Raw genomic sequence first — 121,896 nt, forward strand, 5'->3', positions numbered from 1 at the left:
GGTTATTCTCATCACGCAGGTTTTGTTTTCAAAATTTTGACTACGTTATTTGATGTCTCCATTCTATTTCTGCCTATAAACAAATGCTGTTGCAACAGTTTTTGACTCCTTTGATTCAGGTCTAAAAATACACAGCTGAGAATAAAATGCCTGTGCCTTTACACTGTCTGATTTTTTTTAACCTTGGCTGACATAACAGAAAGCTAAGGTCACAAGGCATCAGAAATAAGCTGTTAGCACAGCTCCACTTAAATCTAAAACTCACGTGTCATGGGTTCTCACTTCGGCCTTTGACATCAGCTATTGAAAGAAAGTTGTTTTTAAGCTCATGGAGTCAGAAGAAAGGCTGCAGTTCAGGAAAACAACACTGGCAGTGCCCCAGCTGCTTAAAAGCAAGGCCACACTCCAAGGAGGTTGCATTAGAGCACGCTGCCTGGCCCCTCTTATTTTCCCTGAAGTGCAACTTGCCTTTTACTCCTTTTCAGCAACATAAGCACGTACTTGGAAACCACACAGCAAGCACGCTCAGTTTCCTAACAGGTATATTGGATAATTACTGGCAGGTCTTACAGGTTCTTTAGAAAAACCTGTATGAATATGCTGACAGCTCCCTTTATCTACCCCCATGTTCCCATAATCTGTAACAGCAAGCTTCCCAAAGAAGAGCCCGGATATCCTGCACATAGACAGGGGGAGCACTGAAACATTCCTGCTATTAATGTACTCTATCGGCTTCAGACGTGTTTCTTGTTCTATAAGGATGGACTGTTTTTTTCAAGAACAGGTTCAGGCTCATGTTAATAGTCACAAGATCAGCTACAGCAACATACCTCCTGAACATATGCTGGTTTTAAAAGGTCCGGTTACTTACCCGAAGATACCGACTGCATACTTCAGACAACATCTTTAAAGATGTCTCAGTACAAGTGCATCAAAAGAGGGAAAGAGAAAACAGCAGTAGTTTCCTCTTTAAAAAATATAAACTAAAATGCATTAAACGTATAGACTAAATTTCCACATTGGAATTTAAAATGTTAATCCTTTTAATAGTGTTGGTCTTTAGAAATCCCTTTAATTTCTTTGCAGGAATCTCCATTTGTTGTCCCACACTTGAAGTTTGGCTGCTCAAGTTGACGTGTTACTACAGTTCCTACAATTACACAGTCAGTGCAAAACCAGTATTCTTACTTTCAAAGTAACAACACAGTAGTGCACGTAAAAGCAGGCTGAAAGCTTTAGGCCTGGAAAGCAGGTCCATCACAGAAGCACAAGCATTCTATTTTCAAGAAAAGAAATAAAAATGTGAATGCAAGGAAATGACAACTATGCTGGCAAACCTGCGGGGACATCTTCGACCACCACACAGCCTCACACTTGATCTTGGATAATTACCAACTTTGGGGCACATCCAGCAGTAGAGTACATAAGCACAGCTTCCTAAGAAGACGCACAGCATACTCGGCTCTTTTCTTTTAATTAGTTTCTGCAGAAGGCTCCAGAACTCAAATCTTTGCTGCCTTTTTCTGCCTACTAGCCAGCTTGAATCAGGAAACACGTCAGGTACTCAATACTAAGTTTACTCAGACTGAGACAATAGAATACCGGTGACCCAGCAGAAAGTCAAAGATTTAACTACCACTCATACTATAAAGTAGTTCAAGCTTTCATTCCCAGCGAGTATCAACTTCTGCCTCTATCTGACCCAATAAACAATTCCTGTTGTTCTCAGTTCACAAAGGAGCTTAGAGATCAATTAAGAAGCGCAGATCCTGAAAGAAGAGCAGAGGAAAGAAACAAAAGCAGGTTACAATGCTGAGCGCGATGGAGAGTCAGGACGTTTTAGAATACAGGCGCACAGTATCAAGGAAACTCGATCGGTTATTTGCTCTGCATGCTAATGACACCGCAAGTTCAGCCCTCGCATCGCAGCCATTGGTCTATTAGTCTCCAACCCCTTTGCAAGAAATGTATTCATCATTTCAAGCCGTGCAGGTAGAAGGAGCTCGCCACCTGAAATACAGGGACCACCTCACCCCTTGAAGGCGTATTTCTTGTATGATGCTCCAGGGGGCGGAAGAGATGTGCGTCACTGCTCTGACCGGGTGGACTCGAATATGGTTGCTCATCTTCACACGATGGGAAGAAGGCATAATAAAAAATGAAATGACTGAATCTTTGCAATATGCAAAAAAGATGCTTTATATTCTTCACCTGAAGACAACCTTTCCCAGTCACAGGAAGTAACCTACATACTAGTAAAATCGGCAAGTTGGCAACTATTCACATTTGTCCATAAAGATAGGTTTTACTGAAGAGTTGGTATCCATTTACTGTCGAACATATTTTGAAGGAAGCTTTAGTTTCATTCTTACTACTATAAACTAGAGAGCCAGTACAAGGCATTTTCTTTCAGAATGTTCTTTTTTTTTTTTCCCCCCTTAACTGCTTATGGCTGTTAATCTGGGATTAAAAAGCTAGAAGGGAAACAGTAAAGTTACCAACGAGATTTGTGCAAAGTCACTGCAATTCAACTGCTGATGATAGCAACATAATAAGAGATAGCATCAGCTAATCCTAACTCCTGAGCGGCCTGATGCAAGAGCTGGATCACCACAGCCACTGCAGAGCCACCGGAAAAGGACCAGCCTTCAGGCATCCTCACACAGCTCCAGTGCAACAGTTCTGCTGTGAGGCTCTGTTGTTCTCTTGGACCGATCCACAGAACACGGCTTTATCTTTGAGGACCACAAACAGATGAGATGTAAAGCCTGTTCATCAGCGCTCATATTTCATAGCCCGGCACCATTCACATATCCTAGAAAGAATTCCAACTCTGCAGGGAAATTCCAACATTTCTTCTGCCAGTACCATTACTTTGTTATTACTAATTATTTTTCTAGAACAGAAAAGACTAAACAGAATTACTGCTATAGTATAGTAACACGGGTCACATTTGTTCTGTATGTAAGTGGGCTTCATGGGATGCTGCAGTTCTAATTCACCCAGGTGCGTAGACTGGGGGGTAGCTGGGCTGTGCTGTAGCCCCCTTAGCAGCCATACATTCAGATTTCCTCCCAGACTGCATCAACTATGCACATTTGGGTCTGAAGCTAACGTGGAATTAGCACATGGCAAGAATGCATATTCTGATCCCAGGAACAGCCATACGAGGTAGAATCAATATAGGCTGCAGTGATTTGATTTGACTGGTGGATGTCTGGGGCACTGCTGTCAGCAGGCATCTCAAAAACCTCGTGGACGTCTGCCACAGCAACTTGGTCACCAATACCATGCATGAATGGCTGATTAATACAACCCACAGTGAACTAAGATGATAATTCAGTAAAAGAACACTTCATCTATTCAACTCTTATTTACACAGTGCAGCTTATCGCTAAGCTACCTAGTTCTGGATTAAAAACACAAAAACAATGATGTATTTAAGAAATTATTTTTTTATTAAAGAAATACTATTTCACTATCCAAACCTGAGAATTGTGACCTTATGAAATAACAATCCTGCCCACAGGATTTAACTTACTCGATTCAGATTCAGGACAGCATGTGGGTACATACTTTATGTTAAACTCATTGATTTCACCTGAACAAAAGCAATTGTGTTCCTTGTATCACCCCACTGCAGGTGCCATTTTTTTCTACAAATGTCAGTCCCAATTTCAGAAAAGCTACAGCAGTAGCAGACGTGGCACATGAGTTTGTTACCCTATGCCTGCAGGCAACATACGCAGCATTAGCGAGGGTCAACAATATTTCTGTGATTTCACAAATAAATGCTCTTCCTTGGACTTCACTTTCTTACCTTGGTTGCACGTTTTTCCAGTGTATCCTGGGTGGCACTTGCACTTGTTTGGCCCAATGCATTCACCGTGTTTGCATCCTGGTTGGCAGATAGCTGCAAACAGAAGAATGCTCATTATTCTTTGGTTCCAGTCATGATTGACAGTGCATTACTTTAAAACAAATGGCAATGACCTAACAAAAATAGTACCATTTACATTCCTCCCTTAAGCATCGTTGTATGTCTCAAATACCACTGTTCAAACAACAAATGCATTTTCAAAAATAACTGCCACCCCGATACACGTGGGACTCTGCTATTCTATTTTTGTACAACAGGAAGTTACGCTGTTTCTGGGATATTAAGCTCTTTTAGTACCTCATCAGCTAGCAGACACAATGCCTTCACTTGCTCTGTGTATTTATGTACCGTGGTTCACATCATTAAATTTGGTAAACCTGGAATATGCCCTAGCTACACACGAAATGCATGCATCAACGTCATAGCTGACAGAGAAACAAAACCATAGCCACCGATAAGCAGTAGTACAGATCCCAGTATTCCCCCATGGTTCTTCTATGACTTTAAAGTAACATTCTTTACCCTCCTATTAAGAAATGTTTTGCCTGAATTTGTTCCTCTCAAGTGTTTCGATTCTGGCGTTGGAATTACTTTCTTCTTTTGGAAGAGGACTGGGTCAGAGTAAAAGCAACAACGTAATATGCTGCTTTATCACTGCACGCATCCCAGTCACTTCTACTCAGAACATTTCAAGCATTTAGTACCAAACTTGCTGTACAAATACAGATGCAGAATGTGAATTTACGTTCCATTCTGCTTCAAAGCCAAACTCTGTGAAGAAATAGTTTAGAAGTCATCTTTAGTACTTCCCTCAGAATAACATCAGTAAAACACATACGACCACCTTTTACAATACCACAAGCTCTGCTTTTGAAGAAACATGACAATTTGTCCACAAACATATTTCTCCTGAACTAGGATTATTTCCTAGAATCTAACAGGAATAGTTTCAGAACGCCGTGAATCCTGCCTAACTCTGGAAACCATCTTACAGCTGAAGATTTTAGACAATTTATTTCCCAGCCTTTTTTTTCTTTACTAAACTTAATGTTTCACCCAAGCGGAAAACTAAAATCTTCAACAAGCTCTAAAATAACGTTTATCATTCTGTGACAATGCAGATGTAACACTCTGGTGAGCTTAGTGTTTGAGCAAGACAGGCACAAATTAGAAAGAAAACAGAGGGTGACATAACTCAAATACTCTGTAATTAGGATTTACTATTTACCCCGACTTTAAGTTAATTTTCTAAACTAACAGTATCATTTGCAATTTGCCAAGTAACTAACTAGATCCAGCTGTAATATTCATTGATCCGACAACAGCCTGTGTTATAAAATTGTATGTACTAAGGATCCAACTGAACAGAAAGCTGTCAGAAGGCACTGGCTTGCACTCCAGCCAGGCTCTTCAACAGGGCTGAATTAAACAAAATTAAAACAGAAATGAGATTAGCTTCAGCTGTGAAAGAGCTACGCAAATACCTCTCTCACGTTCCAAAATCTTTTCCGTAAGATTCAAAGCATCCAGAATCAGCAATTCCCGCAACTGCTTCCACAGAAGCAACAGTTAGCATGGAATGAGTTTGGCCCAGTTCTGGGACTGTATTTGCTCTCTACTCTCAGGGCATATTTTTGTTTAAAATGGCCTGCAATCCCCAGAGAACGTAAGACCTTGTTTTCTATCTGTAGCACTGCTCTTAGTGGATCTTCCTAACGTTGCTGCGTCTCTTTTAATTCTGTCTGTGCAAATATACTAAAAAGCAACAGAGAGGAGCGGTTTTAACGCAGAATGTGTCCTTCCCATAAACACCGTCCAGAAACAAAGAAACAGGACTTGGATTCACAGAAACTCCATGAGATGGCTGATGAAAGTGGCTGTAGTAGTTCAGTGGACTGCTAGAAGGTATGTTTTGAACATACATCCTTGGGTAATAGGCAGACTTGCTGGAAGAGCAACAGAGACATCACGAAAAAATTCCAGAGCACTGCAGTTGGAAATAATTACTGCTTTTTTAATCATTACGGTCACAAATAGAAAAAAAAAAAATGCGTTCTCTGTTTTAAGAGCTAATTTAGACACCGTATCTCTTGTCTTTCTGACATCGTAAGCGCTAGTCTAACTAAAGGGGATGATGGAAAAATGAGGAGCATGAAGACCAACTTCATGACTTTGAAGTCACTGGGGAAAAAAAAAGACGCAATCAATCTATACTAGAAACAGAAACAACTACAAACATGTTTGCAAAAGCTTCCATGAAATTTCAGCTGTCCTTCAAGGAAAATCCACGTTGTAACGTGGGATCCAATTAGATAACAACAACTTTTTAGAAAGATACAAAGCACCATCAGCTAGGTAGCAGCTTGGAATGAAGTGGTCAAGTTCCCTAAGTGAACCTATTACAACTTTAGTTTAGCTGACGCTACAATGCCTTTCTCTCCTCAAACGCGTGAAGCATACATCAGTGGCGGCTCAGACTGCAAAAAAAGATCTTACAGTTGAAGACTAAAAGGCTTATATCATTTAGGAATGGAAAAGCTTATCTAATTCAGAAGATCCAGTATCTTTGTCATTAGGAATCAGACTTTTTTTTTTTTTTGCAAGTTCCTTTTAATTCTCTTGGTCAACCAAGTAGGACGTTGTACTAGACAAAAAATTATTCACTGGCATTAATAAAGCTTCTAAAGCAAATGATACAGAACAACTAATTACAGATAGAAGACAAGGGTGATGGGATCTGCGGCATCATCAAGAGATCAGCTAGACTAATACAAGTTAACCGGCTTAGAGCCGTAGTATTATCTGTAATATTTGATGTCTTGTATGACATACAGGTGGGTTCAGTCCTGTTCTAGTCTATCTCCTACTCGCATGATAAAATTATGAGGTGCACTTAAATCTCTTCTGTTTTCAAAAGTCTCAGTTAAAGAAGATGTCAGTGCCTCAGCAGTCCACAGCTTTAAAATCCCTACTCCTAACAATTGCCTAACCACTGTCCATTAAGCCAAAGACATTACAAAATGCTTTCTGGACATAAACAGGCATTTGGAAATCAACTTCTGCTGCCAAACACGGTACTTGAAGAAATCCTGTTTATTAGAATATATTCTGTGCACCATAGCTACTTGAATGTCACGCAGCTTAAATAAAACATTGTATTCAATTTTAGTTCCGCGTAACAACTGATGAATTTCTATACAAAAGGGAAAAGCATTTTGCAGCAAGCTTTGCAATGCCTGTAATTCGGCCAACACCTCCAAACTTTACACAGCATTTCCTACAAAGAATCAAATCGCTGTCACCAAGCTATTTATGTGACTTCCCATTAACTTAGCCAGGGGCTTGCGTTGTGCTCAGAGTTTCAGCTGTACAAAGCCCAGTCTGTACAGCTGGCTGGGGCTCCACTGGCTACACCTATGCTGCCTTTTTCACTGTATCTCTACCAGCTTCCCTAGGCCCAGAGAGGCAGGCTGGTTCACACAGGGCCTTGCAAATACTCCTTTATAAAAGTAACTGTTTAAAACAAAAGTTAAGATGTATCGTAGAATCATAGAATGGTTTGGATTGGAAGGGACCTTGAAGATCACCAAGTTCCAACTCCCTGCTACAGGCAGGGACGCCTCCCACTAGACCAGGTTGCTCAAAGCTCTATCCTATCCTTGTATAAACAAGCTTGCCACTTAAAAACAGACTGCTAATTTACTGTTAAATCAATAACATGAAAGTAGTAACATTTCTCCAAAGAGTCTTCTCTGAACTGGCATTCCCATGGGGCAGTCATGTCAGCTAGGACAGAAAGAAATCCTTAGCGCAGCTATCTTCATCATTAGTCAACTGCTGCTTATTTACCAAGGCTGTAAACTACAACTAAACTTTCAATTTCATTTCATTGCCCAGTTCATTCAGGAGATACCAAAAAATAAACAATGGTCTCGTGACCGCTCATGTAAAATTCAGGACAAATTAAACCCTGTAAAAACAATAAAGAGAACTGAAACGTGAGTGAATTGGGTTTAGAGTTGTTTTTGTGGCTTTTTCTCCTCAAGAGTGGGAGAAAGAATTCCTGGTGAAATGCATATGCTCTTAGCATGTGTTACACTTGTGTAAAAGCTCGAAGCCACCCATCTTCCCAGACACTAGGAACAGCTGGTGTGTCTGAGAGTATGACTAAATCATTCTGCATGATGATTTTTTAATTGCTGCATAAGTAAATAAATGAAGTGTACGTTCAATTAATTCATCATGGGTCTACAGCGTTGGGGGTGGGAGGCGTTGCTGTTGTTTGTTTCTTCACCTTTATTTTCTCCCTGCGCTCAGCTCCCTAGAATGTTGATGTTAACAACTTATTACTCCATTACCAAGCGCTGCTGGGTGGAGCCCTAACCAGACAGTCGCACTGCTTGATTCTTACCTAACTCCTCTCCTTCGTTAGTGATCAGCAATAAAAATCCTCAACTTGCATAGAGGAGTATCTCTACCAACCTAATTCTCATCTGCTTTTCCAACACTTTGAGCTATGTCTTCCATCAAAAGACTACAATTAATGTGAGGGCACTCCTGAATGTTACAACAACACTTTGCTCTGCTCTGCTGCTGAATTTGTTCCATTGTATCCATTCCTGATTCCACACATCTTTCTCTGAGTGATGTCCACAAGAGTGTCTCATTGACAGAAGTTGCCCTCATAGTCTTTAGTTATTCCTTCTGCAGCTCTCCACTCACATCTGCCTCAAAATGCCAGACCACAGGCGTTCAATCTGTCCTCCAACCTCTATTTCCAGCTCTGAAGATAAAACCGTATAAGAATACCTGCACCTGAAATAATCTGTGTTGACCATCTGCCTTGCTTCTTTCTTTCCAAGTAACACATAGCCCCTTGTTTGTTCTGACCCTAAATCCCAATTCCTTAAAATTCAATTTGCCCAAACACAGGAATTAATTCATGCATCAGCCCATAGATGATTACATACTATTCATCTTCACAAGCTCTTACTCTTGCAGTGATGAATCCACAACAGACTTCCAATCCTAAAATCACTATTTATGCTCTCGCAGTGCCAACATAAAAATTGGATTTGCATGCTGGTGAAAGAAAGGTTTCTTCTGTGCTTTCTCCTTCACCTGAAAGCATCTCCCTCTTTCCTGTGGCACTAGCAGACCATAAACTCGCCCTTCAGTTTTGTACTCCTTTTCCTCAAAGCCAACTTCAGCCCATGTCTAGTTCTATTTAGACTTGGTAATTCCACCTGTTTCTTCCACTGTAATGGGCAGCAATGCCTCAAACATTCAGTAAAATAAACGTATCTCATTAACAGTTGTTTAGACAGAGATATTCCTCCAAGGTATGAGCTAACTTGTAATAAAAATCACTGTAGCTCTTTCGAAGTTACATGCTTCTTCTCTGCTCCATCGCATACAAATGCAGAAGAATGCATAAAGCCTAATCTACTACACAGTTATCAGTAGGTGGTAGAGACTGATAATAACAGATAAAATGGTGGTATATGATGCCCGAGTTGTGTTTTTGTGGGGTTTTTTTGTTGCTTTTTTCTTAAGTGACTTGAATTTATTTGTAGGATTCATGTTAACAGGTTAAAACGCACTCAAGCTTCTACCTGAAATATATAGTTCCATTAGGTAAGTGGTTCCTAATTTGACACACTCAGCTCTCACCTTTGCCTGCATAAATCAGTTACTCGGTTTGCACATATGATTGTGGTAATGGCACATTAACATGACGAACTGCTGCCAGTGGGGGCTGTTCATTACAGTGAATTCTCTACTTGCCTACACTGCACTCAAATGTGTTTCTCAACTGCACAAGCAAATCCAGACCTTGGTTCACGAATGCCTTGCTGTTCAGAACAACACTTAAAAACACACGTAATTTAAGCGGAGGTAACACTGAGATCAATAGATTAACTTTCACTGATTTAATTAAATCCTAATACCTACGCATTTAAAAACTCTGTTTAAAAACAGTGGAAATTTGGTCAAACACAATGCAGAGAGAAAAGCAAGAAGTATTTCAGGTTTTGTCATGGCTTTCATGCTTGTCTTTCAGCGGGCTCATGACGGCACTTTATCATCTCAAATGCAGGTTTGGTACCCAAATCTTCGTGTTTCTACTGAATTCCAGGCTAGCAGGAGTGTCACCGTGTGTGGTGGCAGAAAAGAAACGGGGCCTTGCTGCTAACTTGGTTACAGCAACACAACACCCAGTGGCTTCAGCGGAGTAACTTCTGCACCACAGTAGCAAAGCTGATTTTAACGCACAGCTGATGGCTTCGCTCCCCTTCTGAAGACTGGTGCTCCCACCACAGGGATAAGTAAACAAGACGTATCAGTTCTTAAGCAGCAGAAGACTACAGCCCTGAGTACTAATCTAAACTAGCACTGACTTCATTCAGTGCCAGGTTGCGCACTGCTGTAGGCCGGGGGCTGTACAGTTTCCCTGTTGTGAATATGACAACCTGTAGTGGAGGTGCAAAGCAGACAGCGGGGGGCAGTAAGCACTTCAGCCATCCCAAACTAGCCTCCTGCTGCACGACTCAATACTGTGAAAGCAAAATCAGGCCTCCCAGTTCTGACAGCTGGTAAATGTGATGCTGGGAGTATAAACAACTTGCGGAAAAGCAAAACTATTACTTGGGGCTTGATGGTAAAAAGAAAAAAAGAGAAGAGAAAGGGGAAAAAAAAGAGAAGAAGTGCAATAGTTTGGAGATAAGATGCATGTCTTTAGACAGGTGACTGGGATGAAACAGCCCTGTTAATTTCCTTCCCTCTACTGCCCTCCCCATCCTCCCCAAATCAGATGCTTCAAAAATATTTAAGAAAAAAAAAGAACACCTACATCTTCTTGCCATGTATTATAGTTTTTATGTAAACTTACGACTTAGAGACCACAACTCCAAGCCATAATCTTTCCAAAATTATTTCAAGAAATATGTTCGGCTAACCTTTGGGCTGGCACCTTAGGCTGGCTATTCTCTGCCTTAAGACGTAGAAAGCTGCAAAACAAATATCCAAAAAAAAAAGAAAAAAGAAATTCCAGCTTTTTTTTTTTTTTTTTTTTTCCTGTAAGGAGGATGGACTTGGCTGGGGCTTTTATCAACTTGTTACATTCCTGGAGACTTACACACATTCAACATTCAGAGCTTTTCTGAAATAAAAAAAAATTCTGGTACACATTTAAAAATAGAAACACCTTACATCTGTATTGCATTATGAGATTAAACAAACACATTCTGATACACAAGAGCAATTAAATATCATGACGTGATGCTATTCTTATTCAAGCAACTAAGGAGCTACTTTGCCATACAATATTGCAAAAATTCTCGTGTTTCACGGTTTAGATTCCATGTTTCTGTCAACAGAGCGTAAATGCTTTTCTTAAAGAGACAGTATCCTTTCATTTAAAGATATATACATCGTTAACGCTGCATTACATAAAGTAAACGTAAAGAGTTCGCATCGGGCTGTTAATTTGAGAGTAATTAAAATTACACTCATTTCGAAGTATCTGAACATCTGCAACCAATTCATTTACTGGCACATAAATCTACTGGTCATTTTTATCGTGTTTAAACTTCGACCATCTAAACAAAAGCTAACGCTGAGAGACCTTTTCAGCTCTTACCACCATCCGAAACTAAATACAATACAGAAGTTAAATAAGATGGAAACAGATTTATGTCTGGGGCTCACGTTAAATCAGTTTATTTGCCAATAAAAATGAACGTTCGAAGCACAGCTTGTTAGGCTACGTAACCTTGTCATAAAAGGTGGGGACTTAACAACAGTAGCTCTTTGTATTTTAAGTAACATATGACCGACATTTTAAAAGGTTTGCTATGATTGCAGCTTTTATCAATTCAAATCTGTTTTAGCCAGGAAGTCCCTTAATGGAGAGAGGTTCCCGGGGTGGTGGTTGGGCTTTGAGAGAAGCTCCATATTCAAACTGACAGTTTGGTCAAAGCATACTACTGGTGACATTCCCCGGGGACAAACTGGACTGCAGAACTGCCCTCCTATGCAGAAGAGACGCGATGGGGGAGTGGCAAAGGATACTGTATCTTTAACATAGCAAAGTCGTAACTGCTTTAGAACCATAAAGTTTCTAAAATAAGAAAATCCCTATATCTGTGACTGAATAAAAATAGCAAAACCTCATTTTTTTTTTCTTGCACGGTAGAATTAATGCAGTACTGCAATTCTGTATAGGTATTTTTCACAGAAAAGACATTCAAAGATGCACAAAATTATTGGTCATTTCGTAAGATCCACCGCACCTCAATATTCATTAAACACTGCTGACACAATGCATTAATATAGACCGTATTGCTGCAACCACAATTGAGTAACAAAACTCTTGCCAATGTTAATGAGGTTTCTGCCAGGGGGCCAACCCCAACCTCCTGGAAGCCAGTGCTGTCCAGGTTCATTACTGAGAAAATTATGGCTTTATTTCACTAAACATTTGTGCATCTCCGTCTATACAGAATTGCCGTTTTCCACTTAAAGCATCAGATGCACAAGAAACAGAAGTCCTAAGCAACACACGGCCTCTTCTCCCAGTGATGTACTGCATGATTTACATGGGTAAACTCCCATCAACATTACTGTTGGTGACACAAAATCATCTAGGCATCAATGAGAGCACAACCACCTCTTCACAGCCCACCACCGTGCATCTCTGTAAACAGATCACGCAGCACAGATCCACACTGAGACAGAAGCAGCAGCATATACAGCATAGGTTTCTCCATAACACTTGTTAAAAGGCAGCAGCATGCACAATTTCCAGCAAAGCATTTGGTTATGTTTGCATCTGCTATTTCAGCTTGCACAAGCTCCTCCCCCCACTCTTTCTTGCAGTCATCTAAGAACTTCCTGCAACAGCATGCATTTTACTAGGTTGGACTAAATCTTAATGCTAATCTGACATCTTCCAGTTGACTTTTTTTTTTTCGGTGCGGTGTTTAAATGAGGCGTAAACTGATTGCTCGACTTCTACTTTTACTAATGGATTATTGTTTAGCTTCTTGACTGCTCTGTCCCTAGGCTTTTAAAGCTAATTGTTGGGGATTTATTGTGAGGTGGTGGAAAAACACCTTTGCTGACCTATTCTGATTTTGTTCCATAGGTAGAACAGTCAAACCTCAGCACGGGGAGATAACCAGACTGAGCTGCAGTAGACGGACGCTCAAAAAGAGCGCACTCATCTTCACAATCCCTTCTCAAGATAGACTTTATTTATTTTCTTAATGTTTAAGGAGAATTCAGAATCGAAATGAGTGAAGTAATCCAATAACAGCAACGTTTGTTAAACTCATTTCGGTGAAATTTTATTCCTGTTAAGCACTTTGGACAAAGCTGTCTGTTCACTAGACGAGCTCTCAGAATTAGTCCTGTTGACTTCAACAACCCCACAGACTCATGCCAACAGAGGATCTGACAGCAGGCCAGCATCAGTTTACAGAAGCTGTAGATTCAAACTTGTATTTTGTACACAGGAATGCAGCAAAAGAAACCACACTTGCTATTGCCTCTAGCAAAGGAGTTGTCCAAACCGTAATCTAGTAAGAGAACTCAAGCAGTTTGCTATTGCTTCTCTTAAAAAAATCTCGCTCAATTTTTATAATCTACATTAAAGTAGTAGTATCTCTTCTGCCAGGTCTTATTTAATAAAACAGGTTTAGTTATTGGCTGTTAAATTGCAAGTGAAATTACAAAGCAAAAGGCAACCTACCTCTTTAGTGTAGCTTGACTACATATAACTAGCATACAAACGAATTACAAACAGGCATGCAGCCAAGTACAAAGCAGGTGCATTTTGCTCATGAAAGGCACACACATTTGGAAATCATTTTAATAGCTTTTAAAAGAGCTACAGAGCTTTCTGCAAGCCAGCTAAAACAAGGCAGGTAGAGCACTAGTTCTAAGGATGCCCTTCAGGGAGCCCAGGTGGATCAGTGGCAAAAATGTCCACAAATAAAGAACAAATAGGTTTAAAATAGCCCCTGGCATGGCGTGCTGGAAGGAGAACTTCCACTTTCATAGTGAAGAATGAAAAGCATCACACTGCTTCTCACGTATATCATAGAATCATAGAGTCATAGAGTCCTTAGAGTTGGAAGGGACCTTTAAAGGTCGTCTAGTCCAACTCCCCTGCAATGAACAGGGATATGAACAGCTACATCAGGTTGCCCAGGGCATTATGCAGCCTCACCATGGAAGTCTCCAGGGACAGGGCATCCACCACATCACTGGGCAACCTGTTCCAGTGCCTCACCACCCTCACCGTGAAAGACTTTTTCCTTATATCCAACCTAAATCTACCCTCTTTAAGCTTGAAGCCATTTCCCCTTGTTCTACCACCACAGACCCTCCTAAAGAGTCTGTCCCCTTCTCTCCTGCAGCTCTCCTTTAGATATTGAAAGGCCGCTCTCAGGTCACCTTGGAAATCAGTGCCTCTATTATCCCATGTTTTAGTTTCCTGATATGCTAACCAGGTTCCAGAGCCCAATACGTACGTGTAGATTCACAGCTGTGTGAAGGCATTTTTTTTTTTTTCAGCTGGTACGTGAGAGAAGTACATTTGTGCAAGATGCACGCAATGATACATGTCCCAGCATGGTTTTGCCCTATCCACCTGTGTACTTTAAATGGGTTCTGGGTTAGGACAACACAGTACCACAGATGCAGTTGCCTTACAACACAAAAGCAATTATGAATGTACTGTCCATACCTGTCCATGTCTGTTCTCACCAAAAAAAAGTTTTGCCACGGGAATTCAAAGTCATTTACCGTGGAAGAATTCCAAAAGAAACTCTTTCTACCCTCACTTTTGCTCTCGTTTACAGTTTTGCCATCTGCAGAACAATAACACATAAAAAATGTTCTTCCAAAAGCCTTATTTTTACAAGTTACAGATATGAGATGCACATGTAAGGAAGTGCATGTAGAAGTCTTGATCGGTACAATTCATTCATGGGAGACAGAAGATGTTTTAGAGTATAAATTAAAGGAGGGTTCAGATTTTGACTTCTTCCTGCATGCTGTCAAATAGGCAGCTGAGTTATGCTGACTTTTGCGTGACTGAGCAGCACTAAGCACAGTCGTGCTGGATACCCCTACGTCAGTCAATGGGACATAAAAAGGAATTCCTCCACACTCTCCAAAAGCAAATCTAGCTATCATGGGTTGGTTTCCAGGTGCATCCTTATGAATGGATGATGAATCACAGGCACTGCATTACTGTGGCTTAATGAGTTACCACTTGTCAGCTGGGTCACACTCCTGCCCTTCCAAAGTTGACAAACACATGCTTAAACCTTCCTCAGAGTTCAACCATTACCTTAAACCACACAGCTCTTAAGCTACCACATTCTTTTCTCAGTAGGCTTGGGCAGGAGACTGGCCCACGCACGTTTGGTGGAGCAGCTAGCACAACTCAGCTGGACGGCAGGAAGTGTGTCCGAGTACATTTGTAGCTACTTGCCTGTGGCTTATCAAAGCTGGGAGTCCTTCTGGTAACTCTGTAGGTTGAACCTCTCTTATGTATCAGAGCCTGTACTCTTGCTATTCTCTGTCTCCAGCATGGCACTCACATTTGCGCTCAGTAAGATAAACTCAAAGCTGATTGGTGCATACACAGGTTATGCATGAGTAAACAGGCGAGAGTGCAGATGTGCTGTAGCACTTGCAGGCATAGCAAAGATGATTCAAACCACTTGGCTTGAGGACAGCAATTCACGTCCACTAATAAAAAGCTCAGCACTGTTGCCTGAATATGTACTGTTTCACTTCTGGACTCCTTAGTATATAGAGTCTCACAACTTTTTTTTTTTTTTTTTTTGTCTGACTCTATGCTTGTTTTCATTGCCTCTTCTAGAACAAATTGATTTTATGCAAAGAAAACACACCTAGTAAAGGAAAGTTAACATTTATGCCACTCATTCTGGGGACAGGATTAAGAGGCTTGCCTTTCCCTATAGTGTACTTGAATTTTGGAACATTTTCAGTGATATTCTTTCATACATTAAAACATTCAAGGCTGCAGTTGAGGCCAGGAATGCTGCCTTCTGTGCGAGGTTAATCCTTCATGCTAAACGCCACATTCCCAAGGTGGAGAGCTGACTACAGATTTTCTATTTTGCTGCCAGTACTCGAAAGATTCACCTTCGTCTAGTGTAATCTCCCACTCTGTGATACGACTGGAATTTTCACCACCCACAACTGGGACAGACTTTCTTGCTTTACTTTACTCAGAGTTTGGCTCCCGTTTCAGAACTAGAACTAACTGCTAGGTTTTTAGAAAGGTCTTCACCCACGCATTTGAGGCTTTTCTTCATTCTCAGCAGTCTTTAAAAAAAAAAAAGAAAGAAAACTATTGCTACACTTAAGTGAGAACCATATACGTTTTGAAATCTGGTCCCAACTATTGCAGATGACCACACAGCATCCATCTCTACACTCCTTGGAAGAGTGCACGGAGAACAAATATGTGAGCAATGGACTTGAACAGTAGAAGAGAACCCACTTAGTTTTTGCCTTAAAAAAAGAGCATTTATGCTATCCGAAGCAGTTGGCATATCACTACAAATGATCTTACTGACAAAATTCAGAGTAAAAAAGACCTCTGTATATTTTTTATCATTTTTGACTTTTAGTTATGACTTTTTTTCCTAGTGTCACTTTATGCTATTCCCATCTCCCAAGACTCTGAAAACAGCAATCCCCAAATCAGAATTGGTGAAAGAGAATTTAAAGGGCAAGTATATCTGTAGCTGACTTCCAGCTAAATGCAAGATTAAATTTATGGCCATCACACAGGAGATGACTTGTCTAAGTGAAAAGCCACAGCGAGATCTCTTTTTCAGTGCGTATTATTGATACTTGTCAGTTAAACATCCATAGCCTCAAACATTTAAATGCTTGATGATTTCCAAATACAAGTTCAAAAAGACAGATGTAGATTCTATCATCTCTGGAGTAGCTGCAATCAACTACTTCACATTATTCTTCCTTCTCCATAAACATTCATCCCAGGGAAAGGATTACTTCTGTTACCAACTACAGCCTTGAAACTCAGAATGACTCACGATACAGGCTCACAGATACCAATCCGATACCTTCACATCTGAAAACAGTAGCAGGTGTGTTATTTTCCAAAAGCACTTTGCATAGCTTTTTTACCAGTCATCTTCTATACCTATTAAACATTGCAAGCTTTTAATGCACTTAGGATGGAAGGAGCCAGTCTTGCCATTCACAGATTTGAACAAAACCTTTGCTGAGAGTGTACGGTTGCATTGCCAGTGCTACTTCTATTTTTTGCCTGTCTTTCTGCCTGCTGCCTGTCTATGTCACTGTCCTGCAGGCTATGCAACTAACAGTATTCAACACCTGTTTTACTGTAAAAGTGGCTTGGCAGAAAATAATCTACTCTGCAGTCATTTGCATCTTAATTTAAAAAAGCGAGAAGCATTATTTATAGGTTCAGTCCTGCAAAAACTTTGGAGAAATCACTCATGTGTTAACTGTTAGGCACATGAGCCAGTGTTCCCAGAATCAAAGCCTGTAATTTTAACAAGCTGAGGTCTCTGTGATTCCTAACAACTTTAACTTCTACACCGTCCTATATGCTACCACAGAATACTTTTTGAAGGCGCCCTTAATGATGCCGACTTAGCTATTTTGCTATCCTGCTGTTATCAAGGATTCTAAATGGCATGTTCGAATAAGATTCTAGCATACTATTAGAAAATAATAATCTTAGAGATGTTTCTCTTCACGTGCGACCCAATAAAAGGATGCTGTCAGGCTGGTTTACATATACCCTTAGTTCGGGATTACTATAAGAATACTTGATCTTGGTATCAATTTGAATATATCCACTGACTTTTAAAATGAAATGTCAATTATTAAGATTTCTTTCTCAGATATAAATTTTCCTGCCTGCACTGCCTGTAACATGACACTGCAGTGTTACATCAGGCTATTAGGAATGAAATGAAGCGGAAACAAAACAGAAATTCACAGATTCTCATTGCCTTAGCCAAAGTTTACTTTACTTAATTGAAATCATTTTTAGAACTGTAAATAACAGACTGGATTTTAACCTGACGACATCCTTTTAAGCAAGTCAGACTCACACGTGCAAAAGCCTTGGCTGTCCATTGTAAGACTGTGTGTGGAGGATGGCAAGGTGCGTACAAGCCTCTCCTACAAGTGACTAGAAGCCCCAGCAGCAATTATACTCACGTTGGCACTGTCCCCAGGCCAAACGGGCCCAGCCCCAGCAGCAGTCAACTCTGCTTCCAAACCGGCACAGTCCTGCAGAGGAAACTATTTGTCTGGGCCACCTGAATGAGATAGTTCAAAGACGTCTGGTGAAACATTCTGTTAGTAGCTAAAATTATTCTGTATTAACAACAACAACACAAACAACAAAACACTTCTTTTTTTGTAAAGTGCTTTGACCTGAGTCTGTGATATTTCTGTCATGAATACAGCGTGTTGTTCAGAAACTGGACATACCTTTAGGCAAAAGAGAAGATAATTGGCATAACTTTGTGCAACCTGAAACAACGGGCATGTTTCGCAATGTGCTCGCTGCTGCCACTCACAGGTCGCTATTAAATTGTTTCAGACTTGTGAAGTTATCTACAACACGCAATAAACCACCATCGGAGGGTTTCAGCGTTCATTTGTTCTGCAATATATCAACAAATTTTCCTCACTGAAACTTGAAGGGGGTTAAAAAAAAAAAAAAAAAAAGCAAAACAAGAGCTTCACGTTACACGGTAAATAAATAGAAAAGGAGAGCTAGCGAGACCGTAAATAAAAACTAAAGGAAAAGAGGCAGCGCAGCCTTAGGCGATGGCAAAGCGCTGCCGTGACTTGTCAGCGCGCCTCAGCGACAGGCGGGAAGGCGGCGAGCAGGGCGCTGCCCCGCACACCGGCACGGCACGAGCCCGCGCCGCGCGCCCCACCTGACGCTCCGGCCCCGGGCAGGGGCTCTCCTCTCTCCGCGGTCGCTCTCGCTCGGCTTCGTGTTAAAACTTGAGTCGCAGTTCTCCGCCGTATTCTGTTTCTAGTGCCTCGAGGCGTCAATAAACTGATTTTATTTTCACAGCACGTGAAGCGCTTCGCGTTTAATTCTCACAGAACGCAGCCCCTGCTAGGGCGACCGACTTTCTACAGCCGGGACGGCGTTGACGCCCCGGAGCCGAGCACGAGCACGGCCCCGGGCAGGGGACGGCGATGCCGTGCCCGGGCTCTTCCCCTCAGCCCGCGGGCACCGTTCTGCGGCCGAGGGCTCCGGCCCGCCCGACTGGCTGCAGAGAGAGCCCCGGCGGCCGCCAGGACGCCCCCCGGCGCCATTTCGCACCCCGGCGGCCGCCAAAGCCCGCCCGGGGCAGAGCCCGTGCCCCCTTCCCACCCGCGGCAACCCCCGCTCGGCGCTCGCCCCGCGCAGCCCGCGCCTACCTTCTGTCAAACTCTCCGGCCGCCCCCAGGGAGAGGCAGGAGGCCAGCAGCAGCCGCACGGAGAGCTCCATGGCCGGCGGGGCTCCCCGGCGGCGCGGGCCGGCTGCTGCGGGGGGAGCAGCGGTGCTAGAGGCGGGCCGAGGTGCCGACGGGGCTCCGGCTGCCGCACGCCCCGGCTGCGCCGCGAGAGCTCCAGAACAGCAGCGGAGGCGGCGAGCCCCTCTGCGCTGCCCGCCCGCCTCGCTGCCGGGCGGAGGAGGCGCTGCCGGGGAGCGGCCGTGCCGCCCGCAGCCGTTAGGGGCGCCCGAGGGCGGGCGGCCCGCCTCCCGCTGAGGGGCACCTGGCGGCAAACCGCGCCTCAGCGCCGGCTCGTCCCTCCAGCTGCGCTGCGCCCCTACCTGGAGGCGGAGCGGGGGAGCGACCCCCGAGCCCCTCCTCGCAGAGCTGGGCCACGAAGGGGGGAAGAACAACGGGCACCAACGGAGGGGTACAGGCAGAGCTTTGTTCTTGTTACCCCGTGAGGTCAGACAGCCACCCGCTGCTCTCCAGGAGCAGAGTCCACGGGTACAGATAGATAAGAGCATTAAGGATTCAGCCTTCTTTTGCCAAACACTGTTCTTCCAGAATAACGCTTTTCAACAGAATGACAAGTTTTTGTTTGTTTGCTTTGTTCTGCCTCAAAGTCTCCTTTAATAGCTCTCAGCTGTTAGCATGTGTGGCCAAGTGTCCCAGGCCCCGGCCAGGCAGAGAAACCACAGGTTCAAGCAGGACCTGTGCACCATGTACACCAGGATGTCAACAGGGATGACTCCAGCTCTGTTCTACATTAAAGTGCTAAAAGATGGTAGCTATGTTTGCTTGTTTTCTATGAACTACAGCCATGGGGACATCTTGAGGGACACTTAATAACTTGTCACCAGTTTAGGGTCAAAGCTGCTCACAGTGCTCTGATTACAGACAGATGGGCCAACAGCTCAGAGTGGATTGTTGCATTGGTTTTGATGCATGCATGCATCACAGCTAATCTCATCAGCTGTTGCTACAAGGGTCAGGCCACAGCTTAGACCCAGAAAACAAAGATCTTCCGGTTTGCGCTGTAACACAAAGCCTAACCCTTCAGGGAGAACTTAGATGCCAGCTTCCTGAAACGTGACTTCAGGCTTCAGATTTGAGCTGGTAGTTCTGCTCAGAGCACTTTGCACCTTTGTAACACCTCACAGATATTCAAGCAACTCTTCGGTTATGACAGTAGTAAAGACCTTTTGCACAAGGTATGAATTGAGCTAGTGAGTTTTATAAAATTACACCTCAGAGCAGTTTTACCACTTACTGAACTCTGCAGCAGAAAACCCTCCACTCTTTCATTATCTTTTCAGGACCCTAATTTCCCTGCACTAAGCCTCCTGTCCACAGTCTCAATCCAACACCATTCAGACAGATAAAAAAAATATATGTAAAAACCTCATAATTCTGCAAGATGTTTGTTACCTGTGCTGAGACAGCAAACCCCCATGGAGGCCTGAGCTAGACATGAAAGCTTTACCAAAGACTAAATGTCATTCCCTTCATTCACATCAGTAGAAGCTGATAACCAACGCAATAACGCAGTAGCATTTGGGAAAGACAGGAGAGCATCTGGCTTAGATTAGATTCTTGCTGAAACAGAGCTGATTTCCAGCTCATGACCGATTGATTTATTTTTTTTCCTCACTCAGATACGCAATGAGGGATCAGCCCACAGCCCTTGCAGGATTAACTTGTTGTCGAGATTTTATGGGCAAAAAGGGAGAAGTCCTACTTAAGATAACCACAGGGATTTCTGTCTGGTACCAGCATCCGGCTATATCTCTCCAACATGCAGAAGGAAAACATCCACAAATTACATTGCGGCCAAATTCAGGACAGGTGCCAAAAGCAACATTTCAGCTTCATTGTGAATAAAGGTCTAGGGCAACTTGACACTTTCCTTCCAGCGTCCAAAAGGACGTGTCGTAAAGTCAAACCCATTCACATTACTCTGCGTAGTGGTACTTAAGTATACAGCAACTTCAAAGCACATGCTACTTTTTATTTAAAATCATTTACACTCACAAATGGTAGTAAGATTGTTTAATCTGTCCAGGCTGCACTCGGTATTTAAGACTTACTCCACAGTCTGTTTGGCATTCTTGTGTGTCAATAACTGCACTGGTCAGACGTGGTGCCTACTTCAATTAGGATTGTCTGCTTTTGGTTAACTTCTGCTGCTTTTGGAATACCAATCTGAAAAAACAATTAACCAGTCACTGAAAGATCACATATTGCACTTCCATACCCATCAGCAGGACTGGACATCCAGCCATTTATGAACTCATTTGTTTTGGCAATGATTTACCGATCTAAATGGAGCTTTCTTAACAGTGTAGTTTCTCATATTCAGGTCACTGAGTGAACAGGCATAGTAACCAAATCTCTCACAAATTAAAGGTGTACAAAGCTGTCTTCCATACTCCACTGCTGTGAGGGTGTGTATCAACCTAATACATAGGAGATGGAGGAATTGTGGAAATACAAAGAAAAATGCTCTCACACCTTACCTTTAACGAAGCAGCATGAAAGCATCACAAATGTTGAAGCCATAGGTCAGGCTGACAAGATGTTCAGCAAGACATTAGTAATAAATGCCCAGTAGGAATGCTTCAAGCACTCAGACAGTTGACCAGCACATACCAAGCAGATGAAGTGGAGGAGCATGGACAAAGGAACAAGTGTCCAAGTAATCTCCTTCAAAGACGACGAGTTGTTGAGTGCAGCATGAACCATGAATTTCACTGCAAATTAGCAAAAATGACGCAGAAATGTGGAGGAAGATGCAGGGTATTTTCAACAGTGATACTGTACTCCTGCATATGAAAGACTCAAAATGCATGCAGCAATCAAAAATTGAAGGTGCACGTATGTCTTAAAGGGCGTTTAATGAACACATGCTTGCCATGCTTAATTTACTCTTCTCCATTCCCTTATAAAGATCCTGCGATGCCACATCACAAAGAACTTGTGTACGTTGTGCTCAAGAAACCATTCTATCAGCTCTGATCCCCATCTTGGGCTTCCAGTGTCATAATATTGAGTTCAGATTGAGACTCCACTATGAAAGTTAAGATATGCTATTATGAGAGCAGAGAAAGAGTCTGACACACCTAGTGATATGAAGGTAGTTTGTTTGTTTGTTTTTGGTTTTTGTTTTTCCTTTTTAATTTCTGGAATACTCTCTAGTATTTACTGAACAGACAATATTAAGAAGAAAGAGTTATAAAGATACCAGTTGCAGATATTTTAAAATGACAAATACTGATAGATGCAGTAGTTAGTAGAATACAGTAAATATAACAAATCTCACAGAATCAGCTTCAAATTTTATCTTCATTTATTACAAGTAGCTGTGAATTAAACATAATCACGATAGTAACAGATACCACCATAGGCCAATCTACTGCCAAGTAACTTTTCTTGGCATTAGTTATCTCTAGCAAAATCCCCTTTTTTAATTTCCTCCTTTGGGTCTTAAAATATATTACAATTATTAATAAAGTCCTCTATTCAGATGAATCAGGCAACACTCTTTGTGAATCTCCAGTTTACATAAGCAGACATTAAGGAATAGAAAGTGATGTTTCCCACAAATCAAATTATCCGCCATCAAACCAGAAATAGATCTCCTTTTTTCCAATTTCACATTTAAACCACCAATCCATCCTTCTTTCCAAGTATTTCACCCTCATTGAGGTTAAGGAAGTTAACTACAAATACCATGCTATCCCAAGTCACTAAACGACATTATGACACTGGAAACATTAATTCAAAAGCCCCTAAATGCTTTCCCGCCCACACCCCGTGTCATGTCTTACTACTTTGCTTTTTGAAACAAGCCTTTTCCATACAGACTTGATCCTTCTTTAAAACTATGAGTGGAATTTGTGTTGAAGTTTCCTGCATTTTATTATAGTACGAAGTACTTCTTTTCCCCTCTAAACAAACAATTTTCCATTCAAAACCCAGAAACATTCCCAATTCCAGTCTGTATATATCTTTTGAACATATGGCCACTTGATCAATTTTTGTACCAAGATGTTTTGCATTGAAGATGAGAAGTATCCCCCAAACTTAACATTACCCTATTAGAGATTTGTTCTACTTGAGACACAATCATTGAATGCAGAAAAATCCGCGACTGATCTAAGAGACGTGTTCAGCAAACAGTCAGGGACAGCACAATCAACTTCAGAAAACGGTGGCAAACTGCCTGCACTGATGGAAGCCTTGTGCATCCTACAGCTCTCAGTAACACCAGCAACGAAGGTGATGCAACTGTTAGAGAACATGGGCTTGAGAAATATTTTGTGGACAAGACAACAGAATACTTTGCACTGATCCACATTTTACAGACTGGCACAGAGGCAGAACTGAGATGGGTCCTTACATCTGAGTGAAACAATTGTGAATGCCTTCACAGACTGAGCAGAAAAACCACGCACATGGCCTCTGACACTGTCTAAAAAGGAGAAAGAATAGAGAAAGCTTTAGGCATCTGCTAAATAAATGACTGACACACTATTTTGTGCAGTCAGCACTGAAAAAAACGCCTCCAACAATACATAAGCATCATCACTGTCTGCTCCAGGTTGGTTCAGTTAGCTCCCATTCATTGCTGTAGTTCAGTCAGCCTCTGGGAAAGCTGTCACAACAAACCAGCTGGGTTCACTGAAAAGGATGCAGGGCGGTTTCCTAAGAAGCCTGACAGTCACGCTTCTATAACACAGTTTTTCATCAGTATAAGATTCTACTGTTCCCATAATACAACAAATTGAATACAAATCCTACAGATTCATAGGCTGTTTTGCAGGTCATACTACAGCTCCCCAAGCCTAGTTTGCCTAGTTTTACACTGTGCAGCCAATGCCTCATATTGTTTCCTTTCCTCAGAAAACAGAACACTTCAATGCAAGAAAACTGTTATATGCATCACAAATTCATCATCACCTTCATGGGCTACAGGCATGCACACCTAGCGGTCAGCACGAGAGATGAGAACTGAGACACAAGTAAGCCATTTAGGATGACTAGCAGTTAATAAAAAAATTATTACTTACGTGGTAAGAAAATACATACTATGGAACATTCATAATCAACAGTTTACTGTCTTTTTCATGGGCATGAAGTACATAAAAGCCTTCTGTTCAACAGTATTAAAGGCTGATGATAGATTCTTAAAGAAAAAGCAAAAATCAAATCATCAGATTACTATCTGTAACTAAGTGAAAATATGTAGAAAACAAAACAGGAACAGAGTCACATATGTTTCACAGAACAGAACAACAAAAAAGCTGTTAAGAATTCAAAAACCACAAGGACGTGAGCTGAAACCAAACTTAACCTCACATTTTCTGCTGTAACTTTAACAAAAGAAAAATGCAACATGAACTTGAGATCTCCATGAAGACATGTTCTCAACCTCAGTTCTAATGTGAACTATCTTTCAATAAGGGGGTTCTTTTGTACATTACCTGAAAAAAAATTATGGCCTTCATGCAAGTTTTCTCTTTCTGCTCAACCTTCATACGCCCAGACTGCAAGCTGTGACTTTTTGGGCTGCTTAAGAATTTTAACATATAAGAACATACATCAGCCTGAGAAGTAATCAGAATTGTCTTTTGTCAAAAGAAGCAAACAAAATTAATCTGGCACACCATGGATTCAACTCATTCTGCTCATGAAATACACTCCTTACAGCAAGAAATACACTAGTAGCTGCAGAACCAGAAGAAAATGATTTACAGTAGGCTAAGAAATCAGCCCTGACTATAACACAGTTTCTGCAGCTTTTTTTTTCTCCATGCCTTGGACTCTTTGCCAAAATTAGGGGAGAAAAAAAAGTTGCAGACTCATATTAATATAGATATGCTGTCTGACAATGACTTTCCAGAAAGAAATGATAAAGCACTACTTCAACCTGATTCTTTGAATTGTTCTTTTCATAGTGAACATGAACTGCTATACAAATTCTGACAAAGGTGGAATAAATTAGGCCAAATTATATAAACTACTCTGGGTCCTGATATTTCCCATCTCACTTGGTTTCAGGTGTTGTTTGTGTGAGCTGAGCTATAGTTGTGTAATGAGATACATCCTTTGTTACCGGTTGTTGATAAATTGACCTAGAACTACTGACATAAATGAGTTTGTATTGCTACTCGCCAAGGGAAAAAATGGCTTGTCTAATTCAATGAATTGCTTATTTAATTTCCATTCCATTTTGACATGTGAAAAATTCCTAGTACATTCTGAGATGTGGGGCAAGCAGAGCTAGTAGGCAGGAAAACCTACTACAGGCGATCAAAGGAAGTTTGCAATACCCAAAAGAACTTTCAAAAGTTCAAACAGGGTGGACAGGTGATAATTTCTATCGCTGTTTCACAGAACCACAGAATGGTTGGAGGTTGAGGTGATCTCTGGAGGTCATCTAGTCCCAACCCCTGCTCAAGTATGGCCATATAGATCTCCTTGCCCAAGACATTATCAAACAGATTCTGAGCATCTTCAAGAAGGGAGACTACCCTTCTATGTGATGCGTTCAAGTGCTCAGTCACTGTCAGAGTAAAAACAACAACAAAATCTTTCCTGATAGCCAGATAGCACCCTCCTCATTTCAGTTTGTGCCCAATTGCCTCGTCTTGTCCCTAGGCAGCAGAACTGAAAAGAGTTTGGCTCTGTCCTCTTTACATCTTCCCATTAGGTATTTGTACGCATTGATGAGGTACCCTCTGAGTCTTCTCTGCTGTAGGCTAAGCCATCCCAGCTCTCGCAGCCTTTCCTCACAGGAAAAGTTCTCCAGTTCCCTAATCATCTTAGTGGTCCTTTGTTGGACTCTCTCCGATCTGTCTCTCTTGTCCTGAAGAGCCTAAGACAAAGCACTCCACATGTGGCCTCACCAGAGGAGGAACAGAAGAATTATCCTATCTATGGAAGGATTACCTTTCCCAACCTGATGGTAACACTCCTAATGTAACTCAGGATACCACCGGTTGTATTTGTGGCAAGCGTACATTGCTAGCTTACATTCAACTTGGTGTCCACCAGGACCATACTGTCCTTTTCTGCCAAGTTGCTTTCCAGTCAGGTGGCTCCTAACATGTATTGGTGCCTAAGGTTGTTCCACCCCATGGGCAGGACTTTGCACTTCTCCTTGCTGAGCTTTATGAGGTTCCTATCAGTCCATTTCTCCAGCGATGTCTTTCTGGATGGCAGCACAACGCTCTGGTGCATTACCCCCACTCATCTCAATTTTGTCTGCTCTCATTTGGGCTGTCATTTTTAATTCAGCTGTCATTACTAATTGCCATGGAGACACCTTTCAGAACCCAGCAGATACAAGCAACACATTCCCCATTAGCTGTCAGAACAGCTGTCCCTGCTCCTGTAGAGCCTTCAACCCAGACAGAGCTTCAGACAGTGAATGCAGCCCTGGAAACCCAGGCTGCAGGGTATGCATCGAGGCTGGGAAAAGGTGGTCTTCTTTCCTGCAGGATGGGTGCTGATGCTGAAGAGCTGTGTCATCAAGTGGCAGAGGTACCAGAGAAAAATCAGCAGGCTATGCGATATTAGAGGAAACAAGAGAGAGATAGATGGGATCTTCTCAGAAATGAAACAGCCCTCAAGAGCCCTGGACCCCAGCTGCAATGGAGAATGACAGAACCCATCTCCAACATAAGATAAATAGATAAATATTATGTATTTTAGCAAACATAATGGTAATGGACTGTGATAATCCTGGGTCAGGTCCTCAGATTCTGTAAAATTAAATACCCTTACTGACCTCAGTGAAACTAACAACGTATATCACTAAGTTTTTTGTACGCTTTAAGTCAAAACCAAAACAGATCCCATAGAAGTATAGTCTAGTAACAGTTGCACACAGCACAGGACTGGTATGATGTTTGTAGCATACATAGTTGCTTGTGAGTCTTTTTAATGCCTTTCAGCATTACAGAGTTTATTTGTGGTTTTCATTATGTAGGATTTAAGAGACTTTAAAATGTCTATGAAATTCACGTCTTCAGAATACAATGAGTGGCAAGAGGATGGAGAAGATTTAAGACTGGCTTAAGTGCTCAGAATGAAAGGAAATTAAGGAGTTTCAGGGTTATCTACAGGGCTGGTAAGCAGTTACTGATTCTTCTACAGTCTGCTAAAACAACGTGGTAGCATTCAAGCTTACTTTTACTATATTCTTCTTAAAGCTCTATATTCAAAACCAGTAAGTAACTCCAAATAACACTCCGTATGGATATGTTTTGAGAGGATATAATAAATTTGGGTTAGGTATTTTATATACAGTTGGATAGGGCTCTCAACTGTCTTCAAAAAGTAAGCAAGCTCCTTAACTGAGATCTTCTTAAGGTAGAGAAATACAGTAGCTCTGGCTGAGATGGACTGGGAACTCCAGGTTAGAAGTTTTTTCACTAGTAATGAAATATTTCACTAGTAATGAATGAGTAGCAAAAGTAAGAATATTTCAGAACAGAAAACAAATTGACTGTTTTCACGACAGAAGAGGGAAAACCTAAGAAAGAAACTGGTACAAACCTATCAACTGTTTTCAAAACTGGTTTGCAGGCAATAACAAAATATTCTAGGACAAAAAAACCCACTCAATTTTAGAGGGCTCTACAGAGCTTTAAATACCAGAATACACAGGTAAGAGAATTAATAAAAGAATTAATGAACTGTTCTGCGAACTATAAAAGGGATAAAGACTGCTTCTTGACACATTTAAAAAAGTACATTTGTTCTTGTCTTTTTACTTCTCATACATACATAACTCTGACTGATAACTGTGCTTGGTCAAGCAGTAAAGGAATTGGAGCTGAAAGACAAATAGTAAAGCATCTACAAAAAGTTCTATCTTCTTTCAAGAATTATATCATAAACTACCCAAAAATATTTTGCAACAATCTGAGTAGCGTAACAGTGCACCTTCAAACTCACAGACTGTCAGCTCTCAAAGGCAGAGGGCAACTAGAGATAAGCAAGCTGTCATTTTTCCCTTGAGTGGAATTAAAGAATGTCATCAGAAAATTAGACTGGCAAGCTTGCAGAGTACTCAATTTGTACTTTTAATGAAACTAAAAGCAGTGATTGTATGAGGAAAAAGGAACACATTTAAAACGTTGGAACAGAAAGCAAACAAATTAAGTCAACTTAAAAGTCAAATTAAGTCAACTTTCTGCACTGCATAGACTCTTCTCTGTATGTGGAAGCAGGTATTAAATCACAGCAGTTTTCTGCACATATATGCCTATATCCTCACAGTTAATAGATGACAAAGATGCACACCTAATCTTGAAGAATGCTAACAAAATTGACTACCCTTTAAAAGTTTAGTTTTAAACGTCCTAGTGATTTCCACACACACCAGCGAACTCTGAGTAAGAGCACAGAGAGTGGTGCTGTGTTACTCTCAGAACTTGAACATTCTCACTTCTTTCAAGCAAGGTAAGTGCTAACACAGAATCAATTAAAAGATTTATCCCCACCAGACCGACAGCATACATGTCAATAGTATTTATTCTTGTAGCAGCAGCTAATGTATATACTAATCGTGTACAGATATCCTGCTAGTTTAAGATTATCAAGAGCTAAAAGCAGCAATTGGAAATTCTCTCAGTAAGGATTATTCAGCTGGAACATGTTTTATTTTAGAGGGTTTTTTGGTATTTATGACAGAGCATATAAAAGTAATCCAACTGTAAAAGAGATCCATAAACTAACTGAAAGTTTCAAATAGCATAATTGCTTAAATCGCTTAAAAAAGATAAAGATTTTCTTTTCCAGATTCCTACTTTGAACACGAAATGTTACTCTAACATGGACAAGGCATCCAATTTATAACCAAATGTTTGTGTGTAATGGTCAAATGCAAAAAAAAAAAAAAAAAAAGAGAGAGGAATTAAATGTTTATCTGAGTCTTGATTTTCATCCAATACCTTGGGTAATTTATCCCAAAATTCTAATTATATCTCTCTACACAAGCACTGCAAATATGAAAACTTAGAGAAAAATATATTTGCGAGAGCTTTTTTCCTCTGTCTTTTCCAAAGTAAAGAGATGGCTGTGGTCAAATTACTTAATGAAAAGAATTCAGTGTGTCAGCAATCATCCTAACAAAGAGAACATGCCCATTTACAGCATTGTTTAACTATTTCTATAGTTGGTGACCACACTAAATGGGTATTTGAATAGTAACATGCCAAATGAATAAAAACAACCTTCATGGTGCCAAACATTAGCTATTTCTACAAAGTAACTAAAAGCATGCAAAAGCAGTGCACAAAAATACATAGATCTACATCAACTCCTGACAATCTGAATCATCTATATTCTATGTGATTGTGTTTAAGATAGCAATGTCAATACAATAGACCAGGAGTTATCATCTGTTCATGATGCCATCCAAGATTATATTGAGCCACAGTAATACATACGTATCATAGCTCAGGAACTGTAACACAGCATGAGTATGAGATCAGGTTATCTATTCATGAAAGAAACCTACAATTTATGCCGAAGTACATGAAAAACAATATTAGCTGATGAAAAACCGTAATAACTAGAAGCTGTGCAATTCAATAGCCTCTCATTAGCCGAAGAACAAAATAGAAGTTAATTTTAAGAAGTCAGTCACTCAGTTAAATGGTGGCACCTGGGATTTAAATCAGCAATTCAGAACTCTGATTGTTCTGGTTGCCAATACTAGTCCAGACTAGAGACCTCAAAGAAAAGGGCAACTGCTGCTCAAGGAGCTGCAGGTGGCTCAAAGTTGTTGGCCTAAGCTCTAAAACAGGATGCTTCTATCCACCATGATCCTTCACTATTGTCTACTTTAACTGCGGATAACTTCATTATCCATATATTAAAAAAAAAAAGCTCTATTTAAAAGCCTAATTTAAATCTTGAAATCTTGGCTCAGAGTTTGTGATGGGGAATTCCACTGGCTAAACAGAGATGCCACAAAGAAACATGCACATTATAAAAATGCATACCCAGACACTTGCAAACTTATTGGTACCCCTAGAGTTCCGTGCAAAGCACGAAGTTGGTTACATTACTTCAGACCACCACTTTTGTAATTTCTTTGCAAAACAATAGGATTCTTTGTGTACAAGCTGTTAAAATCACCTACATGATTTTTATTTTTTGGCCTCTTGTGTGTCTTCTAGTATGTATTTTTATACAGTCAATGCAACCAAGGAGTAGGTCAGCTTATCACAAAAACAAATCAAAACAAAAACAAGAGAAGCTCTTAGATCAGTTCAAACAACCACAGGTAAACCAGAAATGGTCCACAATCCAGGAAAAGATACAGATAAAAATCTCTTAAAACATGCAGGGGTGGGAGGGAGCAAAACAAAATTGCTAGAAAGACTGAGTTCCACAGCTGGAGTATCTCAGATACTTACCACCCATTCAACTCAACCCTCCTTTCCACATTTGTACCCCACTGCTCCTCTCCACACGCTTACACTGAAACTACCCTGGCTGTATTGAAAGTATTAGGCTAAAACATCTGATAAGAATCAGACTTTCTTCAGTGGCGTAGTTATTTTTTTTTTGAATGAGTAAATTAAAAGTGAGTTCTAGTCTTGTTCATGTTTATTTCATATGTCAGATAACTTAATTTCCTCCAGATTTAACATTTCCCATCATGTCATAGCTGCAATCTGTTTCTGCCACTTGAAAGCCATTATCTAACCTAAACAAGTCCAAAGGACTGGACAGGATGCATCTGATAGTACAAAGAGAACTGTCTGAAACCTTCATGAGACTGCTCTTTAATAGGTTGTGAAGCCGGAGAGGCTCCCCAGTGGCTTCAGAAAGGCAAATATTAAAGCAAGAAGAACAACATTAGGAATTATAGGCAGGTGACCCTCAATCCCATTCCTGGAAAATCACGGACCAAGGAGTCTTGGAAGCCTTCCAACCTCGCGTGGCTTATTTCCATTTAACTCTGTAGCCTCCCTAGTAAACAGCTATCAGCTGCAAGCACAAGGTATAAAACGACCAGATTTATCCCTCCCTTTTCTTACCTGTAATGTTATTTTACAAACATCTGTTCCAGCATATCAATCCCAAACGATTCCAAAACTGCTGCCTGATACACCTGTAACAGGAGTCATGCTAAAGTCTTTGACATAATTTTCACTGCCTCCAAAACAGTAGCAGAAGGAAAAAAAAACAATACCAGGAAATGCATGAAAATCTGGCCATCGAGACTGTTACATGACAGAGATGAATTTACTTTTACATTGTTTCACCTAAATAAGCCTTTTCCTCGTTATTGCCTTAATGAAATAAATGAAACTGACTTTCCTTTGTCTCTTGCATCCATTATTGGACAGTTGCACCTCCTTAAATTAACTGAAGATTATAATGCTACATTTGAAGGTGTTTGAGCTCTAAATACTAGCAATACTGACAATAGTTCATAGTAACTTACTGTATCTTCATAAGTTTCTCGTCAAAATCTTCAAATCCCATGTTAAATTACATTTAATGTTACAACTCTAAATGCAGAAAACAAATATCATATAAATGTTAGATATTTTAAAATTACAACAACATACTAGAATGAAAAGCACTAACTACACTGGCACATCATTTTAAGTTGACATTTAATGTTCAGAACAAGTTGTCAACAATTAAAAGCATTTATGGAATGCTGTTCCAGGATGTCCAGAATAACAGTCTACTTTAGAAAACTAGCACTGGGAGAGAAGAGAGTATATTATACTGTATAATGGTATGTTAATAGAAAGATAAAATAATTACTCATGACTGAAAAAAGTGTAAATATTTTAATGTGAACTAATGTTTATGGTGGATAAAGTGCTCAGAAGTATTAAGAACACCTTCTAAAATTAGATCTTGGTTTCTACCTACGAAGGGAACACATCCAAGAAATGAAAATGCCTTTTCTTTTGTATGTTTTATCTATTACTAATCCTTCTGCAACTAGCCTGCAGTAGTTTAGCCAAATTTCATGGCCACATTTTTAACCAACATTATTTAAACTATTTTAGTTCTCACATATTATGATTCTGCTGACTTCACCACTCATTCAGCTGCATTCTGATTCCAAAGGCAGATAGAACACAGATTTTTTTTCTACCTTCAAGAAACGTAACTCAATCCGCATCAGTTTACAAATACTACATTTGGTACTAGTGTTGATAAATGAATTCCAAACTCAAAAATATATCCACTGAAAAGAAGGGATAATTTTAAATGAAAAAGAAAAAAGAGAAGGCAATATCAGCCAAAAAACAATTGGCAATAAATTATCTCTGTGTTCTGACACACTTGCTGTGAACTAAACAAATATTAGAGTCTAAACATAAAGATGGCTCAGTCCACAGAAGTAAATAAAAACTCAGGTGCCATATAGATTAAAGCCAGTGGATGGAAACATATTGTATACAGCATCATAGAGAGCTTGCCACCTTCAGTGCAGCCATGATTCCAATCCACAGGTACCTGAATAAGAGCCATTCTAATTCTTAAAATCCAAGGGAACTTTTTACTCAAGGAAGAATAACCAACAAAAAAGACTAATTCAAGGTACATTTCAGTTCACGTAACAGGTTCGTGTTTCTCTATGATCATGAAATATTTATCTTAAAAATGGTAAGCACTAAAATTAATAGTTGTCTTCATTATTAGTACAACTGTATCATTTGGCAGACCTGTTCTGAGGGCTCCATCACAGCTGATGCTGCACAAACTTATGAAAAAATCAGCACAGTCAGGTGAAATAGTCTGAAGAGGAAACAGCATACTATTAGTCAATAATTTAATCTCTAGAATCACTGATTATTTAATCAGTTAACAAGGACACCACCAATAGCATCACTCACTTTGCATAAACTGAAGCGTTCAAGTAGCACATCTGAAAAAAGTATGGAAGAAACTCAAATAGATAAGTAAAATAATTTTGAGTTACTAGTTAAGAAACACAATGCCTGACACATACAAAGTTTTAAAAATATTTGGTTCACTCAAATTATCTGAATGATTTGTTATAAAACTAGCCTAAATACTTTTCCTTACACAAGGCTTATCATGGGAATTGCTACAAACAAAAAAAAAATTAGTTTCAGGTTAACCATTTGCATATAATCATATTATTCTTCCTTCATCATGAGAAGACAATGATGCAATTTTCTCACTCCAGATATACAATCTGGAGTTCCAAATAGATTAACGCAAATAATGTTCATATTTGACACAGTTCTAGCTTAAAAACAGTCCCCTTTGGCAAATATATCTGAGGAAAAACTCCAAAGGCAATTGATACTGCTGTATGTTTTATACTAGCTACACAATCTTCCAATCCCTACCATCTCTTGTAACTATAAAAAGTTGCAAAAAAACCACTACATTATCTTCAAGAATTCACACTGAAGGTATGAATTAATACCTATTTGCTTACCTTTGTGCTTCCAAATAAGAGTGCAGCTTCCTTCAATCTTCACATTAAAACAAATACTTAGACCTCTTAGAGCTTTCATAAAGAACAAAATAGATTGGGATCCCTTTTTTTCCTTAAAATACCTGCTGTTGTTCGTAATTCTGTTTCCTACATATGCTGATCAAACTTCAGGTATATTTAAATTAAACCACGGCAGAATTTCCAGATGTATGAAACCCACAAACATACAGGAATAATCTTGTTATAAGCTCTTTTCACTGTGACAGTGTGAACAGACAGTTTTAAAGCAGGGTAGAAAACTGCATAATAAACCAAACTCAGAAGAACATTTATTTTCGTTTAATGGTAACATATCCATGATTGGGTTTTTCAAATGGTTCCACAACTGCAACTTCTTCTAAATTCAAACGGAATATAAAAATAAATGAAGATGAGGTATATAGACACAAGAAATTCTTTTAAAAATTGTATCTGACAGCAAGTCTCTTTCAAATGGAAAGTAATCCACTTCAATTAGCAGAGGTGGCAGTGAAGTAACCATTCACTGACATCATTGTTAGCTCCTATTATCTGGTCAATGGATAAGTAAGGGTTTGCTTTCTTCAGCTACACACACACTTTCCAATGACTGGGTACAGAATTCTTGCGTAATATTCAAATGTAAAAATGTTACATTATTTTTTAAAAGGATTAAGTTGGAATACATTTCTATATGCAGAATGACGCTGAAAGCATTCTGAACAATTTGTATTAAAAACCTTGATGAAGTAGAATGGAATTCTTTAGCAAAATCTAGCCAACACCTGTTGCACAGTTTTCATCTCTAACACCATAAATCTGTTCCTCCAGTGAACTGCATTACTGGCTGATAACTGCTCTGCCCATGAGCACAAATGAAGTTTTGAACATGAATGCAATTTTGAAGCAGCCAAGACAGCTTTACTGAAAAGGAAATGACCTTCCCTTCTAAGCCTTCTTCCCCTTTTTTCCAAGCTTCTGCAGATGGATGCAATTCCATGGACCATTGTTAGAGGAACCTCTCACTATGAGAACCAAAAGTTGCTTAATGACACATTACAAGCACAATTCGCAGTGCTCTGCATGCAGTTCACTTTCTAAAACTTTTCATGCTGCTTTCTTTTCCGAACACAATGGATTCAACATGCATGATGTCTGGTTCCCAACTATGGTTGTATTTGCTGGATGTTTTTATGCAGTGAGGATTTATGGCCAACTTCAAATCAAGTGCAAATTTCATACTCTAAATTGGGGTGCCCACAAGCATATTGTTCTTTGGAGAACAGCTCTCTGGCTCCATAGATGTAACTTGGACCAAGTAGTTACATCCTTCTGCAGCCCATGCTCGATCGAGATCCACAAGCCCCATACACTGCTTTCCTGAAAAAAAAAAAAAAGGAGCAAAGGAGAGCACAGGAAGTCTAAAAACATGCAAGCATTATCAGAAATATGCACTTCAGTGTTCAGAAGAAACATCAGTAAGTCATCTAAAAAAACCAAGTTCCAAATCTGCTTTAAAATCTATCTTAATCTGTTTTACTTCAAACAGACAGACATTAATAGTTCTAAATCACATCTGCATCTTGTAACCTTCATTTACCAATCATCTTGAGAAGGATTATTAACTCTGTACATATGGAGAAATATAATAGGCACAACTATTTTTAAGTATGCCCAAAACTTGCAGAAGAATGCATGCATTAAAGTAAAAGCCACAGGAAGAAAATGGCTAGCTTATCCCTTAGCTCCTGAATTGCCAAATCCTTACTCGTTTATAACCATAATTGTTTTCCTGCTGCAGTTTCATCTAAAATCTGAAAATCTTTGGTTACTGATAATCAAGGAAAGAAGAAAATACTGAACATTTATCCAGTGTAGTTGATCTGAAGACACATGAATGAAACTGTGATTGAAGATCAGATTTGTGACTACCTGAGGAACCTGAATATCCACCAGTCTATGGGTCCTGATGAGATGCATCCTAGAGTCCTGAGGGAACCGGCTGACATAATCGCCAAGCAACTCTCAAAGCCAATATTACGGTCCCTTTTCTCTTTCTTGAAAGAGCTGCCCAATTAAATATTTTTTTGACTCATCTGAGTACTCATGAAGAGAACTCATATTCAGCTTATCATCAGGACATAAGTCAGGCATACTAAGCTACTCTCTTACTTGCGTATTTCTTTCCCTTCAATATACACGGAATTTGGTTGCACCTGGTAAGCATCTGTGTAAGCTTAAGGTAGTTGGCATGAACATGCCCCTTAGCATCTTTGCATTTCAGGACAGCTGGTGCACATCACACTTCAATACAATGTTTAGCCCCATCTTTCCTCTCTTTCCAAAGTGAGCTGATGGCCAGAAGTATTTTCTCCTTCTCAATAGAATTCACTATTTTGACTTCATCAAGATAATGACATTTGGATTCTGTTCCGGTGGTGGCCTCCAATTTGTGAGGGGAACTATCTGGATATGAAACAACTTAGAGACATGCTAATACGTCGGGCCTGAAAAAGATCTTTCCAACCCAGACCTGTACGGATTTATATGTCGCAGGGAGAAATTATCAGTTTATGCATCCAATCAGGACTGATCTCTGTAAATTCCCTGTTGCGGCACTATTCTCCTACATTTTTTTTTCCACAGAAACTTATCTTCTGTGATTAGTTGAACACAATGGCATATAAACACACCTCCCACTGAGAGCAGTATCATAATTATTCAGAGTTCACACATTAACCGTGAGGTGGGAATGCCACAGTTGGGCACTAAGATCATCAGAGGAATCAGTAAGACAGAAATACATGGGTCATTTCTGTGATAAAAAGGGATAAACCAGATGAATCGTAGAGATGCTCATGAGAACACTCAGCATTCTTACAGTCAAGTCCCACTACCACATATAAAGGGTTAGACAAACTCATCCAGCGAAAATGGAAAGCAGAACTTCATTTAAGAGAGAATTACTGTGTGTAGTGGAAATGGGTTCAACTTAGTTTTTTTTTTTTTTTTATATTGACAGATACTACAGAAATTGGCAGTAATTTCTTTGACTATTCCACTGCTTTTAGCCATGACAGTCACAGCCAGAATGCTGTACTTTGTGTGCAGCTTATTTAGGGGCTTATAGATAATAAAACAAAATTATGTCATTTCACTGGGGCTGCATAATTCCTTTAATACATTTTACAATACTATCCCTTAGAAATAGAACAAGCCATTTTCCTACCATTTACAATTGAAAATAAAGTCTCCAGCTGTTCAGAAATACTTGCATTAAATGAAATCTGCAGAGGTTTCTCATATCTAATTATGCATTGCACAAACAAACAAAATCTTAGTGACTGCAACACTAATCTGAGTCAATCATTAGTTTTTTGCAAACAAGACAAAGTAGCCCAACAAGATTCCCATAACATCAGTTTCAAAGCTGAAATAGGAAAATGGAACGGGAATGGTCTTCAATTAAACTGAGCAGTGTTACTTGGAACCTTAAAGGGAAAAAAAAAACAAACCACAACAACCACTCTTTAAAACATAAAAATCAATGACATTTCTTGTATGGGAAGGGGGAAGAATGATTTGCGTTTGGTTTTTGTCAGGAAAAAGAACATAGAAGTCACATTTGTGATAAAAAAATGCAGTTTCAGAGAGACAAAAGGCAAAAGTTATGATCTTTTAAAGATGTTGAGTCCTCTTCCAACTTTCAATCCAGCTGGCAAACAGCAGGAGAAAATGTCTGGTGCTACAGTGGTAACTGAATGCTGATTTTTTGTTCGTTCACAAATACAATGGTGATAGCAGAAGAGATGACAAGTTATAAAATGCTGTCATCTCAGTACCTGTATTACTTTCTTTTTCTGTAGCTAGTATAGGAAATAACCCAAATTCTTCAAACAAATCTTTTTAAAAAACATGATTATTTGCTCCTACTGCTTTAACATGTTTAATAGGTGGGGGAGGAATAACCATGTGCATCAGTACAGGTTGGGGGATGACCTGCAGGAGAGGAGCTCTGCAGAGAAGGACCTGGGTGTCCTGGTGGACAAGAGGTTGGCCATGAGCCAGCAGTGTGCCCTGTTGGCCAAGAAGGCCAATGGCATCCTGGGGTGCATTAAAAAGAGAATGGCCAGCAGGTGAAGGGAGGTGATCCCTCTCTCCTCTGTCCTGGTGAGGCCCCATCTAGAGTACTGTGTTCAGTTCTGGGCTCCCCAGTTCAAAAAAGACTCTGCTGGATTCCTAGGGATCTCCTAGGAATCCAGCAGAGAGCCACAAAGATGATTAAGGGTCTGAAGCATCTCCCATATGAGGAAAGGCTGAGTGACCTGGCTCTGTTCAGCCTGAGGAAAAGAAGACTGGGGGGGGGAGGGGGGGATCTGATTAATATTAATAAATATCTAAAGGGAGGTGGGAGGCAAATGGAGGAGGCTAGGCTCTTCTCAGTGGCGTGTATTGATAGGACAAGGAGCAATGGCCTAAAACCTGAACATAGGAAGTTCTGTACTAACATGTGGAAGATCTTCACATTAAGGGTGACAGAGCTCTGGAACAGGTTGCCCAGAGAGGCTGTGGAGTCTCCTTCTATGGAGATACTCAAGACCCAGCTGGACACCTATCTGTGCAACCTATCGTAGGGTACCTGCTTTACCAGGAGGTTGGACTCGATGATCTCCTGAAGTCCCTTCCAACCCCTGCCATTCTGTGATTCTGTGTGGTTCACATGAGCCAAGAATGCACAGTTATATCCTTAAGAGTTCCCAAGCCCTTCTGTCTTTTCTGACCTGGAATCTAGTTTATAGCTTCCATCAGAACATTAGTACCGGACAGGAGCACATTATAACCTCTTATAAATAAAGAAAATACTAGAATTTTGCACATAATGAAGAAACAGCTTTGCTTATTCCATATTTTCAAAATCTTAAGTTTTTGTTTACTTTTATTTCTTCAGATTAAAAAAATAGAAAAAGCAATGGAAGACGATTAGATGAAGAGTTATGCGTAATATGAACTTCCGAGTTTCTGATCATTAAATACTGTTATATACTTTGCTTTTTATGTGAGTAATTAAATTACCACCACTTTTATACATTCCTTTCTTCTCTCAGAAAACACCTAAGCAAGCAACTGAAATTACAAGGGTGAGATTGCTTTGGCCACTAATTGTATGGAAATAACTGAAAAGAAGGCAGCTACTCTTACTCAAAATTGCAATAATGTAGAAATCTGAAACAGAACTGACTACTGAAAGATGAAAATTGAATCATGCACTGCTGTAGCTATAACATAAGTTTTCCCGCAATGGGAAAGCTGGTAATCCAGATAAGGGACAAGCCAAATTGTGTTCTGGTCAGAGTTGTCAAATTAAAATTACTCTTCATCATTTAAATACAATCCCAGAAAATCTTCAGGATGTTTTTTAAGATTATTACAGAGGTGGGCAAAAGAGGTTTGTATGCCCTGAAGCCTGTCTGTATCAAATGTAGCCTTAATTCTGTAATGTAGCTATACTGTTTACAGCTAGTGCTAGATACTTGCCCTTCTGAACAAGTTATCACCAACAATTACAAACAGCATAAAGGGCTTACACTGCAAATCATTACTACAGATAGCCAGAGCTTTTAATGTGAGATGGACTGGCAATAGAAGGACTTCAGTGAAGTTTACGAAAACCTCAGTCTTTTCATATGGGAGGGAAATGTGGAGAGGGAAGGAAAAAAACAACAGTAAAATGCAAACCCTCTAGCTCATATTGATAATTGGGAATGAAGAAAATAGTTTTAATACCATAGTTCAGAATAGCAAGGAGAAAAAATGTGAAGAAACCCAGGTTTCACAGCACTATTTATTCCTTTATACAGTAGTGTAAAGACTTTACTGAAACAGTTTAAGTAACAGCTGTAGAAATTCATACCTATCAGCTTCCTTTCAGGTGGAAGATGAACAGCTGTCTGATCTGCAAACCTGCAAAGGATCATGTGCTCCTAGAAAGAAAAGTAAAGATATTTGGTTAAGTAGCATTTCTTTCTTTTGAATACAGTAAGAAAAATCTAATTGGGGTTGGAACTAGATGATTTTAAGGTCCCTTTCAACCCAAGCTATTCTGTGACTCTATGATTCTAATTTACTATTCAGATGTATTAAAGAACACTATCATGCAGAAAACCCATGTTTCCAGAAAAATAATCAGTGTGCAAATCCTAATTTTGATATTACTTCAGCTTGTAAAAAAAATTTGAAAATCAAACGTTTGTAACTACAAGCAGATTTCTACTCAAGGGTGCACATTTCTTGCCAAAATTCCTCTAATTCTCTGTAGCAGTGGATCTAGGTGCAATGTATCAAAAACAGCATTTTTCAAAGGTGTATTACAGATTTTGGCCCTCAACTACTGAGGAGCAACATAGCCTTTTAGAACAGCCATCACTGGGCAGCATCTCTGCGTCAACAAGGGGCCAAGACAAAATTCTTAAATAAGTGATTCAAAATAACTGGTTGTTTCTCCCAACCAGTGATTCTGAATCAAAGATTCACCTCTTGGTGGGGACAGACTTTCTCTGCTCTGCCAACTCCATTCAGGATCAATCTACAAGATCCTGAAGACAAAACAAAAAAACACATTTCCTACCTCAAAATGCCTACAATTCACTTTTGCTCTATACCTGTTCCAAATAAAGTTTCTGCAGATCCTTCCATGATAGCTGCCATTTATTTTTTTCCTTGTTCTGTCACCAATATGTATGGTGTAGTGGAGGGTTAGCCCCATCACCTTGCTCCCCGCCCAGATCAGGTCAGAACCCAATCCTTGAGTGCCTTCAAAGAAATGCCACCTATGCTAGTAGAATGGTTTCTAAGCTAAGGAAGGTGAGTTAGACTGCAAGACAAAAAGTCCTGAAAGCATAGCAATGAAATTAACATACTAATGACAATTGTGTTATTTAGGACAGCTGCAGTATTAAGTATAGGACAGAATATATCAGAACCATTTTAGAACTGTAAAACATTCCCAAGTCTCCTATAATGTTATGGGGAGAAAACACTGCTACAAAAACGCTCCAGAGCTACAGCTCTGAAAAACTAATGTGTCACACACCAGAAGGAAAGCTTTTTTTCATTCTTGTCTGATACAAAAAGATTATTTTAAAAGCTTGGTTCCTGTAACAGATGGAGACAGAAACTTCTCCTAATGATATTTCATATTCCTTCAGTATCCTGAAGTAAGGATACTTTCACTTTTTGCTAAGGAAGGGAACACAAACATCCAGAAGTCTTCATTTAAAACAAAAAAAAAAAACACCCTGAAATCATAGAATGGTTTGGATTGGAAGAGATCATCTAGTTCCACCCCCCCTACTAAAGGCAAGGACGCCTCCCACTAGACCATGTTGCTCAAAGCCCCATCCAGCCTGGCCTTTAAACTCAAATTTTACTTTATTTAAACATACAGTATAATTGAGGCAGTTCTGTACTATAGCAAATTCACATAAGGGTTTTCAGCTCACAGCTCCACAACAAATGTGCAAGCAAAATGAGAACATGCTATAACATGATTAGGACTCAATATGTTTTGCTCAGATAGTTCAGTTTAAATATGGCTACTTCGGTAGTATAAAAGAATTTAAAATGTTTAACCCAGAAGTAACTGCTGGAGAATGGAGGAAAAAGAGAGCCACGGGCAATGTGGCTGCTTTTAGGAGAGAGTGGACAGCAATAAGCAGCTTGGGAAGAAAAAGAGAGGGCTTTGCAGAAGAGGAAGAAAAGACTTGCTGCTTAACCCGGAAATCTGGACTGACTCCAGTGCTTTGGCTTCCTACGCAAGATGAGCCTTAAACTAAAGTCTAAGTTACAACTACATCTTTTTTCCTGTGACAGAACCAGTAAATTGTGGCATCTCCTCTTGGTAGAAACAAGGGGAAAAGCATTTCTGAAGTCACTAGGATAACAAATATAAACTGCGCACACTTTGTGCGTTCATAAGCCATTAACTTGCTTTCTAGAATACCCACAAAAATGCCTATCAAGTTTTCAAAGCTGTATGTCTAAAGTTATTCTTCTTATTTTCCAGTTCTCCTACCGGGAGAGCATCTTGACAAATAGAGTTTAAAAAGAAATGTATCATGGTAGACATCTAGAGCTACCATAACCTTTGCAACTGTAAATGAATGAGTTACAGCATAATGTTCTCATCAGAAACGTTTTGGAACTGCCAGACTTCTGGATGTCTTTTCAGATCTCACTAAAATGGGAGATAAGAGAAACGAATTTCAAATGGGAACTGGAGGGGGGTGACACAGACAATGTCTGGCTAACACATGGTAGCTTTGGCTACTAGCCAGTATCCTGTAACAGTTTATTAATATGAAATATATAAAAATGCATACAGCTAGCTGTATAACAAAAGTTATTTATAACTAGGATTACTAGAGGCACCATCCAGCCTAGATCATTTGTACAAAACTCTTACATTATTAAGAACAGAAATATATATATATATATTTTTTTAGCACTGTCCTTGGCCCCTATGCAGTTCTACAACACAAATACGACGCTGAAATGTCTGAAGTGGTGATAAAACATGTGATTTAAATATCCAGGGATGAATAGATTCAAGGGCAAAAAAGAACAGAAGAACATAAAATCATAACTTCAGTAATATTACACACACTATCCTAGGCTTCCTTGATTTCATGTGTCACCATACCTCTCCACAGTGTCAACAGGTCAACTTATAACAATATGCGAGCAAATATTTCTAACCTCAAATCTGAATTTTTCTTGATTATGTGTTAAAAAGACATAAACATGCTGAAGGAATGTTAATCAATGGAAAAGCTAATCACAGTTCCAAATCTCATGATGCCACTTTCTTTTACCACTTCAATCTATGGAAATTTATTTCACTGTAAGTCAGTGAAGCATATACAGATGAGACTGTCACAAAGATAAGATTATAATAATAATTGAACTTCCCTGTGTAAGCTGGCTAAAGTTTTTTATTTTTCTTTTCTGAATGTCTTCTAACCGCAGGATAGAAAAGGACAATCTTCCTGCTATACACAGCATTCTTCAGTATGCTCAGTGTCCCAAAGCACATTTGAAGATTAAAAATAACATCTTCCCCCACCAGTCATCTCCTGACTACTGCACTGCTCTTGTCCCATTTTACTCCACTGTTATCTTCATTCTGTCAGATCTGCATGCTGCGTTGCTTCTTTCTCCCACTTTTCTCTCAAACTATCTCCACATAGACCCTGGCTCTCCAGGATCAAAACACATTTGAATCTTTTTAAGGTAATTTTGAATAAAGTCTTTAAAACAATATTGCACATCCTTCTTGATGAAGAGAATCAGCTCTTTCTGCTCATTATATCAAATCTTTTAGACATAAATTAGAAGGAGAAATCTGATTTTACCAGAAAATAATATCTATGAAAGTAACAATTGTATCTAAAAATGATTGCAAATTTCTACAGTATAACTGTTAGTATTTAAGACAAGGAAACTGCTATCCTGTAATTTTTAACTGATACACGTTGAAGCAGGTATCTTAAAATTGGCTTAGAAATGGCTTTTTCTGGAAAAAAAATATTTAAATTTATGGAAAGAAACTTAGCATGCATGGTGGAGAGAAAGCAACACAGTGACATCTGCACTAATGAACGTTTCACGTAACACATGCATTCCTTCTCAATTAAAAGATAAAAACTCATATTTCATTTGATAAGACCCAGTGAAGTGCAAGGAATGGCACGACACACCCTCCGTTCACAACCCACAGCTATATATTTTACATACCTTGTAGGATAAAATTTCCTTGAACTGATGACTGAAAAAAGAAAAAGACTAATTCAATTAACATCTTAAAAAGCCAAGCTGGAATATAAAAGCAATCCTTACATACCAGACCACATTTTAAACAGAACAGCACTATCTGTAGCAAACCAAAAGACATACAATAAACCAGACACCAAGACGCTTCATTTACTAATAAAGGAATAGCACATTTGATGTCTTTTTCTCTTCTATTGAATTATTCATAGAAATCTTCCCTTTAAACCATTAGAAATGCTAACACAGGTTTACTAGGTTTTCCTTAATTTCACATACTAGGTATTATACAGGTATACAACTTCTAGACATGCATATATTTTTTGTGTATCACTAAAGTAAGTTGTTTCTAAGATGGAACTGAATGGGGAAAAAAGGGCCACGTAGAGAATATGAGTCACGTAGTGATATGGGCAGTCTGGTATGTTTTATCATCTTTTTTCTCCCCCTTATTTTTATTTTTTATTTTTTTAAAAAGTAAGCTCCAAAAAAACAGCTCAAGAAAGGATTGATATGTTATGAACCACATCATTTCCTACACTGGCTTACACCGACAAGATTCATAATTTTAGCAAACACAAAACGCCAACAATTCACAATCTTGCAGCATCTACAGCAACAAAAGATTCGCAACAGGTGTGCATTTCTGGTCTTCATGACCTCAAACCATAACCGGTCAAAAGCTGCTGTTTAACTATCCAATAGAAAAGTAAGTTGCATGTGTGTTAACTTTAGAAATCCTAAAATTTTATTGCCTCCTCCTTAAGACTACTACTTTGTTGTATTTTATCAGTGTAGAAAACAAAAGGAACACATAAAGATACAGAAAATTGATTAAGAAAGCACTGTTAAATGCAAAGTTCATCAAACTGGTAAATTTTTAAGTATTTACTCTCCAAACACTTCTGTGAAAACACACTTGAATACTGGAGAAAGAGATGAAAAATATTTAACATGGAAGCATGCGTTATTATAGATATTTCAATCCCTTTTAATACAGCATGTTTTGGCTCCTTATTTTAGCAAATACATATCTGAGACAATGTTGTAATTCCTAGTATGCTTAAATCTGATTCATCTTGGACACACAAAAGGCAAAGCTCAGCTTCAGGAAATAAATAAAATAAACCTCTCCCCCACCTAGCTCTACTTGGAAAGCAGTTAGCATCTTATCTTCTGCCACTTTTTGCCTAAATTCTACATTCTATTTGTATCAATGAAAGGCATTAAAAATCTTAAGCCTAAGATACGTAAGCATCTCCAACATGGCTGATATGGAGAACAGAAAATCTACACAGTTCATTGAAAAAGCATTAAAAATACGATCCAAGAAAAAAAAAAAACCAAAACCAACAACAACAAAAAAACAAAAGGAGAGCTTGTCTACATGGGAATAAATCAGAACAGCTTCACAAGCAATAAACTATGGCATAAAGTAGATTCATTTCTTTAAACTGATTGCTTACATCTTTTTCCAGCATTAAAATGTCAATTCCTCTTCTTACAGTTCTTTTCATGAGTTTTCTATTAACGTTGTGATTTCAAGGTAAGAGGCCTGCGTATTACAGAGATTTCCACAAACTCTACTACGCTGATGGTGTAAGGTCTTTGTGAACTTCGATGAATAGATAAATCCAGAAAAAATATCCCAGAAAATACCCATCTGTCTCCCTTTCAGGATGAACTTGCAAGTAGAACAAGAAGACAGTTGCATTGTAATTGAGAACAATTTAGCCTAGACACCTGCAATGATTGATTTATTCTGCACTCTTTTAGCATTTTCTTTTTTTATTTAAATAGATATTTTATAGTTTATCTTGTTAGCCCTAGTTTACCTTCTTGGATACTTAAATTTCACAGTGTTCTGAATGAAGCCATAACAACAAGGGGAGATGACAAAGGCTGCCCGAGCCTTGATGCAATGTTCGATCACCATGTCTGTGGCCACACCACATGCATGCAGAGCCACCTACAACGTTGAAAACAAAAAAGCAAATAAGCAAATTCTTTACAGCAATATTCTACATCCAATCCCATTGGCATATTTTTTTATTCAGTTACTTAAATATCTGAAGAGTGTTTAGCAATGAAAGCTGTTAAGTCAAAGGCCTAGGCCTGGTTCTTAATTTCTTGGCTCTTCATTTCTCTCTTTCCTATCTATGCAGAGGAAACTTTATGACCAACTACAGTTCACAAGGGAGTCACCAACACTAAACAAAGGTTCCAGAAACAGTCATAAGATAAATGCATGCATAAGTGCACTGCCCTGCCATATCAACTCAAAGGAAAACAAAGTTCCAGAAAAATACTGAAAGACAACCTACTATGGAGATTAGTCAAAACTTTTTGTTCAAGCAAAAAGGATTTAGAAATACCAAAAAAAAAAACTCATTCCCATTTGTACCTTATTAGATACCAGACAATCCCAAACATCAAACAAAAATCAACAATGGGCCTCACTTGATCTGCTTCTATGGTCTCTCAGCTCTGGAGGAAACAGTCTGCCATTCCCTTAATTGAAAATTGTGCCTGCTACTTTATACAGTGGTTCAGATTTGTAAAGCTGCATTGTTTTCTATGCTTTTATTTCACTGTAAATTTAGGAAAAACATTTAGAACTGCAAAGCTCACATTTCAAGGTTCAAAGCTGTTTTTCAAGGTACAGCAACTGGAAGATAAAAACTTTGCTCTCAGATTTGGATTATAACAAAGACTTTTTTGTTTGCCGGCTGCTTGAAGTGAGCTAAGCTGAGCAGACCATTAATCGTGAGCTGAACTATAACTGCATACAGATGGTAGCAAATACTCTTGTCTCAAGGAGAACTTTAAAATTAATAAACGTAGTAACTTCACAATGATTTTTCTGTTTTTATGAATTTTAGAACAAAAATAAAACTGTTTAAGATCAGAAAGATTCTTAATATCACAGCTATAAGATTATCATGGAATATAGCTATAGTTACTTCCACATTTAACCAAAGACCTCTACTTTGTTTGCATGTTTGGGAAGGAGATCTTAAACCCGCATTGGGTAAATAAATAAATAAAAACAACCGAACCAGTAGTTTTGCTGAGCCTGAGTGAACTTAAAGCCAATTGGATTCTTCTTAGGGTTCCTCAGAATCAACTTAGTTAAGTGAAAAATCACAAATAAAATTCAAGGCAAAGGTTTTTTAGGACATCCTGTATAACAAACACACTATTGGAAACGAAGTGAATGTGGACAAATGCAGATAATGCTTTTTGTTCACAAGTTCTTACATTTGTGGAGAAAGGAATACAAAGTAGCCCCTGAAGAGGACAACAGGATTAATTCAGTGTGAGATCATTGACCTGCATTTATTCCGATGTTCCAATAGAGCAAAAGGGAATTGCTTGATACATTCTTCTAAACCTGCTTTTGAACTCCCTGCACGTAACACTTAAGAAAATAGCCAAATAATGCAGTTTTTCATTTTATATTATCTAAAGACATATATATACATGTTTTAAATTAATACCAGGAGCAGTGAGATAAAGACTTCTGTCAAGTTCATTTTTTCTATACATCCTTAAATTTCATGCACTATAACCTATGAATTTCTCATCACGTCCACCCTCACATTTGTGCTGTACTATTTCACTGACAGGAGTAAAATCATGCAATGAGTGACCGCCTTTACAAGCCTTAGAAGATGGGTTTAGGAATGATGCATTGTCAAACTTCGTACACATCTATGCATCGTTACACTGTAATTTCTGTAACAGACCAGGATTTGTGACAATGATACAAAGATAGCCAACGGGATGAGGTTCAACAAGACCAAGTGCCGGGTCCTGCCCTTTGGCCGCAACAACCCCAGGCAGTGCTACAGGCTTGGGGCAGAGTGGCTGGAAAGTTGTATGGAGGAAACGGACCTGGGGGTATTAGTCGACGCTCGGCTGAGCATGAGCCAGCAGTGTGCCCAGGTGGCCAAGAAGGCCAATGGCATCCTGGCTTGTATCAGAAATAGTGTTGCCAGTAGGAGTAGGGAAGTCATTCTCCCTCTGTACTCAGCCCTGGTGAGGCCCCACCTCGAGTACTGTGTCCAGTTTTGGGCCCCTCACTGCAAAAAAGACATTGAGGCCCTGGAGCGTGTTCAGAGGAGGGCAACAAAGCTGGTGAGGAGTCTGGAGCACAGGCCTTATGAGGAGCGGCTGAGGGAGCTGGGATTGTTCAGTCTGGAGAAGAGGAGGCTCAGGGGAGACCTTATCACTCTCTATAATTACCTGAAAGGAGGTTGTAGTGAGCTGGGGGTCAGCCTCTTCTCTCTTGTAACTAGTGACAGGACGAGGGGGAATGGCTTCAAGTTGCGCCAGGGGAGATTTAGTCTGGACATTAGGAAATACTACTTTTCTGGAAGAGTGGTCAGGTGCTGGAACAGGCTGCCCAGGGAGGTGGTTGAGTCACCGTCCCTGGAGATGTTCAAGAAACGTTTAGATATAGCATTGGGAGACATGGTTTAGTGGGGTTGTTGATGGTAGGTGGATGGTTGGACTAGGTGATCTTGTAGGTCTTTTCCAACCTAGCTAATTCTATGATTCTATGATTCTACAGCTAAACTTCACATGATTTACCTTCCAACATACCATCAAGCATTTTGGCTAGTGCTAAGGAAAACAGTGAGCAGGAGCCTTACATACAGCTGCAAAGGAAAATTAAGTACATCCAGAAGAATGAATCATTATATGAGACAAACTAATTCTGTAGTTTAGATTGATTCAGGTCTCTGAAAAGACAAGGTTCCAGGTTTCTTTGTCAAAGAGACTACAGAATCAAGAGAATCAAGCTAAGTACACTGAAATCACAGGCCTGAAAATGAAGAATTTGAGTGATCTGCTGACATCTATTTAAATATTTAAACTTGTAACAAGATCTAAGGGAGAATGTAACATCCTTTTATTAAATAAAAACTTCACATAGATATTTAACTTAGTATTAAATTTAAATAAGAGAAAAAAAAAAAACAAACACTAAAATCCCTATGACCACAAAACTGGAGACTAACTTCACTGACAATCTATTACACATTTCACACTCACCAATCACTAAATTATTCATGAGATTCTGGTGTGGTTTTTGTTTTTTTTTTTTAAAACACATCTCTGCTTCATTAAATGAAATCTGAACAGCAACATAACAGAAAATAAAGCTAGACAATTGGAAAACTGCAGTTGGAAAGACTGTGCTAAAATAATTTGTTCTCTCCCCTCTCTCCTGCACTATGCTTCATTCCCTTGATCAAACAAACAAACTAAATAGTTAGACAGATCTGGAGAATGCGTGTGCCATAAACCTTCAGCATTAAACACTCTAAGAGAGTCAAAACACGCCCTTGGATGGATAGTTTAAGGAACAGTCAGACTTGCATCCAAAGATAGGAACTTGCTGTAGAAGCTGATATTCTATTAACAGAAAACCAGACCAGAAAAGAGGAATCTTTACAGCATAATGCCTCACTCTTCACTAGCACTGCAGAATTCTGGAGAGGAATTTACTTTCCGGACCTAGCACAGACACTTTGAATCAGTATTAAAATCGTAAAATCATAGAATCTTTTGAGTTGGAAGGGACCCCCAAAGGCCATCTGGTCCAACTCCCTGCAATGAACAGGGACACCTACAGCTCCATCAGGTGCTCAGAGCCCTTCCAGCCTGACCTCGGGTGTCCCAAGGGATGGGGCATCCATCACCTCTCTGGGTAACCTGTGCCAGTGCCTCACACTCTTAGTGTAAAAAACTTCTTCCTTATGTCCAGTCCAAATCTCCCCTCTTTTAGTGTGAAACCATTACCCCTTCTCCTGTCACAGCAGACCCTTCTAAAGAGTCTGTCTCCTTCCCTCTTTTACTCCCCCCCCCCCCCCACCCCCCCCAACAAAGACTATCAAGTCCAATTCCTGGCTACACACAGGATGGTGCAAAAACCCAAGCCCTGTGTCTGACAGTGGTGACCAAATGCTCCTTGAACTCCAGCAGCTCGGGGCCATGCCCACTGCCCTTGGGAGCCTGTTCCATGCCCAATGCCCTTTTGTTGCAGGACCTTTTCCTAACACCCAGTCCAACTCTCCCCTGACACAGCTCCATGCCATTCCCTCAGGTACTGTCACCAGAGAGCAGCACTGCCCCTCCGCTCCCTGTGAGGAGCTGCAGCCGCCATGAGGCCTGCCCTCAGCTGCTCCTCATGCATCTCGCCCTCTAGGCCCTTCAAAATCATCACAGCCCTCCTTTGGAGGCTTATTAATAGCTTGATGTCCTTCTTGCACTGTGGCACCCAAATATGCATCCAGTGATAGAAGTGAGGCCACAGAGACAGCAGGAAATCCCTTCCCTCACCAGGTGGCAGTACTGAGCCTGATGCACCCCAGGGAACTGCTGGCCCTTTAGGCTGCCGGGGCACGCTGCTGGCTCACATTCAACTTGCCATCAGCCAGAACCCCCCAGGTCCCTTTCCACGAGGTTGCTCTCCAGCCTCTTGCCCCTCAGTCTGTACACATAGCCAGGGCTGCCTTGCCCCAGGTGTAGAATTTGGCATTTGCTCCTGTTAAACTTCATGCAATTGGTGATTGCCCAGCCCTGCAATTTGTTGGCATCTCTCTACAAGGTGTCTTGTCAGTTTTGCACAGCACAGTCCTGAGTTGTTTGCTTTATATTAACTGCTTTTGCTGTCTCCTTACTACATTTCAGATCTCATTTTACTGTACCCAGGCTTATTTTGACCATGAGCAGTCTTTTCTTCCTGTCTTCAAAACCCTCTCCAGAGTATGTCAGTGAATTGCTTGTTTTAAAATCCTGTGACTAAACCAAGAATGTACATGCTATTTTTCAGTGTGGTCAGACAGCACTCATACTTTTGTATTTGACTGGAGCAGATGCTTCCTTCTTCACTCATATAATGACCAAAGTGATGTCAACATTTGTTTGCAACAAATAATAAATACAAACCCAACCTAACATAGATTAAAATAACAAGGATTCTTCTCATAACATCAGAAATAACTGTTCGTATGAATACAAAGTTTTCTTTTCTCAAATATTATAATTAAGAATAATTAGCCAGATACTGAAATTAATGTTCTGAAGTTGAAGAGCTATAAACACTTACCCCAATGTTAAAAGTGCCATTAAAATAGTCCAAATTTGCTTGAATAAACGAAATGTTGTTTAAACCTAGTTCATCACTTCTGTCTTTAGCACGCATCAGAGACAACTCCTTATTTTCTATGAGCACCACCTAGATTTCACACATACAAGATAGTAAGGCAAAATAATACTGAGAAATCAAAGTGCAACATTACTAACATGCACAAAACTTTGTAGTTTAGTTGAGAAAACTCCTCTAAGTTACTTATAAGATCTACAGAATGTTAGCAGATGACATAGCAACAATGAAAGGCAAAGACCTGCCAATATCCATCAGTTGGCAAATATTTTTATATTTTCCCTACATCCAGAACTTCCTTTTCTCAGGCATGCACCTCATACACTTGTAATTACACTAGGAATTTGCATGTTTCAAATCTCTACCATAAAAGAATTTTTTTGCAAAGTTATGTTTGATGGAAGTCTGGGTCACATCAGCAAGACTGGATGGATCAGCTCTACTGCTGGCTCCTTGACTTCAGCATGACATTTGTTATGAAAATGAAGAATCACTTTCCTCCTAATCAGTGAAAAGAATCATTTGGAAGGTACACATCAGTGACAAATCATGACCTCTAAAGGCAAACGTTTCCAAACTTTTTTTTTTTTTTTTGCTCTCCAACAGCAATGAAAATCTTTAAACTCAAAAGGTTGTCTCTGAAGGGTTAAAATACCCTAAAAAACTTTTTTTTTTTTTTTTAAAGGCAGTTCAAAGTAACTGGATGAGACAGAAGAGAAAAACAAGCACGTAATACAAGTAACTATTTTTGTACTTTGCATCATTTCATGGGGCTGCTTGCAACCAGCCAACTCAGTGAGAGGTGTGAATGAAACCCAGTGTTCCCTGAGGAGTTCTTCCTCTCCTTCCTGCAGGATCTCTTCTGCTGGTTCACAGACACAGTCCGTAAACACATGTCCTGGCCAAGCCATGCCCGGAAGCATACCTAGCAACACATCTAGAGAAGTAGCCAGCCTCTCACTCCTATCATTGAATTCCATCTCACGCAGTCATTTCTCCAACCATGGGAGAGTTGGAGAAGAGAGTGAAAAACGAATTATCTCCATTACAGTGTTCAGTGTTGGAAAAAAAAAATCTTATTTTTTCTTTTTGCCCTCATTTCTACAACACAACACCATAAGACAAAAATCACAAGAAGATTGTACTCATGTATGAAATCTTTCTTATGAAAAAAAAATAACAAGAACAAACCCTCTTCAATCAGTTCCTTGATAGGGCAGAATAGGGCAGAATTGGCTGCAGACTGAGCAAAGAACATGTATACAAGTACAAAGCGTAACAATAACCTCTGTAAGATTTCTAATAGCAATAATGCTATCATATTACACTTCTATGCTTTCCTACTCAAGGTAGGAAAAGAAAAAAGAGCAGAGGCACTGCCAGACATTCCTCTCATTACAAGGGCTTCATCTCCATACAAACTTTGCAACACAAGCTGTTAGAAAGCAGTAAAATCATCCACGCACTGTATTTAGTTATTTTGCTCAGTCAGTGCGCATCTAATTACATATTTGTACTCTGAAGTACTTTTTGGTTTTTGTTTGTTTTTCTCTTCTTTTTCTGAACAGGAATTTTTCTTAGCTTTCATTTTCAGGGATGACATCTATGCTTCTCCCCCACTAATACAATGTGATAAATACAGGTTCTAATGAAATATTTCTCCATAGAGCATGTCTTCCTAAAAAGTAACAGTTTTGTCTTTAAGTTTATTCTCCCTAAGGTGCACATCTTTCTAAAGATTATTGTTCGAGATAAAAAGCTCATACCACCTGTACTTTTTATTTAGAATTTACCTGACATGATGGCATCATGTGAGCGAGAACAATTCCAACATGACCCTGTGAAAACAAAAAGAAACAGTATGATCTTTGAGTCACTTTTCAGTGTCCCTTCTGGTGAACCATTCCATGCTGAGTATCCCCTAACCACTGACAGAACGTCCAAAAGCACTTAAAATTTCGGCACGTGTACTTCTGCTTCGAAGCAGCATCCATGTACAACTGCAAAGATGAAAGCCAAAAGAAATTGCAACATGTGAGAAATATACCTTACCCCTCCACTGCAGAAATCCACAATCACATCTCCAGGCTTAGCAAGCTTTTTCACTGCAGCTACCAAATTATTCAACTGCTGCTGTTTCCTCAGGGCTCGATCTTTAGACATCTTTCCTGGGGATAACAGAGAAAACATCTGAGCAGTGATGAGCAGTTCTCAACATAGATAACTTCAAAATGGGTAACAGCAAAGCATTGAACATCTGAAATTTATGGCTGAAACTAAAAAATGTTTAGAACACTTGGGCATCCAAATCTACTTTCAGCTAAATTTACAGATATTTAAAAGGGCCGCTCTACCCTCATAAAACCTTACAGCTGTTGCTGTTAATGTATCCTGAGGAACAAGTGAGAATAAGCTCTAGCCCGACAGTATCCAAACCTGCAAATTACAGCCAGAAACGAGGCTCAAACCCATTCATAGTAGTCGTTGCCAAAATAAATGCATACAGTATCCTTACGCATCTTGTTTTAAAAAGTTGTGATTAGGTGATGTTACTGCACTGTGATATTAAAATGTGTACCACTACTTAATGGAAATTAAGAGATTGGATACAACCTCCAACATCTAATAAGAAATATTATGACCTTCACTTTTGTCATCATAAACTAGTATACTTTACATAATTAAAACCATTGTTACATTTCAAACTATACTATAAAGATGAGTCCTAGAAAACTAAACATTCTATTGACAAGAAGGTATGTAAGGAATATGGACATGAAACTTTTACCACATTTTGCAAAATAACAACATTTTTAAGGAACCATTTCTTCCACTTCAGAGCAAAAGCTTGGAAAATCTTTATTACAGACTATATTGGAAATTGTAATTCCTCATATGCCAAACTCCTACGTGAACTACACCATTGCCTGCCTCCAACTTTTATGACTTTTTTTTTTTTTTTTTTGAGAAACTTCCAGTTTTAACTGACCCCAGTGGAAAAAGCAGGCATTCCAGCATGCACAACATCAAGAGCTGTTAGGGTACCTGAGCAAGAAATCCAGTTTGTGAGGCTGAACCTATCACTTATTACAGGCAGGTATTGTGAAATTAATACCTACACAAAATGCTACACCTAAAAAACCACGCTGTATGCACATATATGTATGCGTGCACATAAATCCTGTGAGATTGTGTGTGCATGTAATTTTTAAAAGTGAGTATTGTCAGGCACAAGCAATAAGTGGTAACATATGGTTCTTAGCTAATACATTGATCCCAAATGCGAAAACAGCCTGTATCAGTGGAAAGACTTTTAAAAAAATCCTATTCGTATTTGTCTCCTGTATCTCACATACATGAAATATAACTGTGATATAGCTGTGATAAGGAGGGCATGTTTAACCAGGAATTTTATCTTGATAATATTGCTGTTACTTGGGTTTATTCTCATCACTCAACAGATCTTACAGTCCTTGTTTCAACTATTTCAGTTGTATCTGATAGGGTACTTATTAAAAGTAGTTGCTGCTCCAAAACCAAAACCACTGATTGGATGCTTTTTCTTTTTATGGAGGCAGCAAGAAACTGAATTACATTTGAATTCTTTCACCTGATAAGCAAGTGAGCAGCCAAACAAGCCGAGACTTCCCAACACACCCAGCTTCCTTAGAAGCCCACTAGAAGTTGTCTGCACAGAATACCTCCATTTGGCAACAAACACACGGCAGCAAGAGGTGCAGCTACACCTCAGTTCGGTAAACCCGAGCTGTCCCATCAACCCTTTGAGTGCACTGATAGCACCGCTACGGCAGCTCCGCATTTAGGGCCTCCTAGCCTACTCTCTTCCCCCTTCATATATGTTCAGCTTATTTTAACAAGCGTTGGTTCCCACAAGCATTGTCTTAAATAAGTGTTTACCACACGCTGCTAACTCTGACCTTCACAAATTTTCTTTCTTTCTATTTGGTAAAAACAAGTAATGCAAGCACTTAAAGCTCGTTCACGATATAAAGATGCGAATCTCCTCCATCGAAAGCTTTCAGAATTCAACTTTGAACTCAAGTTATCTCTGCAATTCATTTAATAGGGTTCTTTGTAAACACATTTCACCCTGGCAACTTTTGTATTGTGGTCTTATACCTGCTTTCAACTTTAAATCTTCTTAATTTTGAGAGTGACCAGTCAGACAGCTTTGTTATTAGTCCCTGCCTCTCAGCACAACTGTTCTGAACCATTTTCTTGTGCCAGACTGAAAGACAGACCACACCTGTCAAGCACCAAACAGCACACAAATCCCTGCACACAAATGCTCTTAATTGCCTTATCCACATTCTCTGTTCTTACTTCCCAACCCTTAGGTTTTCCTGACATGTCTGGGATTTATCAATATCAAGTATACCTCCTGGAAAAAAAAAAAAAACACCAAATTCTCATTCTGTGCAAAGTCAGCAAATAGATCCTAGATGCTAAAACCAAAACAAAAGCTAACAGGTTTCATCAGCAACTGATCCACTATTTAGTCTTCAGTTAGACAACCAGCTTATTAGTAAATTAATAAGAAATACTTTCAAAAATATCCATCAATTGCCTTTAAAAACCTCACTAAAAAGCAACTCTTCACAGTTACCAACTAGGTTTAAACCTTACTGTGCAGAAAATAAGTAGCATGCATTCCCTTAAAAGAGAAAAATCAAGCTCAAATCAATAGGTCTTTTGTCTACTCTATTTGAAGTGTGGTAGCTAGAATTACAGAAAGCGAGCGAGCCATGACATAGCCTGTAGGGAATGTTAGCACGGTGTGCGCACTCGTCCTTCACTACAGAAAATAGCCATTAAGTTCAACTAATACTTCTGTCTAAAAATACTACATCTCACAGTGCATTTCTCAACCCTTGTCATGATAAATAATGCTACTCATTGTCTTCAAGAATAACGAGATAAGGTACCTTGACAGTTCAGCCTGACAAGGCAAAACCTTGAAGAACGTGACCTGTTCCTACAGTACACTGACAGACCATTAAAAAGTGCTTTGTTCCCACCGCAAGAACTCAGCTGACATATTGCCATACATTCTTAGAAAGATTTATCTTCATTTCTGATTAACGGTTGAAATGAAAATATTTCATTTGAATTCGTAAATCTAACATCACTGCTAATTCAGACCTTGTCAAGCAGGGCTTTAAACTCTCTATGGCACTTACAGCTTTTGCATTCTTGCACACAGAAATGTAATTTTTCAGCCAGCAAATACCCCTCTATTTTTGTGTCATCTTTTGTCAGTGCTCGAGTTCATATAATCCTTCAGTCCTCAAATGATACTTCAGTATTTCACAAGTAGGACTTGAAAAGGCATTAAAGTTTCCTGTAGCAAAACCCTAACACAACCTGTAAGGCCCTACCCTTATTTCATCTGGAGGTCATTACACAGTAGAATGCAGCAAGCAGCTACCAAAACAAGAACACAAACACAATACATACTTTCTACTATTTTATAATGTTACATACGTCTGTTTTAGCACATAATCTTTAATTGGGTTTCCCACAATCCTCAGCTAACCAAATGGTCACATGAAAGGCTGCTTCTCACTGATACAGGTAGAGCAGACATACTGCTATATCAATTAAGGAGAGTTGATCTTAATACCACCAAAAGGCTCAGCAACTATAAAGCAACAGACATGAGAGACGGTTATTTTTTCTGTTAATCCCAAAAAGATTTTCTGAAACAGAGGTTATTTTTCTTCTGGCAGTTTCTCTTGACAATTCAGCATATTCTAATTCTTTATTTATACTCAGTTCCTATAACATCACTGAGGTGAAGGGTATCTCCTGCTACGTTATTTTTGGTTCCTCTTGGGGGGAGGGCAAGAGGGTTGTTTGCTTGTTTTTTTGGTTGGAGCTTGCTGTGCTTTTGCATTGCTCTTTTTATATTTTTACTATTTATGTACACAGGTGTATTGACCTGATAAGTTTGGTAGAGTGGTTTCTATTCAACTCCTAGAAAAAGCTGAATTCAAACAGATGAAGAATGCCAGCTCAGCTAACACTTATTTCTGGCTAGTAAGAATGTTCATTTATAAGAACACCTTACTAAAAAGAACTCTGCCAAACCTTGCAAGAAATATAATTAGCAAACTATGCGGCCATAACTAACTCGACTATAACAACACATCAGACAGACTCTCAAAGGAAACGTCCCACTGTTTTTATGTTTTCCACTGCTTCAGTTCTCTTCAATAATCCAATAACATTAATTTCCACAATAGGTGAATTTTCCAAATCACACTTGCTGAAAAGTAAATAGAAACATTTAACTCAGAACAGCTTCACAGAATTTCAAAGCAGGTATTTAATTATCATTTACATTATAATGAGGATACATTTCTTGGTTGTCCTATTTTCATAAGTGTATGAAGGCTTACGAATCAAATTCACATTTCAAAAGGCCAGGAAAAATAATCATCAGGAAAAAAAGAAAAAACACCCTTATTTTTGAAGCAGCACAAAGTACCACACAATTACGCTAGAAGTGGTGTTTTATTGAAGACAAAACCACAGCTAAATTTTTTTTTTTCCCATTTTATCTTTCTTATCTTGCTGCCTTTCCAAGACCTTCTTCCTAAGGTATATGCAAAAGGCAGCTTGCAGATAGAGAAATACATTCTCCTTGATTCTGCAGACAATCTCACCAAATCATAATTTGATATAAAGACAGAGGGGGCAGAGATCTGCAAGGACTACTGGGAGAGCTAAACGCACCATTTCAAGAGACATCTCTACCAGGTGCAGCAAAAAGATGCAGTTATACACGGTGACGGGAATGGAACCGACTCCTGAAATGGTAACAGACCCATTGATGAAGCAACAAAACCAAGCCCCTCTGTCTCTACTACCATTGTGGGGGATACAATGTATTGCTTTTATCACCAATTCATAACATAAGCCATCCTCTTCTCTAATTCTGGAGCTAATATTAAAAGAATCCTAGGTACAGCCAAAAGGAGCTCATAGCAGAGTTGTAAAAATTCTTGTTGAAATATTTTCAATATAAGATGTAAATAATGCTTAAGTTCCATAGCATTCATGGTGAGCAATCACCTGCTTCTTAACTCCTCTACACAGATGACTCAAAATAAGTTACCACTACTTTTTTAATTGCTAGATGAGCGCGTTCTACCATATTTCATTCATCGTAGTTGTTTAAAGACTAAACCATGTGTTCAGTCAGGTAGCTTGTGGTTAGTATCGACTCACTTACTCTTCCAAACGTAAACAATAGGAAATTGTTATTCTGATCTCTCTTAGCACACATTGGATATATGTATTTTATTTTAAGGAAAAAAAATGTGGACATTCGTTAATGTAGGTAAGCTACAAATATTCCAGTGTCTCATGCCTTTTCAGTATGGACTTCTTGCATTGGCTGAACTTGATTTCCTCTTAAAACAGTTTTCCCATTGATTTAATTTCAAAAGTAACTGAGTTGGGTCAAATAATAAAAATTCAAAGAAAAAACACAACTGGAAAATCTGGCTCCGATTGCATATTTTCTTACTTTTGCACCAGAATTTTAATGCATTAATACTATCAGTGAATATCCTAGGAGCTTTTTTCTAAATCGCATGCATAAGCAAAAAAGAGAGAGAGTGAGTAATAAAAACTAGCATCATTCAATGAAAAACAGCCCTTTTATTACTGTTTTCCATAACACACGTCCATATATATATATATATTTTAAACTCTCTCTCCATTCACCCTTGGAAAAATAAACTATGAACTAAGTGATCCAGGGAAAACAACGTTTTACAGATCAGGTTGCAATGGAGGAAAACTTTATTTTCCTCTATTTTTACTACTAAGCTTTTCCTAAAATAACTTGTTCTACAATATGCCTATTTCAAGCAGATAGAAAGACATCCCACTACCTGGAGTGCATTATTATCAACAGAAAGAATCAGCAGCCAGTCCTGAAGAAGGCTTTTTTTTTTGTCCCCTGACTGGATGTTTATCAGAACGTATTCTGGATCTGTGAAGTTTGGAAACACCCCTTAAGAGCTGCGTGCCTTTACTTGTTCGTAACAGGACACGCTGACACTCACTTATAAAAAGATGTAATAGGTATGTACACTGATTCTACAGCTTCATGCATTCCTAAAAGCAGCAATCTTTAGTAAAGGGAGAGTACTGCTATTCAGTAGTCACAGTATGCTGGCCAGTCACCCTTTCCTATCAGATCACCTGATATTTTCATTGTTACTTTGCGTTGCAGCTATTCCAACACTACACGTTTAGCTTAGCATCAAAACAGTAATCCAATTTTCAAGAAAGCTGTCATATTGTTTTGTGGGTTTTTTTAACCTCTGATGAAGACGAGGATAACAGATGGAATGACAAAAGCCAGCATTCATTGCTGGGAGTCTTGCTACTGCTAGGAATACATAGCTGGTCTGTGCAGTGCAGTTTAGAACACATCAGCCTTCATTCTGCAAAGACCATACTTTGCACACTTGAATGTTCCTGGCAAGTCCAGGAGAACTAACAGCATTCATGAACTTATTAATGTGCCCAGGTGTAGAGTAAGGGCCTTAGTATTCACTGTGAAAAACTAAAACAAGTAGACAAGCAAAAACACCCCCAAAGTCAAACAGCACAAATAAAGACTATATACTGTCTTTCTGGAGAATGTATAGAATGCGCTTTCAGTCAACATACAGAGCCAGAAATTACAATCTCAGAGCATTCATCATTTTTCCACTACATAAAAGCCTTTATGATCAAATGTGGTGACATTTTAGCTACAGTCAAGGAAGTATGAGATCAGAAAGCAAAAAAAGCATAGTTTATAATATTTAGATTATATAGGGCAATAACAAAAAAAGAACAAGAAAGGCAACTGAATTCCACAAGAACATTTTATTGGTTTTCAGATGGAAGTCCCTTCCTCCTATCATACTAACCAATCTGTTCTTTATTAAGGCAAGCTTTGCAAAATGGTTTTATCACTTTAGGCATAAAATATAACTTCATCTCACATACGCTATCTTAGTCTAAAAAGGTCAGACAGATATGAAAACTGACCTTTGACAACCTAAGCAGGAATTTAGACTGCTTCCCTTTTTGTATTAGAAGAATTTAAACATCGTGAGAATGTCACCTTTAAAAAAAGAAATAGAGAGATTGATCAACAGATCAGCCCTTAAAAAGAAATGAAAATTAATTCTGGACTATCTCTGAATGAATACAACTGTGCTCTACTTACAAAAGTAGAGTTTGTTCCATGTGAGTTGCTTCTTCGTGTTTTTTGTTTGTTTGTTTTTTAACCAAACGGTAAAATAAAATTTACATCCTGAATCTTCAACGAAAAGCAACACAGACACAAATAGCTAACACCATTTTCAAACACCTAATCCATGATTTAAACTTTCTGAACTAGATATTTTTACACTAGATTTTGAAGCCTTTACACACATCCAAACTAATGAGTATCTATTTGTTAGAACCATGCTTACCTCTGATTTTTTCAAAACATAATATTGCCAACAGCGTGGTATAGAAAAATTATGTATTAGCATCTCTTCCAAAACACTAGGTTAGTTTTAAAATTGTGAGCTCCTGCGCATTAAAGCCAGCTGACCACATGCTCCATTCATCAATTTGCTCATTCTGAAGCCTTGAGGCTGACATCTTAAAGCTATTTTTCCAGAATCCCAGAGGCTATGGAATTATAATTCTAAAATGAAAGTAGACAATATCATACAATCAAGGGATTTTAAGGAAGATGCCAAACATCGTGCCATTACAGAACTGTCAGAAAAGATGATATGGCATTTACCCTTCCTCTACTTTTTCTCTTTTTCCCATAGGTTGCTTCTCCTACACTCCTCTCTCTCTTCTCCTTCATCTTTCTCCCTTACCTTCACTTCTTTAGTGTCAAAACAGTCCTTGCTGGATTACACAACCTCTTGAAGTCCCTTCTAACCTCGTACAGGTGACGAGTTTACAAATAGGTATATTACAGGTAGTAGGATTATTAGATACCTTGCTCAGAGTAGGTGTCAGAGCAAACAGGATGGCAGACAGATTTGTAAGAACTTCAAATCTACATCTATGAAAGTATGATGAGAAGGAAACTAAGTGACCCTGGGTTGCAACTTTCATAACAAGACTATGCCCATCTCCCTTCTTATTTGCCTAAGTTTTGTAGAATCTTACAACCGAGACCATAAAAATTAACAAATCATGTAATCCATAAAGTTTTGTATGCAGAGGTTACTTTAAATTGAACACACTCTTTTATACTTCACAGTAGTTCTAATATAGTCATAATCACTCCTCAGCACTTTTTTTCTTTTAATATGGAAAATGGTATTAGTTTTTAATCAGCTTATGTTCTATGGAAAAAAAAAAAAAAAAACCTTTAAAAAGCAACCCAGAAACTACAGGAAGATGTTGAGCAAACAGAAGTAACCAACAGCAAAAATATATATATATATACACACACACACTTGGGATACATGTTCTAATTTTTGCTTAAAAATAAAAATGAAAATATTTCAAATTTTATGCTAAATAGCTACAAGATGTTCACATTTAAAATGCACTTCAATTCTTTACTTAAAGCAAGTAAATGTTAGAACTCCGTGATAAAATAATCAAAAGTAACACTGAAAGATGCCTAGTTCTTCAATTATTCAGCCTCTTAAACCCTTAAATATTTCTTCCTTTTAAGGAAAAAATTCAAAGCCTGCGGTGTAAAGCAAGCTATAGTATAAACAAGTTGCCAATCCTATATGAGCAGCACACTCAACTGCTCTTTCCTTTTTCAAATTCAACCACAGGCTGAACATTCTGCATCACAGGAGTTGCTGATCTTGCATAGAAGATGTATTTGCTAGAAGGTATGCTATCCAAGACTCTCATACTTAATGGTGAAATGCATCCTTATGTATACAATACATACGCGGTAATTATGCCCGACTTAGCAATTGATAAACTGCATGCATTCCTTCCAACTCAAGTGAATTCACTCTGTTTAGCTAACTTAATAATGAATATATTCAAATTCTTACGTTCTTAAGTGCAGGCCAATATGTGACAAGTCTAGAAACAATTCTGTGCAATTTTTTACTCAAGGAACCAAAAAACCATTCAAGAATTCAGTATTGTCTTGACTGGAAATATTAAGAAAATATTATGCTTTGAAATTATCAGATGACCTTGTTAGCTCTGTTAATGGAGTTAAGAGCAGATCAGTGCCTTCAGTCATATGAAGAACAGGATTGTTAGTACATGAGAAGGTTAGTACAAAGAGTAGCCACTTAAGTACCATCCTGTGAACTTGTACAACCAATAACTCAACAGCTGCTTCTGTGGAAAACCAGAGGTGATTTATGCATCAGCAGCTTCCCACAGTCTTGTACACAACCACTGCTCTCACCTTCACTTTTGAGTCGCCACTAACAGAAATGGCGACAACTTTAGGAAGCAAGCAAACTGCCCAGCTACTGCCCCTAAGAGTGGAAACAGTAGATTAAAAGACACTTTGTTGTTGTTTTTCTTTTTTTAAAGAATGCCCTTACTTTTATGCTGCAGAAGTTACAAAGTTGTCCAATGTTACCCTTGACAGCAGCAAAATTTGAAGCGGAAGTCAAATGTTTTCATGATTAGAATACAAAGTAACAGTAACAGGGGTAAGCGCTGAAACAATTATCTGTGTGTTAATTATATGCATCTTACGTGCAGCATTTAACATTCAGATTATTAGAACTAAAGACACATATTGTGTTTGTTCTATTTGCTCTTTTCATACTAAAAATTCTCTTTCCCTTCTTCCATTGTACATATATTTCTGAGCGTCACTCCCAGAAAATGGTTTCCCCTTACCAGTTTTTCCTAAACTTTTGTTTCCTTAACCCTTCACCTTCTCTAGTATCTTAAATTCACCTGCTATCATCCAGCAGTATCTCTTGTTGTCACATTTCTCCTGCCCACACCGCACCTCCTCTCTTGCTCCTTTCCTTTTCCATTATCTTACTGCCCCTCAGCAGTCAGCCCTTCTGCCCTTACTTTCCACTCTTTGTGTCTACACCCACTTATCACTTGCAGCAAAGTATTTGCTTTAGAGATGTGACAAGGAGGGAAGCACATCAATACAAACCTTCAGCTTTCAGGGGAGAATAAAGGAAAGGGAAAAGCAACCTCTGCTGCACTCAAGAGTGGAAAAAGGTCTCTAACCTTAAAAGGAGTGCTGTTTTACCTACACACAATATAATATCAAATCTCAGCAACACCCGGGCTTATGAGATGGGGCTGCTCATTTTCTGCAAAATTTATTCAGTTAAATCATCATCTAATAATGAAACAAGAATAAAATGCTATCTTTATCTCTCATGAGCTTAATACCCTGATTGACAGCTACTGTCCTGCTGAGAAAGAGGGACAGGTAATTCGTACTGAATTCAGTGCTCATCAGGGGCTAAGAGAGGCTGCCTCTTGCAGAAACAGGAGAGCTCCTCCCCCAGCAGGACCCAGAGACAGCCTGGTTGAGGTCAGAACAAAGGACAGAAGCCCTTGCCTGCCACTCACCCTCACAACTGTTAAGCAGGACCTTGCCTCCAGGGAACCAACTCTTGCATGTTAAGAAGGAGCCTATCCATAAGGCAGGCAGGAACATACTGGATTTTCTTTCTGAGTTCCTTCTGCTGAATATCTCAAACTGTTCAAGAAAGAAAAAGAAAGGACAAAATGACTATGCCATTTAAGGAGTAGTGAAACACAAGTGGGTGAAGTGCAGACCAAAGCACAACTTCTAATATGTATTGCGTCATCGATTAACAGCACAACTTCTAAACAAGCAAAAAAAAAAAAAGAAAAAGAAAGAAAAAACACTATCTGGAAGACTTTTCTCCGATTTGCCTTGTCATTATGAGAAAGTCTGAATTAATAAATTAGAAAGAGGAAAAAACTGGTTTAGGAAACAGATATGATTCATTTGGCTTCTATGCAGCAAGCAATTCTGAACAGACAGCTGTTGAACAAACAGCATTAGTTTCAGCTTAACTTTACACATCATGTCTATTTACTGTACAAAGGTTAACATCTGTAGCAATCCCTCCAAAACACTTATCCTGATGAAAAGGAACTTCCTATACTGCAAAGGGTTTGATGACCAACTTCTAATTCACTGGCATTTTAACTAGCAAGCAACCACATCATTTCAAGATGTCTGGATCTGCATCCTGAACAAAGCCATTTTAGTTACACGAGGAAAGGTCAAACGTGTATTTCTGCACTGTCTTATCTACACTGTAATTTTCATGGCACTTGAAGCTTGATCCTACATAAACCTGGAATTTATGAAAATTTTAGTAAATTCAATCCATTTTACTGCATAAAATGAATGCCTCTGGTATTCATGTGGTTTATGTTAGTTAAAAGGGCTAAAAAAACATTCAGGAGTTCATAGGAAATATGGGAATTACAATACTCCATCATAAGGTTTTAATTCAGTAATTTTAACTGTTTGACCACTCAACTATTTTCCTTTCATTTCTTACTTTAAAAAAAAAATCATTTTTCTTAGCCAAGTTTTGGGAAAAAGAACTAACTAGACCGACTCAATTAAATCCTTTGACTACCTAGCTAACTAGTATGCTTTCTATACACTTTCAAAGTGGATCATCAGATTTGGATAAGCGCTCTTTGAATACCTGATGTCTAACAGCAGTATCAGCATTAGCCAGGTTACCAGTCTGTAAATGCTGACCATTAGCATTAAAATTTGATCTTTTCTTTCCACAGTCTTTTCCCTCCATTGCTTTCTCATATGATGGGCATAAAGTAAGCCAAAAGCAGATAGAGATGCCAGTCCCTTAGCCGTAACTAATTCTTGTCACTGAATGCCAGTGGTGCAATTTTGCAAGTAGTATAGTACACCCAAGCGCAGTTAGACTCTTGATATTTTTTACGGTACACTGGGTAACCAGTCTGGGTGAGAATCAGTGCATTACTTCAGAATTGTTGGCTCTCCTTTTGAGAAGCTCTGTATTGCATCTCTGCAACCACGCAAATCCAGATCGCTTAGCTAAACAGCAACAGTTCATTAGTGACCAATACTATTTACTGCAAATTTTATGAGAAGGATTGTGAAGTTAAACCATCCGGTCAAAAATTTTTCATGAGGTAAACAACATGAAACATACAGACAGTAACACTTAACATCAAATTTAAAAGAAGAAAATATTATAAAATTCAACGTATTTTAATGGATTTTTGAAGGACTACCCATATTGAGAAAACACCTTTCTAAAAAGGCAGAAGTGGCTTACGCTATATAGTGCAAACATTAGCACAGAGCACATGCAAAATACCAATTAAACAGAGACAACTTTGTTCTATTAATTCAAGCCATCTCTAGCTGCCTAAAGATAGAAAAAAATTTAACTCCAGATGATCCACTGTAAGATCCGATGTAAGATCACTACAAGAAACACTACTGAAAAGCTAAACAGGCATACAGTTCTGTAATACAAATACAAATCCCATTGGAAAAGGAACAAAAAAAAATAGTCTTTCCCTACTGATATTAAGGAATAAACGTAACTCCAGTTGGCAAGGATTGTCACAGATTAATTCACTTCCCTAAAATCCAAAAGCAGCAGCAAGACTTAAGCATCCAAGGCAAAAAATGTTTGCAACAGGCATTTCCTGCCCAACCAGTGATTCTAGTAGCAAAAAAACCCCTCCTTTTACTTGTGCATTAAAGCTGCTTTTTGCAGGGTGGCCTTCTGTATTATTCTTTCTAGCTTATGAAAGCAAATAGTCGGGAAAAATGCATAAATCCCTTCAACCACCTTTGAAATGGAAAGTATAATTTAGATGGAAAAAGAAGTTAATGAAACTGCAGGCACCAGCCCACTAGAATCCCCTCGGCCTTACATTTAACAAACTTTAGGAAATAAAGATGTGACTCGTTTGGCCCTTATGTAGCAAGCAACTGACCAGCTGGCTGCTGGACAAACAGCAGTACTCTCAGCTTAACTTTGTACAGTAAACAGACACAATGTCTGAACAACTATCACCATACTTAAGTTCATGGATGACCTTACTGTTTACTTACATGGCCTTATCTCCAGCATGGAAACTCATTAAATAATTTAGAGGAGGAAATCTATGATTGTATCTTTCCACTCTTTCTTGTGAACATTGCATTTTTGCAAAAGTAAAGACATCAGTGTTTTTCTTTCCTCCATCTTCTGATGTATTTTAATTACTTTATTATACTTGAACAAAATGAGACAAACATCCTTAAGGAGAGAGAAAAACTAGACAGCGTGGACTGAAGTCATTGAAACAGCTTGCTGAATTTCCATAAATACTTCAGTACTGAAGCCACCAGAAATTAAAAAAGTTATGAACTCTTTTCCAGCAGAAAATAATCAAATCAAATTTCCACGAAATAACCAATGACCCAAGCTGAGGTAACATCTGCCTTCAAAAATTTAAAAAGAAAACATATCTGTAAGTGCCAGAAGGCAGGTTCATCGAAACATCTGCCTTAGTAAAACATATGATTAAAATAACATGAGAAAATCCTATTATCATAGAACCATAGAATTGCTCAGGCTGGAAAGGACCTTCAAGATCATCAAGTCCAACCACAACCTAACCATACTACCCTAACTCTAACAACCCACCACTAAATCATGTCCCTGAACACCACATCCAAATGGTTTTTAAACACATTCAGGGATGGTGATTCAACCACCTCCCTGGGGAGCCTGTTCCAGTGCTTAACAACCCTTTCTGCAAAGAAGCTTTTCCTGATATCCAACGTAAACCTCCCCGGCACAGCTTGAGGCCATTTCCCCCTGTCCTGTCACCAGTGAGAAGAGACCAGCCCCACTCTCACTGCAATCACCTTTCAGGTATTTGAAGAGAGCAATGAGGTCTCCCCTCAGCCTCCTCTTCCCCAGACTAAACAGCCCCAGTTCCTTTAGTCTCTCCTCATAGGGCATGTTCTCCAAGCCCTTCACAAGCCATGTTGCCCTGCTTTGGGCCTTCTGTACTGAGGCGTCCAAAACTGAACACAGTACTTGAGGTGGGGCCTCACCAATGCTGAGTACAGGGGCAGGATGACTTCCCTAGTCCTGCTCACCACTCCATTCCTGATACAAGCCAGGATGCCATTGGCCTTCTTGACCACCCGGGCACACTGCTGGCTCATATTCAGCTGACTGTCCATCAGCACACTAAGGTCCCTTTCCGTCAGGCAGCTTTCCAGCCACTCCTCCCCAAGTCTGTAGAGTTGTCTGGGATTGCTGTGACCAAAGTACAGGACCCAACACTTGGCCCTGTTGAAACTCATACGGTTTACCTTGGCCCATCCATGCAGTCTATCCAGGACCCTCTGTAGTGCCTTTCTACCTTCTGGCAGATCAACACTCCCTCCCAACTTGGTGTCATCTGCAAACTTACTGAGGGCACGCTCAATCCCCTTATCAAGATCATTAATAAAGATGTTGAATAGAAGCAGCCCCAGCACCGAGCCCTGGGAGACATCGCTCGTGACTGCCCGCCAGCTGGATTTAACTCCTCTGATCTCAACTTCTTGGGCCTGGCCATCCAGCCAGTGTTTCACCCAGCAGAGCACATGCCCATCCAAACCAGGAGCAGCCAACTTCTCCACAAGGATGTTGTGGGGGACAGTGTCAAAGGCTCTACTGAAGTCCAGGTAGACCACATCAACAGCCTTACCCTCCAATAGTGAAGTACTTCAAGAGCAGTATAGAATATAACAGGGAAAAAAAAACCAACAAGAAAAAAAAAGCACTAGAAATCACCACAGCAAAGGGTTTTTGGAAGAGATCGCTGAGATCTTCTGCTACAAGCTCCTGCTCAAATTAGAGCTACCATCAACAGCTGGTCAGGTCAAGCCAGGTCTTAAAGTATGCCTCAGCAGTGCTTCTGCTTTACATGCACATATGTACACATATGTACACACACACTTACATATTTCTGGTAACTATGAGAATGCTTTCCATCATTTATAAATGAAGACACTCAAAAATCACTATATCAAAACAGAAAATAAAAGATATTCTCTTTGAAGTTACTTTTAAGACATATGGACATAACTTGTATGAAGGTTAAGCCACCTTAGTATCACTTCCTCCTTATAATGGCTTCCTTTATATACAAGGTGAAACTAATTTATAATTTTCTCAGGCAGACAGTCATCACATATTGATGAAAGACAGTTAACCATTGCTTATTACTATTCTAATTAAACAAATCAACTAACACATTTGCCAGAAAGATAAGAATATTAAATTCCCAGACCACTCAACCTCAACAGTGTCCCCACCATCACAGCTAAGACTACTCAAGAATCCAGAGGAACAGCAACATCAGACACATAAAACCTGCATACTGCAGGGATTGTTTGGTGTATTTAAACAAAGTTAGGCAGTCATATTGGCACACGTCAACTGAGTTTAAGCATACCAAGTCAAGATAGCAACATAGTCACCTTCTTAGAGTGTTTTCCCTTTTTTTTAAAAAAAAAAAAAAACATTATGCTATTCACAAACTCCACAGACAAGCAAGACTTCTACTGCATCCCATTCTAACTGAAATTTAGACAGTGATAAGCAGAATAATTCCTGTGGGCCTACAGCTGTTTAGGGAATTGAGCAGGGAAGATCCCAGCAACGCAGGTCACAAGGCAACCAAAGCTTCTCAATAAAGAAGCTGCAGGGAGCTGAAGCTTCTTTTATTTCAGCACAGAATTCTCTAGGAGAGCACGGCATACACACGCTCCTGGGATAAATCTATGGTGAATCCTCAAGATGCTTGATACGTGGTATACAAAGTGCAAAGCAAGCATGCGAAGAGTGAGCTAAAGGATATTTGACGTTGCAAGCAAGTTCTCCTCAATCACAAGGATAGAAAAGTCTTTGACAGTAACTAACACAGCCACAGCATAGCACAAAGCCTAAACTACAGAGAGAAGTGTCATCGATCAGAGCAATACTATTATACAAATACAGAGGTTGCTCCAAAAGTAATGCCTCCTATTTATTTCCATGGAAACTACAACAGATAGTGTTATTGTGCTCTTTCTATTTGATTAAGCAAATTCTCAGCTACAAAACACTATTTTTCAATAGTCACCACCAGTAGCTACACATTTTCACCAGTGATGAACAAAAGCCTGCACATTGTGCTCATAAAAGACTGCAACAGCAGAGGTGACCCACTGTCACCACAGCTGAAATGCACCACCCACTGCCTCACAGTGCTCACATGCACTGTTTGGTCTCCAGAAATGTTCAGCAAGCATTAATGATGTTAATGGGTGCCATTTTTTCCTGCATGGAGGAATTCAATTGCACTTCACATGCACTCCCATATCAGATGTCACTTTGTCAGACTGCCTCTCTGCTGCCATCTATCACATAGCAACAAAACACAATGGAATATTGGTGGGAAGGTTCATCCTCTACTGCCATACCACCAACACCCACTTCCAACAACACAGACCAATATAATAAAATAGGAGGCATTAGTTTCAAAGTAGCTCTTGTAAAATAAATGGCTATTTCTGGTATGAGAGTGAGATTATTTTGACATTATTTTAGCAGGCCTGTTTCATATAGGTGCTCTCAAGTTCTTGAGTAAACCAAACTTAAAAGGCAGGAAGCTAGAACAAACACCTCCATATTGCAAGAATTAGCCTGCATTTACAGGAAAAATGCTTTTCGTGCAATAAAATAAAACCCTCTATATGTGAATACAGCAGCATCTACAACTGATTATACTGCAATTTTAAGGGGGTACTTCCAGCTGTAAAAGCCACAAAAACACAAGCTGTGATAGCAACTACAGTCCCCATCATGCATCTGCATAATGGCGAACATCAGCAGAAACATCCAATATAAACAGTCTACAGGCACTAAAATCTGAGCATAGCAGACAAAGTTACCAATGGTTTTCAATCTATATTTCCCCTTAAGTTCAAAGGAGCTCAATATTGGTTGACAACCAACAGCTCTTGTAAAGCCCACTTCTGCTTTGTGGCAGCTTCAGAAAGCTGATAAACACAGGTACTTCTGGTTTGGTATTAAACTAGTTTTGAGGGAAGTTGTTTTTTTTCTCATTTATACTTACTTCTTCATGCTATGAAAGTTCAACAATCTACTGTGTTTATAAAATTTGAGTAGAATTTGTAGATGTACATTCTTAAAGCTAAACAAATCATTTAAGCAAGCAAAAGTAATTGTCAAACAGCAGGGTATCCCCAGGCGATCTACTTCTGTGACATATATTTCCTAATGACAAATTATTTTTGGAAAGCCAGCAGACATATCTTCCCCAATAGAAATCCACAAACAAAGAAAAGAAACAGTTACTATCTCTTTGATGTATTTTAACAGCTAATTTTAACATTTTTCCTCTTCTTCTGTTAATAAATACTTTTACATCAGAACCTTCACAGAAAATTATAACTGAGATTAGAATTTATTTCAGTACCATAAAAAAATCTGCATTCTCACTAAATTATTTTGAAAAGCTTATTTTAAAGTTTGTGTGATATAAAGAGCAAAAACAAATTTTCACCCAATCCTTCAAAAAAAAGTAAAAAAGAAAAAGACTGTCAGATTTTAAGCTTAACTCATTAAAAAAACATCCTTTGAAACTATCTAAAGCTGTAAAGATTGCCGGGAAAACTGTAAAAACAGTTAAAAAAAGCAGCTGAAACAAAAACAATGCAGAGATACATAGTTGGCTTCAACTGTATTTTTAAAGAAACACCTTAAAGAAATCTGCAGAAGTGATAGAGATACGGCCTGTGAAATGCAGTTACAAAACCAGCTTTCAAGGCTCTGCACAGACATACGCTTAGAACAATCCTGAACCAAGCCTTATTGTTTTAGTTTCCCACATTCTAATTTTAGTTTCCTTTTTATCAGTTTCTTTGGAATCAAATTTGAATCTGTTACACAGCTCAAGTTCTACACAGGCAACATTTAGTTTATATGGCAAGTTCTGCATAATAAAAAATGCCAAAAAGCCACCTCAACTTTTCGATATTCATTTATTCTTTGAGTAATTTCAGAAGCGACAACACTTCTGAATGCCATACCTTCAAATGTTTTTTCCTCATTTAGACATCAAAACAATCTCATCAGTTTTTTAAGCTATGTTGAGAATACACATGGCTACAGATTACTCACTCCTTCAAATCCATGAACTTAATGATAGATATTCAAACTCTTGGAGCCTTTTGAAAGCTGATCATATGTTCTCTGACTTTTTTTTTTTCTTTAAAGAAGCATTTGATCAGGTCTATTTCAACCACACTCTATTCACTTCTACTTTCTTTCTTTTTAATATTATCATGCTCTCCAATCTGTTTAAACAAGGGAAGTAAACACCTCTCTTCATTATTTTCTATTCCATTCTTCTGTTATTTTGAATCATCATCTTTTCTGTGTTGATAATAAATTTAGTTCTTTAGATTTTTGAGGGCTGGTTATCTGTAGTGCTTTACCAAGAAAAAAGTTGAAGACTGAAGTATTTTCTCAGATCCACAGATGACGACAAAAAGGTTATTATTAAGCTAGGAAAGACTCCTTTTTCTCTGAACCCACTGTTTAAGAGGTTATTTTTAAAGGTTGTTAACAATTAAATTCATGACAAAGCATTCAAAAAACAAACAAAAAAAATACTGGGATCCTTCAAGTTCCTTCTGTAAGATCGGGTTTATTTCTGACTTCATGAAAGTAGATATCTGCTAAGAGTACAAGTAGACTAACCATTTAATGTTCTAAGAAACCTTCAAGGATCCATGATATCTAAGTTTTTCTCCATTTGGCATGCTGTTAAGCTTTTCTGCAGGAAACAGCAATTCTGTACCAAGAAACCCCGCTCCCAGCAGTTTAACACATTCGGACAGTCATCTTTGCTTGAACTTTGACCCATACACTAAGCAATATGGATTTCTAGGACACAGTTACATTATTCCTTTTCATTTTTTCTAGCACCAGGGTTTTGCTTTGTCTTAACGCTTGCTGTTGGCTTATCTTTTAAATTACCATGTTAGCTGATGCTGTTTTGACCAGCTAGAAAGTACGTCAATAGTTGGACTAAGTACAAGAAAAAATTGCTTAACACAGCTCTCATTCTGGTCACAGATATGCTTACATTTACAAGTAGAAGGACAAGATTCTTGAAGTTCATGTAGTCAACAATAATACAAAGCAGAAAGCTACTCTAAGTCCCAGCTCTAGCTTGAAACTGAATCAAAGGAAAACATTTTTGAATGGAATACACCAAAAACAATGGCGCTTCAGCAGAGCACAGTGCAGGAAACTAGAACATGAAGGCCAGTGATTACTAGATGGAATTGCCAAGGGAAACCCTAAAAAATGCTTGTCCAATTTAAACAGCGTGTTTATGCCACTATAAATGCGACCTATTTAACCTCTTGACTGTTTTTTCCTGAACTTTTTCATCCCATCTCCGAGGACATCTTTATCTCTGGGAAAATACACATTAAAAAAAAATTTTAAGTGATCATTACTTTGATGACCCAATTAGAATAGTTACTATCTAACATAAGAAAAATCATTTTAAATACTTTGCATAATCACTCGGACAATTCTGTTATCATAGTTCTCTAAGTTTAATTGAAATCTACATGCAGGAAGGCACAATTTCTTCTTTTAAAGGAACTCAGAATAACTATACTCCTTTAAAAAGCAAAGTAAAATAACGTACTGCTCTAAAACCAGCAAGGCATTACAGCCTGATTTCATGACTTCATCTAATCTTTCTAATGTGCAGTAAAGTTTGAGATACTCCATATAAATTAGTCTGTTACTGCCATTATCCTTTCCCTGCCCTCCCACCACCCCTGTTAAGAAAAAAAGGAAGGAAAAAGCATGCATTTTTTTGCCATAAGCTATTTGTTACCATTTGTTAAAAATATAATAATGAAATACACTTCCAATTTTATTAATGCAGCAGCAGCAGCTAGATGTCTTAGGAATGCGCTACAGAATATATTCCAAAAGATAAGATTTCTCCATAAAATTGTTTTGTGTTCATGACTCAGATTACAAGGTTGTTGTGTTTAAATTAATCAATTATTATTGAAAAGTAATTGAAAAAAATGGAGCGCTATGCTTTTTCCCTCTCTGACGCATAGAAAGGGAAAATCAATTGGGAAATTCATATAATAAGGAACACTACTATGCAGTGTTTTTCTGATACAAAGTTGAAAGAACATGTTAAATAGAGTAAGAATCTTAAATTTTATCTCATTGGCTCTGTTTATATGAGACAGTAGCAACCCTAATCAAAGACTATTAGAGTTGCTACTGTTAAGAGTTCATAGAATCATTAAGGTTGGAAAAGACCTTTAAGATCACCTAGTCCAACCTTCTACCTACCACTAATATTGCCCACTAAACCACATCCCCAAGTACCACATCTATCTTTTCCTTAAACATCTCCTGGGACAGCGACTCCACCACTTCCCTGGGCAGCCTGTCCCAATGCCTGACCACTCTTTGAGAAGAAATTCTTCCTACTACCCTAACTGTACCTCCTCTGGTGCAACTTGAAGCCATTCTTTCTTGTCCTATCACCAGTTACCTGGGAGAAGAGGCCAATCCCTGCCTTACCACAACCTCCTTTCAGAGATTTGTAGAGAGCTATATGGTCTCTCCTGAGCCTCCTCTTCTCCAGACTAAGCGATCCCAGTTCCCCCAGTTGCTCCTCATAAGATTTGTGCTCCAGATCCTTCACCAGCTTTGCTGCCCTTCTCTGGACACTCAAGGTGCGGCCTCACCAGAGCCAAGTATGTGGGGACAATCACCTCCCTGCTCCTAATGAGATGGACTATTTCTCATGCAAGCCAGGACACCACTGGCCTTCTTGGCCACCTGGGCACAATGCTGGCTCACATTCAGCCAAGCACTGACTAACACCCCCCAGGTCCTTTTTCTCTGTGCAGCTTTTCTGACAACAAAAACATGAATGCACATATTTCTATTGACCTGTATGCTCTGAATTCACCGTCTGTCATTACAATGTCTACAAGCTGATTTTTAAAGAAAAATTTCTGACATTAAGGCTCAAATATCAGTTCAACATTTTCTGCCATGTGGTCTACTTTGCTCCTGACAAGTAGGATTTAACCCCAGAAGTAATCCTTAAATCATAGTTAAAATACGGAGAGAAGTAAAAGATGTATTAACCATAATAAAAGAAAAAAAAACGAGGGATGCAAATATAGGAAGAGCATAATCTAACCTTTGGTTACAAAGCAACTAGGATTTAAAATGTTCTTAAAAAACACAAACTTTCTTGAAGATATTATTTATTTTCTGAATTTTACTTATGATCCAAAATTAATTCAATCCATCAAGTGGGATCACAGCTGAGCCAAAGCACTTGGTAAGAAGCAAAAGACGAGGAATGTCAAATACGTGCTGTAGATAAGATGGAAAGTAAAACATTTGGCAGATGCTTTTTTAAGAAAGCGTACAACACAGGATTAAGAATTGTTCTGTTAGTTTAAATTTCTTTTACTTTATTTTTCTAAGAAAAACAGATCTTAACTAATAAATCATTCCCAATCTTTCCAAGAAGACTGGAAGCGTAAGGAAGAAATTATGGAATGTTTCACAATCAAATTGTTTCACAAAAACTGTACAGCAATAGATTGGGTTCATAAGATACATCAGAGAACATAGGAACAACAACAAATTTTGAATGATGGCTATATTACTGAATTATATTGGTTGTCATATTGTAGAGCAGATAAACTAAAAGAAACCACGTGAACAAACACTTATTTCTATTGTCAAAATTCCCCAAAACCTATTCATGACTAGTAGATTGTAGTTACTCTGCATAAATCTGAAACATGTTTTTGGCAGGAGAAACTTGAATTATAAAGAATAAGAGTCTAGAAATGGAGAAGCAATGGGATGCTCAAAAGATGATCTTTGCTGCTTTAATTTATACAATTAAAAAAAAATCACTAGGATCAGTGGCTAATTTAAGAAAGCATCAAGCATCCACATACCTTGTATATTACTTCAAAATGCATACGCTTCTCAAAAACTAGCACCATCAACAAATATTTACACAGAGGACCAAAACGATCTGATTCACAGCATTACAGATCGGTTGCAAAATATTTAGCTTGATCGCTTTTGAACCAGGACACCACAAATGAATATTCATTTTGACAGTGTAAATCAGAAATGTAACACTTCATTTTTAAAGTCTCAACAACATCAGTGAAGATCAGTCATATTACAAGAAAGAGAGAAACAGTTCTACAAATCTCAAAACAAAATCTCTACAAAATACAGGACAAAAAGTTAAAAGACTGATTTTCACATTTATATTGATTAAAAAATACAATGTCCTCAAAAAAAAAAAAATCACCACAAGCTATCAGACTGAAATTACAGGATGTGGGTGTAAAATTTGGGATTTGCATCCACATTTCCTGCACTATAAGCACAGTAACATTTATTTTTCTTACTTTTAGTCCACTACAGAAACCACCGAAGAATGCAAATAACTTCAGAATTAGTACACACAGAAAAGCTGCAGAGCTACTTTATGGTTCAAGTACAGGGCCAAGTCATCTGAAGTACATATTCAGAGCTGTTCAAAGGTAAGCAGTCTTTCCTAAGCCTTTGTCTCGATTCTGGAAGTTGTATAGCAAAAATAACTCTAGAATCCTTGGCTACAATGCCTTTCATAGTACTTTCTTACAGTTTTATACTTGCATGCTAAATTGAGTTTTTCTCCTTTTCATCTACCACCTCTTCCTCCTCCTTCCATAGGAGTCACAAACAAGTGCTAGGTCAAACCTAATCTAATTGAGATTTTCAAGAAAAGCAACTGCCAGCAGCATGTACTGGCAAAAACATATATCCACACAATTCTATTAAATTAATATTTGCAGATATAGCTATGTAATTGTCTTACAAACAATTGCAACTGCCTGGATAAAACAGAATGGAGACTTGCTGCCATAACATATACACTTGGTATAAAAAATAAACAAAAACAACCAAAAAACAAAAACGTAGCCCTTAGTATGACCTTGGACTTAAGCTTTGATAATTCACAGTGATCAGAGATAGAGCCATCTCAGGTTATTTCAAAGACAGTCACATTACTGAATTAAGATCAAAATACTGCATTGCTTCTGTGTTAGTCCAGACTTCGGTTCAAAACGTTCTCATAGTTTGTGGGAGATAAATTTGATGGTTAGTGACATGGGGAAAATGAACAAAGACTGGCCATACATCCTTTCAGACTATCAACATTTGAAGTGAAGGAGGACTGGATATTAGGACCGAGACGCCCATAACTCTGTCACTCTCTAAATTCTCATATTTTCTTCTTCAGGAAATGATCCAAATGAAATCTAAGTACCAGTCAATATATGGAGGAAGTGGTAGAGTCAGATCCTTCTAGGAGTAATGTTGGATAGTCTCCAGATAGCAAGTTCTTCAGGGACAAGATCTCTAATTAGGGGCATATGTAAGATTAAGCACAAGAAAGGATTCCAGGTCAGGTGGAAGGTAAGCAAGCTCTTGTTCATCATGTTTGATAACTTCTAGAACCAGACCAAAAACGCATCTTCCTCTTATTCTTATTGCAAAACAGCAATCTGATATTACTCTGGAGGCTCAAGAGACTGGTTTTCTGTGGGGTTGTTTTTTTGTTTTGTTTTGTTTTTTTTTTTTTTGGACAATTACCTTGCACTGAAAAGCTTTAGTCTAGGATAACGTGCTTTTTATCCACGGAACTGATTTTTTAAGCCAAGTCAAGTTTCAGGTGTCTCTTCATTGCTAGCATAGAAGTACTTAGGCAAAATTTCCAAATTTTGTGCTCATTTGTCATAGTTACAGTAGCATGCCAATGTCTAATTCAGATCAGATTTGTACTACGAAGAGATCTGGCAATGAAATCATTGCTTCTGTTGAGAAATTTAAGGACTACATGAATACACACAAGAGAAAAGTCCCTGGCCTCAGTACTCTGCAGTCCAACAGATGTCCACTACAATTAGAAAGCTGAAAAAAAGCCAAGTATTCACAAACTGCAAGTGAAGGAAGTCATACCAAAAGCATCCACGATAACAGTCATGGTGACGTGAGACTAAGGCAGTCTCTCATACTTATTTACTTGTTTGTTCCTCAGGAAAGTACATTGAAAGTATGCTGTAATACTCTTCTCAAAAGCAGACACTTCTAAGCCTTCAAGATTCATGGCACAACAACAAACAGAGGGCTTACAGAGAACAAGAAAGCTTCAACATGTCACATGTAATAAAATGTGATTCTTACAGTTCCATGAAACATAATATAAAGCTAAATGAATATAACCAAACATTTGTTGTTTTAGCATTGTCACTTCATCACTTCTTTTTTGCTAAATATAGAAGTAACCTTTTCAAGCTTTATTGTTTTAGATTAGATTTGACTGATTTTAATATAGGGATTATTTTCCAATTCTTCTACACTTGCAAGATAATTCTACAAACAGATGAATTTCTACTTGCTTTTGCTTTTCAAAACTGTTAAAGTTCTTAAAGGATGCAAATTCCTTTTGGTATTGTTATGGTAAGAGGCCAGAAATTTGAAATGAGACATGCGCCAAAAATTAACTTTTCAGAAGCTATTCCAGACCATCTGGAGAAGATGCATTTCAAGTACAAAATAATTAATACCACCTTCACTAAAACACTAAACATACAGTAGTTGGGCCTTTCCTTCATGTAATTAAAAGCTTAGATAGTATCAGACTACTCAGAAGAGATTATGAATCACTCACAACAAAATACTCTATTAAGTTTAGGTAGTATTTTTTCTCCTTAACATACAGCAGTGCTGTCTTCTTCAAAACTGCTGATTAGAGCTTCAAGTGTACTTTAACTGTAGCCCAAGAAACCACTTTCACTAAGAGCTAAAATGAAACTCCTGACCTTATCCGAAGTGGGACCGTATCCAAATCAAGCAATACATTCATGGTTCTTAACATGGGCTGAAAATACAGGTGGAAGCAATAAGTAACTTCAACAGACAGAAAAATTTCTTCTTATCTCATATGTTGCCACAAACGATTTATGGATTGGAAACAAAATCTGCACCTGAATTTGACAATAGATAAAAATTGGGTGAATGAAGAAAGTATGTCCAGCCACTTGTACTACCATTACCTTTAATTCTGTACACAACACTGTTTCTGCCAGAAGCGTTAGTTTCAAAGTATGTTCTACATACACAAGGATATCATATTGCCAAAATGAAATATGTTGTGATCCGTAAACTCATCATAAAACATCAATGAAGAGCTCACAGAAATCCACTAAAGCAGCACATAACTCGACAGTACCTCAGCAGTTACATGTTTTCTATGTTAAAGGCAGTCCTCCACTTCCATCCCTAGCACATACAACTCAAACTACAAAGTTGTTCATAATGTTTGGACACATTTCTGAAGGAAACTGTCTACTTCAATAATTACAAAATAAATCTCAATTTTATTTATTGTGACCATATTGTTAATTGACCTAAAAATCAGGGCAACCATGAACTCTGGAAACAACTAATATTATATATAATATATTAAATATAAGGATATTTAATTTTCTTACTTAATATTTAATAGAGTAGCATGAATCTAATGCGGACCCCAGCAAAATAAGACTTAGTTTTTTAAAAAAAAATTGTGATACTCTAACAACTTTTATAATTGCTTTATGTTGTTTCTTTTACTCTGATCTAGGAAATCTAAAAAACACCAGAAGTCTATCAGCTATTTTAAGTTCAAATGATATAGACTGCTGCATGAAGATTTCTATTTAGATATGCCATAATAACTAGTCAGCATCAGCGCTACATTCTCCTTGCAGTTTTGAATACTTCACCCATACATTTAACAGAGAGGGATAAAAAAAGTTCCAAGACAAGAATAGACTCCTAACAGCAGTTATCTAGCAACCTGATATGTTAATCTTGTTAAACAGTTGATGGATAGTTAGTTAACCTCTCACAACTTCTTACGCTATGACCACTTACAAAGAGAACTTTACAGTCCTTTAGCACCAGCTCCTCTGCGGAGTTTGATACTTAATTCAGTTAAGTCATTTAGCTGATATAAATAATGGAAACACAGCAAGGTCCTGAATTTGCAGCAGAACTGTGACTGATATTATCAGAATAACCAGTAGATCAGGAGATCTAAAACCATACTAAGCTTCAGAATAGGCTTTGGCATTTACCAGTTCTCTTTGCAGACTGAAATGAAACTTCAACTTTCAAATTACTCCATACATCTCAGTCATCTGATATCTACATTCACAATTCATGTTTAAGTAAGATCTTTAAAGAAGAACACAGCTAGAAGTATTGGTTGCTCATTACAACACAGACAGCTATGCTGAAATTTCTCATTCCATACACAGGAAATTCTTAAATTTTCTTTTAAAGCCTCATAATAAGATAACCATAAACACTATTAAAAATGCCTAGTCCTATAAATGACAGCACCCACCCTGATTCTCTGTTTCTAAGACAGAAGATTAAGCAGCAAACTATGCAGGTCTCTGCCTTCTATAAATAATCTAATAGGATCTCTGAAGACCATTATAAAAGAGATCATGTAATAATCTATGAAACATTTCAACTTTTAACAAACTCCCACTTCTTTTCCTCCCAAAACAATAACAAAATGTTTTTTAAGAGATATACCCAGAACAGAGTATGAGTGAACATCAATAAATTTATATGTTGTTCTCACTGAAATTCTTTTGGTGTGTCCGCAGTGTTTAGTAACATGGGAAGAAAAGGAAACTCTGCCTCAGTTTTCAATCGTTCCTTGGGCTGCAGTCTTTTTTGTACCTAAGCACAGAACCTATATCTTACTTGTCACATTTAGTTAATCTTCTGATGTTAACTACTCAGTGCCTACATTTCCTTTTTTGGAAGCAAGCCGTGAGAGGTCCAGTTAAGAGGAAAAAAAAAAAACAAAACACTTTTCTCACTTGTTTCTGGGAAACATAGTCAAATATTTGCATAGGCTAGTTAGCTCTTTCCCATTTTGACTGTAGCCGTACCCTCCTAACGAAGAGCGTCACATATCCATACATGCTCAGAGTGTTGCTACCAAAATAAATAAAACAAACAAACAAACAAAAAAATAGAAAAACAGCACCACAGTGGTTAGCTCCTTAAATTCATCTCTTTACATCATATTTATTTGCCTACTTTTTTCTTCTGCTCTATCAAACATGCTATCTCCTTCTACTGTGAATTCCAGCAATAGCCTGTCCTTCCATGATATCATCTTTTTCAGCTACCAAGATATTCTTAGTCCTTGTACAATGGCAGCATTTATTAACCAATTGAAAAAGGAACAAACAAAACCACCCGCACAATTTTTCTTGTGTTTTTATACATATGCTGGAGAAAAAATCCCAGAAATTTCCACTGAGCTACTCATTTTCTTGTAAGTATATTCCCAGCATTCCCCTTTGTCACAAAAACAAAAACACAACATAAAATTCCCAAAGCAGAGATTGAGCTGACCAACTTTTCCCCTCTGTTACTCCTCACTCAACTGAGGTTTCTTTCCTTACACTGGAAAGCATTCACAAAAATAGGTGGTATTCTGCTATCTGCTTACACTGCACCTAGCAAATCTGATGCTGCACTTAACGCTTTTGGGTCTGACAACAAGACAACAAATGTTTCAACAGCCAAATCTAATGTGAAGACAAAAGCCTTCTAAAACCAGCTTTTTCCAGCTGGTCGTCCCAAACTTGGGAATCGCGCACTTTTCACGTGGCAATTCTCAGACCTGTTTCCTTTCTCCTGGGTGACTCCTTGGTTGCAGGGCACTGCTCCATTCCTGCAGTTAGTTTGGGATCCAAACAGATTTTGCTGCCCTCTTGTGGCCAGTGACGATTTTAAGGTCTACAAGTCACACGTGCATGCACACACACACACACACACACACACACACTAGTAGGCAGGAAACAGTTACAAAAACTTTGATTCAGTTGAACTAGCACACATTTTTGTCCTGACAGACAAACTTGCACAAATTAGTGCCAGACTTTAACGAAAGTAAGAGTCAAAAATGACACTGCAGAGGTAAGGAAGGTCTCCCAATACCTTCCCTAGAAAGGACTGTTAGAGGCTTTGTAGCAGAAACACATCAGTCATGCTCACTTAACAGCTAGACGGATAAACTTCAAACTCAGCTATCCCTCAGCTGCCATGTGTAGAAAACAATGTAAATGAGCTATAAAAATACTGCAAAGAAAGAGGGAGAAAAAGTAACTTTAAACTCTTTTGTCAATTATGCTTTATAGCTATACTAATCTATAAATTATGAATCATAATAGTCTCATTTATAGCAAGTGGATGACATGAAATGGCTGAAGGACGCAAGCTGTACAATGGTTTCACACTAATAAAGACGTAGCGGGGATTTAAGTCTAATGAGAAAACTTACACAACAGTCTTCAAGAAAAAACAGTGAAGACATTCTACAGCAAGGAACACCGAAACAGTTGAAATATCTGATTTAAAGACAATGCTAGTACTACAAGAGACCAGTTTAAGAGGTACAGCAACTCAAATACTAAGGTATTAATTCTAGAAAATAACAATTATGAAGGCTCACGTCATCAGCAGTTTATCCAACAGCTTATTCAGAGGGTTTGGAGATAGAGAAAGGGATCAACTCTCCCTCGTCCTACATCTTTGTCACTACTGTAAGTATGCTAATGCATATGGATTTTATTACTACAACATTTGATTAAAATATTTGGAAAGTTAAAACATATATTTCAAAAAGGAAAGTACTGCCTCCAAAGGATTAAAGGCAATCTGTGCTTATGTTGGATTTCCACTTATGCAGAAACAGTACAGGATTTCTTTATTTATATACAAGGGTTTTTAATATCCAAAATTGGTGGTTGTTTGTTCATATTCCAAAGTGGGCCAACATTACAAAAGCATTGTGAAAATCAGGAACATACAGACTTAGTAGAGGACAAGATGAAAAATGAATGTGCTGCAAGTCTGAACGCTACACACTCTGTAAGAAAGCTCACAGGTATTAGTACAAAGAGCAAAACTCCTCAAACTGGCAATTAGTTATTACTCAGAATGGCAGAAAGGTCTATTTTAAACTTGCAGAACCAAGCAAGAGGGGAAAAAAAAAAAAAAAAGGAACATGAACAACAACAATCACCACAGCATTGTTCTATCTAATTATCTGTTTATATTTTTGCTGAAGTTCTGAAATAGGAAGGTTTTTTTTTTTTTTTTTTTTTTTTAATAACTATTTATCCAGCTGCCTTCAGGACCTTGTGAGGACCAGCAGGGCATGAATGCACAATTCTCCAAGTCATTTAGACTGGATGGCATATACAGAATCAACTGTTGTAAAATGGAAACACTACAAACAGGACTCTTAAAAAAACCACCTAGCAGTTAATGTATGCATTTTCCAGACAAAGAGGAGAAAGCAGTGTGCCACCACTGTCTTATTCAGACAAAGCATCACTGCGTACACAGCGTAACTCCTAAGTACACCTCACTGACCATTAAAAGCAATGAATTTCTATATACTCTGGCTTCCCAAAAAGCACCCCCTGCAGATGATTTCAAGACATGTTTAGAGGAGAATGTCTTTCTGGATCACATTAATCGTATGTCCCAGATTTTTGATCTTTAAGGTCCCCTCCGACCTAAGCCATTCCATGATTCTATGATACTGCCATGGACAAGTTATATGGTTTGGTAGCACAGGCAACTTACAGTTTCCAGATATGTACAAAGATACTGATTTATAGGTTTAAAAAAGTAATTTAATTCAAACTCCCATCAAAACTGGATTCAGGTCAACTACACAATGCTACATCCTAGAGCAGTCAGAAAGTCCAAAAAAGCCACATGAAATCAAAAGTTTTGAAAACACTCTTCTTAAGATAAGCCATGTAAAAGAATGAAATTGCAGTAATAAGCTTCCTTCCCATACACTTACCACCTCAAATGTTGCTTATATTCAAGCCAACATCTCTTTTCTATTGGAAATTATTCATTTCTCAACTATTTGTTAAGAATATGAGGCAACGTGGCTCCACTGCCATCTCAGGTTTTCTAGATCCTGAATTGCAAAATGCAATGTAATCGTAAGCATAGCTTAAGTTTTCAAACAAGTGCAGCTGAACTATAGCTGTAAGGAGAGGTTAATGAGAATCAGCTTCAGCTGAGCTTCACTTGGATTGTTACCCATGTGGCTTGCAGGCAAAGAGCTGTCTGATATGGAAAAAATCAGATGAAGAAGGATGAGTTCCTGCTTCAGGACGCTTGAGATACTGAAATAGGCTACAACAGTATTAAAAAAAAATATCTTCAAAGTCTTTCAAAAAGTTCTGACATGCTTTGGAAAGGGAAGGAAAATGAAGGGAAATGGAAAACTTTAAAGTGTTTCTTTTAATTCTTCTTGTTTTATAGAATAAATGACTGTCTGGACCTCATTTTAGAAATACTGTGTCTTTCAATTTTCCAAATAAAACACAAAATTTGCATCTATTGGTTAGCAAGAACTTTAGAAAAATACCAGACTCCTTAAAACAGCTTTGACTTTTAAGCATCACATATTCACATCTCAGAAAGCATCTCCCAAATAGGCCGAAGTTAATACCAATATAAGAGGTGGAACAAAACAAAATAACCGTGGCCTACCTTCCTAAAATAATCAAGAAGAAATTTGGATATATTGAATCAGCCTTGCTAACAATTTAAAAACAAACAGCTCTGAATCTAATAAAGTATTTATTCCGTAAGTTAACGGTAGTAAGTTTTGTTAGCAATTACAAACAATTTTAATATGGACCCAAAGTCAAAAACTGAAATTGGCTAAAAGATAATTACATTATTGAATCCTGTTTTCCTTCAATTAAAAAAAAATCAGCTGTCAAAACATCAGTATTCTCTAATCAAAGTGAAATTAGAGAACGATTACAGAGTCATTTGGTATAAGCATAAAACCCAAGAAACCAACATTTTGCCCAAAATACCTGGAATTCAGTGGGAAGCTAGCTTCTTCAACGGTTGATGGATCAAATGGAGAATGTCATCATAGCTCGTTGATGTTTCCCCTTTCTCTTCATTAACACTAATTTTGTATATTATAAAGTCAAAAAAAATTTCAAAGTTTTTTTCTGCTGAGTTAAGAAGTCACTGCATCTCACTGATTGAAAGGCCACACTGAACTACAGTATCTTCATATCAGTTCTGGAAACAAAAGGAACACTGATCATCCAGGACTGGTGTCTGGTATACTGCTAAGGCTGCTGTATCAAAACACCACTTAATTCTGCAGAAGCACAATGCTATGTTATGCATTATAGTTCTAGCCTGCGTTATTTAAAGGGACTTACATTTTGAAGAGGTTTCTAAACCAAAAACTGTAAACAAAATTTTGTTCTTGTCAGCTTACCTGATGCGTTCAAAGTTTTTTTTTTTTTTAATTTAAACCGATATCCTTCATAACTTTCACTCTTTCACTGACTTATACTACATTTTGGAGAAGAAAAATTATTCTGTGAACACACAACTCTTCCTTCAACTGGGTGTTTACCTAAAATTATTATTATTCAATTAATTATTCAGCTCGATACAAGGAATTACAGATTTAGTTTACAGCCAGAATCAGGCAGGCAACAGGTATACATGATCATACTGTCTAGCCTTAAAAATGTACAAACTGATGTCAAGAGTCTTGCTGAACTGAAGAAACAGAGTGTAAAGCCATTTATTACCTGATTAGCATTTCAGATCCCGTCCAGAAGAAGAAGGAAGTATTACTGGGGGGCATAAGGGGAGCTGGGGAGAGTTTGTGGGCTTGAGAAAACATTTTACAAAGCAACATCCTAGCAAATAGGTAAATGAATTTTACAGAAAGGATGACACACACTTGCATGTTTAGTCTTCAAAGACCAGAGGTTTTCTCTCAAGTGCAGGCATAAAAATAGCTGACACCTTAACTCACAAGTTATGCACGCTGAAAATCAAGACCAGAGATCACATTGAACAGTGACATGGGGCAAACCTGAAAAACTAGTATCACAAGGAAACTTGTTTTGATGATGCTAATTTATTATTACATGAAGAGACTGCAGTTCCTAAGCGAGACTATATTTGTATTACTGATGAGGGGGAAGAACGGGGGAGGGGGAAGAAGCATGTTATGTCTCACAGAAAGAAAATAAATTCATCTGCATATTTTGCTTTCTAAAACTTCCTAAAAGTCTAATGCAAATTTCATATAAAATGTCCTATAAAATTAGAGAACACTCTATTCTACTCTAATCAGAGAGTAGGTGAGGGGAGGAGAGAGCATGCAGAGTAGCAAGTTATTGACACAGTACTCAGTATTTGCAAAGCACTCACATTGAACAGTAAATGCCTCGAGAGTCCTTGAAAGCTTACTTCAGAGGACAAACCAACAGCTTTGAAAAAAGGGTACATAAATTGGATCCCCATGATCAATGGTTATCCAACTATAAAAAACATTCTGACATCCAAATCCCCGTAAATTTTTATTTAGCAGATTTATTACTGGCAATGAAGGAAATCACTCTTGTCTTTGCAAGATATATCTTAACAATTCCAGTGCAACAAAGTGTCAGCCAAGTATCTGTAATCCATTTTTCTTTCTTCCAGAAAAAGATTTGTATTACAGTAACCCTAAGTTATGTTGGACAGTTGGTTTAAAAAAAGACAAAACAACTCGCATGCAAATAATTAACACCATAAAGAAAATGCAAGTAACAGCTCTATGAACAATTTTGGAACACAAAGATTCTACTTCTAAAAGGAAGCATGTTTCACTACCTTGGGGTTTTAATGATGCTTTTGAAGAGGATATGACTTTGACAAACAACACCTCTGCAGACATATATCATCAGGTCTGGGGTTTTGCCAGTGCACTATACAATGACAGCAGAAATTTCCATCTGTCCATATTCGGAATTCATTAAAAGTCAGTTTAAATTGGATTTTAATAAAATGTTGTATCTTCATCCGATCGCAAGTATTGTGTGTGATGTCAGTTCTCAAATCAGTGTGCCAGAATAACTCAATTTCTTACCATCCTCAAACAATTTGAGATAACCAGTTATCAGAAATCACATTCAAACCAAATCCTTCCAAAATTTTTACCCTTCAAAAAATTTTTAAACATTGGACTAGCATTTTCTTCTGGAACAAAAGAAATGATTGCTACTACACTATCAAACAAAGAAAAGTGGCGCTGTAAGAGCAGTTTCCTCCTCTTGTCACTATTTTTTCCTGTAATTCAGACATGCTTCTATTTCTAATGTGGACGTTCTGTACTCTATATGTACATAAATAACCAAGTTTGGCACTTATAGTAAGATTTATATTCATACAAATATTAAAATATACCCGTTAATAAAAGCAGACCTCTCAAAGAAAGAGCACTGAGGATCAGATTCTTAGGTGACATAAATTATTTAGGGAAAGAAGACAACAAAGGCACCTTTTAAAATACTACATACATGTTTTTCACAAGTTGTTTTGTTTTGGTGTTGGTTTTTTTTCCTCCAAAAAAGTAAACCACATTCATAGTGTGTTATGAATTATTCTGTGTCTTACATATCAAGGTAACATATCTCTTCTCAATAACCATTTCGGGGACAGTTTGAATATTGGACACTGGCCTTTTCAAATTCTGTCTAGTTTTACAGACTAAGTATTCTAAAAATCTAATTATTTCCTTAGAAGTCTGAAAATTTGAATGTATATAAGATCGGCAACAGTTTTATCTAGTCATTTTATTTGGCCATTAGCTTGTTGTTGATCACAAATCAAGCATAAGTGATACAAACTTGACAAGAGTCACCCTGCACTTCGGTCAGACAGGTAGGCATTGCCTTATGATGGATTCATGTCCTTCCTTACACGCGCATGCTGGGCACAGCAGATTACAAAAGGCCCTTACCATTTTCTGCATCAGTTTTCTTAAATTTGTACACAGAAAACTTCACCTCCATGAGTCAAGCAATCAAATCAATTCTACGCTAGAAATCAATTCCTAGCAAGTAATTAGGAAGTATATACAATAATTAACATGCTTCACTGGGAGTCATGTTTATACACAATCCATTAAAGTGCATTTGTTGATGAAAAAATGCCCTTGTACACTGGACCATCTACACAGTTAAAGGGTTATATGTCTTCAAGTGCTTAGAGTAAGCTTCACTTGTAGAATGCATTTGATTTATTTTGAGCTAGCTTTATTAATTTCTCTACACTTTTTAAATTAACTTCCTCCACCTCAGACTCTCTCCAGATTCTGTAACTGCCCTCTCTATCTTCTACTGTACACGCACTCCCAGGTTTCATTATACTAAAGGTGATAGCAGATGTCCTTCCATATCCACCCGGTATCAAATCATATTTCAGCTAAGGAGCGCTTTTCTGACCTACACAGATTCCTTCATTTAAGAAAAGAAACACTTCTATGAGAAAGGACAGCATTACTGACAAGCCTACTGAATGCAGATTAATACATGCTGTGTTCATACTCTGAGCACCCTCACACTTCGGAAAGAACAGTCGAAATCTGTTCACAGCTAAGCACCACCTTTTTAAAGTGAATGCCATCATACGCACACTCTGTCAGTATAGCTGACAATTTCAGAATGAAGTATCACAAATAAAGCATTTTTCTTTTTTATTAAATGCTTCTTGCTTAACTCGCCTGAACTCACAAGAGAAGAAAGGGGTTGTGACTGAGGGTCAGTAACAGTATGTGGAAGACAGAGTGCTGAGATGCTTTGGCTCCTTATTTAATAGATAATATCAACATATTTCTGACCTAATCAGAGATTTGGAAAACAAGCTTGGGAAAATTAAAAGCCAGTTAAAAAGTACTGACCAAGTTTTTATGCAGTTAATTAAAACCGATATCAGCATTTACAATGTATTTTAAAATAAAAATACTTCGTTTTAAATTCCTTCCTGAAGTAAAAGTCTGTAAGAACTAAAATATCCTAGGATATCGATGGCCAGAGAAGCCATTAAGATAGTATACTTAGGGACATTTTGGAAAACTATAAATACCAACAAGGTGATCATTAAAGTTTACAGAGTCACACATTTCGAGGCTGTTACACGTGATCTTAGAAGCCAAATATTTTAGAAGTAACTGAGAAAATGGAAGGAATTTAAAAAGCTGGAGGATATACAGAATGTAAAATACGAGTCTATTTTCCTCAATTAAATACCATTTTAAAATTGCATTGAGATTAAAACTAAGTCATTTACCTATCTAATTATGCTTCAGAAATATGACTAAGCAAACAAAATGCAAATCACAATGTCATCATCTGTAGTAATGATTCACAATAAATAATCCTTACAAGAATACTAAACGAAGTTATTTTTTTTTCTTAGTAATTACATAATAAATGCAAACATCAATAATTCTTTTCTGTAGTAAACAGCTGTGACAGCAAGGTGGTCTAATCAGCCTTACAGACAGGCTGAACAGTTTAAGAATTTCCACATACTTATAACAAGAAGTATGAATATTTACCCTCAGACAAACAAATTATGTATCTATTATATTACTTTTTGCTAGCTAATCAAGTTAACTGTAAATAAAAACCGAGGTGAGTTTTAACTGGAACGTTCTACTCTGCCTCAACTTATATAAACATTATTAGGAACTTTATTTACCAACTACAGCAATAACCTGTTTGAAAGCTTCAATTACCCAAATCTAGTTTAAAACTGTCAGGTTCAGTGACTATTTTGTCAGCACATCGCATACGGATAACTAAAATCACGTAACAACGATTAGGCTTTCCTAGCAGAAGAATCAGGCAATAGAGAACAGTCCCACATAGAACAACAAAGGTAACCATGTGGGTGTATCCAACTGAAAAGCAAAATCAATTGTATCAGGAAATTTCTTTTTGCCCTGTGTGACAGTAAAGGTCCCAGACTAAAAGTACAACCATTTGGAGTTTCCCTAAATCAGTGAATGGCATCAGCATAATTGTGGTCAGGATGGGAAGTGTGAACTGGGGGGTGAAGTCTCCCTCTCCTAGCATTCTTGTTGAGCTAGCAAATATTTGCGCCCCAAAATTGGCCTTCAAACTAATTTCAGTAACTATTTCAGAAAACATGAAAAAGGAGAGCATATACACACACAAAAAAAACAGGAGTTGGTTTTAACTCCAGTCAGTCAAACCAAATCTAAGAGATCGCATAGAACACAAAATTTCCACATACACACATTGTTTTGTATATTATGCATCTTTCTCATTTTTTTCCCAAATGGTAGAAAAAGAGATACATTAACAAAAGTAATAACTGAAATTTATAGCCAAAAATCCGAGCACTGGATATAAGCAAAAATAAGGATTCATTACTGAAGGCAGTCACTGGCATTCAAAACAAATAAACCTCCCAAAGCTTTTCATCAGTCAGACTACGAAGCTGTTTTAACAAAAGAATGTATATCCAAAATATCCACATAATGTCTGAAGAAGCATGATATAGTATTGACAGATGCTCATGGTACACGTGAGAATTGCCAGTACTTTGTAAACAACACACAGATCCAAAACAAACGAACTTCAAATTTTATTTTTATAGCCTCTATATTGTAGGTGGGAATATATGTTTGTTTCCATAGATGTTCAACATGTGCACGTATTGGAAGTATCTGCATTTGTGTTTGTTGTTTTTTTTGTTGCTTTTTTTCTAAGTCTGTATAGCTCTTCAGTGATTCTTAATATACTCCGTAAGGAATCTCACATACGGGTCACTGAAGAGCATCTAAACACTATGTGTATATTTCTGTATTATTTTTAATCAGAAGTACTATGCCACAGAGGCTAGAATGACACCGGTACCTAAGAACTGAAGAACACAAACGTTTTTGTTCCATGTTGAAAGGAGTTACTGTCCACTTACTGTCTGGTAGTATAAATATGACCTTTCAGAGGAAACTCCACTGTGTGGTAGAAAAGGTATTCAATATTCACAACACCAATGAAAACAACAAATATTGTGGTAAAGCACTTTTTTCTCTGCAGAGCTATGGCCACTTGGTAGCGGAATCCTCTGCAATCCAGGAGAGAAAACAACCACTGCAGAGCAGGGGAACCTGCCACAAAAGGGAATACTGGTATGCAGCTTCGAAACTTTGCTAATGAAGAGTATCTCCATCAACATGAAACCTGCTGCTACTGCTTTGGGAGACACAGTTTATGCATGACATGCATGCTGATTACACGAACGTCACATGGTCAAAATTTACTGCCCTAAGTATGAAGAAAAGCTCAGGAAACTTGGAAACAGTAGAGAAAAAGTGCAAAAAAACAAGGTCAAGCTTTTATTCACAGTTTGGTCATCGGCTGTTGATGATTTGAGGGAAGTCATCTCACTGTATCTTACAAACAGCCTGAAATTTAAAACAGACTTAAAATAGCTTACCTATTTAACGCAGCTTTGAAATACACTCATGAAAAGTGACATCTTTTCCCATGTTACAGTCAAGTAGTATCACCAAAAAAGGCACTGTAAATACATTAAAAATCCTTACCTTCCCCAGGACTGACTGCTGCTGGCAGGTTGGTCCAGTCTATGGTCCAGTCAGGGCATGGATGAGGAGAAAACTTTGCTTCAATACCCCTCTCCTATGTAAAAGGAAAGAAAAAAAAAAAAAAAGGGTTCCAATGTTTTATCCACTGAAATTGGTAGTAAAATTCCCACCAAATTTAATGGCATCACATCACACTACACGACTTTCAGCCCAAATTAAACTTAACAGGCAGTTGACACTACTTTACATGGAGTTCAAACTACATATTTCTGTCATTTTCACAAGAAAGCCTCGTCCATTTTCTCTAGGATAGGCTGATAACTTTGATGCAAAAAAAACAAGAAAAAATAAAAACAACAAGAAAAAATAAAAACAAGAAAAAATAAAAACAACAAGAAAAAATAAAAACAAAATGTGGAAAGCTACAGAACACAATAAGGAGTTTTATTTAACAAAACTCACTAGGGTCTCAGATGTTCAAATATTTACAGAAATAACATCAACAACAAAAAGCAACAACAGAAAAACAAAATAGTTAAGCTAAACATACAATATCCTTTGTTGTGTGTTTTTTTATACGTAGCTTTAAAAGAGGAATGTAGTATCATAAATAAAACAAAAAGTTACATCGATTACTAAGAGTTATTTACAGGGCTTCCATAGCATGTTTACTCAATTCCTGAACAACCAAATACTGTTAACTGAACAAAAAGAGCAAAACCCCTTCCACGTCAAAGCATATCAGACAGAAGACAGACAAAGTACATTAAAATGTTTAAGGCTACCGAAGACTTTGCTTTCACCTGTCTCAAATTAAGTATAATTTAGATAAATTAAGATAACTAAGACAGATCATTAAAAATCTTAAATTACCATTAACTTAGTCATAGTTGGCCTCGGACCACCTATAAATTGAGTGTCTTCGTGCTCTTCTTCTAATTCATTAGGAACTGGAAAGAAGTCCTCTAGATGTGTCTCTGGAGCAGGCATTAACTCTGGAAGCTGGAGAAGCTGCATGTTGCATTTGTCAGCTGCTTTCTTCACCCCGGGTACTTGCTGAACTCTTTGATACCAACTGGAGATCAGAGGCAAGTTTAGCAGATCTTTCCCTTGTTTTTTGCTGTAAACCTAGAAAAATAAAATGGAATGGTAACTTGCTACTGTAAATCTCTTCCTACAGGCAACGTAGAGAAGGCATTAACTGTGGGAAGCGACTGTAGCTCCATGTTAAATCTCAGCATGTTTGCTCACTGCAAAAATCTAGCTAGTTAAGAGCTCTGCCTGCAGGTGGAAATGCAGGTAATGTTTAGATGGTCAACCAGCAATTTCCATGTGATGAAAACGTTTATGTAAACAATTTTGATCATAATTTCAGTCAGTAACAGAAAACATAATTTAAATAATACTGTTTCATGTTTGGTATTTCCTAACATGTGAATAATTCATTTTGATTAATAATCACAAAACACAGTAATTTGAAATGAATGCTCCAGTTAAAGAAAAGAAAGAGAAAACAGAAACTGGAATCTTGAGTGTAAAACAACTAAAATCCTAAATCTGAACATCATGGATACATAACAAAACATATATATACATCACATTTTTATAAGAAGACTACCTAATTTTAAAAGTAATGCCTTCAATGAACTAAAGTAATTTCTGATTGTGTTCCAATATGTTATAAAAGTGAAGGTCCTTACTTTACCATATTTTCAACTTCTTAAAATTCTCATAATTCTCTATAGTGCAACTGAAACAAGCAGTGAAACCAAAAAAGTTCTCTACATACCTACTGCTAGGAGCTGGCTTTACCAAGCTTGTGTGCTATATGCAAGTTAACAACTTCCAAAAGCTCACTATTTAAAAATTACATGGCAAACAACAATTCATAATCAAAAAAAAGCAATATGATGACATCTTACAAATATAGAAATAGGTCTTGAGTAAAAAGTATTTGATTTTCATTATTTAATTGTTCTAAAATAATCTGATTGTGTAATCACCCTGGAGGCATCCTAGATCTGCCTCACTGCTGTGAATTTGACATGCTAGTTCTTCACCTGTAGCGCTGAAGTATCAGTTTGAAATGCCTTTATTTTAAAGGGTGAGAAGGAAAAGAAACATGAAACAGTAACAGTAGCTTTAAAACGAAGGGCCAGAGAAGACAAATGTTTGTGGTTCCCCTGGTCCTGATTTTGCCTCAGCTATAAACAAAAAATCCTGCATGCACAGTTGTACACAATTAAACTGAGATAAAATTATTTTACAGCAAGTTGACAGACTACTTCATGAGATGAAATGGTTATGCGTGCTAGCTATTTGAAAATTCATCCTCCTGTGAAACCTGGGAGGGGATACGTACATGTGAAGAATAGAGTATTGCTGTCACATACTAAGACTTCAGAAATGTTATTTGTTTAGACCCTTACAGAACCTACAACACACATGGATTAAATGAAGTTATTGTTAGGCACTAAGATTATTTCTATCAACATGTCAAGATGCAAGAGTTCTTACTACAAAAATAAGGAAAAAGTATCCTGTGCAATGATCTTCATTTTGTAGAAGTTTAGAAGTATAAAAATGACATCACTGCCAAGAAAAGCTGAAATGTAGGCTATTCAAGGAAAACCAACAAGTCAGACGCAAGCAAACATACACTTACATGTGTGTCTCTGTTTTATCAAAAGATGAGTTTATTTTTTTTTAATTTTTTAACTTGGGGTTCTGCAACTCTGGCACAAGCTGAGAAGTCTGCATCCTTGATGATACTCAAAACCTGACTTAGTGTGGTCCTGCTCTGAGTGGGGGGAATGGACAAGATGATCTGCAGAGGTCCTTTCCAACCCTAAACAGCCTGTAATGCTGTGTACGCTTCAAGCAGAGAATTATAAATCATGCTTACATGAAAAGATCATGCAAAAATGGTGTTTTTTCCACACACCTATCTACTGTGTAGTAATACAAATTGGTAAAGAACACATAGTAAGTTTCGAGCAGCTTTCTTACATGCGGTGTTTATAATGTTCTTAGGGTAAAAGAGTAATTAGTAATAGCTTAAGGTGTAAAAGGGAGATGAATTGTACTTCTAATATCTAGTTCATTATCTTGATATATCTAAGGTATTGGTAGAAATATATTCTTTCAGTTAAGAAAAGTATTTTTGGAAAGCAGTTCTGAGAGGCACTGTTACACTTGATGACAAGTGTTCTAAATTGTATTTTAAAAAGTGAATAGCAGTTTCTCCCAGATGGAGATCAGAGCTTTTGTTATTGTGCTATTAATTTTAAACAGTTACAACTAATAGGAATTGTAACAAGGCTAACCTCAAAAAGATAACAAATGGAAGGAAGTAATGGAAAAACAACTCTTCAGCTTCATTATCTCACTCTTGATAATTATAATTACAGACAAGTCAGCTGAATTTCCTCATTTATTGTATGGTCTGTTCCAGATGCATACTCATTGAAGATTTAATTACTATTAACACCCTTATACAAAGTGGAATTGCAACTATAATCATTTTTTAATGTAATCCAGGAATAGAACAGTGTAGAGTACAGTAGAGTAGTTTAGTTGGAAAGGACCTTCAAAGATGATTCCAACTGCCTGATCACTTCAGGGCTAAGGAAAAGTTAAAGCATGTTACTAAGGGCACCATCCAAGTGCCTTTTACCTCCTGACAGGCAGGAGGCGTGGACCACCCCTCTAGGAAGCCTGTTCTAGTGCTTAACTGTGCTCATGGTAAAGAAACTTCTCCTGATGTCCCGTCTGAACTTCCTCTGGTGTAACTCCGTGCTCTTCCTGTGCATCCTAACATCCTGGGTGGGCGGTCAATAGTAGACATTCATGACAATTTCCAGTTATACAAGTGATAAGAATCATTTTTATATAAATTAAACTCTGCAATTTCTATCAGCGCTAGCAAGAGAAATGGTTTCAACTCATTGCCTGCCAGACAGCTTCAGATGCATGTTCATAAATTTGGATGTTAACTGTACGAATTAAGGTGTAATTGCTTAGAAACTTAACCACTCATCAGAGATAAAACAACATTATCCTAGAGCTCTTGTAATATAGATAAAAATGAAACTGAAAGCCAGTTTCATATAGCTCATAAGCTGCAGGCTGCCAAGGCTCAAGGCTCAACCATGAAGAGCAAACAAATACAGCATTCTCAGCTCCTCAGGGCACATCTACATAAAGATTTCTCTTGGACTGCTGAAATCAATTAAGCTTCTCAGCCAGGATTCTTCTCAAGCCCTGGTAAATCAATCACCACTATATTAAAAAAAAAATACACTCATTTAGAAAAAGCATTGCAAAAATAAAAACAACCGAAATATTTTAAATTATTTAAATCTTTGTCTTACAGATTCTGTTTACGAAATACAGATGTTGTTGCTAATCCTCAATTTTTTTGATTTGCAAAACAGACTATGTAGAGATGAATACTCATTTCTGTAAAATAACTCATCTTAATTCAAGGGTGGACATAGTGATCTACTTCTGAACTCCCATATTAGAATCACCAGACAGAAATTCACTGAGGATAATGATCTCGGTGAAAGAAGTTATTAATAGTTTTTGGCAAAAAATAAAGTTAGTAATTGTCTTGATTTGAGAGATTTTCTTTCCCTGAGACTGACTGACAGCATCTTCTCTAGGAAATTTTTTTTTAACACGATACAGCAAATTTGGCCAAACAACTTGTATAAAAACGCAAATACTAATTTCCCTCAGCTCTTCTTGGTAACAGGCACCAGTTTAGCTATCAGTCTTGTACAGTTCTTGCAGGAATACTGGTAATAGGGAAGTTCATTCTATTGCTTATTATCATATGAAATAAAGTTGTAATGTCTTTAATTTTTTTCTGCATATACATCCTCATAAACCAGAGAAAAGAGATCTTCCTGAGGAAGACTCTCACGCAGTCTTGCAGTAGGAGAGTTTTTCCCATTGTAGAATGTAGAACTGGTTCTGAAGCAGAGTTCAAGCCACCTGCACTACCAAGCCTCTGTCCAGAAGTGAGAAAAGGGTGGGGCAGAAGAAGTGGGATGGGGAATAAAAAATAAATCTGATGGCATCATTGGGCTCAAACCATATTTTGATAAATTCTCATAGTTCAGATGTTCAGGTATTTGCACAATAGAACTTGCATCTACACCTCCAGAATCTGCAATATGCTGATATTTAGTAGAATCATAGAATTAGCTAGGTTGGAAAAGACCTACAAGATCATCCAGTCCAACCATCCACTTACCACCAATAACCCCACTAAACCATGTCTCTCAACGCTATATCTAAATGTTTCTTGAACACCTCCAGGGACGGTGACTCCACCACCTCCCTGGGCAGCCCATTCCAGTGCCTGACCACTCTTTCAGAAAAGCAGTATTTCCTAATGTCCAGCCTAAATCTCCCCTGGTGCAACTTGAGGCCATTCCCCCTTGTCCTGTCACTAGTTACAAGAGAGAAGAGGCCGACCCCCAGCTCACTACAACCTCCTTTCAGGTAATTATAGAGAGTGATAAGGTGCCCCCTGAGCCTCCTCTTCTCCAGACTGAACAAACCCAATAGCAGATGAGCGCTATCAGGAAAAAAAAAAAAAAAAGCAAACAATGTTTCTCAGGCCCAGATAAATTTTGGACAAAGTGAGAGATCCCCTAGCCAAGTGACTAACATTCTCCCTATAAGAAATGTGAAATGAGCTTTTAACCTATCATTAATCTAAAGGTACAGAAAAATGAACTTATTACTAATTACAACATTTGCCTCAAACATTTTGAAGCTTTTAAATTCTTCTTTATAGAGGATGGAAGAGCTCTTGAAACCTCTCAACACCTTACAAGACACAAAATAGTCTTACATACCCACTATATATTTACAGTGTCCATATTACTTTGTTAACATATGCTGTTTCTCCTCGTGCTGCAAAAAAAATTCTTGATACAAAGGAAAAAGACAAGGATGAAGACAACTGAAAACAGTCTGTTGGTGTTTGATGTTGGGAACATGTCAGGTTGATTGCAAAGGAGAAGACAGACAAAGGCATTTCTGAGTAGACCACACTACTAGCATTTCCAAAGTACCTGTACAATCTGATATGAGATGTATGCATTGCTTTTACGTAAGAAAAAATAAAAAGCCTCCTGAAGGGAAATGTGAACTTTCTTCAGGATGTTATTTGACCATAAAGGTAATGTAAGATTGTATTATGGAAAAAAAGTAAGTAAACAGCTTTTCTCGCTGGACTGCAAGCAGGACAATAACTTTTCAGATACAAGCATCACTCCAAGACCTTATGCAATGTAAGTTTTCTAGGGAAATTCTCCTTACACTGTAATAAACAAAGGACCTTCCGCAAGCTGTGGAAAACAGTTTAGCAGCAACAAATGACAAAACTAGAGATTACTGAGGTTTGAGGGGCTGAAGAACAAGACAAAGAAGCTGGTTCCCTAGACATAACACCTCCCTTCTGAGCTTGGTCCCAGTGCTCCGACCTTGCTCAGACGAGGAGAACACAGCCAAAGCTTTATTAAAAAAAGACCTAACAAACCAAAATCACCGCAGAACTGTGCAAATGAATAAAAAGTGTGCTGATATGAAGGTATGATACTGTTCTACGCATCCATCTTTTATCTATTGATGTGCAAAGAAGCTGTCTTACTTCATGAGAGGGCTTGGTAATCAAAACATCCACTTGAGATAGAATAAAACAGGGTTGTCTACACAGGAATGTTTTGTCCCCAGTGAAGGAATCATTTCTAGGAACCAGAAGAAAACAAGAGCAGAGACTAAGAATATTAACGCAGTACACAGAGAAATGAGCAAATTAGAAGGCCTTGCATGCAATATTTTAGAAGGAAATACTTGTGGAGAAAAAAAAATGACAAAAAAAAAAATGACAAAAAAAACTCAACAAACTGTAAACCAGTCACATAAACAAAGGAGTGATTTTTTTGTAAATAATACCCAAGTATCTCTTCAGTTGTGATATATGCAAGGAAAGTCAAATGTTTACATTTCTGAAAAGCCACCATGGTCTCTAAATCTCTTTCTACTCATTTCCTCCCTAAAAGAGCATTCCAGGTCAAGATAAAGTAACAAATTTTCAAGCCTTAACTGAAAAGAATTTCAATTCAGATAATACTGATATAGTAAAAGGACAACAAAATGGCAAATAACTCATTTTGTCTTCTGCCCTCCCAGTGCACTGTATCCAAAACTGAAACAGGTCCATACTTACCTACTTTTGTTTTATGGGCATTGTAATGTACTACATGTGTACATTTTAAATATTCTCACATGGGAATTTTCTGGCCAACTTCCTGCCAAAGCATTTCAGCATAATATTTGAACAGCTAAGAATGTTTATTAAGCACTATTTGAAATTAACGTTGTTGATCTCACCAACCCCTGGTTTTTGATTGTACAAAAATAAAAACAAAGGCAAGTTGTCTGTTTCAGGTTATGCTCATATAGCAAATGCTGCAACATGTTTTAAACGAGCACATTTTACGATTTTCCAGTTCTTACAAAATTACATCTACACTACTTAATATTTGCAGAATTTGGTGTCTTACCAGGAACTGATGGATGCATGGTAAAAGCACTATATCTGCCAAGGTAAAATAAAGCCCCTCTGCAAAAACGTGGTCTAAAGGTGGAAGGTCAGATGTTTTTGTTCTCCTGATGAGAGGGGCTTCTCTGCTGACCACAAGTGACACCTCTGGGACATGTAGCTTAGAGAAAGCTACACTCAGTTCCAAACTTGGAAGTGGATGTTCATGCACCTCCACTGTTTTCCCTTCTTCTGTTGCATCTTTCTCAAGTAGAGACACTGCAGCCTTGGCACCTGCCTTCTGTTGTTGAAGTTTTTGCCTTCGAATTTTGTCATCGTTATGCACTCGGACAGGCTCCCCAAGTTTTCTTTCAAGCTGTAAAATGTCAGCAGGAATAGTCTGACAGTGCTCAGGAGATGCTGTCAAAAATTCTTCAACAGCCAGAGGTATGCTGATCTCACAGAGTCTGGTCCACTGGCTAACCTGTCAAATAAATTTATCTGATAAATAGAAGAAGAAGAAACAAAACCCAAGATACCTGTTTGTCTCCTTTAAACAAAGAAACTTCAGCCAAAGTTAGCAACAGCAGCTTTAAATACATCCTTCGATAATCTTAGGAGCTCAAATATTCTATATTACTTTTGCGATAGCTGAGTTAAGAAGCTAAATGTTATACACATAACAGGATGAAGAGTTATCCAATATAGTGTGTTTTTATTCCCTTTTATTGGCATAAGATTAGGGTGGCTGTGTAACTCATGAGAAGCATCTAGTTTACAGAAATGCTTTGTATTAGTTCTCTCTTTTTTTTTTTCTTAGCATGCTACATCAAGAAACTTTAGTCTAACCAAAAAATAACTTTAAATTTTTTTTTCATGTTATCCTTGTTCTCTACTATTTATTTTAGGCAACGATATCAAATCAACTACACAATCTTCTACCATGTTTTCCCCAAGAATGCTACTGAATTCACAGATACAGTCAGCACAGCATGCCACTACTGTAAGTTAAACTCAATATTCAATAACCTTTTTATTTATTTCTTAAATAATAGTTGTTGTCAAAATCTTTAGTTTGCTTTTTCTAGCTTTTCCCAAACAAGCAGTGCATTTAAATCCAATTTCCGTTATTCTTCAACAAAACACTAATTATTGACAAAGGTGCACGTGGTAAAAGCCATAATTACCATCACTCAGAATTAGTTAATAAAAATATATTAGTTTACCAAGAAACATCTTCCATGGATAATTTCATTTCTTTGAAGAACTATTTACAATGTCGAAATTGTTCCAGTAAAGCTTCATTTTGTCTTCAGTTAAGGACCTCAGCTACCGAGGAATTCATTTCTGCTGGTTTCCTGGCTGACCAGTTACCTTTTATATCTTTAAGTAGCTAACTGTCAGAGCATATATTTGAAGTTCAGAATCATCTAAAGGCACGGAAGTAATAATCTGTATATACTGATTGAAGATAAGCTGATACACATGCAATCTCCCTTCACACATCAGTATCAGAAAGGGGATGAAAACATGCATTAGTCAGCTGTGATGTAATTTGAAATACAATTATTTATAAGGTGTAAAGTAAGCGTAAGAAGGCAAATATAGCAGTGACTACTGTGAACAGGTTTGAATTTGTAGGGCTGTAAGAAAGGTCACATCCAGGGCAAAACTTTGAAAAGTGTTTTCCAAGTTTAAATTCTTAATTGCCTGCATTAATGTTGATTATAACATGTAAGTACATTCAAAAATTCTGTCCCAAACTTTGCAAAGTTACAGCTTGATTCCTGTATTCTCCATAAACTCAGAACTGTCATTCCCTTATTTCTCATCAAATTTTACATTCTTCAGATAAAATTAATCACGTGCAAAGTATGTAGGATTAGGTCCTAATGACATGCTCAAAGATCTTGTACTTGCTGCAATAGCCGCATCTATGACTTCACATAAAAACACCTCACTTTCAGATATTTGATTTTAGCAGATAAAGAATGTGGCATTCTGTGAAAAAATGAACATTACACAAGGTATTTTTAATTTAACTTAAAACTGGAACAGACACAGTACTAACCCACTAAGACTATACTGCCAAAAATGAAGCAAGGATCTGACCCAGTTTTTGAATTTTAAGGTTCTTTCTGTGCTGCTGAAGTTATATCCTCAAAAAGAACAGTTTTTGCCTTGTGATAAAATACAGACATTTCTCCATACAGTAAACATCAATACTAAGAGCTTACATCAGAGTATTCCATTCTTATTTAAAACCCAGTTAATATAACTAAGAGAAAGAGATGCACTCACTTCTGCACAGGCTTTTAAGCAGGTCTTCTTAAAGCCTAGGAGTTCCAAAACATTCTTTTTGGATGGATCTGCTTCAAATGTTTTTTGTATTATATGTCTTAAGACAACAGAAAGCCCAGCTCGACAGAACTTGCCATCTTGCATGACAACAGCAGGTAAACAGCAGCTCTGCACGACCATAGGAAGCTGACATTTGGAGATTAAACGAACCTCAAGATCTCCAAGGAGGTTTTTTGTCACAAACTGATCATCTGCATTTTCATTAGTTGGCACTAAGAAAATTTTGAATGATTTGCAGTCACAGTAGGATAGCAGGAAGAGTGAAATAGATGTATGAAGAGGAAAGATACTATCTCGATACTGATGAGAAAAACCCAAATACAGATGTTCTTCAGGGACGTTATCTTTCATCTTCTTCCTGAGCTGAAGTTCCTAAAATAGAAATTAGAACACAACAGTCATAAAAGAATACAGAACTGAGAACAAAACAGAGGGTTTGAAACAGCCATCGTTCCATTATCTGCTAAAACTGATTTTAACAGAAGATACTATTAAAGATCCTATTAAACATCCTGCCTGAGCAAGTAGACGCAGGACCTTGAGAGAAAAATGTTTCACATATACACTGTCACTTCACATACAAATCATTGACAGGGAATTGATTTCTGACGCTAAGTAAAACATATAAAAAGAAGAAAATATGTTCTTTTAAACTTTTAATGTTTAGACATTTTATAACAAGGCTTATTTTTAAATTAATAGCCTCCCCAAATCATACATTAACAATACAATATTAAAAAAACATGTTCCTGAGCACCTAAAACAGTTTTCTCATGCACACATTTGCCTCTCTGTTAAAGCACATACACACACAGACAGACTATTTTAAAGAAGTGAAATACAACAGTGATGTAGCTGAAATTAATGTCATCATATTAAAATTTTAAATTAATTTTCCTTGTGCTTTGTTGAAAGTTATACTTTTTTATTAAGCCATTCCAGACTAGTTTAATATAAAACAATAATGCAATAACTTTTCTGCACCACCACCTAATAAAATTCTCCGTTAACTTAAAAACCACGATTCATATTGAAAAGCATTGGGCACTAGATGGCACTCTTAAAACAATCATACAGAACAAAGCTTTATTACAATATGAGAAAGAACTGTGAATGCTGCTCAGATATTCAGTATGGTTATTTATATATATTTATATACATATATATAAAGCACAAGTGACATTGGGTCAGAATCAATCTTTCAAATAACTATCTAGATTAATAATGTCTCTATATAGTTACAGGGATATGATAGCAACACATAGCAAAAAGTTTTTGTATTTCATATACGTAGATGTATATCAAATGTACTATTTTATATCATCTATCACTGGGACAAACCAATTGCTCAAAGACAGGCAGTGGAAAAATAAAATCAACCCCACATGACATTAAATGAAAATCATGACTGTTATATAGAAATATTTTTCATCTGTTCTGTTACATGACTGTCTCAAAACAGCAGTGGCTAAACATTAAAAATCCTCTTGCTTTTCTTTAATTAATACAGCTGCCAATCAAAGAATAATAAAATACATGAATGTACATAAAGTACTTTCTTAAAGGCTATTATGGTTGGATAAACATACAAATCAAGATGGATACAATATTGTAACTACAACTGTGGAAAAAACAGTTTAGTGAAAGTAATTGAGGAGAAGATGAGAGAAGAGTTAGTCTTATCTGTTAAATCCATAGATATAAGCACTTAAACTCATGTCCTTTACTATAGAACTTCTTGAAAGATGCAAAAATAGAGGTACAACAAAATCAGCCTACAGATTAAAGATGTTCTGCTTTGAAAACTGGTGGATGAATGGGTTAACATTGCCAGTGTGAATCCTACTCCAATCCACTGAACAAAATGACTTCTTCCCAGTAGCAATGAGTACTAGATAGCAGCTGTCAGTCTGTCCTAGAGACAGTAACTGATTGGAAATAATGACTTGTTGGTTATTGGTCTGCTCTGTACTCAACCCTGTAAATGCCACAGCAGACACCATCCCATTAATCCATCTGTCTCCTTGGAGTTCAAAATTTAACTTGAAATTTGGCCAGACAAATTCAACCATTCTTATCCTCAGCTACAAAACTATTACATCCAGAAGCCACACAAAGCAAGCATGCCAACACTGGCGAATCTCACTGAAGCAGGATAACGCATCCAGTCCAGAGCTACATACTCCAGTCTCTTGACAGCCTTGAGACAATGTCAGAGAAAGGGAATATGCACATAGCCCACTTATCTTAACCCATTATGTTAAATACTTGTACTGAGACTGTCTCCTTTATAGTCACTGAAGAACTTGCATCTAAATTCCAGTAAAGCCCAAACAAATTGTACATCTTTAAGGTTTTTTTTAAGCTATACCCATTGATTTCATGAGGGTTAAGATTCACTTGTCAGTTTGTTCAGATTTGCTCCTCCCTCTCCTTCTAACACTCACATTTAACTCTTCACTGCATTTCACCCACTTGAAAATAGCGGCTTTTAAACATTACAGTGCTGAAGCACTGAGGATTGTACTTATCAAGGGAGGGAGGATATTCCCTCTCAAAACAAGACAGGAATGTATAATGATTAAACACTGTTTGCACTGACTCAAACTCTCCTAAGACTGCACCTGGTAGAGGTTTGAAGATGGTCACTTCAGTGAGAAATAAGGAAGCAACACCAATAAGCACTACCTTTGGGAACTTTCTATTCTGTTTCAGCACAGGGTTTCCTGAAATAGATGGAAACAGTATGTAAAGTGATCCTCACCGATGTAATGAATACTTTGTTCTTATTCTATCATCATCACAGTCAGATCCTGCCTATTCACCGACTTAAATGTACAGAAGAGCCACAGACATTTCATTCATACTATTAAACAAAGAGAATCACTCAAATTATTTTGTCATGTTACTGTGGTTTTTTTTCCAACTTAGAAGATGAGCTGCCTTTTTTTTTCCTGTGTAGTCCTGAGTATTCCAGCTTTTTCTCACTGATTCTATTCCCAAACTCACAGCTGATTTCACAAATATCACATCAGCCTGTTTTTTTTCCTTCCACTTTTCCAGATCTGCATCAAGAATAAATGACAACAGCCACCCTCTTCTTCCATCTATCTGTCCCTTAAAGCCCTGTTCAACTTCCTGCTATTTCTCCAGCTACACTACATCCATTTTTCACGTAACAGATTTCAGATGGCCAAAAAGTAGCAATTAAGTTAACTTTGCTCACGGCTACGTAATTTCAACAGACAAATGACAATCTGAGTAAGTCAAATCTAGATTCAGTTTCATTGCAACCATAGAGCTTGCAGTGCATGTGATAAACATGGAATAAATATTAATCTTTTAGGACCATTTTACTACACTGTGAATAACAAAATAGCCTGAGCTCAATTGGTGCAGAAATATTTTGCAAGTCACCTTTTACCATTTTCTGACTTCGAAACGCAGGTATTAATTCATACAAACTTCAAAAATTAGTGCAAAAGTTCTCTTGTTTCTCAAAAAGCAGTTAAACAGGCAGCATAATTTCTGAACTGTCACGCAGCCTGTGCAGCTGCCAAAAAAACACGTCTAGCTTGCTAAATTAGAAATATTTTTTATTCATCTTTGAAGTTAGAAGATTTAGACTAATTGAGAAATTTCTCTCGGTCTTAATAGACATCACAAACCTCTTTGTCACCAAAAAGATCATTCACTGGCTACTTCAAACACTTATCTACGAAATTGTTTTCTTCAGTCTCAGGGAGATAGTGAACGACGACATGCCACCTGCTTCTGAAATCCAGTCTGTGGAATAAGATTTGGCCCAACTGTATGCATAGTAGTCTCTCACAGGACATAAAGTAAAATAAATCTATCTGGAATCTGTCTATAAATAACTTATGTTTCCTTAAATTATTTCTTGTGAGAATATACTCAAGGCCTTCTTCTCTCACTCTGGAGAACTGTAGACTCTTGCACTGCCACATCCCACTCCTCTCCCATGTTTTGCTTCAGAGATTTTCTCCTGACAGTTTGTCTCCTTCTACGGAGACATTCAAGACCCGTCCGGACGTCAGTATGTGCGATATATTGTAGGGAACCTGCTTATCATGGGGTTGGACTTGATGATCTCTTGATGTCCCTTTCAACCCCTGCTACTCTGTGATTCTGTGTTAATAAAATAAAGAATGGAACTAACAAAACCCTCAAGACGTCACATTGGGAGCTCATTTGGTCATAACACTTCTCCTAGCACTTTTCCTTCTCTGGTTAGACTGTATTCTGTGAGATGGATTTCTACGCTAGGCTGGCCTTAACAGTAGTCACTGTTAAAAGAGGGGAAGGGAGAAGAAATCAGCTGAACATCAATAATGAAGATCACAGGTTTTGCAACATAAAGAAAAATAACGCAGATTGCCTTTGGTGTTACAATTAGCCCGGCTGATCCACAATAGTTACCATTAAGCAAGTATGCTTTTCACATTAGTGAAATTACTGTTTGTTACCATTTTCCCTTTCACCATAGACTACTATGTGTTAACATCTGAGACACACTCCTCATCACAAGTCATTTAAAAAGACAGGCGCCTCCAGCAAATACTTAACGTTGCCCGACGTTAATATTTATGCTCTAAGGGAGATAACTGTGGAAAGCTGAGCTATATTTCCAGCCAGGAGATCAATGTGTTGCGAGAGCTTAGGGCCACCGCATCCTTCAGCGTATCCAAAGAACTGTGCCTTCCCGCCGCCAGCGCGGGTCTCCGTCGACCAACACCTCAACCACGCGCTTCAGGAAACATACCACCAGCGGGACGAAAGCCCGCCAGAAAAGGAAGCAGCGAGACGCGAACTCTCAAGGCCGCCGAGCCCGCGCGCTGCCTCACGCACCTCCCGCCCCGCCCACCGCCGCGCGTGCCGATAAACGGCCCCCGGTAGCCGCCAGCGCCGAGATGTTGGGGTCTGCCTCTCCCTCGCTCGCTCTCCCGCTGCTTACCCAGCCCCCCTGCACGATACGTCCCGGCTGCTTCCGGCCCGGCTCCGCCTCTCGCCGTGTGCTCATGCGCGTCCCACCCGGCACCGCCCCACCCGCGCAGCGCTCCGCCCTCCCGTCGGCGGAGCGAGCCGGAACGGCTGCTGGGTATCGGCTGCGGGCGCTGAGCGGCGGCGGCTGCCGTCTTTCCTCAGGTGAGAGCGCGGTAGGAGCTTCGGGGGCGTCGCGGTGTCGTCCCCGGCCTCGAGGGCGGGCGTTGAGCTCCCCGTGGGCGCGGGTTTGTCTTCCTGCGGTGGTGGTGGAAGCGGCCGTCCCTGCTCGCTGCGCGGGGCCGGTGAAACGCGTGTGGCTGCGCTCGGTGTGCCCGCCCGCTGGGACTGCCCGGCCTCGCCCGGTGGGTGCCCGCGGGCGGCCCTGGTGTGAGTTGATGTGTGGTGGTACAGCAGGAGGAGGGCTCAGTTAAACACGCAGCTCGTGGCGGTGCGAGGAGGAGGTAGGCAGGGGCTGTGAGTGGGGACGGGCTGCAAAGAGGGGTATATAAACGTTGCTCAGGCACGGGAGGGTCGTGGTAGCAAAACAAAAGCTGAGCTAGATTGAAAACGAGTAGGAAACAGCGATGGCAGCAAGATGCTTCTGCTGGATTATTAAAAACAGAATGCACAACTTAAACGTGGAGCAGCTGCTGAGTGGGGCAAGTGGCATGGTGTCAGTGAGCACGAATAAGGCCAGATATTCAATGTCTGTGGTTTAACCCAGCAGGCACCACACAGCCACTTGTGCACTCCCCCTCTTCCCAGTGGGATGGGGAAGAGAATAAAAAAAATAATAAAGCAAGACTCATGGGTAAGTATTAAAAACTACTTACTAAGATAAAGGAATGTAAGGGGGAGGAAATGTGGAAGGATGATAGTTCTGACAATTATATGTGTGTGTATATATAATATAATGTGTATACGTATATATATAGTGTGTGTGTATATGTATAAAAAAGAAGTGACTCACAAGCAATTGCTTGCCACTTACCAACCGATGCTCTGCTAGTTCCCAAGCAGCAGTTCCCAAGCCTGATAAACTCGCACCTTTTTCAAACTTGCCTGCTGCATAATGCCATGTGGTATGGAATATCCCTTTGGCCATTTGAGGTCAGCTGTCCTGGTTCTGTCACCTCCCAGCACCCTGTACCTCCTCAGCCCCCTCACTGGCAGACAGCGCAAGAAGCTGAGAAAACAGAAACGCTCTTGGCTCTGTATGGCACTACTCAGCAACAACTAGAAACATTGCTGTGTTATCAACATTGTTTTTCTCCTAAAACCAAAACACAGCATCATATCAGGCACTGTGAAGGAAAACAGCTCTGTCCCCGCTGAAACTAAGGGTCTGCTTTGCCTCAGAGCTTATCAGTGAGCCCTCTGTTTCTGTGGCAAAGAGAAGCTGCAGAAGAGGACTGAAGCATGGGTTGATTGCCTGGCAATCCATGGGCCTGGATGGACCATGTTAGGGGTGCTGAGGTCTGGTGGTATCATTGTGAAGCCACTTGCTGTTGTCTTCGAGAAGTCATGAGACTGGGGGAAACCACCAGGGGCTAGAGAAAGGCAGGTCCTATGTCCCTTCAGAGAAGTGTAGGCTGGTCAGCCTTCCTCCTTCCATCCATGGGGAGGTCATGAAGGAAGCCAGCGCAGCACAGGGAGGAGCAGATGTTGACTGGGGATAACTTGCTTGGGAGCTACTGAGGATCAGTCGTGCCTGGTCAACTGGATTGTCCTCTGTGCAAAATAACTAGCTCTGGAGCTGGGGGGAAGAGTGGAGGATGTAATCTGAGGAGGGGCTTGCAGGGGCCTATATAGAAGCCTTTCTGTACCTAAGAGGAGATTATTGATAAAATGGAGTCTGCATTTCCTTTTATGTGAGAGCACAATCTGAAACAGGGGAGGTTCCACTTTGAAATAAAGAAGTGAAAGCAGGTAGTGAGATCCCTGTGTTTGTATGTTTCGAAGGTCCAGCTGGACAGCATCCTGGGCGAGCTCTTCTGAATTCATGGTTGATTTTGCTTTGAACAGAAGGTCTCTTAGAAACAAAATGCTTGTGTATTGTGGTGTCATGCAGCAGGCAGCTCGGCGCCATGCAGCCACTCTTGTATTCTGGGTGGGAGAGAAAATCAGAAACGTGAAAAGGAGAGAACTTGTGGGTTATGGTTAAGATGGCTTACTAGGTAAAGCAAAATCTGCATGTGCAAGCAAAACAAAACAAGAAATTCCTTTGCTACTTTCTGTCATCAGGAAGATGTTCAGTCACTTCCAGGAAAGCAGAGGTCATCACACATAACAGTTTCTTGGGAAGACAAACACAATCTCGCAGAATGTCACCCCCTTCCTCCTCCTGTCTCCCAGCATTCATTGTTGAGCATGATGCCATACGGTATGGGCCGTCCCTCTGGCCAATCTGGGCCAGCAGTCCTGCTTCTGTTCCCTCACAGCTCCTTGTGCTTCCCCAGCCCCCTCCTGGCAAGACAGCATCAGGAGCTGGGATGTCCTCAGCTCTGCACAGTGCTGCTCAGCAGCAACTAAAGCATCAGTGTGTTATCAGTACTATTTTCATTAAAAAAAAAAATCAGAAACACGGGACCCTGTGAGCTTTTATGGAGAAAATTAACTATATCTCAGCTAAAACCATGGTATTCTATGTTTCTTAGATAATATATTGTTTATGAGTGGTAGAAAGCAGCAAATGCAAGGCAATAGCGTGACATAGAAATGTCAGATAAGCAGGTTACTGTGATTGATTATTGATTTGAAATTATGGTATAAAGCATGCTGTAGGATAGCATATAAAGTTATGGATACTCATGCTAGTAACTATAGTGGAAGATTTTACCCAAATCTTCTGGAATTCTTGGAATTTCAGATAAAGATGTCACATAAATAGGAACTGCTGAATACAATTGTTCTGATTAATACAGTTGTCAGGACTGCTGAAGTGCTTGAGTTGTGAAATATCCCTCATGGGAGATAGCTATGAAATTGTTGTCATGAATCAAATCCTCATTATGGTACTGAACTAAAAACTGAAAATAGAAGTTAAGTTTTTCCTGCTTTCCTTGATCTATTTCATTAAGACTTGTGTTAAATCTGAGAGTGATCTGGAAAAGGTATTATTGGTAAATACACAAAATCTACCACCATCACAGCTGTTAGATTTAGTAAGGAGAGAAGAATTCTCCTCTTTGAGGAAAAGAAGATGCCAAAGGAGGGAAAAAAAAATGGTGAATACTTGGGAAACAATGAAGAACTGTCAGAGACTTAACTTGAGAAGGGTGCTTTTAGGGCTGATCTAATGACTTAATGCTCACTTGCAAGAGAATGCACGTGAGTTCTTGTCCCAGCTCCGCAACTTATCTACGTGTTCTATTCAGTTACGGCTGCAAGCAAAACTATTTCTACCTTGGGTTCAAGGATTATATTATGGCCCTCCAATCTGGCAGCTATATAATTAAACTGCTACATAAAGTGTCATATAAACTTTTTTCCTATATTTTTTTCCTAAACAACATTTTATTTTCAATACAAAGTCCCTCTCTTCACATAAGAAATTTCTCTTAGTTAATGATTGCAGTAGCTTGTGACATTATTACTTCAACCTTTGAGAACAGAAAGATCTGCTGCAATTTTGTACACAAATAAAACAATAAGTATACGGAAAACTTCTGAGCATATCTGAATTTTAGCAATTCCTTTATAATAGTTGCCTTTAAAAAGCTAGAGCTCAAAATAAACTGGGGAAGCGTTACCTTCCAAAAGAGGAAAATGGATTTAGCAGGCTTAACTCTTGTTCTCTAAATTCTACAAACATGCTAAATTGTTTGTCAGTGGCTGTTGAAGATACCTGTTCCTTATTACATGTGTATGTATTCCTGGAAGAAGCCTCAGAAAAGAACTTAAAGGGTTTCTATCTGTTTCCTTGATTTTTATGGGGGAATTATTCTTAATTCCAAGTTCCTGCAACTAGTGTCTTCACTCTACTGTTGTTATACGATGGAGGATGTAGCATTCTTAATTGAAGGCTACCTTGCACTAAAACTTAAAAGCCGTATTCACAGAACAAAGAAATGGAACTGGTAACTTAACCACAGATCTCAAGAACAGCCAGAATTTTTAATGCAGATAAGTGCATTTATCAAAAAAAAAAGATATGTACTTTCCACACTCATTGAATTTATGCTTTGTAAACATTGGAGAGAGACTGAATTGTGTCTGGATGAAGCTCACACTGTAGTAGACTGCATGATCAGTGGTAAAAGAGTTACTGATGTATAGTACTTTCTAGCACAAGTTCTGTGGCCAGTGGAAAATGACTTAACAAGTAGATTAAGGAATAGAGAATGAGCTCTTGAAGAGGTTTCTTAACTCTCTGCTGGTTCCATTGATGAAATCCCTATGAAGTCTACTGCATGTTGAACTCCTTGATGATCTCAGTAGAGCGATTCTCTGGTGTCTCGTGAAAGCCCAGCATGAGATAAAGGTTCCTGGAGACTTCTAGGCAAGCATTGAGGGAGCAGACTGCTGCTGCTGGTGCATTGGCCAGAGAGGTAGAAGTTCATTGCCTTGAATATCAAAAGAAATTCTTCAGACAAAACCTTGGAGGCTCCAGCCTAAGGGGGGGGAAAAAAAAAAAACTGTCCAGGTAGTGCTTTTGAGCAGAATTGATAAACTTTTCTAGATCACTGTATAAAAAACAAAATATCCTGATACGTTTCAAATGAGATTTGAAGGAATTATTAAGAATACTGCTTATTATCCATTTTGGGAAAGAACGGGAAACGTTTCTTCCCATGTTTTGTTCTTTTTCTCAAATTCATTATTGTTGATTAAGTTAAAGCAGAATTTCTGGTGCAACTTTTGTTAAAGAAGTTAACAATGAAGGCTCTGGAGTGCAGGAAACTACTGCTGTGTGACTTCTTTTTTTAATTCATTCTTACCTTTTGCTCATTTAATTTCCATTGGCACTGTGGTTTCTTAGAGCTCTGGACAGGTACTTGATAGGAAAATAAGTGAACTTGGATAAATAACAATCCAAGTTGTAGATTTTTTTCTCACTATTTCAACTAAATTTAAAAATCAACCATGTATTGTTATAAAATATGTGAAATTGTGTACTAGCGTGTTGTATCTTTGTACTGTATCTTACAGGGAGCTATTCTGAGAATTATCAGAAGTGAATTTTCTGATCATATTTTTCTTTGCTCTTAAATGATCAATGTGTTAAAAGTTACTGTGTGCAAGTCTAAATAAGGAGTAGCGTGGTAGTTGCTCTTGTTGAAGTTTACACTTAATTGCATTTATATTCTGTATTGCTGGAATATCAAGAATATGGATTACTTGTTCCATTTGTGTAAGAATGATGAGTTTAGTTTCTGAACATCAGATGTGCAAAGAACAAAGTTGATATCACTTCAGGTGTGAAGCCAAATTCAAGTTCTTCAGCTCATTAAGTTCACAGTCATATTCTAATGATAGTCACAGCAAAGGTAGTATGTGAATTAATTCAATATAGCTTTCTTACAAAAGAAGTTATTTTGCATCCCAGTTAGCTACATGCTGTTGGACTTATGCTTCATATATATAAAGTTCTTCCTTTTTATATGTTTGTTGTTTATTTTTGTCTTCCTACAAAGACACCGCTATGGCTGCTGCAGTGAACATGGAGCTCGATCCTATTTTTCTGAAAGCCCTGGGCTTCTTGCGTTCCAAGAGTAAGGATTCTGCGGAAAAGCTGAAAGCACTTCTGGATGAGTCTTTGGCCAGAGGAGCTGACTCAAGTTATCGTCCATCTCAGAAGGTATTAGAGTTAAATAGCATGGGTCACTTTTACATGCCTTTAAAACTCTAGCTATTCCTAGTTCTTTTTTATAGCTGAAGATTTAGAAGAGAATTAGAAACTGGAAAAACTAAGAGTAATTTTGAAATGTTCAAATTCACCATTTCCTTTTTTTTTCCAAAATAGTGTGTTCAATTAAGTTAATGGAAAAAAAAATCTCTTGTTGATATATCCAGATCTATTCCTTACTATATTGCAAATGCAAGATTTTTTTTTAATGGTACTGCTTGTATTTTATATTGGATTTGGCATTTTTTCTTGATAACTGTCATGCAAAGGGGAACCAAAACTACATTTTCCCAGATAATTATTAAACAAAAAGCTATTTACTGATGTAAGGGGACTTATGTCATGGCCTGACCTGATGATTGAGAACCTGGTGAAGGGGGCTGGCTGGCCCAGGAAACATAGGTGCAAGCAATTCAGGTCCACCCCTGCCTGGGCTCATTTAAGGGCTAGCCTCCAATGGGAGATTGCCTCCTGGGTGAAGGCCACTTCTGAGAAGGAGTGTTCTGTAGCCAGAGACCTATCACCAGTTTAGGTGAGTCAACTTTTTCCTATATATGATTACTGATATTCCTAATAACACTTTGTCTGGTATTGCAAAGAACTTAAAAGCAATTTCACCCACTTCCAAGGACGTACAACTGATAAAACTGGATCTCTTTTCTCAATATTGTTAATGAAGTCATATGAGAATGAAAAAAATCTGAAATGGCTTGCCACAGATGATTTGCAGGAAAAAATCATCGCTATCCCATGGAAAAACATGACTTTTCATTTGCTGAAAATCACTAGCCATCTGCTAGAGAGAATATTTGAATCTGAGATTAGCAGATGAAAACAACCAAGTGGGTACATCCCAGTATCACTATGTATTGCCATATAGTTAATGAGGTAGTTTTCTCCCTTAGGATGTTGACAAGTCGGCCGGGTATGTTCTAATGACGGTCTGTATGCACACACATTGTTTTCCTTCCACAGGAACTTTTTCAAATATCAAAAATACAGTATTACCCCTGTAGCATACATGATGCTTGTACTACACAGTCTAATTCTTCTCTATGCGAATTGCTAGCTCCCTGAAACCTAAACTACAGTTCTCTGTAGTAAAACAGGTGTTAGGACTTTCAGAAGCTTTCTGTCAGAGCTCAAAGAAGCATTGGTTTGTACTTTAAAGAGGAGCTGAATAATACCACAGAGAGGCTTGGAAAGCTGATTGCAGTAGCAGCTTGGCTGGTTGTCACTGACTGCATGCAACAGGAAATCAGGGAAGCTGGTGGGGCTGAAGTGAAGCTCAGGATTTATCCCAGTACACAGCAGAGAATTACTCGCTTCTTACCAAGTTGGAGGAATTTTTCATACACACTGCTAAGGTTGATCGCTCATTTGCTTATTATACATTGCTGACGCTAATGTATCACTAATAAGAACTATCAGTTTCTGTTGAGGTCTGAATTGTTAAGCTAGTGAGTATGAACTGAGATTAAGACTTTCCTCCATAAAGGAATGACATACTGATGTCCAGTGACAGCAGGTGTCAGCTTATATTTTTAGCATAAATTCAATTTTGTTCTCAGGACTACTTCAAAATTTGTGTTCGTCATCTCCTTGAATTTTAAAAGCAGAAAAGTGTTGAATTAATGTTCCAAAGAGGATCTGTCGTTAGAAAAGTATCTTTTCCTCTGGAAGATGAGCATTAAGGGAGATTTTAATAACTGCAGTTTAAATGCGATAATTTGTCGATGTGATATAAAAGGACTTAAGAAATGTTTAGAAGAATGTCTGTCCAGGTGAACAGTGTTGTGTGACGTTTTGTTTGCCTAACCTGTGATCTAAGTAATTGCAGAACAGGAATTAGCTTATGTAGAGTCTGACTTCAATTTTTGTTTCTGTTTTTAGGAAGTAGAGCAACCGAAAGTATGTGTTACCAAACCTGTTTCCAGTAAGCAAGATCCTAAAGCCTCTTCTAGTTTGCCTTCTGGTAACAACAATGGCAAGCCTACTGCATCCGAAAAGGTGAAAAAGGAAACAGAAAAGAGATCTGCTGATAAAGTGAGTCTAATTTTGTGTTCTAATGACATAAACAGGCAAACAAATTTGAAGATGTTTTAGTAAAAGCTCCCTTTTCCCCTGTAGTCTGTATAACCCTGCTCTTGCTAATAGTGCATAGCCTACAATCTGCCTTATCAAATCATGTTGTTCAGGCGATCCAGCAAAGGACTAGTTATAATTATTCTGTAAATACTTTAAATATACTGATGACAAGTTAATAAAATGTAGCAACCTGAAATGTGGGTTTTTCCAAGGCTTTTTTGAGGGTTTTGGAGTGGAGCACAAAAAGTGGACTCAAGTTTCTAATTCATGAATATTTTGGAAAAGATGTATCTAAGAAAAATATGCTGTGTGTATGTTTTATGGAATACACCTTTTTATATTTCTATTTTAATTGTTGCAGTCATTTTCTCACTTTATGAGGTCCATTAGCTTTCTGCTTTTTCACATTCTTTCTGTGATCGCAATAGATGAAAGGGGATACTGCTGAAGGAGCTGATGTGCCAAAGAAGCCCAGACTTGAGAAGCAAGAGGCTCGTTCCTCTCCTATTACGGTTCAGACGAGTAAGGATTTATCCATGCCTGATTTATCTAGCTTTGAGGAAACCAGCGCTGATGACTTTGCTATGGAAATGGGTTTGGCCTGTGTCGTTTGCAGGTAAATCAACAATGTTTCATTGCAATTGTGTATTTGCTTTTAGTTGGTTGGTTTTTTCCTATGTAGCATTTAGTTAACACGACCTTGCAGGTTGTATGCTGGAAATTATTTAAGTACGTATGCAAAATTACTAATATGTTTAAGCATTCTTCACAAATAAGAATAGTTTTCTGAAAATTGAGTCTTTAATGAGTAAAAATCTCTTTTCTTCAAAAAAGAGCAGGTGAGAATTAATAAAATTACTCAACATGAAAAACCTAACATAAAAAATACTATCTTTTAAGTATTGGAAAACAAGTTAAAATATTAATAGCTAATGTTAAGCGGCATTCTAAAAATCAGTTCTGAGTGCATTTTTTTAGTGGCATTAGTATGAGTTCTGCATGTGTTGCTCACTTTCTTCATAATCATTTGGCATTACTTTACCAGTGACTGTTTTTTCAGTTAACCTGGTAAATACATTACATCCTGCAATTGAGGCATTCTTTTTATTTTTCAGCAAGGGCTTCTAAAACTAGATCTTAGCAATATTCTGTCAACGATATATCTAATTGTGGAAGAATTAATAACATACTTTTGAATATCCACTATGTAGTCAAGTAACTTGAACAGGAATTTAGTTTCACAGGTGATTTGCATCCCTGTAAGTACCTGGTGCTGCCAAAACAGACTGGCTATTCTGATTGCACCTACTTCCCTACCTCTGTCAGGGGTATACTGTCCACGTAAGCATGTGGTCAGCTGAACCAGCTTCTGGATCAGCTTCCTGTTCAGCCTTTTCAGGAGCTTTACATTTCAATCAGCTCAGTGAGTGCACTTATCCTCATGTACACATGGTTGCAAGAACAGGGAGAGGTCAGGACAGGGAGAAAGATGAGTCTGATGTTATGGGTCTGGCCAGACTCTTGGTAGTATTATTGAATTCTAGCTCAGTTTAAGCCAGCTGAGAAACTCTGTTCTTGAGGTGTCTCCAGTTCATGGAGGATAAGTTTCCATTGTTACAGCCAATTATGCTGTTAACCAATTGTAGAGTGTCGAGATTTCATGTCCTACTATTCCCACGTGTTAGCTTAAACGTTTAACTTTTTACTATCGACACTGAAAAAGGAAGAATAATTCAAAAACTTGAAGTAAGAAATAAATCTTTCACTCTTACCTTTCTTCCTGTAATAGTGATTATAAAATAGCTGTTATTAAAGTGATGCCAGAGAGAGGGAGAAGCATATCGGGAGGAAACTCGTTAGAGAGGATGGCAGCAGTCTCTCAAGACTTGGGATTTGTTTTCATGTTACCTGAACCCTGCAGGAACTGATGTCTTCTGGTTCTCAGTTTCTATCTCAGGTTGGATGGATTATTTTTCAGAGTACTTATGCTTCAGACTTTCTATGTCCAACGTATTTGTTAGGACTGCATTCCACTATTTACTGGTCAGCTGTCAATGTAGGGGCCCTTCCTGGGGCTTGGTGTCTTGAGCTGAAATACTGACATTTCAGTATATATGAAATACAGAAGCACTGGATACTTCTGTAAAATAACACAGGTATGAATGCTATTTGGAAGCTGACACCTGTTGGTATTTGTATACAGATGGTTGTGAATGAGAACACCACGTCCAGTTGCAGAGTATGTGGGATTCTTTTTTTCTTCATAGTTCAATGGTTTATATTGCTTAAGGAGAAAAGTTGGCAACTGTGAGTTATCAGTTTGTGAACTATGAGTTCACAAATGCAAAAAAGTACGTTTGTATATTAACTATTCCTTTTTCATAGACATAAAAACTAAAGTCATTAAATGTTTCAAGATTTGCAAATGTCAAATGCATCTGCACAATCATCAGGGACATTGGAATTTGATGTCTTTATGTTGTTTGTTTTAGTTCTTGTTCCACTATACCAAACTAGGCACAAAGGAGGGAGTACTAAAATACCTCACCCTCTTCAATACTTTCAGATCTTAGAAAAACAGGACTCAAGAGTTAAAAGAATCTTTGGTCATGTGAAGAAGTAATACTATATGCTATTTGCAGCTGATAGTTGGCCCCGACAAAAACGTTGAAGTCCATTTCTGAAAGAATGACCTAATTTTTTTATGAATACTTGTTTTCTAAAGTTAAAAGGTCATTAAGTTTGCTTTTCATTTATCTAATTGCTTAAAAATAAAACTGGTTTAACTTGATTTTTGGCATGAAGCATTGAAATCTTTTTTTAATCAATCTGGAATTGTCTTAGGAACTTTAAAATAGTGAGTCTCCTCACTTGAGACATGGGGTTAAACCATCACTGGTTTGTTCTGACCCAGTTTATTTAGGAATAGTAAACCAAATGGCTTTTGAAATTTCCTGCATCTCTAATGGGGCAGTGGAATTTCAGAAATGTTTCATCTTTTGTTTTTTTAGATAGCCCATGTGAAAGAGAAATATTCCTTAGAAAATGTTGTAGTGTCCATGTGGACAATACTTCAAGACTTTTTTCTTGTTATATAGAAATAAGGTATTACCTCTCTGTACCCATCTACAAATGGAGTTTCCATGGTTACCTGGGTACCTGCTCCTCAGGGTTATGAGCAAAAGCAGCTTAGCAATTAAATAGCCTGATTTGTCATCTGAAAGAAGAAATAATCAGGAAACTAGTATTTGGCTAATTTAGACATATTCAATCATGTGTACATCACTAATTTGTCATTTATACAGCATGATTACTTTCACCAGAGACCCACAGCAGAATTAAGTTATCATCACCAGCTTGCATACTTGCTTCAAGGCAGAGCTGCACAGTTAATCCTCTGTGTTCCATCTTTTCTTGATTCTGGTATTATCTTGAATTCCAAGCGTCTGTTTGTAGGGACCAAAAGGATAGCTAATAAAACATCTGTAAAGTAGTATAGAGTTGGGATGGTGATGCTTCTAAATCCGTTAGAAGAAAGCACTCTTACATACTCGTCAGTGCAAAATTATTTGTTCTTGAACTGTATTGCTCTACAGCTTACAGCAAAATTATCCAAATGTAGGCTAGGCCTTTGGATGCTACTGTAATGAGAAAGTCATATAATAAGTAAACAGTGGTAAAATCTCTAGGTGAAAAAAAGCAGATGAGACTTAAATTTCTAATACAAAAATCAAACAGAAGAACAAGAAGTGTCATATATGCATGTTTGATAATATTGGAGTTTTTTAATGTCACTTCTCCCATGAAAATCTAACAATTCCAAGTTTCTAAAATATTTACTAGGAAGCACTCATGGGAAGAAAAATCAATGTAATTCATCTGCTGCAGGTAGAAAATATTCGTGAAAGCAGAAATATTTTTAGTTTTTATCTTAAGCCTTGCATTTACTAATTTACAATTGGATAATCCTTTAAGTGCTTTTTCCAATAATCTGTTCTTAACTATTTGCTCTGCAGGCAAATGACAGTTATTTCTGGGAATCAGCTAGTAGAGTGTCAGGAGTGCCATAATCTCTACCACCAGGATTGCCATAAACCTCAGGTGACAGACAAGGAAGTGAATGATCCTCGACTTGTATGGTACTGTGCCCGCTGTACCAGACAGATGAAGAGAATGGTAGGAGTCAGTTTTCTGTCTAGTATGAGTGCTACTTGAATAGAGCACATTATTTCTCGTGTATTAGAGTGTTCTTTAGGTTGCAGAAATCTTTGGAAGAGTGTTGAAGAACCATTTTTCTGAACTGTGCTTCACTTGCTGGAGCTGTGTTTTTTAATGTAGTATCAAGGAATACTTAGTTATGTTCTTAAACTTTAATAAAAAAAAAATTTAAGTGGTGTGAAACAGGACTCTTTCCCACTTGGTAAGTAGTATTTTAAAATGTTTTTTATTCTAGGTGATGCTGTTTTTTCCTACATATTAACCAAATATCCCCACAATCTTAATTTCCTTTGTAGGTGTAGATGTGAATGATTGTTTTTGCAACAAGAGACTAAAAATTTTGGTTCATATCCTAAGTGCTGAAGGATAGCATGTTCCAAAAAAAAAAGTTTCATTTTGATTTAACTGCAGGATAAGTTCTTGACTTAGCAGGTTATAACTATTTCTGATCCTGCAGAGATTCCTCTCATCTCAGTATGAGAAACAAACAAACATTAGAGTAAGAAAGCATCTTCATTCACATATCTCTAGTTCTGACAGTTTGATAGAAAACCCATTTATACAGCAGAAAATGTGCTCTGTTTTGGAGCTGTTCTATGGTAACTTAGCAAGTGGTTATCTATTGAAATGTCTCTGCTAATAAACAAGAAAAGTCAATGTAAGATCCTGTCCTAGGAGTTATTACTCACTGAAGTAATGGTTATTCTGATGATCATCAGAATGTTGAACCCAACAGTGAATTTGCTTGAGGTCAGTTAATGCACACAATAGCCTTTGCAGTGACTCAACCTTTCCCTTCAACATGCTCATTTCTACTTTTTTTTGTTTCAGGATGAATTCTACCATTTTTTTTCCTGCAACTTTTTAGTGGACTTGTACAGTGTGCATCTCAGTACTACAGGATCATGTCCATGTCTTCCTCAAATTCACCTGTTTTTGCCTTTTTTGAAGGCCCAGTGAATTCCCCAGGTTTCAACACTGCCTCTACCTCCGCGTTGAAATAGAAAGTTCTATTCAATATGGTTTTTTGGCTGGAGTCTTTATCACCAGTACCATATTTGATGTGGCCTCCACTACTGCAGCCTATTACTGCCTTCTCAGATGCTTTTCAGCTTCAAATTATAGAGGCTAGACTGCAATATAATAATGCTCATGCTTTCTTAAAACAGTACTGTAGAACCACTAACTAGCTTTGTTTTGTTTTTTCTACCACTCAGGCTCAGAAGACACAAAAACCACCTCAAAAACCAGCTCCAGCAGTGGTTTCAGTGGAACCAGCTGTGAAGGATCCATTGATCAAGAAACCTGAAATTAAATTGAAACCGGAGACCCAAACAACTTTTCTAGCATTCAAGAGAACAGAAGTGAAGGTAACACACCATAAATTTTCCAGAAAAGAAGTTTACATTTCACTGTATACCTCTTTTTTTTTTAGTGAGACTCACTTTCTCACAAGAACCATGAATGAAAGTAGTCTGCTGTACTATTTATACTGAGTGGTAATATAGCATAGTGGTTTTGCATTAGCATCAGGAGAGTGGGAGGGAAACAACCCTATTCAGTCATAAATCCCTGAAGCATTCAACTGTTGACTGTATTTTTGTGTTAAAAGAGACAGAACAGAATTTACTCTGAGAATTTTTCTTAATGGTATTTTATACAACCAGGATTTTATATGGATCCTTATATACAGTATAAAAGATGATATTATATATATATCCTTATATACAGTATAAAAGATGATATTTATTCTCTGTGGTCAAGTAACGTATCTATATTTTGGTAGTTAGGCTTCTCCTCGTGGCAATAGGGAAATCCAGCTGATTCTGTAGGGTCTAATTTAGAAACATGAGAGAGCATATACTAGCTTCCTGCTTCTTTAGTAAATGTTGTTATTTAATGCATGTTGTTGCAAGTTGGTCAAGGGTGATAAACCAGAAGCAGCATAATAAATGACAAAGAGGTCTAACAAACAGTGATGCTCACTGAAGGAACTCACCTGTAACACAGAATCATTGCGATCATTCATGTTCTCAGAGGTGTATTTGCAGTTGTGCTGCTTAGATGGGAACTGTTGTGAATAACATGATGGCTTTTGCTCAGCACTTACACTTCTGAGTAACTCTTTTCACCATGGCTGTAAACTGGTATTACTCTGGTTTTGATAAGTCAACGGTGTATTATCCCCAGCTGAAAATTGGGAATTGGTTGAGGTTTGGGAACTGCAACTAGTGTATACAGCGCTTTCCATTCAAGCGAAGTTTTGTCTGCAGAACATTTGTCTTTTTGCATTGCCTGAATGGAAAGACTAGAGGAAAGAAGTCCAATGTTTCTTTAAAACTGTGTCTGTGGGGTACAGGCTGCTAAGAACTAAGACAGCAAGAGGAAAGCTTTGATGCTTTTACTTTATCCAAAAGAATGTAATAAAATGCAATGCTTAGTTACTATGGAGCTGTTCTTTATCTTAATATCTGTTATCTTGTTAAAAAGTGACACCAGATAATGGCAAACAATAAAAGATACTAGCTTGCCTCCCTTGTTTATCCTTCACAAATCTGGACTGTAGTTATTTCAGTAAAACTGGTGTTTAGAATTTATGGGGAGATCTCAGTGCTATATGATAGCCTGTATAGAAAAAAGGTATTGGTTTTATTTGGCTGGGAAACTTAAAGTTATCTGCACCTGCATCCTTTCCTCTTCCTGTTACTGCTTTTTTAACTGTAATGACCAGTGATGAAATATTGTCCACTGTGTGTTCCTGGGTAAAGAACTAAAACAGAGGCTCAATCTATTCCTGCTGTGATGTATTATACAAATAAATGCTGCTATAATAAGAATGATTTATTTATTTTAGCCTTCAGCAGCAGTTTCGGGGAACTCAGCCAGTACAAGTGTTTCCTCTTCAGCAACCACCAGTGGCCTTACAGGATGGGCTGCTTTTGCAGCCAGAAACTCCTCTGCCAATCCATCAACTGCCAAACTGGGATCAACAGCACAGAGCACCAGTGGGAAACCTGCAGCTTCTTCAAATAACCAGAAACCTGTGGGTCTGTCAGGGTTGGCAGCTTCGAAAACAGGACTAGGGTCAAAAATACCTTCTGCTAACAATAGCACGAGCCCTGCTCAGCTGAAACCTCCTCCACCTCTGACACTGGGAAAAACCACTCTTAGTCGTTCAGTAAGTAGTGACAATGTTAGCAAAGTAGGTCTTCCTAGTCCCAGCAGCACCACACCAAGCACCAGCAGCCAGGTGAGCAGTGGGAATGGCAACAGTGGGACTGCAGGTAACAGTGGGGGCACTGCAGGCAAAACCACAGGAGATGCTGGTAATCAGTCAGCCTCCCTGAAAGGCCCAACTTCTCAGGAATCTCAGCTCAATGCAATGAAGAGGTTACAAATGGTCAAGAAGAAGGCTGCTCAAAAGAAACTCAAGAAGTAGTACAGCTGCTTGTTGATCTTGCTGGCTGTGATCTGCAAAACAGCAGCATTTATCTTGTAAAGGAAATCCACCAGCTACAGGGACTGAACCAGTAATTTGGGAAGTCCCAAACCTATGCTGTACAGGAGGTGAAAGTTAGGTAATCCTAGTATTCCTTCTGACTTTTCAAATCTGAAAACTGAATATGTTAGAGGAATATTCACGATTACATGCTGTTGGTTTTTAGCTCAAAGCAATGGAATGTGAAATTGTAAGCATTGGGAGTTTTGGTGTATTTAAGAAAAATATTTGTGGACACAAATTGAACTTACTAAGCTGTCATCTTTCAGCATTGTGAATAAAAGTATTATTAATCTGGGAAATCACTGCCACTTTTCTTTCATCTAGGTTTCTGATCCTTAAAATGCTTCAGCTTTTCAGGGTTGTCTGTGTTGGGCAGTTAAGGGAGTTCACCTCAGATTGCACAATTCATGTGAGAATTTTGGGTGGCCTATTTTGTGTTTAAGCACTGAGAAGTTTCTTTGTCATTTTGTAGTTGTTGCTCTCTGAGGGGAAGGAGTAGAAATGATCCCTAACCTGTGAAGAGAGGAAGAGAGCCAAAACAGTATTTTCAATCTGTAAAGAACCTTAAGGTTGTCCTGTTTGTAATTTGACTGGATAATGTACTGTCTACCACATACCCTAATTGGATGTGCAATCTCATTGAACCGTATTGTTTTGATGTGGAAGGAAAAATAGAAGAAC

At 38.3% G+C, this 121,896-nt stretch overlaps 3 protein-coding genes and 1 long non-coding RNA gene across 6 annotated transcripts in view; 1 reads left to right on the top strand and 3 right to left on the bottom strand.

Annotated features, from left to right (window-relative positions):
* NPNT (nephronectin) overlaps nucleotides 1-19,648 on the bottom strand; it is a 45,931-nt gene extending 26,283 nt beyond the window's left edge. Inside the window, exons 1-4 of one of the 2 annotated variants that reach the window (XM_021396813.1) lie at nucleotides 19,379-19,648; nucleotides 18,152-18,252; nucleotides 10,840-10,890; nucleotides 3,821-3,913 (exon numbers count right to left, since the gene is read on the bottom strand). In XM_021396813.1, coding sequence (XP_021252488.1) covers nucleotides 3,821-3,913; nucleotides 10,840-10,890; nucleotides 18,152-18,252; nucleotides 19,379-19,449 — 316 coding nt within the window. In that variant the 5' untranslated portion in view covers nucleotides 19,450-19,648. The remainder of the gene's footprint in view (nucleotides 1-3,820; nucleotides 3,914-10,839; nucleotides 10,891-18,151; nucleotides 18,253-19,378) is intronic. The other variant, XM_021396814.1, reaches the window with a different exon arrangement.
* On the bottom strand, nucleotides 22,762-27,884 carry LOC110397438. Its single transcript, XR_002437780.1, has 2 exons — nucleotides 24,508-27,884; nucleotides 22,762-23,909 (listed from the first exon to the last, which is right to left on the bottom strand). It is a non-coding gene; the product is annotated as an uncharacterized LOC110397438 (long non-coding RNA).
* Nucleotides 34,207-105,684, bottom strand: GSTCD (glutathione S-transferase C-terminal domain containing). Of its 2 annotated transcripts, none has more exons than XM_021393703.1 (12): nucleotides 105,531-105,684; nucleotides 100,496-100,927; nucleotides 98,217-98,678; nucleotides 91,504-91,758; nucleotides 90,631-90,724; nucleotides 52,975-53,090; nucleotides 52,716-52,760; nucleotides 50,866-50,994; nucleotides 45,581-45,714; nucleotides 43,713-43,743; nucleotides 39,832-39,901; nucleotides 34,207-35,300 (listed from the first exon to the last, which is right to left on the bottom strand). In XM_021393703.1, the coding sequence occupies exons 1-12, from the start codon at nucleotides 105,594-105,596 to the stop codon at nucleotides 35,164-35,166; spliced, it is 1,971 nt and encodes a 656-aa protein (XP_021249378.1). In that variant the 5' UTR covers nucleotides 105,597-105,684; the 3' UTR covers nucleotides 34,207-35,163. The 2 variants fall into 2 exon arrangements, with proteins under 2 accessions (XP_021249378.1, XP_021249379.1); XM_021393704.1 differs by having other exon boundaries at nucleotides 105,425-105,541.
* On the top strand, nucleotides 111,204-121,152 carry INTS12 (integrator complex subunit 12). The gene is made up of 6 exons (XM_021395487.1): nucleotides 111,204-111,359; nucleotides 113,301-113,453; nucleotides 113,924-114,111; nucleotides 117,512-117,671; nucleotides 118,931-119,083; nucleotides 120,568-121,152. The coding sequence occupies exons 1-6, from the start codon at nucleotides 111,204-111,206 to the stop codon at nucleotides 121,150-121,152; spliced, it is 1,395 nt and encodes a 464-aa protein (XP_021251162.1).

The sequence above is a fragment of the Numida meleagris genome, chromosome 4, assembly GCF_002078875.1.
Source record: "Numida meleagris isolate 19003 breed g44 Domestic line chromosome 4, NumMel1.0, whole genome shotgun sequence".
In the NCBI taxonomy this organism is placed as follows: Eukaryota; Metazoa; Chordata; class Aves; order Galliformes; family Numididae; genus Numida; species Numida meleagris.

Bases quoted from the DNA above. Each gene is read 5' to 3' on its own strand.
- INTS12 (XM_021395487.1), top strand. From the start codon at position 111,204: ATGGCTGCTGCAGTGAACATGGAGCTCGATCCTATTTTTCTGAAAGCC. The intron at 114,112-117,511 runs GTAAATCAACAA...TTTGCTCTGCAG, and splicing joins TTGGCCTGTGTCGTTTGCAG to GCAAATGACAGTTATTTCTG. The intron at 117,672-118,930 runs GTAGGAGTCAGT...TCTACCACTCAG, and splicing joins CCAGACAGATGAAGAGAATG to GCTCAGAAGACACAAAAACC.
- GSTCD (XM_021393703.1), bottom strand. From the start codon at position 105,596: ATGAGCACACGGCGAGAGGCGGAGCCGGGCCGGAAGCAGCCGGGACGT. The intron at 52,761-52,974 runs GTAAGGTATATT...TTGTTTTCACAG, and splicing joins TGGATTTCTGCAGTGGAGGG to GGTCATGTTGGAATTGTTCT. The intron at 39,902-43,712 runs GTATGTAAAATA...TTTTCTTTCTAG, and splicing joins AGGAAATTTTATCCTACAAG to GAGCACATGATCCTTTGCAG.